Here is a 113563-nt window from a genome sequence, read left to right as displayed (position 1 = left end):
GAAGACTAAAGTATCAGATTTCGGAGTCGGCTCCCATCCAGTTCGTCCAGTGTAGGGCTGATTACCGTACATCTGTCCAATTAGAGATCCAAGGGTCATTAGTTATTTAACCAAAAAAGCCTCTTAAACCATGGTTAAACCCAGATAAAAGAAGATTTAGGGAATCCCGCTTCGAAATTTTCTGCTGGTTGCAATATATTCGAAAACATTGCTGTAGGAATTTCCTTCAGTTGGAAAAAAGATTTTCTTACCATGGAAAAATATTTGTTCAAGAGAGAGACGATGCAAGACTCAACAAACAGAGAAAATTAAATCATTTGCAAGGCATAACAACAGAAGTTCGGAAAAAAAAAACTAATTTTTTTCTTGAGAAGAAGTGACTACACAAAAGCAGGTTATTCATTGCTCTTACACTCTTCTTTCTTGTTGCAATTGTAAATGTGAAAATCTCTTACTATTACTTGTTACAATTGTTAACGGAATAAAGCGTCTTCAATATGTTTGATAAAATGTCTCAATCAGACCTTTTGAGAACATTAAGTGAAAATGAATAACAAAACTGTGGGTATTTACAATCCTTAAAAGTTCACAAATTATTTCACACAAATGGTGCCTGTAAAATTACACCTTGAAGTTGATGGAGTATAAAAATAACATGTGGCTTTGAAGAATTGAAGTTGCTGGAAATCACCACTGTGATATGCCCTCTGAAATTAACTTTGTTTTGAAAGTGACTTAGAACTGATGCTATGTATTTCGGTTGTTTAATTCACTCTGTTTTTTATTTGATAATGAACTAGTAAGACTTGAACATTACTCTGGAAATTTAATGATTTTTAGAGACTTGGCAGTGAAAATAATAGAACTTAGAGAAAGACCATGAAAATAAAAATAAAATCATGAAAATGAGATATCTGCAATATTTGTTGCGGATAAAGAAAAAACAGAGGAGTGATTTGAGGAGGATTCTCACCTAAAGAAGCATTGCCAATAAGGAAAAAATAAATTACGGAGTATAAATTAGTGTGTGGTTTAACCATGGTTTATGAGGTTTTTTTTGGTTAAATAACTAATGACCCTTGGATCTCTAATTAAATGTGCATTTTTTTTTATCCCTGTCCTCCTGAATATACAAGAATAAAGAAAAACACATATGTCAATTAAATGAAAGTAAAATGTACTTATTATATAACGAGTATCAAAATTAGAAGTTACTGATTATTGAGTACCAAATATACTAACATCGTACAAGATATTTATTCATTCAACCTATATATTCGCTAATGCTATCTAAGGAGCCGTTTGAAATCAAATTTAGACATGTAATTTGAATATTTTAAGTTGTTTTTTCTCTTATAGACATAAAAATCACAAATTGTGAAAACTATCAAAACATTCCCAATTTTTATACAATCTTACCAAATGAGCAAGTCATAATTCATAACAAAATTAATATGCTACTATAAAGTCTTTCTAAAAAATACAACATTAATTGATCAAACTTTAGTTCAATAAAAATGAAAATTTAACATGAATAGTAATGTAACTACTCTTTAATATAATCCTCCCTCATGGTAGACATAAATAAAGGCTGGTGAAAATTAATGAAATTAGTAAATGGTTAGTGGGAGTAATTATTACAAATATTTACCAACTTATGAATTTTTTTTTATATAAAATATAAATTTATGAGTCAAATTTTATATTTAAAATTTTTAAAATCATGATTTCAAATTTTAAATTATGCTTTTTTGAATAATTTAAAATTACATATCCAAATACTAATTTCAATCTCATTTCCAAAAGCCTATTAAGTTATGCTGAATTGCTGACAAATATCTTGAAAATGTGCAAAATATTGATTGCTAGAGGACAAAGGTCATTTTCAAGCTTCAATTCTTGGAAAAACTTTACTATGTGTGAGGTATGCCATGTCATACTTGTGTATGAGCCTCAATTGATTGACAAGTGTACAATATGGGTTTCACATTCTCCATTTTCAATTCTCTTTTTCTGTTCACCTACCCGGCTACCACCGCTTCTTTCATTCAACAAACCCCTCCCACTCCCTCCCCCCCCCCCCCCCGCCTTTTCTAAAACGCAATAACTTACACTACCATCCGGAAGCTTGACAACTGCGTACTATTTTTCCAGATTTGTTTACATCCATCTGATTGCACAAGTTAATAACACAACAAGGCAAGATGAAAGAATAAGTAATGTTCATGATTAGAATTTCTGGAATATAGCTGAAGTCATTTAAAATGGACCTCCCTGACACGGAAGTACCACTTGTACCAATTATGAGAGGTAAATTCAGGATTTAAATTTTATAAGTTAATTTTAAAATTATTAACATTGAACACATTGTATTTTTAAATAAATTCATATATGCGATTTATTAAATTTAATAATTTCTTACACATAAATTTTATTGCGCATGTAAAATTATGCGTTCAATTGTATCAAATGTAGAAGATAAATTAATATATGCATGAAATAAATAAATAAATAAATAAATAAATAAATAAATAAATAAGCCGAAAAAAGAACCACGACCAAAGGCAGTAAAGTGAGAAAATTATGGTTGGAGTCTAATATATAGTGCCTCCAACGGTAGAGAAAAAAGAAAAAGATTAAAGTGGAGGGGGAGGAGAGTCCCGAACCAAAATGATCTAATCTCAAGTGAACAAAAATACCTTCAAATTTTTTTTTGATATAAAAATACTTTTAGCGCAGTAAAATATTGAGCCTGCTCCACAGTCACATGAAAAAGATAAAATATTGGGCCTGCGCGATAGTAGAATACTGGGCTAAAGATATTTTTATACTAAATTTTTTTTTGGAATATTTTTGTTCACTTGAATTTTATTGGATCAATTAAATTCCGGACTCGCGGAGAGGACGGGGTACGTCTGATGGGTGGAAAAGGACGGTAGAGTTTTACTGTAGTTGGAGAAAGTTACAATAATAAGGATAAAGCATGGAGTAGGTAAGATAAGTGGGACCCACGCACTATTTTTTAATAAAAAAGTCAGGTAGAGTTTTACTGTGGTTGGAGAAAGAAACAATACTAAGGATAAAGCATGGAGTAGGTAAAAGAAGTGGGACCCACGCAGTATTTTTTTATGAAAAAGTCACCCTCACATGCCAAATTTTTCCAATTCTTGGGCCTATGACATCACTTCCGTGACTTATATGCATTTGCGGGCAGGTATCTATGCAAATTAATTAATTACCTTATACTATTTCCTTTTTAATTTACATGAACTCATTTGATTAAGCATAACATTTAAGATTTTTTTTTTTTTTTTAAATTTATGATTCAAAATAAGCTTTAAAATTTTGTGTGGTTATAAATCATTCATAAAGTGAATTTATTTTTAAATTAGAAAAAAAATCATTTATTTTAATACGAATTAAAAAAAAATAAGTTTAAATAAATTGAAATTAAGGGATGATTTATTTGGAGATTTGTTGTTGCAACCTAAAAAAGTCAAAGAAAAGATATGTGATCTGCAGAGATTGAGGGAGAAATTAACAAGTTGCATAAAAGTTGATTTGAGTACTGATAGGCACTACCATTATGTCATTATTCCACTAATATTTGGTCCCACTTTCACTTTCATATTCTCCTTAACTATATTATATGGTTCACATGAAATGATACAACAATAAAAAAATATGAGAAGTATATCATTTACATAAATAATTAGTTACAGTTAAGGTAGACGCAATCATTTGATAATTAAGATAGGAAAATCAGAAAAAGTAATATTTAAGTGTATTTTTTTATTATTATTTCTAGTTTTTAACTATAGACTTTTATCCCCTCTTATCACATCACAACATCTGGTCAGTGATATGTAAAATTTATAGTTGCAATGTCCATTTTTCCCATTAAATTATACTCTCTTCGTCCCAAAAAGATTGTCCTCTTTTGACTTGATATAAAATTTAAGAAATAAAGGAAGATTTTTGAAACGTGTAGTTCAAAATAAGTCTTAGATATTTGTATAGCTGTAAATCATCTCATAAAGTTAAATTATTTCTAAATATAGAAAGGGGACAATCTTTTTGTGACAGACTAAAAAAAAAAAGAACAATCTTTTTGAGACAGAGGAAATAACATTTCGATCTAATTGCTACACATCAATATTCATCACCCACCAATACTATGTTAATGTAGTAGTAAATTACACACATGAGAAGGATCTATCATCCAAAGACCTTTTTTTTTGGGATCTATCATCCAAAGACCTTTTTTTTGTCCTCGTTTAATTAAGGATTCGACTAATATACATTGATAACATAGTAAATTTTTGTACTACTAGTTTGATTTAACATGTTGCAACAAGTTGTCTGTCTTATTTTCTAAGTAATTAGTTCTACTTGTTATGGATAAGAGTTTTAAGTAATATACATTATTGGTGTAAATAGTTTTTACAATATCAGGTTATTTTTATATGATGTGGTAGGTAGCATATTTTACTTTTTACATTTCAATTTCTACATTTTAAGAAGGCTTACTATATCATTTGAATAACTTGATAGTGTAAAAATCTATTTTCACTAAGGGTATATAAAATTTAAACTTTATGCAAAATTATTTTATGTTCTCGGTGTACAAAAGTTATAAGCTCTCTACTCGGAAAAAAAAGAAGAGGAAAAACAACCCAAGATTCATTATATATATAAAAGACATTTGAAGTGACTATTATTTTACGAAGCTGGACAACAAAATGATGCTCTTTCTCCTCTTTGTAGGCCTTCCTATTTTTCTTATTTTTCTTCTTCCTAAAATCAAAAAGAGTGGCAAAAACAATCTGCCACCAGGTCCTATAGGTCTGCCATTAATTGGAAATTTGCATCAATATGATAGTTTAACCCCTCATCTCTATTTTTGGAAACTTTCCAAAATATATGGGAAAATCTTTTCATTGAAACTTGCTTCTGCTCAAATGGTTGTAGTTTCTTCACCAGAATTAGCAAAAGAAGTATTGAAGACACAAGATTTAGTATTTTGTAGTAGACCTTCTCTTCTTGGGCAGCAAAAATTGTCTTACAATGGTCGTGATATTGCCTTTGCACCTTATAATGACTATTGGAGAGAAATGAGAAAAATTTGTGTTCTTCATCTATTTAGTCTCAAGAAAGTACAACTATTTAGTCCAATTCGTGAAGATGAAATCTCGAGAATGATCAAGAAAATATCTCAACAAGCGAATACCTCACAAATCACCAATTTGAGCAATTTAATGATTTCACTAACTAGTACAATTATTTGTAGAGTTGCTTTTGGTGTTAGGTTTGATGAAGAAGCACATGAAAGGAAGAGATTTGATTATCTTTTGGCTGAAGCTCAAGCAATGATGGTTAGATTTTTTGTGTCTGATTTTTTTCCTTCTTTAAGTTGGATTGATAAACTTACTGGACTGACAGATAGACTTGAGAGGAATTTTAAGGATTTGGATGAGTTTTATGAAGAACTCATTGAGCAGCATCTCAATCCTAATAGGCCAAAATCCATGGAAGGGGACATTCTTGATCTTTTGCTCCAACTGAAGAAAGAGCAATCAACGTCAATTGATCTCACTTTGGAGGATATAAAAGGACTTCTCATGGTAATTTCCCATGTCTTGGATCTACCTACTACTACACGCGCTCGCACACACATATAATTATAATTTATATGCATATACACATATTTACATTTGTACACATGGAGAGGTGGTAAATGCGCAGGTTGGATCAAACATGAGTGGGTCAACATGAGTTATGATCCAATCCGTTCAAAATTTGCTTGAGTCAAAATGGGTCGGGTTAAGATAGGTCAAATGACGGATCATAAAACAATACGCCCAACATGACTCAACCTCATATCCTTTTGTATTTTGCTTTTTGGAAAAACTGAAAGCTAATTTATTCTTCTTACATTGTTAGCCTAAATTCATTCAAATTTTCATAAATCCCAATCTTTAAATTTAATTATGTACTATTTATGTTTGAGTTTGGACTGTAATATTGACCCATCTAGTTACACTATTTGGCCGTTTTAACCCAATATTTTAACATGTCATTTCAAATTGATCTGGTTAAGTCAAGTCAACAAACGTACAACCCGTTTAAATTTAGTCGGGCGGATTACTTAAAGATGGATTGATTTTGCCACCTCTAATATGTAGCACGAATGAGTCCTTTTTTGCCTTAAGAATTTCTCATGCATTATATTGACAAATTTGTCTTCTTCCCTGTCAATTTTTGTGTAGAATGTGTTAGTTGCTGGATCAGACACTAGTGCAGCTGTAATAGTATGGGCAATGACAGCCTTGATGAAGAATCCAAGAGCCTTGAAGAAAGTCCAAGTAGAAATCAGAAAATCAATTGGAAACAAAGGCATTGTGCATGAAGATGATATCCAAAATATGTCTTATCTCAAAGCGGTGATAAAAGAGACATTTAGATTATATCCACCAGACCCACTCCTAATACCAAGAGAATCAATAAAAAAGTCCACATTAGAAGGTTATGAAATTCAGCCGGGAACTATAGTTCATGTTAACGCATGGGCAATTGCAAGGGATCCTAAAATATGGGAAAATCCAAATGAATTTATACCCGAGAGATTCTTGAATAGCGATATCGAATTCAAGAGAGAAGACTATGAGCTAATTCCATTTGGAGTAGGAAGAAGAGGGTGCCCAGGGATTACACTTGGGCTTGTAGTCATAGAACTTGCATTATCAAATATTCTTTATGCGTTTGATTGGGAGTTACCTTGTGGGTTGAAAAAAGAGGACATTGACACAGATGTTAGGCATGGAATCACTATGCATAAGAAAAATCATCTTTGCCTTCTCCCTAAAAATTATCTTTAGACTAGCTAAATCTAGTCATAACGTAAGTTTTATTATATCCGTTAATAAATGAGTAGTGTGTTTCCCCATCACCTATGTTTAATTATATGGTATGCTCGATTTTGTGATCTGCCACTTTTCATTGTAATTTAGTTGCTATTTAATTTGCTAATGATAAAATTTCCCATCTAGCTCGAAAGGACCTAGGTGTTTGTTTTATAAAAATGAGTAATGCGTAAAAGTTTACGGTGTGATCTTGGTTCAATTTGTAATAAGTAGTTACGTACCATGTTACAGAGATAACATAATATATGTTAATTCATTTACATATATGTGATCTTTTAGATTGAAGGGCCGATCAACGATTTATATATGCCTGTGCAATAAATATTTACCCCATCAGTTTCTTTTTTATAAGTCATCACCATTAGGTTGTGAGCTTAGGGTGGAGGGGATTTGGTTTTGACTCCTACCATATAATATTATAAATAAATAACTTAAAGTAATTAGAGAGAGACCTAAGAATAAGCAGACCTAAGAAGCCTAAAGTATCAGATTTCATTGTGCATAATCAATGAAATTTGGTAAAATTAAGTTTCATCCTTCCATCTGATTTGGTGAGTTCTATTAAAGACGTCAAGATATATTGAGGGTGATGATAAGCCTATCTGGCTACCCGAGCAGAATGGAAAAATACTTTTCCACAAAGTCAGCTTGGAACACTTTTAGAAGATCCAGATCCACTACCTCAAATAAATACATAATAATAACTGAATTCACAATCAAATATTTATAAATATTCAGAGAATCTTTAGCTACATGTAGTTATACACAAGGTCTCTGCAAAAACTATTTGATTAATTATGACATTCTCCTCCAATTTTGGAATCTGTTTCCAACAATTATGTGAAGTACTCGTTCTATGTGAATGAAATGGTGATTGGAACATGGCTATTCCAGAATTACAGTCAAGTCAGATTCTCTTTTAGTGATTCAACTAATAAAAAGAGAAATTAACACCTTTGGCAAATTAAGGAGGACATTAATTGTTGGCAAATTAAGCTCTCATAATATTAGAAAGACTCCACTCTTACACAAGTAACATTACAAAAGGAGTTTATATAGGTGCCAATAGATAATTCTAGACTCAATGCTACTAAATGCTTTCACACTCTCATTATGAACTTGATCACCATCTCAGAAACACAAAATCATGCACCTAAATAACATCAACACTATGCATCTAATCGATCACATAGATATCCTAAAGGCCACATTGATAATATAAGTGCATAACCTTACAACATTCAAAATTATATTTTCAACAGACGTTCAGTTAATTCATTAACAGTTCCAGTTTAGCCACACTTTCAGAGAGGCCAAACAGTATTGCAGACCTGCTTGCTAATCTTCTTTTTCACCCTAAATAAAATATACTCTTCGATGAGGATATAACTTTATCTTCTTACATTATATCCATATTGAAGAGTACGAAGAACTTGTCAGAGCAAATTTGGAATCAAGATTAGAAAAGGCAAACTTATTTTTCATCCAGGCTGATATTTTCTCTCTATTTTTGGCTAAGTTGATCGCTCACTTGACCTTTATTGAGAGACCTTTGTATAGGAGAGAGGTGTCAAGTTGACGCTCTGAGCTGAATTTGGACGGGTCAAAATGAATTGCGTTAATAAATAACTTGGTTATTGATCCGCTCAAAAGTTACTTGCACTGAAATTGACTGGACTGAAATGGCCTAAAAAGCGGATAATAACCCATCCCAATTCTTACTACGTTTTAATTCCTTTGTTAGTTCTTTTATAATTTTTAATACCTAATAATAGAACTATCACTACAACAAAATATGCTTTTAGCGGCAATTAGTTAACGACAATAACTTAATTGCTGCTAATTGTATTCTAGAATCAATTATTACCGGCAATACCAAACTTTAGTCCCAATAATAAATGCCGCTAAAGGGTTTAACGACCTGGATCTAATGACATTTAACCAATTGCTGGTAAATGTTTTTGTGGTAATAACTGACCAAATTTATTTAGAAACACCCTCAAGTATGGAATACAAACAAGCACAAAAAGAAAAGTAACGTTAGAGATAGGAAAAGAGATGGAATACAAACAGGCATAAAAAGAAAAGTAACGTTAGAGATAGGAAAAGAGCAGTCAACAATTATTGTTGCATGATAAATGCACAAAACTGGGAGTTACAACTCTTCACAAATGACGTGATTTTTAATTTCCTTAACATAGATATAAATAAAATAAAATAAAAAGGGAAAAAAGTCAAAAAAATGAGAGTACGATGAATAGAATTCTTGGCCAAAGAGGAAGTGCCACATCACCAAAAAATTGACAAAAAAAAGGTAAATGTCAATGGAGGCCATAGAGTAGGGCCACATAAGATTGTCTATGCTTACATATCTTTTCTTAAATTTATTTAATTAATATAGAAAAGATAAAAATAATTAATAGCTAAAAAAACAAATATACAATGTAAATGAAAATAAATTATAAATCAAATTTATATGAAAAATACATGTAAGAAGGTAAATCCAAATTAAATAAGAACATTGCATATCTTTTTGTAGGTTTATACGGACGGAAATCTTCTGAAATTGTACTGGGAAGAGAAGTTAACGAAATTGTTTTTGTAAATCATAATCATAGATTTTTGATCTTACATAAGTCCTTTCACTTTTTATTCTTAATTAAATATTGTTCATAACAAAAAATGAGAAAAAGCATGTGTGTATATATATATATATATATATATATATATATATATATATATATATATATATATATATATATATATTATGGTAAAATAAGAAATTATTTAAAATAAGAAATTTCAAATGGTAACGTAAAAATAGGGGAATTAACAACAACAACATTAATGTAAAATAGGGAATTCCAAACAATATTTATTGCCATGAGCCCAACGGAATATCACCCGTCCTTGGTTGCCACCAATAATAATGTATATTTTAATTATTAATCCAGCAGTACAGGATGTATCGTCTATGTTGCTCGGTCTGTTTAGAACTGTTTTCGTATCCGTATCGAATTCTTAAAAAATGTACTAATTTTGGAGAATCCGACACACAATATTCCTCAACATTTTTGAAGAATCCGAACAATATAGGATACCGTCACAAATTGGCAGTTGGCAGAGTCTTGATTTGATGGCATTATGAAAAAATCACAACCCAGTGTTAATGCAAATAATAAGCATAAATCTAAAATAATTATTTTATGAAAAAAAAAACAAATAGTAGTGTGTTAACTCGGTATATGTACTATTAGAAGAAAATCACTACTCAATATTACTTCAACTTATAGAACCATGACCGAAAAAGAGAACTTATTGAGAGTAAATCAAGAGTTCACAAAAACAAAGATGTTTAAAATTTACGAGATATGTCTGGATCTTTGCCTCATCTTTCAGCTTAATCTTTCAACATAATTCTAAAGACGGAGTTGATAAAGTACATTCTCACGAGTTGGAGAAATGCCTTTGGCTGACTGGCATCAAAAGCAATCAATATATAATATAAAGCTAGGCAATAAAAAAGTGAGGTGGCATGTCTCAATGACCAGCATCACTATTTATCTTTTTTCTCAGAATTCTGAATTTTTTCCTTAATTTTCTGTCCCAAAAATTTGTAAAAATTATGGGCATTTATTTCATTTCTTGAAATCCCTCTATTATATTCCATTATTCCAATTAAGACTTATTAATGGGAACTAAATGCACAAAATGAAGAGAATAGAACGGCACCCTAACTTCTTTTTGTATGGAAATTAGTAACGGAAATCATAAGTTGAGGTTTATTGGCACATTAATTTTTTACTGTTATTAGTGTTAGTTTGCCTCTTCAACTTCATATCAGTTACCAATAATACCTATAAATCATCACATTGAAAACTTTTCATCCTTCATCCCGTCTCTTCTCCATACATACATCTCACAAACCTAAAACCTTGAGAAACCAGTTCTGTTGCAGATTTAATATCTGATACATTTGAGTTCTTGCCCCCGTCGATTCGAAATTTGTGGGTAACATGAAAAAGGAAAATTATTATTTCTGTTGCGGATCTGATATAGGGTTATTATCATTTTGTTCAATTCATGTTCATTGTGTATTCTTCCGGTTTGATTTATTTGTCTTTACATTGTTTTTTTTTTCATTATTTATTGTAAACGGTTTTTTTTCTTTTTCTTTGTTTTTTTTACGGGTGTAAAAAGATGTGCTAAATTATTTAAAGAATACGGATGTTGAATGGGAAGTTCTCACTGTATCGAAATTGATTCATAGTTTCATTATTTCTGCATATTAGAAGGGTTGGTTTTAGTTTCTGAAAAACTAATCAGTATATTTAATTATGTTGGTTTCGACAGAATTGTTTGATTAAATTCAACCCATTATGTCTTACTTGTGGGTTCACGACTTATTCCACAATGAAAAAGTATGAACTGTGTTCAAATAATTTTAAGCACGGATAACCTTATTTTATTAATATTCTAATAGGATAGTTTCAATATGAATTTATCAACTAACACGAATATGCTGAATTTCTTGTATGTACATGTTCTTTTAAAGTGTTTAGTAAACTTACTAATTACTTAGTGCTAAATAGTTATATGGGTTTGAGTTGGTAAGAATGGAGATCACAAGAATAAAACCATTCCAAGATATCTACTTTTGGCTGCGAATATTGAGCTCAAAACGAACAATAACTTAAATGTTTTTATTTTGTATGGCAATTTTTAGTTATAAGATTTAATTTATGTAACTTGGTTTTCTAACCTTATTTTTAATATTTTGAAAAGTATTAATTAGATAAAACTAAAATATACGTCATTACAATCCAAATTATTAATAAGTGTATATTAACCCTAAATGTATGTTGTTTGTTAGCATTTTCTTTCTCTCGGGAAAATGGAATACATCTAAATTAAATATTAACCTGGCCGTTTTGTAAATTTTCAATTTTTTTTAACGAGCGCACTTTTGTTAGCTTTTTATTTCTCTCAAAAAAAAAAAGAAATAATGTTTAAATTAATTATTAGCATGACCATTTCGTAAATTCTCTAACCTCTTTTACAACCGAACGAAGCGCGGACAAATTCACTAGTTATAAAATATTTGTACACTTTTTTCAAATCCCCTATTCATCCCAGTGACCCAATTCCTTTAAGATATATACTCTCTCCGTCTCATAATAAGTGTTTCCTTAGCAAAAAACACGCATATTAAGAAATCAATAATGCAATGTGAAGTTTACTGAATTACCCCTACATAATAGAAATAAATTATTATTTCCTCTTGATTAGAGCATGCACGAGTAGTAAATATTCGAAATACTTTTTTGTTCTTCAACTTCAAATTGATTAGATTAACACTTAGTCATATGTTTTTCTCTAATTTGATTTTTGTATTATTAGTATAGGCGGTACAAAAAAATTTCTTTCCGCAAAAAACATAGAAAGGACGAAATGAATTTTGAGAATAATCTACCTCTATGTGTCGTAGTAAATACAGTTTATATATATAAGCATTTCACTTATTTTTGGCTTTCTTATAGAGTTATATTTGGGTATTTAATAATTTTGTCCTTGTTCAAAATTTAAGAGAAGCCAAGAAAAAAGAATGAATAGGGGGAAAATATTTTTTCTAGCTTTGATAATTCTCCTCTTATAAATCTTCATCACTCTTTACTTCCTTATTTTTCTCAGTTCACCAACCTACATATAAATTATCACATCAGAATCATCAAGAAGAAAGAAAAAACATTTAGAAAAAGAAAGAAAAGTAGATACTATGTGAGAAAGAAGACGAAAAGAGGGAGGGTAATGGAAACTAAAGTGAGAATTGCAAAAATGATACGGATGTCCAAATTCCAATTCCCATCTCATGATTTCTCCTGCCTTATTTGACTTATTTATGAAGAAAAATATATACTTCACATTCCAATTGAATTCCGTGTTCATTATACATTAAATTCAATAGAAATAGAGGGGGGAAGAAAGTATTAAACTGGATTAAATTAATAAATTTTGGAGTTATTACTTATTAGCAACACAATTAATATTAAACGAATTATGATGAATGAAATAAACTCATGTTACTGCCCTCAATTTTCTACAAATCATCTAAAAGAATTATGTGTTGTCGTTTACATCATCTTCTTTAATCTTCATTGACTCGTGACATTATTACACATAACAACAACAACAACAATAATAATAATAACAAATATAGAAGGAGAAAAAAAATAATGGAGTAAATCATTTTTTTCCAAGTAAACGGAGAATACTAATAATAGAGTAAATCAGATTTTTCAAGAAAAGAAAGTAGAGAAACTCTGGGAGAAGAAGTAAATAGTAGTAGTAATGAGGAATGTAACAGATAGGCTGTGATTAATTTGATGCAACAGTTTTATACTTTTAGTCCTGATATAGGGAAATATTTCAAAGATTTTTTTTTAAAATATCGGAGAAACTTAACGCCACATATAGAAAGTAGATTATTTTTAGGAGAAAGGATAAATAACAGTACTAAGACTGAAATAAATAGGTTGTCATTAATTTGTTGCAACGTTTCATTCATCTTTGGAAGTAAAAAGCACATTTAACATAATTAAGAGAGTTTAATGATGGTTAGGCAAGCTGGATGGTTAGGCACATTTAACAACTATGTGCATTCCTTAGCAGGCAAGCTGGATGGTTAGACAGATAATTGCAGCAAGCAGAACTGTTGATCAGGTATCAGTGATTACTCAGCCTAATGAGAGTGTAATTTAGAACTATCTATCTACAACTTCTGGGAACTTTGGAAAGGGTCAGCTGGAAATGTTTGATCTTTCGTAATGATGCATGGCCTAAGACAATATTTACAATGTGGCTATGCTTTCATGGTCGACTGCTAACAGCTGATAGGCTCCTCAAATGGGGGATGAGGATGGAACCTGTATGTGTCCTTTGCCAGTCTCATGATGAAGATGGAGCACATTTGTTTGTAGCTTGCCCTGCCACACAACAACTCTGGGCAAGGTTGATGAATTGAATGCACAAGCTTGTTTGCTCTTATCAGACATGGACTCAACAACTAGCATGGATACTTAAGTGTGCTAAAGGTAAATCCCAATGTGCTCGGGTCATGAGAATGTTTTATGCTGAAGTAATTCATTCCATATGGATTGAAAGAAATCTGAGGATATTTGAAAAGAGAAGTCAAGATATTGAGAGTATTCCAAAGAAATAGCATATGTTTGCAATGTGAGGGCTGAACCAAGCACTACCAAATTGTTCTAGCAATACCAATTCTAATTTGTATTGCTCCTCCATGTAACTAGGCTAGTTGTAGTTGATGTAGTTTTCCTTTTCGTTTGAGATAGTTGGCTGCGATAGCTAAACTATGGTTATGTAATGTTTGCACTTGGTGATTAATAAAATGATAGTTATCAAAAAAAAAAAAAAAGAGCGAGTTTAATTAGTGATTTTTGAGTTTTTTGTTTTCCGGGGTAAATACATAAAAAAAACCCCAGCGTATAGCCAGATTAATTATGACGCACCAAGCCTTTGTGGGCGATCTATTACCCCTCCAGTCTTAATTTTTCAGTATTTTAGTACCATTTTTGACTGACGTGGCAAAAAAAAATTATGGCGAGTCACTGACAGTGATGTGTCGGTGACGTGTCAGTGACGTCAGTCAGAAAATGGTACTAAAATACTGAAAAATTAAGACTGGGAGGTAATAGGTCGCCCGCAAAGGTTGGGTACGTCATAATTAATCTGGTTATACGTTGGAGGGTTTTTATGTATTTTCCTTTTTTTTTAATAGCACATAAATGGGAAAAAATAGAAAAAATGCCAGAATTTGGAGGAAAAAAAAAAGAAAAAAGAAAAACACAATTGCTTGCTATAGAGAGGTGCCACATCACCTCTAAAAAATTAACATAAGGATTAGCTTAAAACATTTGTTTCCTCTAAAAACGTGTCATTTTCTGATGTAAACATGTCGAACTAACATGCAAATTAGCATAAAAATAGTAGATATACTAAAGAAAAAATATGAAAAACAAAAAAACAAAAGGGAAATAAAAAATACAAACGATTATTAGCCTTGAACCTCTCCCTTAGTGCAACTGTTTAAAATAAAAATAAAAATATCAAGATCCTAAATCTAAGAATAAGTTGAAAATTACTTCCTCATCAGCCGTGGAAATGGGACAAGTTTTCCAACCATATCATGAAAAGTCATCAATTACAATTAATCAACAACATTATAACCATGCAACGGATCAAATTGCAAGCTTTTGCCTTTTGTAAATAAGTGTATATGTAAGGATGAGAGAAACTGAAAGAAATGACCCGCAAAGGTGGCCAAATTTCTTCAAGAGCCCGTGTGAGATTCATATCTATATAATAAATAATATCCTATTTTGCAATTATCTAAAACTCTTATAATGTCCGTATTATAAAAAAAATAAATTACATGCAAAAGTTAATATAAAATTAGTAAAGTGCCAGAAATGTTAGAAACAAATATAGCATACCATCCAAAAGCAGAGTCCATTTGTCAATTAATTTAGTCAAATAGATACAAGGACCTTTCATCTCTTGACTTATTAGAAATGAAAATGACGAAGACAATTTGAAGAAGCAAGCAATTTGGCCAGCTTAGGACTGCAAATTCAGATTGGAATCATTTATAAGAGGAGCTTTCTTATAAATATCAGTTTTACACGGCATAAACTGCTCATTAATTGATGAGGTGCATGATGAGAACGGGGAATTGGGCTCTTCTCCATTTCCTCTCTCTATTTTCCCTAAGTTCTACATTAGATTAGAAACACATGACATGGATTATAATAAGATTTAATTGACTAAAGCAAGAAGGCTCTCTAACCATGGTTTATATAATTAATAACTTATCCATAAATATAGTAAAATATTTTCTCTCTCTTCCTATTTTAATATTCCATTTTTTTTCAATTATGATAGCTCTTTAATGGTGATATTTCCGGAATATATATAACTCTTCAGAAATATACAATTACCAATTAAATAATGGGGTCTATATTGTGTGAATTAGTAAGCATCATAATTGAAAAAATAGAAAAATATCACCAATTGAATAATGGGTTCTATTTATGCGTAGGGAAAAAATGAAGTGGGAAAAATAATCGGGTAAAGGAGAAAAGATATTTTACTGCGTAGAAAAAGTAAAATAGGAAGAGAGAGGAAATAATTTTAATATATTTATGGATAAGTTATTAATTATGTAAATCATGGTTAGGGTCTTGCTTTAGTTAATTAAATTTTAGCTATTAATTCCAACCCATGCCATGTGTCTCTAATCCAAGGTAGAACTTGGGGAAAATGGAGAGAAGGGAACCGGAGAGGAGCCCAATCCGAGAAGGGGGAGGGTAACCTTTTGAAACCGTAGAATAGCTCATAGAGGGATATTAAAGTACACCCAAACTTGCATGATTTATTTATGATTGAATTTTGATTATTATTTTTAAATAGCACAAATAGAAAAGAAATATGAAAATGGTGAAAATTAGGAGAAAAAAGATAAATCTGAATGGTGGGTATATAGAGGTGCCACCTCACCTTATCTATGCCTAGCTTTATATTATATATAGATTTGGTTAGCTTCAACACTCTTCATAAAATTGATTTTACAATAGATCCGACAATATTATTGATAATGAAGGCAATAAAAATCGACATTAAGACCAAAACATATGTACTTACTTTATATTGTGTTAAGCTAAACAAAAAGACGAAAGAAAGATAAAAAAGTTTCACCGAAATTATCATGCTTGGATTCATATAGTTCGTCAAAACATGAATTAAAAAGGAAGAAATAATGAACAGATAAAAAAATTTAATCATGTGTGAATTATAATTATTCAATAGTAAAAAATAGCAGATAATCAACTAATCAAATATGTGATGCAAAACTCCTAAGTTATAAGCCTGAAAATTCAAGTACATCAGTGTCGTAACAGCACCTAAAAGGCAGACAAAATAGAAAAAAAAAATGATACATAATTTTTATTTCGATAAAGGGTAGAAGAAACTGAAACATATTTAATTGTATCATAAGTTCCCAAACTCTTTGAGTTTGTGCCTGAAATTTCTTAGGGTTAACTTAATCTGATAAAATATTTTGGGGATAAAGTATGCTATGAAATACTTTGACATACCGTTCTGGTCCTGGTCCAAGAGATGTACAAATCAATGCTCGTAAAATTGCACAACCAAAAGTGCTCTCCCTGACGATATCAATATAAAGAACTTACTAGTGTCGATAACATTTCTTTCCATGCATCCGATTCCACAAGTCATTCTTCATAAACTTTATTGCCAAGAATGCTCTTTCACAAATATGTTCTTGTAACAATTTTAACCAAAACGTGACTTTTAAATTATTATTACTGTGCAACTATGTATTATGGGATTAGTCCTAGTGTTGTTGCATTGTTTTTATTTTAATCATTGTAATGTTTGACTAAGCACATTTAACCTTTAATTAAGTGTTTTAATTCTTTTGCTAATGGAACCCAAACAAAATAACGAGTTGTCTACTCTACAAAGAGTAATTCGGTATTTCTAATGTTACTCTCAAAACAAAAAATTTAAGTACAAAAAAAGAAAAGAAAACTCCATTCTGCCACTAATTTAAATTATCTGCCAGTATCAAGAAACTATTGTTCTCTCTTTGCTTAGTGGAATATCACAGATTCACAGGTATGGAAAAATGCAATAACACAAAATTTTTAAAAATGCTATTTTCCTTTTATTATTGTAGAGTGTCAAACAATTATAAGGCACTGTTTTTGGTCCATCTTGGTTTTAGCAATACATTTTTTTGCGCGGAATGCTCTTCAACGGCACTGGTCTTTAATTTTTACCCCTCAAATTGTTGGTCTTTAATTTTTGTCCTTAACCTAAAAACTCATGAGTTTCTGGTTCGAACCCTCGCTCAGTAAAAAATTAAAAAAGATTCGCAAGGTAGAGTTTTGAATTCAAACTCTACTTTAAAGTTACAAGGCAGAGTTTGGGCAAAAGTTTGCTTTAAGGCCTAACTTTTGCCCAAATGAGCCTAATTTTGCTACAAATCTCTACTTTATTTTTTTTTTACTGAATCGGGATTCAAACTCAAAATCTCAAAATATTAGGCGAAGACCAAAAATAGCAAAAATTAAAGACCACTGCCTTTGAAGGACAATCTTGCGAATGACCCTTAGAAGTATTGGTAGGCCCACTTTTTAAGAGAAAAAAAGCTAGGCCCACAAATTATAACAAAACATGGATTAGAAACCAGAGAAGCCCACAAGTTTACAACTTTTTGACAACCCTTTGCAGTTGTGTGAAACGTGTTCAAAACTTATATATAAAGCGATATGCGATCAAGGACGATATTCGACAGATCATTCTTACAGTTACACCACTGTAGGTAGCTCAGCCAGTTGGAGGCAGGGTGATATAGGTCAAAAAAATTAGTCAGAAAACATACACAAAAGCAATATTTAACAACTCTGTCATCACCAAACAATGTGGCGTAGCGATTCGGATATCAAATGAAAATTAAAAGAAAAAACACACACACATACTCGTGTAATGGTAATATTATGATTGTATGACTTTTAGATGAAATCACGGAGGGAAAAGCACAATTTTTGTTTGGCTAATTGAGAACCCTTTTAGCCACTCACATGCCAGAAATCACAAGCTACGTCATAACGGGAAGTATTTGATCATACGTCAAAAGTAATTAGCCACTCTAGATTAACTTCATGAAGACTAATGTAAAGTTAGTCAACTGATATTATAAAGAAATGTTTATAGGTTCAAAAAGATAATACGAAGCACCGGTCATAAAAAAATAATTTAGAATTCCTTTTTAGTTTTTCTTGATCAATGAATAATAAATCCAAATTTTGGACCCAAATGAAAGTTTTGATATTTATGAGTTTATTCCTTCCCCTTCTAAAAGGAAACAGTACAATATATTTATTCAGTTATCAAATTGCCTTGTCTAATGCTATGCAATCATTGGTGAGGCAAATATATAGATTGCTAGAGTACAAAGGTCATTTTTCAGGCTTTAATTATCGTGGCCTGTGAATTTTTCAGTGTCACTTTCATGAAAATCACCATACAGAAAGAAAAAAAAGTTTAGAATATTAATTATTGGAAAATCATTTGTCTCTTCCAATTTCATACTAAAAATCAAACTACCTCTCAAAATCAAAACTATTGTCCATAGGTCAACTTGTATCCCTTCCTATCTCCTATGTAATTGCCAATTTCTTTCTATTTGTATATTTTTAATATCATAAATATGTATTTCCTTTTTTGATATTAATATGGCCGTTGATCCAAAGTCCCAGCTCCTTTTACAATTACTATAAATGACAGAAAATTTTAATACAAGATATAGAAGACATTTCAAGTGACTTTGCCAAAAAACATGATGTTCTTTCCACTCTTTATAGCCCTTCTTATCATTATTTTCAGTTTCCTTCTTCTTAAAGTCAAAAAGAGTGGCAAAAACAATCTACCACCAGGTCCTTTAGGGTTTCCATTCATTGGAAATTTGCATCAATTTGATAGTTTGACCCCTCATCTTTATTTTTGGAAACTTTCCAAGAAATATGGAAAAATCTTCTCATTGAAACTTGGTTCTTCTACCATGGTAGTAATTTCTTCAGCAAATCTAGCAAAAGAGGTAACGAAAATACAAGATTTAACGTTCTGTAGTAGACCTTCTATTCTTGGCCAGCAAAAATTGTCTTACAATGGTCAAGATATTGCCTGTTCACCATACAATGACTATTGGAGAGAAATTAGAAAAATTTGTGTTGTTCATTTATTTAGTCTCAAGAAAGTGCAATATTTTTGTCCAATTCGTGAAGATGAAGTTTTTATAATGATCAAGAAAATATCTCAACAAGCTGCCACTTCAAAAATTACCAATTTGAGCAGTATAGTGATTTCACTAACAACTACAATTATTTGTAGAATAGCTTTTGGTATTAGGTACGATGAAGAAACACGTGAACGGAGAAAATTCGATGAACTTTTAAAAGTGACTGAAGAAATGTTGGCAGGTTTTTTCGTCTCTGATTATTTTCCTCTCTTAGGATGGATTGATAAACTCTCTGGAAAAATAAACAGACTTGAGAAGAATTTTAAGGATTTGGATGAGTTTTATGAAGGACTCATTGAGCAACATCTCAATCCCAATAGGCCAAAATCCATGGATGGAGATATTGTTGATCTTTTGCTCCAACTGAGGAAAGAGCAATCAACTCCAATCAACCTTACTTTGGACAATATAAAGGCTATTATCATGGTAATGAGCTACTCCATTTGTATCTATTATATGGCCGTGCTGGTAAATACTTTCTCACGTTCGGTGCTCACACCTAGATAAACATTTAACTTTACGAATTAATTAACAAATCGAAGTGAATATTCATATCAATCAATCATGGTTAGATGTTAAAAATTAGAGTATATGCAAGTTTACATATCGTTACATTCATTGGCTTGGTGGTAACACCAGGCATGCCTAAGTTTTTATGATGGTTATGTTTGTGGTACGATCATAATATAAAGATGGCTAGATTTTTGTTAAATATTAAAAACTTTTTAATCTTGTGGTATATACATGTCATAATATTTATGATCACTTAGTTAGAAAAATACTTTATTAATGGTATAATGAGAAATTTAAAAATTTCGAATACATGAAAAGATCTTTTTTAATTGATTGAGAAAAAAAAGGAGTCATATACATACATACATATATACTTACGTACGTACGTACGTACAAAACAGAAGGAATTTTCCCAAAATTTTTTAGAATCCGTATTCCTACACTAGTGCTGTATCTATTGTTTTAAGAATTTCAAGAGGTGAATACACGAAGGTTTTTCAACTTATAGTACTGTTTGCAAGAAAAATCGTCAATTGTTTTTTTTCTCATGACAGAATCACTCAGCCTTTTTTCTTAAAATGTCACTCTTGCCCCAAAATCCAGTGAAATTTATTAGGGAATATTCCTTTTATATAACTAACTTCGTTGGTAGTTTAAAATATTACACCTAATATTTTTACTTGTAAAAAGTAATGCTCATCTAAAAAGATTCATTACCCAAAAAAAAAAAAAAAATTAAAGTCAAGAAGGTGAGTGAAATATTTTACACCACAATGAAAGTTAGTGATATAAAAGCAAACGGAAGGAAGGTTATTGAAATTTTTCCTTTATATACTTCATCGGATTTTGGCAAGAATGATATCTTACGAAATTAAGGAACATAGGGTGAAATAATAAGTTTGGTAAATATTCACAGGTAGGAGACCAGCCCTTACCCTCACCACAGTGGTGGACTTTTGTTTATAAGAAAATAAATAAATGAAGTAATTAGAAAACTTTTGATTGTTTTCCTAAAATCATACTATACTTAGTTGTGTGCCTTTCGTGTAATTAATCCGAATTTCAATTGATATGACGATGTTGCATTGTAATTTTATCCTCGCACTTCCTCTTGTAGAACATTCTAGTTGGTGGAACGGACACTGGTGCAGCTACAGTAGTTTGGGCCATGACAGCCTTGATAGCGAACCCAAATGCCATGAAGAAAGTTCAAGCAGAAATTAGAGAATCGATTGGCAAAAAATCCATAGTGAATGAAGATGATGTCCAAAATCTTCCATATTTCAAAGCAGTGATAAAAGAGACCTTTAGACTGTATCCACCAGCTCCATTGTTAGTCGCAAGAGAGACAATGCAAAATTCCATACTAGAAGGATATGAAATTAAAGCAAAAACGATAATTCATGTTAACTCTTGCGCTATTGCAAGGGATCCTGAAATATGGGTAAAACCAGATTTATTTATACCTGAGAGGTTCTTGAATAGTGATATTGATTTTAAGGGCCAAAATTTTGAGTTGATTCCATTTGGAGCAGGCAGAAGAGGGTGCCCAGCTATTGCGCTTGGTGTGGCAACTGTGGAACTCGTACTTTCCAATCTTCTTTACGCCTTTGATTGGGAGTTGCCTTGTGGGATGAAGATTGAAGATATTGACACTGATGTTTTACCTGGACTTACTATGCATAAGAAACAACCTCTTTGCCTAGTTGCTAGAAATTATCCCTAGAAATTTAAGAAGACCAAACTCCAGTGTTAAATTTAATGCTTTCGTTAGTTATCCATGTTTATTATGGTCGTACAGTTTTATGCCCTCCATTTTTCGTTATAAACTTGTAATGGAGTAGTTGTTTCAATACAATTTCCCTTCTAGTTCCAGAGGATCTCGCGGAAAAAAAAAAAAAAAAAAAAAAACAGAGAAAAAGACCAAAATGATCCCTTATTTTTGGCTATGAACTCAGCATAATTCCTGTTCTTTTATACGGGGCACTAATACTCCTCCATGTTTGATATATTAGAGGCGGATCCAGAATTTGAAAAAAGAACTTCAAAATTTTCAAATTCCGAATTAACTTTAAAAAAGAGAAAAAGAAAAAAAGAGGTCAGCTACGGCGAGAAGCAAAAGCATGGACCTTTAGCTATTAAACCTTTCTATTATGGAATCACGCATAATTGGTAATAATTATCCAACAGTTAATGCAGCTATATGTCAAACACATTGATCTTATTTAAATAGAAATTTACTCATAATACTCATGAACAGAGAGTCATTATATCTAGTTTGTGTCATTCAAGTTCTAGTTATACCACTTACGAGTGCTAAAAAGGTGATTTACCTGTCAAAATCATGATCAATTTGTTGACCAAGTCCTTCCCTTAGAGCAGGTCTTGAGAATTTCTTAGCTCATACGGTTCAACTGTTAGCCATCATTCGGCTAACCTAGCCATCTCCGTCCCTAAGGACCAACAAGAGGTAGTATAGGAATATTCACCTGTTGTCCAGAGGTTTGGCCTCCAGGCTCCAAATGGTATGTTAGTGTACCTTTGCAGAAATCAAGAGCAGAGACATTTGATCATCTATTTGCTTCAGGGGAAACTACTTTCAAAATTTGGAAGCTAGTTACTAGTCCACTAGGAATAAATGCCAATGGTAACATTATGCTGGTGGAAGAAACATGCTAATAATCAGATCACACCGAGTATTGTTAGCTGAGAACTTTGGAAAGCTAGATACCTAAAACTATACGAGGAATACTACTGTTTTTAGGATCTGTCAACAGATTCTTTTCATGGTTAAAAGCACCATTGGCATGGTAGGTATCTATGTTGTCGGACTCTTTAAAAATGTTGATGAGTGTGTATAGGATCGATCCTCCAAAAGTAGCGCAATTTTTTAGGATTTGAAATGGGTGCGACAATATTTTTGGAGAGTCCGAACAGAATAGTTTGGGATTGACTGGAGTAGAACAACTCTGCTATGTTTCTGAAATTTATAAACCTACACTATGGTGTTGGTGCAAGCAACTCTCATATGTTTCTGAGGAATATATATACAACATTATACAAATTTCTAAAAGGTCTTTTGGCCACACTATTTTGGCCACAATGACCCAAATAAGGTAAATTCATATGATTATTTAGTACAAATTTAATAATTTATACTTACTTATTGTCATTTCTATCTTTTTTCTCAAAGTTTATCTTAATTTAAAATTGTACAATAGAGGTTGTGATGATTTTTACATAAGTGTGGTCAAATTTGGGTCAAATTGGTGTGGCCATTTAGCAACTCTCATACATTTTATATATATTGCTCTTCTTGGGATCGAGGTTTTGGTTTTATGTCCCCCTTCTTGTATTTTTTGATCTTTAAATTTACACTACGCCAAATCCTTTACTACCTCGGGAGATGAACGCCAAATCCTCTACCACTTCGGGACTAGATGAAAGCTCGAATGGATGGTTTAAGATTAAAAAAGATCTTATCAACAAGGACTGTTCTGAAATCTCTAGTAGCTAAAATAGTTCCATTATGTAATTAAGTACTAGATTCTTTTGGTCTTTAATTAGTTCATGGTCATCGTACAGAAGCATTTGGAGTAATGAGATTTTTATGACTTAGACATAATTAGGCCAACTACCCTTCAATAGCAAATATTGTTCAATATTCAATATATACATAAACAAAAAATGTTTTTTTAACAAATACGTACTTGTTTAATATTACTCATTGATAACTTCCTAAAAATAATCTAATCAACGGCAGTGCATAACCAAACATATAGGAAATGCTTTGAATTAGTACAAATTATTTTGAATAAATAATGCTTGATCAAAATTTAACTTATCAACTCAAAAGGAAAAACTGTCGATATATTCATTTCAAGAATATATCATTCGGTGGTTTGATTCAATTCATAATCGAAAAAGGATATTTCCATTACTAATTATTGCATGGGGGTGGGGGGGGGGGGGGGGTCGGGGGTGGGGGGAGATCATTCTTACTAATATTTGTATTTATTTCACATGATGTTCCGCACGAACTAAAAAACAAATTAGTGTAGGCTACATATAACTTTAGGGACAAGGCAAAGATCATTTTTCTTATGCACAGTAATCCCAGGCAAAATATCTGTGTCGATATCTTCTATCTTCATCCCCAAAGGCAACTCCCAATCAAATGCATATAGAAGGTTTGATAGTATAAGCTCCACCGTTGCAATCCCAAGTGCAATACCTGCAGAGACGAATTCAAGATTTAATTTTTCATTTAAGATGAATTGTATTAAATAAATAAAAAATTGGTTTCAGTTGAACTCATCACGTAAATTATATATTCGCCATTGAATACCTGGACAGCCTCTCCGGCCTGCTCCAAATGGAATCAACTCAAAATCTTGGCCTTTAAAATCGATTCTACTGTTCAAGAATCTCTCGGGCATGAATTCTTCTGGATGTTTCCAGTACTCAGGATCTCTTGCAATAGCCCAATAGTTAACATAAATTGTCGTTTTTGGTGGAATGTTATACCCTTCTAGTATAGAATTTTCCATTGCCTCTCTTGCCACTAGGACTGGAGCTGGTGGATATAATCTAAATGTCTCCTTTATCACTGCTTTCAAATAAGACATGTTTTGGGTATCGTCTTCATTCACAATACCTTTCTTCCCCACTGATTTTCTAATTTCTGCTTGAACTTTCTTCATGACTTTTGGATTCTTTGCCAAGGCTGTCATTGCCCAAACTACTGTAATTGCACTAGTGTCTGCCCCAGCGACAAATATATTCTACAAAACATTTAATTAAGAGAAAAAAAAGGATCCTCAAATCATTAGAAATTCCCAAATGAATAGATTAAACACATCTATATGCAATATTTATGATTATAACTCCAATATACCGAATTACCGATGATGTAAATTATTTTTATACTGCTAGTGCATACATTTAAGCATAATAATAAGTACCATGAGAATTCCCTTTATGTTGTCCAAAGTGAGATTGATTTGAGTTGATTGCTCTTTCCTCAATTGTAGCAAAAGATCAACGATATCTCCTTCCATGGATTTTGGCCTATTGGAATCAAGATGTTGCTGAATGAGTTCTTCATAAAATTCATCCAAATCCTTGAAATCTTTCTCAAGTCTATTTGCTAATCCAGTAAGTTTATCAATCCAACTTAAAGAAGGAAAAAAATCAGAGACAAAGAATTTAGCCATAATTGCTTGAGTTTCATGTAAAAGTTCATCAAATCTCCTCCTTTCAAGTGCTTCTTCATCAAACCTAATACCAAAAGCAACTCTACAAATTATTGTACTTGTTAGTGAAATCACTATTTTGCTCAAATTGGTAATTTGTGAAGTGGCAGCTTGTTCCGATATTTTTTTGATCATTCTTGAGACTTCATCTTTACGGATTGGACTAAAAGATTGCACTTTCTTGAGACTAAATAGATGAAGCACACAAATTTTTCTTATTTCTCTCCAATAGTCATTATAAGGTGCAAAGGCAATATCATGACTATTGTAAGACAATTTTTGTTGGCAAAGAGTAGAGGGTCTACTACAAAATGCTAAATCTTGGGTCTTCATTACTTCTTTTGCTAATTTTGGTGAAGAAACCACAACTATTGGAGAAGAACCAAGTTTCAATGAGAAGATTTTTCCATATTTTTTGGAAAGTTTCTAAAAATAGAGATGAGGTGTTAAACCATCATATTGATGCAAATTTCCAATGAAGGGCAAACCTAAAGGACCTGGTGGCAGAATGGTATTTCTACTCATTTTGGCTTTTTGACGAAGAAAAATGAAAATAATAGGAAGAGCTACTAAGAATAGAAAGAACATCATGATTTTCTTGTCTCACTGTCAAATTCTAACTTCAAATGTCAACTAAATAGATCTTCAATTAAATTGCTCTTATAGTACACTTTTTTTTTCCCGATTGAATGGAGTGATATTTAAAAATGACATCACTACTTAATCTCGAAGCTGTTTAGGTAGGCAATGACATAACCTCTTTAAACGTTTTTGGCTTTCCGCTCAGAGACCGGTCAAAAATTTAACCTTTCAGATTCTTAGCATTGAACTCATTATATTTATAAAGTTATAGGTTCATATATGTCTACTATATATTGTAACTTTTATGAATTTTTACACATATTTATAGTACTGCAAGAGTCTGCACCCGCCTCTATTCCTCTTGAATACGATCACTTAGAATTCAGAAATGTTTATGAAGGAAACCATTTTCAGAAACTCTTCATTTGATGTTCCAACCATGCCAACCCCCACGTCCTCTTCTCCCTCCTATAGTGTTTGTCTAGATTGTATATAAATATTCTTAAGATAATATTTTTTGCTTGCAGAAAAATCAGACAAACAAATTAAATCGGACGGATATGACAAGAATTCTTTATGCCTCAAAAAATACTGCAATTAAGTCATCAATGACCTCTTACCCTTTAAGGAATCAAACGTGTTATCACTGAACTAAACTTTTTTCCTTTCTGCAAACCTTTACATCATTTTGGATTAGTCAGTATTAATCCGCTCATAACATTTGAGGATAATTATGTCATAAATAGATAGTATTCTGTTGAGTCTTTAATTTCAAGTGTGATGACTGCATCAGTAGCTACAACCTTCAGGTCTCGCAAAAGCCAACTTCTCTCTCAATTATGCGAAATTAGATAATTTTACCCTTCGTTAAAATAGTTGATCTTGAGTCTACACATGTCGTCATCAGAGTAGTTCAAAATTGCGCTTTTAAACTAATCTTATTTTTCTAATTATTTTAAATTAATATTTTTTTTTATCTCAAATAATCTATCATCTATCCAAATTAAATTAAATGGACCAGATTTACCTTTACACTATACACATGATTTAATTTTGCCCCTATACAATGTGTATGATTCATTTTGCCTTCTTCACACAACTACCCCCACCTCTCCACTGTTTTGCCATTTTTTTTTTTTTTTGCTGACGATTTTATTGAAAAAGTTTAAAGTACAAAAACTTAAAAGCAAGAAGAGTATATCTAAACAATATTACTCTGAAAGTGCGGAGATAGATCTAAACGATACTATCTCCAAATAGTCATTGTTTAGCTGATCAACTAAAAACATAGGAGGATTATCCCAAAAGACAGATTCTCCCAATGGTAATACTTGATCATCAGTTATTTTGCCATGCTTTGCCAGGGTACGCAACTTCATTCGCCTCCCGGAATAGGTGCTGAAGTGGTGGGTTCTCCATTGCGTCCGTTAGGAACCTGCAATCATTCAACATATTTGTGTGAACTTCAATAATTATTTCCTTGTTCAGGTGCCTTACTAGTGTGTCGCAATCAAGTTCCACTATTAGTCTTTCAACTGTTTTGCCATTATTATTAATCTTAATATATACTCAAATGATCAAAAGACACATTATCCGATTTGCTAACACATATCATTATCAATTTGTAATAATCCCTCCATCTCATTTTAAGTAATGCCCTTTGAAAGAACGTGAGTTAAGAAAGAAAAAAAGGTTTTCGAAACTTGTGGTTTAAAACAAGTCATAAAGATTTGCATGGCTATAAGATAGGTAAAATGAAAAATTTAAAGGTAAATTATTTCTAAATATAGAAAGATATCATTCTTTTTTGGGACAAAATAAAATTGAAAGTGCATTACACAAATTGAAACATATAGAGGAGTATCACTTTTTTTGGCAAAAACTATTTTTCATTCTCTAATGAAACACGAGAAAATATTTTTTTAAAAGATAAGTCTTTTTCGAGAAAACATTCCAAAAAATGACTTGCGTCATTGCAAATACATCCCAAGTGTGATGATGTGTGTACCTGTGTTTGATGAAAGAATTGGCAAAACTAGACATCCCTCAACTGTTCTATCTTTAGATTAATTAGATGAGCTTATAGGAAAACGTTTGCAAACTTGGATATATACGTCTTCTATATGTAGAAGATTATTTACATATGTCATTATATGCTACTGCGCGTAATACAACCAATTTTGTGACAATTTCGCAGTAGATCATAGAGGTGGGTTTAGGATTTGAATGTACGGACAATAGCTATACTGGAGGTGGATTTAGGATTAATTTATATTGAGAGCATATAAAACTTAGACTCCATACAAAATTATTTTTTGTTATCCATGTACAGAAGTACTTATAAGCTCTTTAGTCGAAAAAATAAAGGAGGGAAAATATTAACCCAAGATCCATTATTAAATAATAAATGAAAAAATAGACATTTCAATTGACTATTATTTTGTGAAGTCGGACAACAAAGTGATGCTCTTTATCGCCCATCCTATTTTCCTTATTTTTCTTCTTCCTATAGCCAAAAAGCATGGCAAAAACAATCTGCCACCAGGTCCTATAGGGCTTCCATTCATTGGAAATTTGCATCAATATGATAATTCAACCCCTACCTCTATTTTCGGAAACTTTTCAAAAAATATGGAAAGATCTTTTCATTGAAACTTGGTTCTACTCCAATGGTTGTAGTTTCTTGGGGGAGCTTGCTAAAAGGCCACTCTCAACACTTACTTTGACAAAAGGCCATAAGTCTCAAAGAATTGGCTAAAGGGCCACTATTTGTGACATCATCAAATTAATTTTTTTTTTTTTTACAGATATAACTACCTTATATGAGGCCCTTACTATATGTAACTACCATTTGCCAAATTACAATTCGTAGCTAATGTATTTGACTTGGCCAAATACACTCATCTCGTATGTATTTGGCTCGTATGTATTTGACTTGGCCAAATACACTCATCTCGTATGTATTTGGCTCGTATGTATTTGACTTGGCCAAATACACTCATCTCATACGTATTTGGCTCATATGTATTTGAGCAATCCAAATACACTCATCTCATATGTATTTGGCTCAGGTACATATGAGATACAATATGAGTCAAATGCATATGACAAAAAATACACTCAAATACAAAGAGAAGAAGTTAGGAAAAATATGTAAGAAAAATATTGTTGTTGGTTGGGTTTGAACCTGGGTGGGAAGGTGCAAAGCTACACCCAATAACCACTTCATCCACTCCAATTTGATGAGACATATGAGGAGATATAGTTAAATACGCTCAAAATATAAGGAGAAGAAGCTAGGAAAAATATATAAGAAAAGTAATGTTGTTGGCTAGGTTTGATCCTGGGTTAACCACTCCAACTTGATGTATTTTGATGTAGCTACGAATGGTAATTTACAAAATCATTATAGCTACTAAATATAAATAAATTAAAAGGTAGTTATTATTAATAGTTACATCTTAAAAGAAGCTACATCAAGTAAAAATTCCAATTCTTTTTGAGAGAATACTAAAATGAAAAATACATCACATAAATTGAGACAGATTATATAATTTTTCTTGCGAGAAATATTTTTCACTCTCCAATGAAAACAAAATAATATTTAAATTCTAAGAAAATATTTTTTAAAAGGTAAGTGATCATTTTCGAGAAAACATTCCCAAAAATGAATTCCGTCATTGCAAATACATCTTACGAGGTTGTTACACGAGTGTGTCCATGTGTCTGACGAAAGAATTGGCAACTTTAGACATGCATCAATATTATGCTAACGTTAGATTAATTAGATTAGATGAGTATACAACTGCAAACTTGGATATATACGACTTCAATATATGGATAGAGTATGTATATGTCCTCATATGTTACTGCTCGTAATACAGCCAAATCATTTATAAAATAACCCAAAAAAAAAATATTATTCCGATCGATTACGATTTCGTGACAGTCTGTGGTGGTCACAGAGGCGGAGCCAGGATTTGAGGTTTGTGGGTTCAGAATTTTAAGTCATGACAACAATCTCAAGCTAATATATAACAACCACCAAACTAACGGACAAGTACGGGTGGGCGTTCGGTTCTTCGGTTATTCGAATTTGTGTACCGAACACCGTTTGTATCTTTTTCAAATTCGGTTGGTTTTTTTAATTCAATTTTTTCGGTATGAGCCTGATTAATGAGCTATTTTTTTACTAGTAAAACGAGCTACTTTAATTAAAAATGAGTTGATTATGTATACTCAAAGAACTAGACAAATAACCAAAGGCAGAACTTTTGTTGGGAACTTAGCACGCATTGATGGAGGCTAAGAGAAGTGATTGAGGAGTCTATTTTATGTAATCATTTTTTTTTTTTTCTCTTCAAGAGAGCACATGGCAAAAAACCAAAAAAAAAAAAGCACTGGAGTTGGGTTTTGAACCCACGTCTCACATGGAACAAAAAGCTTGGCTAGCCTATTCTGCACCACTGAGCCATCCACTATATATGTTAGCGGGTTTGCTTGTAATATATAGATATATATTCATTGGATTTTCTAGTACTAATACAAGATCTACGTGAAAGCTACTGGGTTCGTCCGAGCCCCCCTATTGCACTGTAGCTCCGCCCCTGGTGGTGGATATAATATGTGAATATGGTGGGTTCGAGTTTAAAATTATATACCACATCCCATTTGATATTATCGATTTAGATATCTAATATTTGTACTTGTCACATTAATCTTTTTAACACGTATTTAAGGTCCGAGTCACAAGTCAAAACGTTTTGATAAATCCATAAGTTATTAACTAGATCTGCCCTTGGTGACGGAAAAAAATCCGTTAACAAAAATTTTAACCTTCTTGAAGTAATATTATTAACTCTGATGGTGATGATACGAATGAAGGTGGGTTCCTAAATAAAATTTCGGGCACGATTCACTAAGCAAGCTATTACTACCTACTCAGCAAACTCTTAATTACATCACTAAATTGGATAAACAGATAATCATGCATAAGATAATTAAGAATATTTACATTCATACACGTGTATCTACACAAACAAAAATCCGTTACAGGATAATACATGATAGCGGAATTGTTCATATTTAACGGAGATATAAAATATTCACTCTTGACAAATTTAAAATCAATATTAATCATGAATACATTTGGCGGATTATTTAAAGTGGAAATTTCATAAATATACAATTGGATCACTTATATTGCAAAAAACTGGTCCAAAACTTACATTGCAAAGCTCTAATCCAAAACTCACCTCTTCTCCCCTCTCTCTACACTGCCTCCTTCTTTTTCGTTTTTATTTTTTTTATTTTATTTTTTGTTGGAGTTCGCCACTGCCTCCTTTTTTATTTTATTTTTAAAAATGTTTTTATTTTTTTTAAATTTTTTTAATAGAGTATTATAATTCATATACCCATATACAACCATATACAATATTATAATCCATATACTCATATACAATATTATACAAAAATTATAATCCATATACCCATATACATTCACATACACCTATATACAAATATTATACACCCCTATACAACATTATAATCCATATACTCATATACAATATTATACAAAAATTATAATCCATATACCCATATACATTCATATACACCCATATACATTCATATACGATATTATACACCTATATACGATATTATAACCCTTATATCCATATATACCCACATACACCTGTATGCAATATTATACACCCATATACATTCATATACAATATTATACACCTATATACGATATTATACAATATTATAACTCATAATATATCCATATACACTCATATGCAATATTATACAATATAATACACCCATATACAATATTATAACTCATATATCCATATACACCCATATACACTCATATACGCCCATATATAGTTATAGCCGGAGTTCCGTTCTCCGGCGTATACACCCATATACACCGACATACAATATTATACACTCATATACAGTCATCGTCGGAGTTTCGTTCTCCGGCGAACTCCAACACCACCACCAGAAGCAACTGTTCAAACATCAAAGATCTGGTGTGATAGAGGGAGAGGGGAAATTAAAAAAAAATAAAACAAAACTAAAAACAAAAAATTAAAATAATAATAATAATAAAAAATTTTAAAAAAAAATAAGAAGAAAAGGAGGCAGCGGCGAACTCCAAAAAAAATTTTAAAAAATAAAAAAATAAAAATTGAAATTCAAAAAAGGAGGCAGTGGAGAACTCCAAAAAAAAAAGGAGGTCGTGGAGAGAGAGGGGGAAGAAAATAAATAAAAAAAAAAGATCCGGCATGACAGAGGGACATGGGAAATTAAAAAAAATTAAAACAAAAAAACTAAAAAACAAAAAAAATTAAAAAAATAACAAAAACAAAAAATCTCTTAAATAGCTTTAGTTCTTTAAATTTACCGAAAGTGAACACTTTTATATATTATTATTTTTTATTAAAGTTATCCACTCAAACTTTCACCTTATTTCCTAAAGGGGATTTTTGCACAATCGACTTCTACCATGCATGTATACTGATAAATATTTTATAATGAGAGGTTCACATATTAAATTAACAAACACTAGTTATTTAGAGCCCGTTTGGATTGACTTATAAGTTGCTTATAAGCCGTTTTCAGCTTTTTTGAGTGTTTAGCTGACCAGCTTAAAGTGATTTTGTGCAAAAAATAAGCCCCAAAAAAATAATTGGACCCGTTTGGCTTAGCTTATCTAAAGCAACTTATAAGCTGAAAACAGCTTATAAGCCGAAAAAAATAAGTTAGTCTACCCAATTTTTTCCAGCTTATAAGTTGCTTATTTTAAGCCCATCCAAATAGGCTCTTAATTTGCTAAAAGTGAACACTTTTTAAGAAATTGTAGATAGGAATCTTATCTTATCTTATCTTATATCTTATCTTTTATATATATATATATATATATATATATATATAAAACCAGGACATGAGCCCGCCCCGTGGCACCTCTCTGAGGCCTTTAATAGCCTGTTTGGTCAAACTTATTTTTTCCCCAAAAGTATTTATTTTTTTAATAAGTGTTTATTTTAAAAAAAAGTGACGTATTTGGCCAAGCTTTTGAGAGAAAATAAGTGCTTTTGGGGAGTAGCAGAAAAAGTTTTTCAAAAGCTAAAAAAAATAGCTTTTGCCCAAAAGCACTTTTTTGAAAAGTATTTTTGAGAAAAATACACATAGAAGCACTTTTTAAAAGCTTGACCAAACACTAATTACTGCTCAAAAGTACTTTTTAGATAAATTGGTCAAACACAAACTGTTTTTAGCAAAAAATACTTTTTTTAAAAGTAGTTTTGAAAAAAAAATAATTAAAATAAGCTGTTTTTAGAAGCTTGGCCAAACAGGCTATAAACCTATTTATCTTTTTTTTGCCATTTTCCCCCTTTTTCCCTTAAATTTTACATTTATTAAAAAAAAAAAAAAAAACTAACAGTCGCTTCTTTTGAGTTTTGTGATCGCTCTCTTAAAAGTGGTTTCTTCAGCTGTGCTCGATGCCTTCATCTTTCTATTTCCTAGCGTCTATTTGCAGTTGCTGCCAACTTCCGGCTCTCTCAAATTACCAAATCGCTCTCTAGGTAAGTCCCCTATTCTCTTATCCTTCTCTAGCTTTTCCTCTTTTGTTGAGTTGATTCAAACTTTCTTTATGATTCAATTTTCCGTTTAGTGTTGTTGGTAATGTTGGTTTTATGGAAAGCGAAATTTTTATGTCCGACAAATTTTTTGAACCAAGCCCTTTTATCCGTAATTTGTTTTAGGACTTCACAATGATGAAATTACAGATTTTTGGAAAATTAAAAAATATGCATTCGCTCATTTTACTATTTGGTACTGCCTTTTCTTTATTCTCAAAAATAAGTATCTTTCTATCTTTTTCGCTGTAATGTTTGAAAGTTCAGCTTCTTTTTTTTTTTTCCTTCCATTTCGAGCAGTAAATTCAATGAAGGCCTCAACTGATAATGTAAACAAAATCTAGCAATAAAAATGCGAGTCTGAGGTAACACCAAAAAACTACTATTGTCTTTCAATTTCATAAAAGCAAACAGAGTAAAAAATCAATAGCCTCCCTTCAAATCATTGCCCACATCATACGGTCTGGGGGTAACCTTCTCCAATGTAGCACCTTCAACCATTAATTTGGGTCCTGCGGGTTGCCTTTTCGTGCTAACGACCTCTCCTCTTGCTTTGGCATCAGCCTTTTGCTGGTCATTCCTCTGCATCCTTTCTTTGACTTCTTCAGTGCACCGGGAAGCCTGAACATGCTCAATCCTCACATTGATCTTCTTTTTTAAGATTTTGTTATGAACATGTTTGTTAACTTCAACACCAACGGTGCGTTTAGTAACATTCCAAATACGACCAGTACGTCCATGATAGAACTGGCATTACCTTGTGAATTGCACCATTCACTTTGTTATCAACATAATCCCCAATTTTGAAAATCGTCAAATAGGTTGAAAGAGGGATGACACCCTTCTTTCTGAAGGCGTGTGAGAATGAATATCGAGTACGAGAAATCAATCCATGTCCGACCGGCATTGTGTGTGTGTGTGTGACTGTGCGTAAAGGAAGCAACTGAAACCCTTTTTAGCATAAATGATCATCCCATTTGATAAGATTACAGAAAGCATGATACTTTAATTCAACGTAGTTCCGTTGTATTCTTAGATACCCGTGCTCTTCAAATCAATTTTTGCTTAAAATATTAATTCATCAATCAAATGACAGCAGCACTCTGTTTTTCAAATATTACTTCTCTTCTCACGGATGGACTGTCCAGGATTAATTTATGCTGAGTTTTTCTTTATACTGCTTTTTTGCTTGCTGGCAGGATGGTGGATTGTTTCTATTCCTCAAGATGTTGCTTTAATGGATGCTCGCAAAGGAGTTAAGATGTTCTCTTAATGTGCCAGGTATGATCTTTACTGAACTTTCTGTTTACGAGCCTAACCTGCTATCACACCCCTTTTTTTGTGCGCCCTGATGGAAATGAGTTTATTTATTAAAGGGTTTTTTTCATTTGAAGTGACTGTATGAATGGGGATTATTTATTTATAGAGTCGTTACTTGAAATTGAGTTTTGGTGTTTCAAGTCACCTTATGAATCCCTAATCAAAAGTAAATGGCTCTTTTATTATGGTCCGCGAAAACAGAAGACCGGATAAAGAATTCTATTGACCGGGGAGAAAGTGTCAGGCATTCTCGAGTCCGGTAGTTCTAGCACCATCGCTTTATTGACTTATACTTAGAGTAAACCAATTTTGGATATATTATGCATCTGAGCCTTGATTTGCTTATACTTTTATTGTTGAACTTTTTATTGGTCTTAACTCGGATGCGTAACCGCATTCCGAATCTTTTAAGCGTCTCAAAATAGGATGCATAATTGCATTCTTACTCAAAACAAGATTAATTATTAAAATGAATTTGGCCAAGGTGTGTAACCGCATCCTTGAGTTATTAAAAAAAGGTCTCGAAATAAGATGCGTAACCGCATTCTTAATCGAAACAAATATCTTGAAACATGCCTAAAGCTCGTCTAGCGTTAAAGACAATTCTTTGTCTCTAAAATCCGAGACTTAAAATTATTGGGTTATTATTAATTTTTACTCTTTTGACCACCGGTTTTGAATAAATTCGCAAAACCCATCTCGCTCCCTCACAATTTGGTTTTTCCACTCTTTTTCTTTCCTTTGACAACGAGATTTGAAATAATTCGCATCTCGTTTCGCTCATCTCACAATTAATTAATTAATAATGGGTCTTACATAATGGTCTGGGCTCGAAGAATTCTTATGGATGATCCGACATTTGTAACCACAACCCAAAGTAATAAATCAATTAAAATCCAAATATGAGCAAAACGAAGAAAGAAAAATGAAAGCATGCAAACCATGACACATAAAAAGAAGCTGCTGATAAAATATTTATAGAAACATTTACAAGTTAAGGGTGAAAGAGAAAATCTAAAAATGGAACCAAAACCTTGACCGGAGCTTCGTCGAAGATCTTGCCGGACATCGACCTCAAACGAAATTGAACCCAAACAAGATGTAGATTTTGAAAGGGAGAGTTTTTTTTTTTTTATATATAATTATTTTATAGTGTTTTGAGTAGTGATTAATTGGAAGATGAAGCTGATGTTTTCATGTGGCTTAAAAAAAAGCTTGATCGATGCCTTTTTTTTTTGGGCGTTAAAACTAGAGACTTTTTCTCTGTGAGGAAAAAGAAAGTTGCGGCTGATTTTTTGCCTATATTTAGCTATTTATAGTGTGTCTAGGTGTAGGATTTTGAGTGTGCTCATTCTTTTTCTTTTTCCCCAAATGTCCATGTGTAAAAAATATCTTGGGGAGGAAGAATGAAATATTCCTTCCCAAAAGGAATTGTGCTTTTTGTGTGGAAGAGTGAAATTTTGTCAAGTGACAATACACTATTGATTCTAATTTTGGTTTAATTGATAAAAATATTACTCTTAATTTAAAAGTAAGTTTAAAATACTCAATTACTCGATACTCTTTTGTTACAATCTTTAACTTGAAAATTAACTAAAATAGATATAAAAAAAAGTATTTTTTTTTGGGAAATTTTCTTTCTTTTGTCACGAATGAAAACAAAACTTATATTCTGAAAATGAGACGTCGGTTTTCAAATTCTGTAATAAAAACCTACTAAAAAAGAAAGAAATATAAGTTAAAAATGTCCAAGATTTGACTAAAAAGGAAAATTAATCAATAAGATAGTGAAAACGTCCCGAAAGGTAAAAAATCACATGTCTACACCTACCGTTGAAACTTATTATTGCAAGATGTCAAATATTATTGGCTTGATTTTTTTTTTTTAACGTGCTTTTTTTACTTTCTAAATTTATTGGGTCTGGGTTAAGTTAGTTGACCTATAATTATTAAAATCCTCATACTTTGGTTTCAAAAGGAATACTATGGAAAGTTGAAGTTGTTATTTTTTTTTATGACATGGAAACCCGCAGCCGCGCTACCCTTTGGGTGTACACTGGGTAAGCGCAGCTCTCTAAATTTCGGTTTGGAAAGAAAGTAATTGACTTTTTGCTGTCTACTGGGAAGTGCTATGACATTTCTGGTCTGATCATAAGGTAAGTTCACATAAGTTGGATGTTTCAGTTAAATTTTATCAAAGTTTTGGTTACTATTGCAGTTACACGGACGTGTTAGAGCCAGAGGCGGAGCCAGGATTCGAAGTTTGTGGGTTCGGGGTTCTAATTAATAATTTGTACATATTTCACAAAAATTTTAATACAAATACATGATTCGAATAAAAACTATTGGGTTCAGCCGAACCCACATCCGATGGGCTGGCTCCGCCCCTGGATAGAGCCTTTCTCCAATTTATGGAGAAGTGTGGAAATCATTCCAGAACCGGAAGCAGCACGATCAAGAAGCACTATATATTGATATTCAAGCATCATCTGTTTTTCACGCAGCACTTTAGGAGACCAACAACACTTCGGCAGTGAATCCAAGTACAATTCTCTCTTGCTGTAATAGCAACATAGTATTCAAGATTACCATGAGAAGAGGGCCATGAGAATTCTGAGTTGGTGAGTTTTCCAGTTGAAGATAGAAGCTAAAGATCGGCGAGAGTTACTTTTAAGATGGTCCTTTCTTATCATCGAGGTTCATCATTTTCTTCCAAGCCCATCAATGTATAAAAGCACAAAGTTATTTGAGAAGATAGTGAAAGAATAAGAGAAATGAAACATGCCAAAAGAAAGAGCTTTTTAATGGATGGCAGAAGCAGCCTGGCCCGAATACTATCCAAGGCTAAGTATTTTTTAACTTAGCCATTCATATTTGAGAAAAAGCTTAAAATAATTTGTGGCTTCGTGTCGCAACTAATTTTGAACAGACAATAGTTCTTAGTTTAACATTCTTTTAATAACATGATGCTCACAGTTAATTTACAATTTACATAAGATTGTAAATGGTTAAGTTTAAGTTGCAGGATTCCGTTCCGTGACATCTTGAGCGAAAATTCTAAATCTTGTAGTTTCGTTCTTTTGTATTCATTTGGTTATCTCATAGGGACATATAGATGTTATACTTAGCATTTTAAGAGTTTCAATCTACATTCTTAGGAAGGAGCTTTAGGGAAGGATTTTAAAATGATAAGAAAAGCAAGACAGTAAAAATCATATTGATAATAGCTTTTTGGTAGATCATTTGCCCTTTGGCATAGGATTTTTTTCAACAGTTTTATCTATTGGAGCTTGAAGTTCCTTATGCTTAACGATATTTCAATGCAAATATTTTAGTCTCAAAGTTCGAAAATAATATATAACATGAATTCGATATAATGAAGTTTGCAATGAGAGTCAACATTTGCGTTGATGGTGATTTTATTAATCACTTTATGACACTATTTTTGTTAGTTCGATGAGCTTTGGTCGACTTGCTTCACAGTCTAGCAGTTTTTTTTTTTTTTTTTTTTTTTTTTTTGTAGTGATGAATTCCAGTATCGCATTGAGAAGAAATCAGAGTAGTTTTGAAATAGAAATAGAAGTAAAGCGAGAAGGACAAGATAGATCGCCTGTAGAAGAGTGATCTTGTCACCTGAACATTGATCTTTTTACCAAGAAGAGTGATCTTATTTGCAAGATCTTCTCTTTTCATTGTCCCTACTTAATATTGAATAATTCCTACATCAATGTTTATCAATCCTCCCATTTGCTTTCTTTTGTTAGTCCTACAATATGTATGTATATCTATAGGCAGCTTCTTCGCTTGATTTTTCTATGAAAAAGGTGGAGCTAGATTTAATGGTTAGGAGCCCGTTTGGATTGACTTATAAGTTGCTTATAAGCTGTCTTCAACTTTTTTGAGTGTTTGGCTGGCCAGCTTAAAGTCATTTTGTGCTTAAAATAAGCTCAAAAAATAATTGGGTCCATTTGACTTAGTTTATCTAAAGCAGCTTATAAGCTGTTTCAACTTATAAGCCAAAAAAAATAAGTTAGACTACCCCAATTTTTTTTTTTTTTAGCTTATAAGCTGCAGGTATAAGCCCATCCAAACAGGCTCTAGATGTAGTTTTCAAGATTGTGTAAGTTGTACCTTTATCTTGCGATTACAAGGATAAGATGAGAATTTAAAGTCCAAATTGCGTCCTGAGTCTGTATCTTTGGTACTTTTGTTATTTCAGGGCAATGAAATTATGAATTGCATTTCTCGATTTTGGGTTGCTTGTTAGATTATTGGTCAATGCTAAGCAAAATGAAAGTGATCTTTCCTACTACATGTAATAGCTAGCATACTTTAATTGACTGGGAAAGCCATATTTTAATTTTTCTTTCACGCGGTCAAATTCACTAGCTAGTACATATATAAGAAAATAAATGCGAGTTTCATGACTCACTCACTGTGAATATTTTGACTATCGTATAAAACTTCATATTCAAGTGGAAATGCGAGAAGGAAAAACAAATGAAATACGTACCTTTTTGAAAAAATTGATTGCCGTCCATATAAAGTCCTTAAATCATTTAAGCTGTGTTAAATATGAAAAGAAACTAATATAAGGTCTATAAATTGCAGTACGTTTGAGATATATGTCATAACTAAGAAAAAAATGATTATGATATTTCTACTCTTAATAACCTTTCCTATTGTACTCAAATTCCTATTTTTCCTAGCCAAAAAGGCTAGGAAAAATGTTATGCCACCAGGTCCTTCAGGGCTTCCTTTTATTGGAAATTTGCATCAGTTTGATAGTTTAACCCCTCATCTTTATCTTTGGAAGCTACCCAAGAAATATGGAAAGATATTCTCATTGAAAATTGGTTCAGCTACTATGGTGGTAATTTCTTCAGCAAAATTAGCAAAAGAGGTAACACAAATACAAGATTCAGCATTTTGTAGTAGACCCTCTTTTCTTGGCCAACAAAAATTGTCTTACAATGGTCATGATATTGGCTTAGCACCTTACAATGACTATTGGAGGGAAATGCGAAAAATCTGTGTTGTTCATTTGTTTAATCTCAAGAAAGTGCAATATTTTAGTCCGATTCGTGAAGATGAAGTTTCAAGAATGATCTAAAAAATATCTCAACAAGCAGGCGCTTCACAAACTACAAATTTGAGCAACATAGTAATTTCACTAACAAGTACAATTATTTGTAGAGTTGCTTTTGGCATTAGGTATGATGAACAAGCACATGAAAAGAGGAGATTTGATGAACTTTGAACTGTGGCACAAGAGATGATGGCAAGATTTTTTATCTCTGATTATTTTCCTTTATTTGGTTGGCTTGATAAATTATTTGGAAATATAAGTAGACTTGAGAAGAACTTTAAGGATTTGGATGAGTTCTATGAAGAACTCATTGAGCAGCATCTTAATCCCAATAGGCCAAAATCCATGGAAGGAGATATTATTGATCTTTTGCTACAATTGAGGAAAGATCAATCTACTCCAATTGATCTCACTTTGGACAGCGTAAAGGCAATTCTTATGGTAAGTGATCAATTATATATGTCTATAGTATAAGTGTGTGCATATATATCTATATCTATCTGTCTTTCTATATATATATAGAGAGAGAGAGAGAGAGTGAGAGAGAGAGAGAGATAGCAAATTGTTTGCTTTATTTCTAGATTTTAAGTGCTATGCTGGGATGACTTAAACATGTTTATACTATTAGGTCATGTTTGAGGTAATTAATTGGTAAGCTGAAAAAAATAAAAATAAACTAATATGTTATTACAGGTTAGACTACATTAATTGTGTAAAAATCATTGTTTTGTAGATTGTCAATTTGATTTGATATATATAGAGCAAATTGTTTGCTTTATTTCTAGATTTTAAGTGCTATGCTGGGATGACTTAAACATGTTTATACTATTAGGTCATGTTTGAGGTAATTAACTTTTTTAATGATCAGCATTAATTGGTAAGCTGAAAAAAATAAAAATAAACTAATATGTTATTACAGGTTAGACTACATTAATTGTGTAAAAATCATTGTTTTGTAGATTGTCAATTTGCATAACTTAAATCTTAATTTCCTAAAATACTGAATTGCGTACTATATGCATGTAGAAATTGTTGACTAACTTTATGCTGTCAGTGTACACAAGTTAAACTGACACATAATTACTTACTTGTATACACAACTACTGTATCTAGCTATTACTTTGGGAACTTCTGATGATCTTAAATCTTTCATTTTCCTCTCAATTTGATTATTTTGTAGGATATATTTACTGGTGGAACAGACACAAGTGCAGCTACAGTATTTGGATAATGACATCATTGATTAAGAATCCAAAAGCTATGAAAAAAGTGCAAGCAGAAATCAGAAAATCAATTGGGAACAAAGGCATTGTCAATGAAGATGATATTCAAAATATGTCATATCTCAAAGCAGTGATAAAAGAGACATTTAGATTATATCCACCAGCTCCACTCTTAATACCAAGAGAAACAATGAAAAAGTCCACCCTAGAAGGATATGAAATTGAGCCAGGAACGATAATTCATATTAATGCATGGGCAATTTCAAGAGATCCTGAAATATGGGAATATCCCCTGATAGATTCTTGAATAGTGATATCGATTTCAAGGGCCAACATTTTGAGTTGATTCCATTTGGAGCAGGCCGAAGAGGTTGCCCAGGTATTCAGTAGTAGATGTATAATTTACACGATAAGTTCAATTGAACCCACAAATTTCTATTTAAACTATTGGTTTTACTTGAAAATCATGAAAAGTAGTAGAAATGACATTTAAAAATCATCTTTCTGACTCATATTTTACAAAGAGTTTAATATTTTAAAATTATAAAGAATACATCTTGAATTTGTCTCTCTGCAGGTATTGCACTTGGTGTTGCAACAGTAGAGCTTATAATTTCAAATCTTCTTTATGCATTTGACTGGGATTTACCTTTTGGAATGAAGAAAGAAGAAATTGATACAGATGTTTTGCTTGGACTTACGATGCAGAAGAAAAATGCTCTTTGCCTTGTCCCTAAAAATTATTTGTAGAGTACTACACCTAGTCATATAACTTAAGTTTCGATATATCCATTAATGAATGGGAAGAGTGTTTCTCATTACCTATGTTTAAAACGGTACGCCCCGTTTTGTGCCCTGTCACTTCTGTTATAATGTTTGTGATAATAAAATTTCACATCTAACTCTTGAGGGACTAGGTGATTGTTTATAAAAATTAGCGTGTTTTTTATGTAAAATTTTACAGTGTGTACCTGATTGACATATATTTGTATCACTAGCAATACATGCCCGTGCGATGCACTGGCCGAACATGTCTATTCACTTTAATTAGTCAGCCGTTAAGGTTTGTATTTTGAAAATAACTTTTAAAAGCATTTTAATTGTTATTGTATATACAAAATGTATGTTATGTACAATCACTTTAGTTGTAATTAAAAGTCTTTGAGATGGAAAGAGTCGGACTTTTTTATCATTATCATGACAATGAAAGTTGTTCATTGATGTAAAAGAAAATTAGTAAGAATATGAGGGAAAATTAATATTTTGATTCTAAATTTTTTCTTTTAAATTCTTTAATACTTTATATGTATACCGACAGGTTGATATCCATTTCAATTAAGTAACTATTCAGATCCAAACATAAAAACCATTTTGTTGTATATATTGGATTAAAATATTTTTATTAAATTAATTAAAAAATATATTATAATTTTTTATATTAATTGTTGCAAAGAAATCAAAATTAGAAAGATATATGTTATATCATTAATCACCTTTTAATTCTGAAATGAAAATATAAAGTAATACATTTTATAAATTTAAAGAAACAATAACCAGAGACTGCAAAGGAGAGTAAGTAAGTGAAATATTGACAATGAAAGAAAACGGGAATAAATGTCACTCCCTCCCTTTACTTTTATTTGTCGATGTTAACATATCAAGGAAAAAAAATTCTTCTTCTTATTTTACCCTTCACATTGGATATTATGATAAAATATGTACTTGATTTATTATTTTTTAAAGAACGTGAAAAGTCAAAAGTCAATAAGTTATGTGTAGGAGCATTAAAATAACATTTGGTGCAAATTTGCATTGCTATTGTTCGTCCTCTCTTCAAGTTTAAAGTATTGACAAAGAAGTAAAACGGGGATAATAGAAATAGAAAAGAAGATAAATATATAATAGAAAAATAGACATATATTTTTAGTAATGTGGCCAAGTAATATGGACGAAGGGACTACTTCATTTTTATTAATTCTTAAAGAACATAAAAAGTCAAGTATAGTAATGTGGCCAAGTAATATGGGACGGAAGGAGTACTTCATTTATTAATTCTTAAATAACATGAAAAGTAAAAAATGAACAAGTAAAAGTGCACGGAGAAAATAAATATGTGTCGGAGAATTAAAATAGAAGTGCACACGTGTATACATGAGAAGAGAATAAATATTCAGTACTATGGCATATATCCACGTGAGATTTATTAATTGTCAAAGAATGTGAAAAGTCAAAAATGAACAAGTTAAAGTGCACGGAGGAAATAAATTTGTGTAGGAGAATTAAAATTGAATTGCATATGTCTATACATGAGAAGAGAATAAATATTTAGCTAGAACAGGAAAATCAAAAGTGAACAAGTAAAAGTGCACGGAGGAAATAAATGTGTCGGCGAATTAAATTTAAAGTGCATACGTCTATACATGAGAAGAGAATTAAATATTAAGTACTATGACACATGTCTACGTTAATATGGATGAAGGGAGTACTTAATTTTTATTAATTCTTAAAAAACGTGAAAAGTTAAGTCTAGTAATGTGGCCAAGTAATATGGGACGGAAGGAGTACTTCATTTATTAATTCTTAAATAACGTGAAAAGTCAAAATGAACTAGTAAAAGTGCACGGAGGAAATAAATATGTGTCGAAGAATTAAAATAGAAGTGCCCACGTGTATACATGAGAAAACAATAAATATTTAGTACTATGGCATATATCCACGTGGGATTTATTAATTTTCAAAGAATGTGAAAAGTCAAAAGTGAACAAATTAAAGTGCATGGAGGAAATAAATTTGTGTAGAAGAATTAAAATTGAAGTGCATATGTCTATACATGAGAATAGAATAAATATTCAGCTAGAACACCAAAAGTCAAAAGTGAACAAGTAAAAGTGCACGGAGAAAATAAATGTGTCCGAAAATTAAATTTAAAGTGCATACGTCTATACATGAGAAGGGAATAAATATTAAGTACTATGACACATATCTACATGGGATATAAAATAATTGGATAAAATGTACAAATTATATAGCTCATGGTACAAAAATTTAATGCGGGTACAATTCGTGAAACAATGGGTACAAGGAGGGACCGCTGTGTTCGTCCCTCCATGACACTTATTATTTTTCAGTACTATGGCATATATCCACGTGAGATTTATGGCATATATCCACGTGATATTTATTAATTCTCTAAGAATGTGAAAAGTCAAAAGTGAATAAATTAAAGTGCATGGGGAAATAAATTTGTGTAGGAGAATTAAAATTGAATTGCATATGTCTATACATGAGAAGAAAATAAATATTTAGTTAGAATACGAAAAGTCAAAAGTGAACAAATAAAAGTGCACAGAGGAAATAAATGTGTCGGAGAATTAAATTTAAAGTGCATACGTCTATACATGAGAAGGGAATAAATATTAAGTACTATGACACATATCTACATGGGATATAAAATAATTGGATAAAATGTACAAATTATATAGCTCATGGTACAAAAATTTAATGCGGGTACAATTCGTGAAACAGTTGGTACAAGTAGGAACTGTTGCGTTCGTCCCTCCATGGTACTTATTATATATAGAAATATTATTGAAAACATAAAAGGAGTGACCTTGCGCACGTGAGATGGCAAAATTAGTTGATTTGCACCGGCGAGGTACAATGGGGGCTTAATCCATTTTGGAAAAATTATTTTAGATATTATAAGCTTCCCCGAATATGTCCAAGTACAAGCTAAGGTTCATTCCCAGTGAAAGCCGTTTCTAATTAACACCCCAACTTTGCCACCTTAACTATACACACAGACACGGGTTCCGATTTCTCTTATCAATACACAAAAAATACCCTGGTGTTCAGTAGTGGTTTGTTGCCATGATGCAATGTTAATTCGATGTGTTATTTTTCTGTTTCCCTTGTTCTTGGTAATATTACCATACCTTCTATAACAAATATGACCAATGCATTACGCAAGAACTACGCAAAGCCAACTCTCTTTTTCTAATCTTTATCTCTAATCTTAAACAATATATAATCTCTATCGTTAATTTTCCTAAGTGGGTGCTTGAATCTAGAATTGACAAGCATTAGAGCTGTGACCGTATGGAATTTTGTTAGTTAGAAGGGGACAGGTTCCATGATTCCATCATGCTGTTTGGAAAAAGGACTTGCCAATTTATACACGCATCAAGCAATCTCTTATAAAAGGATCTAAATTATATGTACCGGTAGAGATGAATTTAGAATTTTTAGAACATGATGCACTACTAATTAAAGAAAGGAGAAAAAAAATGCATTAAAGTGAGAATTGATTCCTGTTCCTCTTGATAAATAACTAAGTATTTAAACAAGTGCATCATTAAGCCTTTTATAGCGGGGGTGCCAGCCGGTAATACTAGATCAATTCTAGAAAATATATACATAAATTATCTAATTTTGCAAAAAGATCATGGGTTCACGTGCCCAAAAATAACACAAATTTGCTCATGTGTACCGGCAGATTTTTTTTTTTCATCCTATCAAAAATTATATCATATAAGGTTCCATACCAGTTTTACAAGATAATTAATTACGAGTACTTATCATAAAATTTACGTGTATTACCTAATTAATGATTGTGTAAAAAAATTAAAATAATTAGTGCATCAAAATTTAAACTTATGAATCCCTGATCTTCTTAAGTTATCGTCAGTGGTGATTATATTATATAGAGCCTGTTTGGATTGACTTATAAGTTGCTTATAAGCTCTTTTCAGTTTTTTTGAGTGTCTGGCTGGCCAGCTTAAAGTCATTTTGTGCTTAAAATAAGCTCAAAAACATAATTGGGCTCATTTGATTTAGTTTATCTAAAGCAGCTTATAAGCCAAAAAAATAAGTTAGACTACCCTAACTTATTTTTTTTAGCTTATAAGCTGCAAACAACTTATAGACATAAGCCCATCCAAACAGGCTCATAGTATATTTTTATCTTTTCCTAAAAAAGTACTTAATAGCAGAGAGGTCTCTTATGCACAAGTGGAGGTTGATGAAATGTTATTATTGGGTCGATCCACTTAAAGGGTGTTAATTAGTTCGTTAGTATTATTATCCAAATAAACCGTACTAATTTTCCATGAATACATCGTAATGAGTGCGTGAAAGTACGTTTTCTAAAAACAATTGTGAAAAAATACAAACGGCCGGTGATAAGATTTAAGTAATTGAAAAAGTACTATGAGTAGTAAGAGAACCTCAGTAAGTTTTAGGAATAAGGTCTTCATCTGTTTCATGAGAATTTTTAATTACAACTATCAGTTCAAGTTGTTTAAAAATATCCACTTCCACAAGGGAAATTCCACAATTCACTTGAAATAATTCTCTTCCACAAGTCGTGCAACATACAATTGTTTTGATGATAAATTTAATAATTATGGATTTTGGCGTTAACGATACATTTGTTTTGATTATAGATTCGCTTCCACAAGTTTTTGAAGCATCATCTTTAATGAATGTAATGGACTCTTGGGTGACACAAATATCTAGAAAACGTGTAAATTGTTGATTGCTAGAGGACAAAGGTCTATTTTCAAGCATTAATTTTCCAGACGAATTATTTTTGTCTTCACAGTAGGTGTCATTTTCAACTGTTACGTATCTTAATTAGAGGCGTTGAGTTCAAAAATATGAAAATATCTTGTTAGGAAGCTCTTCTTCCTTAAATGAGCTTTATGTGAAGTCAGAAAAAAAAAAAGCCTTAATTTGTTATTGGTAATTTTTTGTTGCAATGGAGAAAAAAAACATGAATATCAAACATGATTTGAGGGGGAAAGTTGCATTAAACTTGATTTGAGTGATAGGTACTGCCATTAGTTCACTAATATTTCTTCCCACTTCACTTTCATCGTTCAATTTTGTAACTATATTATATGGTTCGTATGAAATGGTCCAACAAGAAAAACAAAACATGAAAATGAATTACGTAAAAGATTTGAATTCTTGAATGGGTTGAAAAGCATCAAGTATCTACCTTCTCCAACTTTATAGTAAAAATCTAACTCGCTAGTCGCTCCCAAAATATCAAACTATAATCAAGTATTAGTAAATAAAAAAATATTTTAGTCGGGAAAATTAGCCAGGTGTCATTTTCTCATTAAGATAAAGAGATTTGTTATAAAAATAGAAGCAAGATAAGCGAGATAAGTGTAATGTCTTAAACTAAAAGATTGGATTTAGTTACGTAGCGAAAAAGTCTTCGAGATTATCCCTTATATTTTAGGTGACCAGACAACTATTACACTGTTTGGGTGTGTTCAGAATTGAGGAAAATATTTTTCATATTATTTTTCAATTTTATCATGTTTAATAGGTCAAGATGTTTTGAAAAATATTTCTCTTAGAAAATCAAATTTCTTAAAAATTAGGAAAATAATTTTCCCAGTGAGTAGGAAAAACAAGTGGCATTCCACACTAATGGTTTCCTCCTCACTCCCACCCCTCTCCCTCCCCGCCCCCATCCCACCCCAACCCCTCTCTCCACACCATATTATTTACCTAAATTATATATAAATGTTCTAATTGGGATAATAGTTTCTGCTTACTTACCACTAGAAAGTAAGAAAACTACATGCGTGAAAAATATTTTTCCTCGTACCAAACACACCCTAGTTGAATAAAAATTACTATACTCAATAATTGAAGAAAAAGAAGGGAAAAGTTTAACGTAAGATCCAATTATATAAGACATATCAAGTGAGTAGGTAAGTAGACAAACAAAATGATGCTCTTTCTTCTACTACTTTTTGCAGCCCTACCCATCATTCTCATTTTCGTTCTTTCTAGAGTCAAAACGGGAGGAAGAAACACACTGCCACCAGGTCCTGTTAGCCTACCATTCATTGGAAATTTGCATCAATATGACACTTTAACACCTCATATCTATTTTTGGAAACTTTCCAAAAAATATGGAAAAATCTTCTCATTGAAACTTGCTTCAGCTCGAATGGTTGTAGTTTCTTCAAAAACATTAGCCAAAGAAGTACTCAAGACACAAGATTTAGTATATTGTAGTAGACCTCCTATTCTCGGCCAGCAAAAATTATCTTATAACGGTCGTGACATAGTCTTTTCACCTTATAATGACTATTGGAGAGAAATGAGAAAAATTTGTGTGCTTCATCTATTTAGTCTCAAGAAAGTACAATTATATAGTCCAATTCGTGAAGATGAAGTATCAAGAATGATCAAGAAAATATCTCAACAAGCTGCCACTTCACAAATTATAAATTTGAGCAATTTAATGATTTCACTAATTAGTACGATTATTTGTAGAGTTGCTTTTGGTGTCAGGTTTGATGAAGAAGCACATGAAAGAAAGAGATTTGATTATCTCCTGGCCGAAGCTCAAGCTTTCATGGCTAGCTTTTTTGTGTCTGATTTTTTTCCTTTTTTAAGTTGGATTGATAAATTTACTGGACTGACAGATAGACTTGAGAGGAATTTCAAGGATTTGGATGAGTTTTATGAAGAACTGATTGAGCAGCATCTCAATCCTAATAGGCCAAAATCCATGGAAGGAGATATTGTTGATCTTTTGCTTCAATTGAAGAAAGAGAAATCAACACCAATCAATCTCACTTTAGATGACATAAAAGGACTTCTAATGGTAATTTCCATGTCTGAAATCTACCTATTTCACATGAACTCGCACGGCTCCCTTCCCCACCCCCGAGTAAAAATATGTTGGGTTAAGATAGCTAGTTCAAACGACGGTCGTAACTCAACCCCAACATTACCCGAACTCCCTTCTCTTTTTCTGTTTGTTTTTAAAAATGATCTGACAGCTCTTTTATCTAAATATTAACTATATCCATTACAAAAAAAAAAAAAAAAAAAAAAAGGTAATTTGTGGGGGGTTTTAGCCTCCACTAATTGCTTAAGGAGGCTAAACAGCACCCCCTCGCCCAATAAATTGTTACTTTCAATCTCCGCAAATTACCCATTTTTTTGTATAGTGATTACTTCAAATTTGATTTTGTTATATTTAAGGTTGGTCTGCAATTTGACTTATCGGGTTGCACAAACCCAACATCTTGATCCTAAATATCAAGAATAAGTTGAAAATTACTTCCTCATCAGCCGTGGAAATGGGACAAGTTTTCCAACCATATCATGAAAAGTCATCAATTACAATTAATCAACAACATTATAACCATGCAACGGATCAAATTGCAAGCTTTTGCCTTTTGTAAATAAGTGTATATGTAAGGATGAGAGAAACCGAAAGAAATGACCCGCAAAGGTGGCCAAATTTCTTCAAGAGCCCGTGTGAGATTCATATCTATATAATAAATAATATCCTATTTTGCAATTATCTAAAACTCTTATAATGTCCGTATTATAAAAGAAATAAATTACATGCAAAAGTTAATATAAAATTTGTAAAGTGCCAGAAATGTTAGAAACAAATATAGCATACCATCCAAAAGCAGAGTCCATTTGTCAATTAATTTAGTCAAATAGATACAAGGACCTTTCATCTCTTGACTTATTAGAAATGAAAATGACGAAGACAATTTGAAGAAGCAAGCAATTTGGCCAGCTTAGGACTGCAAATTCAGATTGGAATCATTTATAAGAGGAGCTTTCTTATAAATATCAGTTTTACACGGCATAAACTGCTCATTAATTGATGAGGTGCATGATGAGAACGGGAAATTGGGCTCTTCTCCATTTCCTCTCTCTATTTTCCCTAAGTTCTACATTAGATTAGAAACACATGACATGGATTATAATAAGATTTAATTGACTAAAGCAAGAAGGCTCTCTAACCATGGTTTATATAATTAATAACTTATCCATAAATATAGTAAAATATTTTCTCTCTCTTCCTATTTTAATATTCCATTTTTTTTCAATTATGATAGCTCTTTAATGGTGATATTTCCGGAATATATATAACTCTTCAGAAATATACAATTACCAATTAAATAATGGGGTCTATATTGTGTGAATTAGTAAGCATCATAATTGAAAAAATAGAAAAGTATCACCAATTGAATAATGGGTTCTATTTATGCGTAGGGAAAAAATGAAGTGGGAAAAATAATCGGGTAAAGGAGAAAAGATATTTTACTGCGTAGAAAAAGTAAAATAGGAAGAGAGAGGAAATAATTTTAATATATTTATGGATAAGTTATTAATTATGTAAATCATGGTTAGGGTCTTGCTTTAGTTAATTAAATCTTAGCTATTAATTCCAACCCATGCCATGTGTCTCTAATCCAAGGTAGAACTTGGGGAAAATGGAGAGAAGGGAACCGGAGAGGAGCCCAATCCGAGAAGGGGGAGGGTAACCTTTTGAAACTGTAGAATAGCTCATAGAGGGATATTAAAGTACACCCAAACTTGCATGATTTATTTATGATTGAATTTTGATTATTATTTTTAAATAGCACAAATAGAAAAGAAATATGAAAATGGTGAAAATTAGGAGAAAAAAGATAAATCTGAATGGTGGGCATAGAGAGGTGCCACCTCACCTTATCTATGCCTAGCTTTATATTATATATAGATTTGGTTAGCTTCAACACTCTTCATAAAATTGATTTTACAATAGATCCGACAATATTATTGATAATGAAGGCAATAAAAATCGACATTAAGACCAAAACATATGTACTTACTTTATATTGTGTTAAGCTAAACAAAAAGACGAAAGAAAGATAAAAAAAGTTTCACCGAAATTATCATGCCTGGATTCATATAGTTCGTCAAAACATGAATTAAAAAGGAAGAAATAATGAACAGATAAAAAAATTTAATCATGTGTGAATTATAATTATTCAATAGTAAAAAATAGCAGATAATCAACTAATCAAATATGTGATGCAAAACTCCTAAGTTATAAGCCTGAAAATTCAAGTACATCAGTGTCGTAACAGCACCTAAAAGGCAGACAAAATAGAAAAAAAAATGATACATAATTTTTATTTCGATAAAGGGTAGAAGAAACTGAAACATATTTAATTGTATCATAAGTTCCCAAACTCTTTGAGTTTGTGCCTGAAATATCTTAGGGTTAACTTAATTTGATAAAATATTTTGGGGATAAAGTATGCTATGAAATACTTTGACATACCGTTCTGGTCCTGGTCCAAGAGATGTACAAATCAATGCTCGTAAAATTGCACAACCAAAAGTGCTCTCCCTGACGATAGCAATATAAAGAACTTACTAGTGTCGATAACATTTCTTTCCATGCATCATGTGCTCTCCCCCCCCCCCCCCCTCCCCACCCCCCACCCCGCCCTCCCCAGTTTTTGAAGAGGTTGTATACATCATCTACACAACTATTAGATGGATCTTCTCTCAAAGTTGTATACTCCTTTAGATTTATGCAGTTGGCATCCTCTCCTTCAAACACTAAACAGCATTAGAAAACTGCTAATAGTGTTGAGTGATCTAAATCGAAGAAAAACTAAAATTGATTATATCTTCCCGTTGTTAAAATATTAAGCTTAAAGTGACTCAAAAAGATAACAGTAAAATCACATTATTTCAATTTTACAAACAACAGAAAATAAATAATATCACCCTCTTAAATCATTGGAAGAACACAAGAATAAAATAGCACTGTTATAGTCTTATCGTATGCAAGAATTTAGTTTGATGACCGCATTGAAAGTGGTAGATTGATGCAACCATCTTCATTCCATCTTAAATAAGAGAAGAATTCTCATGCTCTATTAATTAAGAATAGAAAATTGTTATAGTGACTTTATCAGGGAAAACAAAAGAAAGCAAATGGATGTTAATAACTTGATTAATTAGGAGGAAAACGGTAATTTAGACCTTTATTATGTAATAAACACATGCTGACCTTAAATATAAAGGCTTAAATGAGTGACTTTTAAAATAGTTCCCAACTCAATTATCCTCTTTAATTTTGTCATTACTCCCATTTCAACCCATTAAATCCTATAATTTAAATATAATTAGATTTTTTCATTTTAAAATTATATAAAAGGCCAAAAAAATAAGAAAAAAAGATAAGTAGGAATGGTAGCCATAGAGAGGTGTCACATCACCTTGTCTATACCTAGCTTTATATTATATATAGACTAGTAAATTTAGCCGCGCTTCGCGCGGTCGCAATTAATAGCATAAATTCACGAAATGATCTTCTCATAAATTTAGCTGAATAGAAAAGATATTTAAAAATCTTCTATATATGCATATACTAATCTTCTATATATGCATATACTATTTAATTTTGTAAATTAATTAAACTACAAATATATATTTTCAATGAAATCTATTGATGTAATTTCAGCACACTTCAAGTGTCATACATGTTACAAGTTGTTTCTTGCTTTGACTATCAAGAACGGATACTTTGCACTGCAGAACTCATTTCTTCTTTTTTCTTTCATTTCTGTAGCCCGTGAAAGTATTGCGAGTTATAACTTACATACATTCTTATTACTGGAATCAAATGATCATGGATGTCCATGTAACATTTGTATGAGCAGACTATTATCTTGGTGGGCATGAATTTTTTGTGCACATTTAACTTTCAAAAATTTATTTATTTAATTGAACCATAAAAGGCGAATCACTTCTTAACGAAGAAACAAACATTGAGGGGGAAGGAATTTGTCCGAGCCTCAGCACATGATATTGCCTTCGTTTTCGCAGCAACACAGCCATATCTAAAGTTAAAAAAAATTATGGAATTGTGATGCAACAAATAGATGGCAAATTAACAATGTATTGTAGTCACATGATTAGATAAAAAAATCACATAGATTCCATACTTTTAATTGGAATAATTGCATCATGGAGGAGGAATTGTGATTTTTAACTGATCTATGAAATCTGAAAGTGTATTTGCATAAGTTGAATTTCCAGAAAATATATGATTAATTGGCAACTTCAAAAACAAATAATTTGATAAAGAAAGTTCATCCGAACTGAAGTTAAACTCTGCCTGCATGCAGCTATAGCCTCTAAAATATTTTGTATTTAAAGCGGCTGTGTGAATCTAATTTAGGCCAGAACAAATATTGAACAGAAGAGCCTGTAGAATAATGCTAATTAATTAGATTCCAACCTAGAAATCAAAGCATCAAAAAAAAAGGAAAGAATAGCACATTGCACCTGGCTTTGTGCTCCCACCCTTTTTTTTATAGATCAATCACGTCTTTCCTCCTCTCCAACTTAGGTCCTCTATAATTTGCTTCAAACAGTTCACTATCAGCTTCCCTGATTTGCAAAAAATAAGAAGGGATTTCTCCATACTTCCAATGTTAAGCGTGTATGATACAAACTTTAAAAAAAAAAAACCGTGTCTGATCGATACTCAGTTAATATAGACTAGGATTACTACTACTTGTAGATAATGCTTAGCTCGGAAAACTAAAATTCCTTCACGGAATGTGAAACCTTTAGATAGGTGTGACCATGTGGGCGAGACTGAGAGTTGATTTATCCAAGAAGTTTAGTAATGGAAAAACCACAATTAGTATTGATTCATTGTAATGTAACGGAAATATCACATTCGTCATTTGAATTATTTGATGTATTTTGAACTGGTGTCTATCCCTTTTCTTATTCATTATGAAGCTGCAATTAAAATCTAAATTATTTGAATTTAATAGTAATAAAGTAGTGTACGTATTAACATGAGATTGATAAGTAGAACATATTACTTGGTGGAAAATTTGGAAATAAGGCAAAAAAAGGAGAAAAAAGATAAATAGAAATGGAGGTCATAGAGAGGTGCCGCATCACCTTTTCTATATATAGATTACTACAAATGAAAGAAACTGTAGAAAATTTTATTACAAGACATAAACGCTAGACATTTCAAGTGACTTTGCCAAAAAAACATGATGTTCTTTCCATTCTTTGTACCCCTTCTTATCATTATTCTCAGTTTTCTTCTTTTTAAAGCCAAAAAGAATGGAAAAAACATTCTACCACCAGGTCCTTTAGGGTTGCTATTCATTGGAAATTTGCACTAATTTGATAGTTTAATCCCTCATCTTTATTTTTGGAAACTTTCCAAGAAATATGGACAAATCTTCTCATTGAAACTTGGTTCTTCTAATATGGTAGTACTTTCTTCCGCAAATCTAGCAAAAGAGGTAACCAAAATACAAGATTTAGCATTTTGTAGTAGATCTTTTATTCTTGGCCAACAAAAATTGTCTTACAATGGTCAAGATATTGCCTTGTCACCTTATAATGACTATTGGAGAGAAATTAGAAAGTGCAATATTTTAGTCCAATTCGGGAAGACGAAGTTTTTAGAATGATAAAGAAAATATCTCAACAAGCTTCCACTTTTAAAATTACCAATTTGAGTGGTATATTGATTTCATTAACAACTACAATTATTCTAGAGTTGCTTTTGGTATTAGGTATGATGAAAAAACACATGAAAGGAGGAAATTTGATGAACTTCTAAAAATGACTGAAGAAATGTTGGCAGGCTTTTTTGTCTTTGATTATTTTCCTCTCTTAGGATGTGATTGATAAAGTCTTAAGGAAAAATATTTAGATTAGAGAAGAATTTTAAGGATTTGAATGAATTTTTTGAAGGATTCATCGAGCAACATCTCAATCCCAATAGGCCAAAATCCATGGATGGAGATATTATTGATCTTTTGCTCCGGTTGAGGAAAGAGCAATCAACTCCAATCGATCTTACTTTGGACAATATAAAGGCTATTATCATGGTAATGAACTAATCCATTTGTGTCTTATCTTATAGTACGACGGTATTTGATATCACGAAATATTAAAAAAATCACTTTTGGTGTAAATGAAAAGTATTCTTTGAACTTGTGGAACTAAATATTCTATGACATTTTTATGACTAGTAAAACATGTCATTAAGAGTAAAAAGAGATTTTTTTTATGACACGGGGAGTAAGGGAATGGGAAATGGGGGAGGAGATTACAAGGTGGGGAATCGAACCCTCGCCAACAAAATAAAAGTACTGGTGGTCAACCAACTGAGCTACTAAGAATTCCAAATGAGAAACTTTAAATATAAAGAGTTTTCACATACATAAATACGACAATATTTTTCCTAAATAGATTAAAAAGAAAAGAGTAACATATAAATTAATGTTTTATCTATTGCTTTGAGCATTTCGATTAATCGGACAATTTAGGCTTTTTTTTGTTTTTGTTTTAAGAATATGCTAGTTGGTGGAATAGATAGTACCGCAAGTACAATTGTTTGGGCAATGACCGCCTTGATGATGAACCCAAAAGCAATGAATAAAGTTCAAGAAGAAATTAGAAATGTTGTTGGAAATAATAAGGTCATGGTGAATGAACATGATATTCAAAATCTTCTATATTTCAAAGCAGTAATAAAGGAGACATTTAGATAGATCCACCAATTCCATTGCTATTAGTAAGAGAAACAATACAGAAATCCATACTACAAGGGTATGAAATTCAACCAAAAACTATATTATATGTTAGTTCTTGGGCTATTGCAAGGGATCCTAAAATATGGGATATAATCTAGAAGAATTTACTTGAGAGATCCTTAAATAGTGCTATTGATTTTTAAGGTCAAGAATTGAGCTAATTCCATTTGGAACGGGCAGGAGAAGTTGCCCAGGTATGACACTTGGTGGTGCAACGGTTGAGATTGTACTTTCCAGTATTCTTTATGCATTTGATTGGGAGTTGCCGTGTGGGATGAAAATTGAAGATATTGACCTTGATGTTTTACTTGGACTTACTACGCATAAGAAAAACGCTTTTTGCCTTGTTCCTAGTGGGTATTAACATATATCTTGACTGGTTTTGAATAAGACTTATACATATTTATACACCTATATACATAAGTATACAAGACAGATACATTATGTATATAGGTGTATAAAAATGTATAATCTTGTATAAGAGGGTGTATACACCCATATACACCATTATACAATTTTATACACTATTATACACCCATTACCTTGAACTTACTGGTTTCTCCCTCGCCGACCTCAACCACCTCCAGTGACTCCCACTGCCGGTAATTTCATCTCAGCCACCTGCACTCCACCACCACCTCGATGAGTTTTCTGATAGATCTAGATCTAGCAGGATAGATCTAGATCTAGGTAATTTCTGGCTAGATCTGAGCCACCCCAGTGGAGGAGGCAGCGTCGGAAGTGAGTACGACGCTTAGGTTGTGAAAGAGAAGTCGTCGTCATTGTCGCCGGAAAGACAAGGTGGTGGAAGTGAGTACGGTGCTCAGGTGGCGTCGTTGTTCAGTTTTTGTAAGATTTAAAAATATGAGTCAATTTTGATAGCATTGGTACCCTAATTGATACACAGTGTAATTATCTCCATTATTAATCCTTTTCCCTTCACGTTCTCCATAAACAAGGCGCGTTTCACGGTTCACCGTGTCTAGTTCATCTATGGATTTGACTCTTTTAAAGTAAAAAATTGTCCTATCATTCACAACACACACACAAAAAAGGTTCCTTGAAGGAGTTCTTCTTCCAATCCGTAACTTCACTTGTCTCGTGTGGAATCTAAAGATGGCAACTTATTAATCTATTGACTTGAAAGCAATTATACTAATGGATGCTCTTTGACTTTGTCACGGATTGCTATTGATAGTACGTGTCGGTGACCCTCAACTTTCATTTCTTTCCCGATCGATTGGCCGTTCCATGGAAGGAAACCCAACATTTATTCCACTAGAAACTTCACATTTCCATCTTGATTTGCCCTTTCAAGTTTGACTTAGTGTTGGACTTTTCTATGTGAAATTCCTTTTTTTTTTTTTTTTTACAAATTCTCTTTGCGATTCCATAGTTCCTACTTTTTTGGGTACGACCAATTATTAAGAAACAAAAAGAAGCTAGTTGAAGGTATTTCGGCAAGTTTCGGCAGCTGGAAGTGGTAAAACGGCTTGTATTGTTGGGCAGAAGACTAACAAAGATTATACTTTAACTGTGGTTAAAATATAGTGGTTAGTAAAATAACTCAAAGTTATTATTTAGTTGGGTTGGGTTAAATAATGAAGCGGGTTTAAAAATTGAAATCAGATTATTTTGGGAGATTTGGGGATTTCCGTTAAGAGAGGGGTTTATTTGAAAATTTTAATGACCAGAAGGACATTTTTGACCTCAATTCGTAATGTAGGGTATTTTAGCCATTTTCTCAAAGTAGAGTGATATTTTTGACCATTTTCCCAATTGTAAACTTGTAATTTTGTACTTTCAATAAACTTGAAAAGCTTCTATTAGTTAACATTTGTCAATATATATTATTGAATCCAAAGTTAAATGTGGAGGGTGGTGGGATTAGTGCAGCCAGAAATTTCATGAAGAGTGTTGAAATTCTAAATAAATCAATAATTTTTGTTTGGTTGATTGGATACACCTTTAAAATCAAATTAAGCAATATTTTGCTAAACCATAAACATTGGCTTATGCTTTCACTAGCTTATTTTACGACTAGATTTCATTTAATGTTTTTATGTCTCATCAGAAATAGTACGAAATACTTTTTTTTCCGACATAAAGCCTTATGCAATAACAACAACAACAACAAGCCCAGTAGAATCCCACCATGTGGGGGTCTGGGGAGGGTAGAGTGTACGCAGACCTAACCCCCACCTTGAAAGGTAGGGCGGCTGTTTCTGAAAGACTCTCGGCTCAGGAGAGGAAAACAAGACAAAAGGTCAGATAGGGCTAAGCATATCAAAAACGATATGAAAACGAGGAATAACAAAAGCGAGGAAGTCATGGTAGAAAGGAGTATTAACTACCATAAATAAATAAGATAATCAAAGTACAAAGGCTCAATAAATATAAGCAGAAATCAAATGGCAATAAACGAATGAGCAAAACTACAACTACTATGGTGAAAGGATAAACAACCTAGCCTTATATCCTAATCTGAGTCCTCCACAACCTTCTATCTAAGGTCATGTCCTCGGTAAGCTGAAACTGTGTTATATCCTATCTAATCACCTCTCCCCAATACTTCTTTGGCCTCCCTCTATCTCTCTTGAAACCATCCATAGCCAACGTCTAACACCTCCGCACTGGAGCCTCTGTGCCTCTCCTCTTCACATGCCCAAACCATCTCAGTCTCGCTTCCCGCTTGTCCTCCACCGATGCCACGCCCACCTTGTCCCGGATATCTTCATTCCTAATTCTATCCCTCCTAGTGTGCCCACACATCCATCGCAGCATTCGCATTTCCGCAACATAAAGCCTTATGCAACCTTCTAAAAATTCATCATCCATCCGATTCCACAAGTCATTCTTCATAAACTTTATTGCCAAGAATGCTCTTTCACAAATATGTTCTTGTAACAATTTTAACCAAAACGTGACTTTTAAATTATTATTACTGTGCAACTATGTATTATGGGATTAGTCCTAGTGTTGTTGCATTGTTTTTATTTTAATCATTGTAATGTTTGACTAAGCACATTTAACCTTTAATTAAGTGTTTTAATTCTTTTGCTAATGGAACCCAAACAAAATAACGAGTTGTCTACTCTACAAAGAGTAATTCGGTATTTCTAATGTTACTCTCAAAACAAAAAATTTAAGTACAAAAAAAGAAAAGAAAACTCCATTCTGCCACTAATTTAAATTATCTGCCAGTATCAAGAAACTATTGTTCTCTCTTTGCTTAGTGGAATATCACAGATTCACAGGTATGGAAAAATGCAATAACACAAAATTTTTAAAAATGCTATTTTCCTTTTATTATTGTAGAGTGTCAAACAATTATAAGGCACTGTTTTTGGTCCATCTTGGTTTTAGCAATACATTTTTTTGCGCGGAATGCTCTTCAACGGCACTGGTCTTTAATTTTTACCCCTCAAATTGTTGGTCTTTAATTTTTGTCCTTAACCTAAAAACTCATGAGTTTCTGGTTCGAACCCTCGCTCAGTAAAAAATTAAAAAAGATTCGCAAGGTAGAGTTTTGAATTCAAACTCTACTTTAAAGTTACAAGGCAGAGTTTGGGCAAAAGTTTGCTTTAAGGCCTAACTTTTGCCCAAATGAGCCTAATTTTGCTACAAATCTCTACTTTATTTTTTTTTTACTGAATCGGGATTCAAACTCAAAATCTCAAAATATTAGGCGAAGACCAAAAATAGCAAAAATTAAAGACCACTGCCTTTGAAGGACAATCTTGCGAATGACCCTTAGAAGTATTGGTAGGCCCACTTTTTAAGAGAAAAAAAGCTAGGCCCACAAATTATAACAAAACATGGATTAGAAACCAGAGAAGCCCACAAGTTTACAACTTTTTGACAACCCTTTGCAGTTGTGTGAAACGTGTTCAAAACTTATATATAAAGCGATATGCGATCAAGGACGATATTCGACAGATCATTCTTACAGTTACACCACTGTAGGTAGCTCAGCCAGTTGGAGGCAGGGTGATATAGGTCAAAAAATTAGTCAGAAAACATACACAAAAGCAATATTTAACAACTCTGTCATCACCAAACAATGTGGCGTAGCGATTCGGATATCAAATGAAAATTAAAAGAAAAAACACACACACATACTCGTGTAATGGTAATATTATGATTGTATGACTTTTAGATGAAATCACGGAGGGAAAAGCACAATTTTTGTTTGGCTAATTGAGAACCCTTTTAGCCACTCACATGCCAGAAATCACAAGCTACGTCATAACGGGAAGTATTTGATCATACGTCAAAAGTAAGAACATTGTTTTTCAAATTAAAACAAATATGTCGTTTTCAAGTCCTTCTGGCCTAACAAAATTACTGTAATTAGCCACTCTAGATTAACTTCATGAAGACTAATGTAAAGTTAGTCAACTGATATTATAAAGAAATGTTTATAGGTTCAAAAAGATAATACGAAGCACCGGTCATAAAAAAATAATTTAGAATTCCTTTTTAGTTTTTCTTGATCAATGAATAATAAATCCAAATTTTGGACCCAAATGAAAGTTTTGATATTTATGAGTTTATTCCTTCCCCTTCTAAAAGGAACAGTACAATATATTTATTCAGTTATCAAATTGCCTTGTCTAATGCTATGCAATCATTGGTGAGGCAAATATATAGATTGCTAGAGTACAAAGGTCATTTTTCAGGCTTTAATTATCGTGGCCTGTGAATTTTTCAGTGTCACTTTCATGAAAATCACCATACAGAAAGAAAAAAAAGTTTAGAATATTAATTATTGGAAAATCATTTGTCTCTTCCAATTTCATACTAAAAATCAAACTACCTCTCAAAATCAAAACTATTGTCCATAGGTCAACTTGTATCCCTTCCTATCTCCTATGTAATTGCCAATTTCTTTCTATTTGTATATTTTTAATATCATAAATATGTATTTCCTTTTTTGATATTAATATGGCCGTTGATCCAAAGTCCCAGCTCCTTTTACAATTACTATAAATGACAGAAAATTTTAATACAAGATATAGAAGACATTTCAAGTGACTTTGCCAAAAAACATGATGTTCTTTCCACTCTTTATAGCCCTTCTTATCATTATTTTCAGTTTCCTTCTTCTTAAAGTCAAAAAGAGTGGCAAAAACAATCTACCACCAGGTCCTTTAGGGTTTCCATTCATTGGAAATTTGCATCAATTTGATAGTTTGACCCCTCATCTTTATTTTTGGAAACTTTCCAAGAAATATGGAAAAATCTTCTCATTGAAACTTGGTTCTTCTACCATGGTAGTAATTTCTTCAGCAAATCTAGCAAAAGAGGTAACGAAAATACAAGATTTAACGTTCTGTAGTAGACCTTCTATTCTTGGCCAGCAAAAATTGTCTTACAATGGTCAAGATATTGCCTGTTCACCATACAATGACTATTGGAGAGAAATTAGAAAAATTTGTGTTGTTCATTTATTTAGTCTCAAGAAAGTGCAATATTTTTGTCCAATTCGTGAAGATGAAGTTTTTAGAATGATCAAGAAAATATCTCAACAAGCTGCCACTTCAAAAATTACCAATTTGAGCAGTATAGTGATTTCACTAACAACTACAATTATTTGTAGAATAGCTTTTGGTATTAGGTACGATGAAGAAACACGTGAACGGAGAAAATTCGATGAACTTTTAAAAGTGACTGAAGAAATGTTGGCAGGTTTTTTCGTCTCTGATTATTTTCCTCTCTTAGGATGGATTGATAAACTCTCTGGAAAAATAAACAGACTTGAGAAGAATTTTAAGGATTTGGATGAGTTTTATGAAGGACTCATTGAGCAACATCTCAATCCCAATAGGCCAAAATCCATGGATGGAGATATTGTTGATCTTTTGCTCCAACTGAGGAAAGAGCAATCAACTCCAATCAACCTTACTTTGGACAATATAAAGGCTATTATCATGGTAATGAGCTACTCCATTTGTATCTATTATATGGCCGTGCTGGTAAATACTTTCTCACGTTCGGTGCTCACACCTAGATAAACATTTAACTTTACGAATTAATTAACAAATCGAAGTGAGTATTCATATCAATCAATCATGGTTAGATGTTAAAAATTAGAGTATATGCAAGTTTGTATATCGTTACATTCATTGGCTTGGTGGTAACACCAGGCATGCCTAAGTTTTTATGATGGTTATGTTTGTGGTACGATCATAATATAAAGATGGCTAGATTTTTGTTAAATATTAAAAACTTTTTAATCTTGTGGTATATACATGTCATAATATTTATGATCACTTAGTTAGAAAAATACTTTATTAATGGTATAATGAGAAATTTAAAAATTTCGAATACATGAAAAGATCTTTTTTAATTGATTGAGAAAAAAAAGGAGTCATATACATACATACATATATACTTACGTACGTACGTACGTACAAAACAGAAGGAATTTTCCCAAAATCTTTTAGAATCCGTATTCCTACACTAGTGCTGTATCTATTGTTTTAAGAATTTCAAGAGGTGAATACACGAAGGTTTTTCAACTTATAGTACTGTTTGCAAGAAAAATCGTCAATTTTTTTTTTCTCATGACAGAATCACTCAGCCTTTTTTCTTAAAATGTCACTCTTGCCCCAAAATCCAGTGAAATTTATTAGGGAATATTCCTTTTATATAACTAACTTCGTTGGTAGTTTAAAATATTACACCTAATATTTTTACTTGTAAAAAGTAATGCTCATCTAAAAAGATTCATTACCCAAAAAAAAAAAAAAATTAAAGTCAAGAAGGTGAGTGAAATATTTTACACCACAATGAAAGTTAGTGATATAAAAGCAAACGGAAGGAAGGTTATTGAAATTTTTCCTTTATATACTTCATCGGATTTTGGCAAGAATGATATCTTACGAAATTAAGGAACATAGGGTGAAATAATAAGTTTGGTAAATATTCACAGGTAGGAGACCAGCCCTTACCCTCACCACAGTGGTGGACTTTTGTTTATAAGAAAATAAATAAATGAAGTAATTAGAAAACTTTTGATTGTTTTCCTAAAATCATACTATACTTAGTTGTGTGCCTTTCGTGTAATTAATCCGAATTTCAATTGATATGACGATGTTGCATTGTAATTTTATCCTCGCACTTCCTCTTGTAGAACATTCTAGTTGGTGGAACGGACACTGGTGCAGCTACAGTAGTTTGGGCCATGACAGCCTTGATAGCGAACCCAAATGCCATGAAGAAAGTTCAAGCAGAAATTAGAGAATCGATTGGCAAAAAATCCATAGTGAATGAAGATGATGTCCAAAATCTTCCATATTTCAAAGCAGTGATAAAAGAGACCTTTAGACTGTATCCACCAGCTCCATTGTTAGTCGCAAGAGAGACAATGCAAAATTCCATACTAGAAGGATATGAAATTAAAGCAAAAACGATAATTCATGTTAACTCTTGCGCTATTGCAAGGGATCCTGAAATATGGGTAAAACCAGATGAATTTATACCTGAGAGGTTCTTGAATAGTGATATTGATTTTAAGGGCCAAAATTTTGAGTTGATTCCATTTGGAGCAGGCAGAAGAGGGTGCCCAGCTATTGCGCTTGGTGTGGCAACTGTGGAACTCGTACTTTCCAATCTTCTTTACGCCTTTGATTGGGAGTTGCCTTGTGGGATGAAGATTGAAGATATTGACACTGATGTTTTACCTGGACTTACTATGCATAAGAAACAACCTCTTTGCCTAGTTGCTAGAAATTATCCCTAGAAATTTAAGAAGACCAAACTCCAGTGTTAAATTTAATGCTTTCGTTAGTTATCCATGTTTATTATGGTCGTACAGTTTTATGCCCTCCATTTTTCGTTATAAACTTGTAATGGAGTAGTTGTTTCAATACAATTTCCCTTCTAGTTCCAGAGGATCTCGCGGAAAAAAAAAAAAAAAAAAAAAAAAACAGAGAAAAAGACCAAAATGATCCCTTATTTTTGGCTATGAACTCAGCATAATTCCTGTTCTTTTATACGGGGCACTAATACTCCTCCATGTTTGATATATTAGAGGCGGATCCAGAATTTGAAAAAAGAACTTCAAAATTTTCAAATTCCGAATTAACTTTAAAAAAGAGAAAAAGAAAAAAAGAGGTCAGCTACGGCGAGAAGCAAAAGCATGGACCTTTAGCTATTAAACCTTTCTATTATGGAATCACGCATAATTGGTAATAATTATCCAACAGTTAATGCAGCTATATGTCAAACACATTGATCTTATTTAAATAGAAATTTACTCATAATACTCATGAACAGAGAGTCATTATATCTAGTTTGTGTCATTCAAGTTCTAGTTATACCACTTAAGAGTGCTAAAAAGGTGATTTACCTGTCAAAATCATGATCAATTTGTTGACCAAGTCCTTCCCTTAGAGCAGGTCTTGAGAATTTCTTAGCTCATACGGTTCAACTGTTAGCCATCATTCGGCTAACCTAGCCATCTCCGTCCCTAAGGACCAACAAGAGGTAGTATAGGAATATTCACCTGTTGTCCAGAGGTTTGGCCTCCAGGCTCCAAATGGTATGTTAGTGTACCTTTGCAGAAATCAAGAGCAGAGACATTTGATCATCTATTTGCTTCAGGGGAAACTACTTTCAAAATTTGGAAGCTAGTTACTAGTCCACTAGGAATAAATGCCAATGGTAACATTATGCTGGTGGAAGAAACATGCTAATAATCAGATCACACCGAGTATTGTTAGCTGAGAACTTTGGAAAGCTAGATACGTAAAACTATACGAGGAATACTACTGTTTTTAGGATCTGTCAACAGATTCTTTTCATGGTTAAAAGCACCATTGGCATGGTAGGTATCTATGTTGTCGGACTCTTTAAAAATGTTGATGAGTGTGTATAGGATCGATCCTCTAAAAGTAGCGCAATTTTTTAGGATTTGAAATGGGTGCGACAATATTTTTGGAGAGTCCGAACAGAATAGTTTGGGATTGACTGGAGTAGAACAACTCTGCTATGTTTCTGAAATTTATAACCTACACTATGGTGTTGGTGCAAGCAACTCTCATATGTTTCTGAGGAATATATATACAACATTATACAAATTTCTAAAAGGTCTTTTGGCCACACTATTTTGGCCACAATGACCCAAATAAGGTAAATTCATATGATTATTTAGTACAAATTTAATAATTTATACTTACTTACTGTCATTTCTATCTTTTTTCTCAAAGTTTATCTTAATTTAAAATTGTACAATAGAGGTTATGATGATTTTTACATAAGTGTGGTCAAATTTGGGTCAAATTGGTGTGGCCATTTAGCAACTCTCATACATTTTATATATATTGCTCTTCTTGGGATCGAGGTTTTGGTTTTATGTCCCCCTTCTTGTATTTTTTGATCTTTAAATTTACACTACGCCAAATCCTTTACTACCTCGGGAGATGAACGCCAAATCCTCTACCACTTCGGGACTAGATGAAAGCTCGAATGGATGGTTTAAGATTAAAAAAGATCTTATCAACAAGGACTGTTCTGAAATCTCTAGTAGCTAAAATAGTTCCATTATGTAATTAAGTACTAGATTCTTTTGGTCTTTAATTAGTTCATGGTCATCGTACAGAAGCATTTGGAGTAATGAGATTTTTATGACTTAGACATAATTAGGCCAACTACCCTTCAATAGCAAATATTGTTCAATATTCAATATATACATAAACAAAAAATGTTTTTTTTAACAAATACGTACTTGTTTAATATTACTCATTGATAACTTCCTAAAAATAATCTAATCAACGGCAGTGCATAACCAAACATATAGGAAATGCTTTGAATTAGTACAAATTATTTTGAATAAATAATGCTTGATCAAAATTTAACTTATCAACTCAAAAGGAAAAACTGTCGATATATTCATTTCAAGAATATATCATTCGGTGGTTTGATTCAATTCATAATCGAAAAAGGATATTTCCATTACTAATTATTGCATGGGGGTGGGGGGGGGGGGGTCGGGGGTGGGGGGAGATCATTCTTACTAATATTTGTATTTATTTCACATGATGTTCCGCACGAACTAAAAAACAAATTAGTGTAGGCTACATATAACTTTAGGGACAAGGCAAAGATCATTTTTCTTATGCACAGTAATCCCAGGCAAAATATCTGTGTCGATATCTTCTATCTTCATCCCCAAAGGCAACTCCCAATCAAATGCATATAGAAGGTTTGATAGTATAAGCTCCACCGTTGCAATCCCAAGTGCAATACCTGCAGAGACGAATTCAAGATTTAATTTTTCATTTAAGATGAATTGTATTAAATAAATAAAAAATTGGTTTCTGTTGAACTCATCACGTAAATTATATATTCGCCATTGAATACCTGGACAACCTCTCCGGCCTGCTCCAAATGGAATCAACTCAAAATCTTGGCCTTTAAAATCGATTCTACTGTTCAAGAATCTCTCGGGCATGAATTCTTCTGGATGTTTCCAGTACTCAGGTGTTACGTCCCGTATTTTTATACATTGGGACAACCCGGATTAATTATGATAATTTAGAGCCAAGACTATTCCGGGATTCGAAGTCGGGACTTTTGACCATTTGATTTTATTTTGAGATATAAGTTATATATCAAATTGTTGGCTTTGAACACTTAGGAAAAATTGGGACTATAATTCATAAATTTGAAAATTAAAACTCTTGCAAAAAAAAAAAAAAGATGTGTGGATTGAAGTGGTCCCCACACATTGTTGTGGCCAATTTTAATTGGTCCAACACATGTGTGGGCCCAAAGACACTTGGAAGATTATTGTGGGACTTAAAAGATGACTTCAAGTCATCTTTTTATCAACTCAACACTTAGAACAAAATATCAAGAAGTTGGAGAAACAACTCCACCACTCACGGCCAAGACCAAGAAAAAATCAAGATCATTTTGAACCACCCCAAAATTATTTCTTTGGTTCAAACCCACTATTTTGAGGTCCCTAAGTAGCGTGGAAGCGTTGTTTGGGTCATCCAACCATTCGTTGTATCCAATTGCAAACCCTAGGCTATTGTAAGGTTGAAGAAGAAAAGGTAAGATTTGATTTTGTTTTTGCGTTATGAAGGTTATATCCATGTTGTAGTATGTTATAATGGAGGAAAATCATGAAATATGAAATGTTGGAGGTGAGTTGTGTATGTGGAGCTTGAGCCGTGTAAATGGGTGTTGTTGTGTTGTGATTGAAATTATGAATTAATGCCTAGTTAGTTGATTATGATCATTGTAAGGTGAAGAACAATTGAGAATCATCCATATATGTGTATGTGTAGTGTTAGTCGAAAATGGGTCACCTTATGTGCCAAGAATTGAATTAGTATCGCTTATTGTTTAGCCGTCGTCGCCATGAATTCTATGTTGGAAATGAAAGTTTATTGACTCAAATTGATGTTGTAAATATTGCGGACTGATTTGGAAGTTGTTGTACATTTAATGTAAATTGTGTATTGATGAAAATAGCATTGTTAGAATGTAAATTGTAGATACGAACCATGATTTGGAAATGAAGAAAAAGTTAGGGGGGCTGTCTCGGTTAGGGGCTGTTTCGGGTACCTTGGAAAAATTTATGGATTGTTGGAAAAATTGTATAAATTGCTTAGAATGTCCTGAAATGTTTTTGGTATGGGTTCGGGTTAGTATGTGAGCGTATAAGCGTCGATTTTGGCTTGAAGGTAAGTCGTCGAATTGAATTTATGAAAGTTGATGAATGATGGAAAAGAGAGCTATTATTGTTGTATTACCTTTCGGATTGATTATTAATGTTGTTAGGTTGGTTGTTGTTGTTGTTGTTGATTGATACGGCCGAGTTAAATTCTCGGGGTAGCCTATTTACAGGGGAAATGCTGCCCAAATTTCTGGAGAATTAAGGGCGAAATTGGAATTTAATGCCCAAAACGTCTTTAGCTAATGTTTGACATTTTATGGCTTATTTTTAGATCGTGGGCAGCCCGAAGCATAGTTTGGACTTAGCTTGAGTTGGATCATATTGGAGAGCGTTTGAGGTATGTAAAGTAACCTTTCTTTTGACATGCCTTAGTTAAAGTGGGCCATGATGCGAGCCACTAGGAAACTCTATTCTCGCAAATCCGAGCTTGTCCATGATTCGTATTTGTTTCCTTGGTATTCTATGGCGCATATGCCATAACATTGATCCTTATATCCTTGGAGTTTATAATTTGTAAAGATTTCATGAAAACTGATTTTTGGTTCCAAAGCTTGTTCTTTAGCGAGTCCAAAAGTTCAAACGTCCATAACTTCCTCAGAAAAGCTCGGATTGCTTTGAACTTTTTGTAGGAGTTTGTATGATATAAAATGAGTATGTTTTTCATATGCGGGCTCAGTTCGGGTCTATACTCGTCCGTGGGTCCCGCGACGCCCTTTTGGTAATTTCTGTAACTTTGGAAAAAAAATGTTGTAATTATTGTTCCGATTTCAAATATGACTATTTTACTTATCTTTTGGATTTATGATGATGATTTTATGCATATGATTCCTCACTACTCCGCTCGTGCCCTATGATATCGTTCGCCGGTTCCCGGGCCGGTTCTGTTGTCGTGCGCTTTGTGATACATTCCGGTGTTATGGTGTGATTATGGTTCACCGTGCTCCTCGCTCGAGGGACGGGTTCCACTTATGTTTGGCGTTATGCTGTGTTTGGCGTTATGCTGTGTTGTGATGTGTGACGGGGATTCGGAGATTTGAAACTTTCTGGTGTTATGCTGTGTTATGGCGCCATCGACAGGCGGGCGACCACATTTTCCTGTGCCCTATGCATAATTTATACTTTGGAAATAAACATTTTGATATTTTTTTATATGTATTATTTTCTATATATCTGATTCGATTATTGTTCATATTTTTTTTCTGTACCTTCTGCTTTGCATACTCAGTACATATTTCGTACTGACCCCCTTCTCCGGGGGCTGCGTTTCATGCCCGCAGGTACGGACGCACAGCCTGGTGATCCACCTGTTTAGGACACCCTTTCTGCTATTCGGAGTGCTCCTCTCTTTCCGGAGCTTATGCTTTTGGTATATATATTTTTATTAGTGCATTTGTATATATTCGTTCATTGGTACGGCGGGGCCCTGTCCTGTCATATGATTCTGTCGGTCTGTTTAGAGGTCTGTGGACATGTTTGTGGGTTAGGGTCTTTCTGTATGGATGTATGTACATGTCGTTTGGGCGATCCCATACGCCGAGGCGGCCGGTCCGCATATGTTGTTTGGGCGATCCTATACGCCGAGGCGGCCGGTCCGCATATGTTTATATATTGCTTGGTTAGCCCTGTGTGGCTTTTGTTGGTATTTTCTGCGTGCAGGGTATATTGGATAGTCCGTAAAACAAAGGAAACTCTGCCGAAATTTTTCTGCAAATTACCTAAATTTGAAATAAAGCCTTGTCGGCTTCCGCCATATACTAGAATGAGTTGATATAATTTGAGATAGTATTTGATAGATGTGTTTGGGTGCCCAGATCGGGTACTAGTCACGGCCTACGGAGTTGGGTCGTGACAGGAGTGGTATCAGAGCGGTTTGTCCTCGGAGTGTCCACAGATCGTGTCTAGTAGAGCCTTGTTTATCGGTGTGTTGTGCACCACATCTATAAACAGGAGGCTACAGGACATTTAGGATGTTGTCTTTTCTTCTGATCTTAGATCGTGCGATAGAACTGTGCTATTAGGATGATTCTGTTTTGATCTGTTGTTGTTTTTCTTTCAGTGATGCCTCCGAAAAAGGCGATGGCCGCCCAGAAGAAAAAGGGCGTAGTAGGAGAGACCAGCCGGGCTCAGAAGGTTACTCGGACCCTTGCTCAGATGATGCGTGATATTACGTCCCGGCCAGCCGACTCTGCTACGTCTTCATCGTCAGAGGAGTCTGGAGCAGCTTCACCATTAGCTCCAGGGGCTCCAGCTCCCGCGCCTCTAGCTCCTCAGCCAGGGGCGGAGGACAGGACACTGAGAGAGGCTGTGCAGTTATTGACCACTCTGGTAGCGGGACAGGCTCGCAGACGCGGGCGGAGAGATGATGATGATGACGATAGGCGTGACAGCCTGAGGGTTCGAGAGTTCCTATTATGTGGCCCCCCAGAGTTTTTCGGGTCTAAGCCCGACGAGGACCCCCATGACTTTATTCGGGGGATGCAGCGCTCACTAGACTTGGTCAGGGCTTCAGAGACTGAGTCTGTTGAGTTGGCCTCGCACAGACTACGGGATGTTGCTGCTCACTGGTATGAGTCCTGGGAGCTATCCAGGGGTGAGGGTGCTTCCCCAGCTACTTGGGACGAGTTCGTGGCTGCGTTTACCCGCCACTTTTTGCCCCCAGAGTTACGGCAGGCGCGGGTTGATCGATTTTTGCATCTGCAGCAGAGGGGTCGGAGCGTTCGTGAGTATAATTTGGAGTTTGATTCTCTGGCCCGGTATGCACCTGCCATAGTAGCAGACATGGCCGATCGGATGCACAGATACGTGATGGGGTTAGACCGTTATTTGATTAATGGCTGTATGGCGGTGGCATTGCAGACAGATATGGATATCGCCCGACTACAGGCCTATGCTCTGGGTATGGAGGACCGACACAGGGCCGATTATTCCAACAGAGATCGGGACAGGAGGCCGCCCAAGAGGGCCAGGTCCGCAGGGTATTCTGGGGATTTCCGAGGCAGACAGCCTCAGCAGCAGCAGCAGAGCAGATATCCTTCTCAATCATCACGGGGTACACCCCCACAGTTTACCCGCAGGAGGTCTGAGGGTGCCGGATATTCAGGGGCAGGCCCGAGCTCCAGGGCTTCAGGTTCACAGTTGGACAGAGGTTCCAGCAGTCAGATGAGGCCACCCAGACCTTTGTGTTCCTACTGTGGGAGACAGCACCCGGGAGAGTGTTTCCGAGCTACGGGTGCATGCTTTGTTTGCGGCCGTCAGGGCCATCAGATGAGAGACTGTCCGGCTAGAGGTGGTACAGGCAGTTCAGCTCAGTCTACCGGGTCGGCCGGTGGTTCATCTTCAGCCTCGGTGGCGATGCGCCCTGCGGGGCGAGGTACTCCAGCACCAGCAGGCCGCGGCAGGGGTCGTGGCGGAGCTTCGGGTTCTAGCGGTCCTTCGAACTGCATTTATGCCTTAGCCAGCAGACAGGACCAGGAGGCTTCGCCTAATGTCGTCACAGGTATATTACTGGTTTTCTCTCGTGATGTGTATGCATTGATTGATCCTGGTTCTACATTATCATTTATATCTCCACTCGTTGCTGATAAAATTGGGATAGAATCCGAACCGATAGAGCCTTTTGAGGTAGCTACACCAGTAGGGGATTCTGTTATAGCCAGTCAGATTTATAGAGATTGTTCCGTGATTATCTGTGGCCGCTGCACTAAGGCGGATTTGGTAGAGTTAGATATGATCGAGTTTGACGTGATTATGGGTATGGATTGGCTAGCTTCTTGCTATGCTAATGTTGATTGTCAAAAGAAGATAGTCCGATTCCAATTCCCAGGGGAGCCAGTTATAGAGTGGGCAGGTAATACAGCTTCGCCGAGGGGTAAGTTTATTTCATACCTCAAGGCTGAGAAAATGATCAGAAAGGGATATATTTATCATCTGGTCCGTGTTCATGATTTAGAGGCAGAGGCACCGACTCTTCAGTCAGTCCCAGTGGTTAATGAATTTGTAGATGTATTCCCAGATGAGCTTCCAGGTCTTCCCCCCGAGCGGGAGATAGAATTTGCTATTGATTTGTTGTCAGACACTCAGCCTATCTCTATTCCTCCGTACAGAATGGCACCTGCAGAATTGAAAGAATTGAAAGAGCAGCTGAGAGATTTATTGGAGAAGGGTTTCATTTGGCCTAGTGCGTCACCCTGGGGAGCTCCGGTATTATTTGTGAGGAAGAAAGACGACTCGCTGCGGATGTGCATTGATTATTGGCAGTTGAATAAGGTAACCATCAAGAATAAATATCCCCTCCCCAGGATTGATGATTTGTTTGATCAGCTGCAGGGTGCCAGGTACTTCTCGAAGAAAGACCTGCGATCGGGTTACCATCAGGTACGGGTACGAGAGGCTGATATTCCCAAGATAGCATTCAGGACCCGATATGGGCACTATGAATTCAGAGTCATGTCTTTTGGGCTGACAAATGCCCCAGCAGTATTTATGGACCTGATGAATCGGGTATTCAGACCGTTCTTGGATATGTTTGTGATCGTATTTATCGATGATATTCTGGTTTATTCTCGGTCAGAGGCAGAGCATGCGGACCATTTGAGGACGGTACTTGGCACACTTCGGCACCAGGAATTATATGCTAAATTTTCTAAGTGTGAATTCTGGTTATCTTCAGTGGCATTTCTGGGACATATTATTGGGGCTGATGGCGTCCGGGTGGATACCCAGAAGATCGAGGCCGTAAAGAATTGTCCTAGACCTACGACGCCGACAGAGGTGCGTAGCTTTCTGGGATTGGCTGGTTATTATCGGAGATTCGTGGAGAATTTTGCTTCCATTTCAGCGCCTTTGACAAGGCTGACTCAGAAGGGAGCTAAGTTTCAGTGGTCAGATGCTTGCGAGCGTAGCTTCCAGTTGCTGAAAGAGAAGTTGACTACGGCTCCAGTACTGACTCTTCCGGAGGGTCCAGATGGGTATGTGATTTATTGTGATGCCTCTGGTATTGGTTTAGGATGTGTGTTGATGCAGCACGGCAGGGTGATAGCTTATGCTTCCCGGCAGCTCAGAAAACATGAAAAGAATTATCCTACTCACGATTTGGAGTTGGCCGCGGTCATTCATGCTTTGAAGATATGGAGACATTATTTATATGGGGTTCACGTTGACATTTATCTGCATCCTTTCTTTGACTTCTTCAGTGCACCGGGAAGCCTGAACATGCTCAATCCTCACATTGATCTTCGTTTTTAAGATTTTGTTATGAACATGTTTGTTAACTTCAACACCAACGGTGCGTTTAGTAACATTCCAAATACGACCAGTACGTCCATGATAGAACTGGCATTACCTTGTGAATTGCACCATTCACTTTGTTATCAACATAATCCCCAATTTTGAAAATCGTCAAATAGGTTGAAAGAGGGATGACACCCTTCTTTCTGAAGGCGTGTGAGAATGAATATCGAGTACGAGAAATCAATCCATGTCCGACCGGCATTGTGTGTGTGTGTGTGACTGTGCGTAAAGGAAGCAACTGAAACCCTTTTTAGCATAAATGATCATCCCATTTGATAAGATTACAGAAAGCATGATACTTTAATTCAACGTAGTTCCGTTGTATTCTTAGATACCCGTGCTCTTCAAATCAATTTTTGCTTAAAATATTAATTCATCAATCAAATGACAGCAGCACTCTGTTTTTCAAATATTACTTCTCTTCTCACGGATGGACTGTCCAGGATTAATTTATGGTGAGTTTTTCTTTATACTGCTTTTTTGCTTGCTGGCAGGATGGTGGATTGTTTCTATTCCTCAAGATGTTGCTTTAATGGATGCTCGCAAAGGAGTTAAGATGTTCTCTTAATGTGCCAGGTATGATCTTTACTGAACTTTCTGTTTACGAGCCTAACCTGCTATCACACCCCTTTTTTTGTGCGCCCTGATGGAAATGAGTTTATTTATTAAAGGGTTTTTTTCATTTGAAGTGACTGTATGAATGGGGATTATTTATTTATAGAGTCGTTACTTGAAATTGAGTTTTGGTGTTTCAAGTCACCTTATGAATCCCTAATCAAAAGTAAATGGCTCTTTTATTATGGTCCGCGAAAACAGAAGACCGGATAAAGAATTCTATTGACCGGGGAGAAAGTGTCAGGCATTCTCGAGTCCGGTAGTTCTAGCACCATCGCTTTATTGACTTATACTTAGAGTAAACCAATTTTGGATATATTATGCATCTGAGCCTTGATTTGCTTATACTTTTATTGTTGAACTTTTTATTGGTCTTAACTCGGATGCGTAACCGCATTCCGAATCTTTTAAGCGTCTCAAAATAGGATGCATAATTGCATTCTTACTCAAAACAAGATTAATTATTAAAATGAATTTGGCCAAGGTGTGTAACCGCATCCTTGAGTTATTAAAAAAAGGTCTCGAAATAAGATGCGTAACCGCATTCTTAATCGAAACAAATATCTTGAAACATGCCTAAAGCTCGTCTAGCGTTAAAGACAATTCTTTGTCTCTAAAATCCGAGACTTAAAATTATTGGGTTATTATTAATTTTTACTCTTTTGACCACCGGTTTTGAATAAATTCGCAAAACCCATCTCGCTCCCTCACAATTTGGTTTTTCCACTCTTTTTCTTTCCTTTGACAACGAGATTTGAAATAATTCGCATCTCGTTTCGCTCATCTCACAATTAATTAATTAATAATGGGTCTTACATAATGGTCTGGGCTCGAAGAATTCTTATGGATGATCCGACATTTGTAACCACAACCCAAAGTAATAAATCAATTAAAATCCAAATATGAGCAAAACGAAGAAAGAAAAATGAAAGCATGCAAACCATGACACATAAAAAGAAGCTGCTGATAAAATATTTATAGAAACATTTACAAGTTAAGGGTGAAAGAGAAAATCTAAAAATGGAACCAAAACCTTGACCGGAGCTTCGTCGAAGATCTTGCCGGACATCGACCTCAAACGAAATTGAACCCAAACAAGATGTAGATTTTGAAAGGGAGAGTTTTTTTTTTTTTATATATAATTATTTTATAGTGTTTTGAGTAGTGATTAATTGGAAGATGAAGCTGATGTTTTCATGTGGCTTAAAAAAAAGCTTGATCGATGCCTTTTTTTTTTGGGCGTTAAAACTAGAGACTTTTTCTCTGTGAGGAAAAAGAAAGTTGCGGCTGATTTTTTGCCTATATTTAGCTATTTATAGTGTGTCTAGGTGTAGGATTTTGAGTGTGCTCATTCTTTTTCTTTTTCCCCAAATGTCCATGTGTAAAAAATATCTTGGGGAGGAAGAATGAAATATTCCTTCCCAAAAGGAATTGTGCTTTTTGTGTGGAAGAGTGAAATTTTGTCAAGTGACAATACACTATTGATTCTAATTTTGGTTTAATTGATAAAAATATTACTCTTAATTTAAAAGTAAGTTTAAAATACTCAATTACTCGATACTCTTTTGTTACAATCTTTAACTTGAAAATTAACTAAAATAGATATAAAAAAAAGTATTTTTTTTTGGGAAATTTTCTTTCTTTTGTCACGAATGAAAACAAAACTTATATTCTGAAAATGAGACGTCGGTTTTCAAATTCTGTAATAAAAACCTACTAAAAAAGAAAGAAATATAAGTTAAAAATGTCCAAGATTTGACTAAAAAGGAAAATTAATCAATAAGATAGTGAAAACGTCCCGAAAGGTAAAAAATCACATGTCTACACCTACCGTTGAAACTTATTATTGCAAGATGTCAAATATTATTGGCTTGATTTTTTTTTTTTAACGTGCTTTTTTTACTTTCTAAATTTATTGGGTCTGGGTTAAGTTAGTTGACCTATAATTATTAAAATCCTCATACTTTGGTTTCAAAAGGAATACTATGGAAAGTTGAAGTTGTTATTTTTTTTTATGACATGGAAACCCGCAGCCGCGCTACCCTTTGGGTGTACACTGGGTAAGCGCAGCTCTCTAAATTTCGGTTTGGAAAGAAAGTAATTGACTTTTTGCTGTCTACTGGGAAGTGCTATGACATTTCTGGTCTGATCATAAGGTAAGTTCACATAAGTTGGATGTTTCAGTTAAATTTTATCAAAGTTTTGGTTACTATTGCAGTTACACGGACGTGTTAGAGCCAGAGGCGGAGCCAGGATTCGAAGTTTGTGGGTTCGGGGTTCTAATTAATAATTTGTACATATTTCACAAAAATTTTAATACAAATACATGATTCGAATAAAAACTATTGGGTTCAGCCGAACCCACATCCGATGGGCTGGCTCCGCCCCTGGATAGAGCCTTTCTCCAATTTATGGAGAAGTGTGGAAATCATTCCAGAACCGGAAGCAGCACGATCAAGAAGCACTATATATTGATATTCAAGCATCATCTGTTTTTCACGCAGCACTTTAGGAGACCAACAACACTTCGGCAGTGAATCCAAGTACAATTCTCTCTTGCTGTAATAGCAACATAGTATTCAAGATTACCATGAGAAGAGGGCCATGAGAATTCTGAGTTGGTGAGTTTTCCAGTTGAAGATAGAAGCGAAAGATCGGCGAGAGTTACTTTTAAGATGGTCCTTTCTTATCATCGAGGTTCATCATTTTCTTCCAAGCCCATCAATGTATAAAAGCACAAAGTTATTTGAGAAGATAGTGAAAGAATAAGAGAAATGAAACATGCCAAAAGAAAGAGCTTTTTAATGGATGGCAGAAGCAGCCTGGCCCGAATACTATCCAAGGCTAAGTATTTTTTAACTTAGCCATTCATATTTGAGAAAAAGCTTAAAATAATTTGTGGCTTCGTGTCGCAACTAATTTTGAACAGACAATAGTTCTTAGTTTAACATTCTTTTAATAACATGATGCTCACAGTTAATTTACAATTTACATAAGATTGTAAATGGTTAAGTTTAAGTTGCAGGATTCCGTTCCGTGACATCTTGAGCGAAAATTCTAAATCTTGTAGTTTCGTTCTTTTGTATTCATTTGGTTATCTCATAGGGACATATAGATGTTATACTTAGCATTTTAAGAGTTTCAATCTACATTCTTAGGAAGGAGCTTTAGGGAAGGATTTTAAAATGATAAGAAAAGCAAGACAGTAAAAATCATATTGATAATAGCTTTTTGGTAGATCATTTGCCCTTTGGCATAGGATTTTTTTCAACAGTTTTATCTATTGGAGCTTGAAGTTCCTTATGCTTAACGATATTTCAATGCAAATATTTTAGTCTCAAAGTTCGAAAATAATATATAACATGAATTCGATATAATGAAGTTTGCAATGAGAGTCAACATTTGCGTTGATGGTGATTTTATTAATCACTTTATGACACTATTTTTGTTAGTTCGATGAGCTTTGGTCGACTTGCTTCACAGTCTAGCAGTTTTTTTTTTTTTTTTTTTTTTTGTAGTGATGAATTCCAGTATCGCATTGAGAAGAAATCAGAGTAGTTTTGAAATAGAAATAGAAGTAAAGCGAGAAGGACAAGATAGATCGCCTGTAGAAGAGTGATCTTGTCACCTGAACATTGATCTTTTTACCAAGAAGAGTGATCTTATTTGCAAGATCTTCTCTTTTCATTGTCCCTACTTAATATTGAATAATTCCTACATCAATGTTTATCAATCCTCCCATTTGCTTTCTTTTGTTAGTCCTACAATATGTATGTATATCTATAGGCAGCTTCTTCGCTTGATTTTTCTATGAAAAAGGTGGAGCTAGATTTAATGGTTAGGAGCCCGTTTGGATTGACTTATAAGTTGCTTATAAGCTGTCTTCAACTTTTTTGAGTGTTTGGCTGGCCAGCTTAAAGTCATTTTGTGCTTAAAATAAGCTCAAAAAATAATTGGGTCCATTTGACTTAGTTTATCTAAAGCAGCTTATAAGCTGTTTCAACTTATAAGCCAAAAAAAATAAGTTAGACTACCCCAATTTTTTTTTTTTTAGCTTATAAGCTGCAGGTATAAGCCCATCCAAACAGGCTCTAGATGTAGTTTTCAAGATTGTGTAAGTTGTACCTTTATCTTGCGATTACAAGGATAAGATGAGAATTTAAAGTCCAAATTGCGTCCTGAGTCTGTATCTTTGGTACTTTTGTTATTTCAGGGCAATGAAATTATGAATTGCATTTCTCGATTTTGGGTTGCTTGTTAGATTATTGGTCAATGCTAAGCAAAATGAAAGTGATCTTTCCTACTACATGTAATAGCTAGCATACTTTAATTGACTGGGAAAGCCATATTTTAATTTTTCTTTCACGCGGTCAAATTCACTAGCTAGTACATATATAAGAAAATAAATGCGAGTTTCATGACTCACTCACTGTGAATATTTTGACTATCGTATAAAACTTCATATTCAAGTGGAAATGCGAGAAGGAAAAACAAATGAAATACGTACCTTTTTGAAAAAATTGATTGCCGTCCATATAAAGTCCTCCTTAAATCATTTAAGCTGTGTTAAATATGAAAAGAAACTAATATAAGGTCTATAAATTGCAGTACGTTTGAGATATATGTCATAACTAAGAAAAAAATGATTATGATATTTCTACTCTTAATAACCTTTCCTATTGTACTCAAATTCCTATTTTTCCTAGCCAAAAAGGCTAGGAAAAATGTTATGCCACCAGGTCCTTCAGGGCTTCCTTTTATTGGAAATTTGCATCAGTTTGATAGTTTAACCCCTCATCTTTATCTTTGGAAGCTACCCAAGAAATATGGAAAGATATTCTCATTGAAAATTGGTTCAGCTACTATGGTGGTAATTTCTTCAGCAAAATTAGCAAAAGAGGTAACACAAATACAAGATTCAGCATTTTGTAGTAGACCCTCTTTTCTTGGCCAACAAAAATTGTCTTACAATGGTCATGATATTGGCTTAGCACCTTACAATGACTATTGGAGGGAAATGCGAAAAATCTGTGTTGTTCATTTGTTTAATCTCAAGAAAGTGCAATATTTTAGTCCGATTCGTGAAGATGAAGTTTCAAGAATGATCTAAAAAATATCTCAACAAGCAGGCGCTTCACAAACTACAAATTTGAGCAACATAGTAATTTCACTAACAAGTACAATTATTTGTAGAGTTGCTTTTGGCATTAGGTATGATGAACAAGCACATGAAAAGAGGAGATTTGATGAACTTTGAACTGTGGCACAAGAGATGATGGCAAGATTTTTTATCTCTGATTATTTTCCTTTATTTGGTTGGCTTGATAAATTATTTGGAAATATAAGTAGACTTGAGAAGAACTTTAAGGATTTGGATGAGTTCTATGAAGAACTCATTGAGCAGCATCTTAATCCCAATAGGCCAAAATCCATGGAAGGAGATATTATTGATCTTTTGCTACAATTGAGGAAAGATCAATCTACTCCAATTGATCTCACTTTGGACAGCGTAAAGGCAATTCTTATGGTAAGTGATCAATTATATATGTCTATAGTATAAGTGTGTGCATATATATCTATATCTATCTATCTTTCTATATATATATAGAGAGAGAGAGAGAGAGTGAGAGAGAGAGAGAGATAGCAAATTGTTTGCTTTATTTCTAGATTTTAAGTGCTATGCTGGGATGACTTAAACATGTTTATACTATTAGGTCATGTTTGAGGTAATTAATTGGTAAGCTGAAAAAAATAAAAATAAACTAATATGTTATTACAGGTTAGACTACATTAATTGTGTAAAAATCATTGTTTTGTAGATTGTCAATTTGATTTGATATATATAGAGCAAATTGTTTGCTTTATTTCTAGATTTTAAGTGCTATGCTGGGATGACTTAAACATGTTTATACTATTAGGTCATGTTTGAGGTAATTAACTTTTTTAATGATCAGCATTAATTGGTAAGCTGAAAAAAATAAAAATAAACTAATATGTTATTACAGGTTAGACTACATTAATTGTGTAAAAATCATTGTTTTGTAGATTGTCAATTTGCATAACTTAAATCTTAATTTCCTAAAATACTGAATTGCGTACTATATGCATGTAGAAATTGTTGACTAACTTTATGCTGTCAGTGTACACAAGTTAAACTGACACATAATTACTTACTTGTATACACAACTACTGTATCTAGCTATTACTTTGGGAACTTCTGATGATCTTAAATCTTTCATTTTCCTCTCAATTTGATTATTTTGTAGGATATATTTACTGGTGGAACAGACACAAGTGCAGCTACAGTATTTGGATAATGACATCATTGATTAAGAATCCAAAAGCTATGAAAAAAGTGCAAGCAGAAATCAGAAAATCAATTGGGAACAAAGGCATTGTCAATGAAGATGATATTCAAAATATGTCATATCTCAAAGCAGTGATAAAAGAGACATTTAGATTATATCCACCAGCTCCACTCTTAATACCAAGAGAAACAATGAAAAAGTCCACCCTAGAAGGATATGAAATTGAGCCAGAAACGATAATTCATATTAATGCATGGGCAATTTCAAGAGATCCTGAAATATGGGAATATCCCCTGATAGATTCTTGAATAGTGATATCGATTTCAAGGGCCAACATTTTGAGTTGATTCCATTTGGAGCAGGCCGAAGAGGTTGCCCAGGTATTCAGTAGTAGATGTATAATTTACACGATAAGTTCAATTGAACCCACAAATTTCTATTTAAACTATTGGTTTTACTTGAAAATCATGAAAAGTAGTAGAAATGACATTTAAAAATCATCTTTCTGACTCATATTTTACAAAGAGTTTAATATTTTAAAATTATAAAGAATACATCTTGAATTTGTCTCTCTGCAGGTATTGCACTTGGTGTTGCAACAGTAGAGCTTATAATTTCAAATCTTCTTTATGCATTTGACTGGGATTTACCTTTTGGAATGAAGAAAGAAGAAATTGATACAGATGTTTTGCTTGGACTTACGATGCAGAAGAAAAATGCTCTTTGCCTTGTCCCTAAAAATTATTTGTAGAGTACTACACCTAGTCATATAACTTAAGTTTCGATATATCCATTAATGAATGGGAAGAGTGTTTCTCATTACCTATGTTTAAAACGGTACGCCCCGTTTTGTGCCCTGTCACTTCTGTTATAATGTTTGTGATAATAAAATTTCACATCTAACTCTTGAGGGACTAGGTGATTGTTTATAAAAATTAGCGTGTTTTTTATGTAAAATTTTACAGTGTGTACCTGATTGACATATATTTGTATCACTAGCAATACATGCCCGTGCGATGCACTGGCCGAACATGTCTATTCACTTTAATTAGTCAGCCGTTAAGGTTTGTATTTTGAAAATAACTTTTAAAAGCATTTTAATTGTTATTGTATATACAAAATGTATGTTATGTACAATCACTTTAGTTGTAATTAAAAGTCTTTGAGATGGAAAGAGTCGGACTTTTTTATCATTATCATGACAATGAAAGTTGTTCATTGATGTAAAAGAAAATTAGTAAGAATATGAGGGAAAATTAATATTTTGATTCTAAATTTTTTCTTTTAAATTCTTTAATACTTTATATGTATACCGACAGGTTGATATCCATTTCAATTAAGTAACTATTCAGATCCAAACATAAAAACCATTTTGTTGTATATATTGGATTAAAATATTTTTATTAAATTAATTAAAAAATATATTATAATTTTTTATATTAATTGTTGCAAAGAAATCAAAATTAGAAAGATATATGTTATATCATTAATCACCTTTTAATTCTGAAATGAAAATATAAAGTAATACATTTTATAAATTTAAAGAAACAATAACCAGAGACTGCAAAGGAGAGTAAGTAAGTGAAATATTGACAATGAAAGAAAACGGGAATAAATGTCACTCCCTCCCTTTACTTTTATTTGTCGATGTTAACATATCAAGGAAAAAAAATTCTTCTTCTTATTTTACCCTTCACATTGGATATTATGATAAAATATGTACTTGATTTATTATTTTTTAAAGAACGTGAAAAGTCAAAAGTCAATAAGTTATGTGTAGGAGCATTAAAATAACATTTGGTGCAAATTTGCATTGCTATTGTTCGTCCTCTCTTCAAGTTTAAAGTATTGACAAAGAAGTAAAACGGGGATAATAGAAATAGAAAAGAAGATAAATATATAATAGAAAAATAGACATATATTTTTAGTAATGTGGCCAAGTAATATGGACGAAGGGACTACTTCATTTTTATTAATTCTTAAAGAACATAAAAAGTCAAGTATAGTAATGTGGCCAAGTAATATGGGACGGAAGGAGTACTTCATTTATTAATTCTTAAATAACATGAAAAGTAAAAAATGAACAAGTAAAAGTGCACGGAGAAAATAAATATGTGTCGGAGAATTAAAATAGAAGTGCACACGTGTATACATGAGAAGAGAATAAATATTCAGTACTATGGCATATATCCACGTGAGATTTATTAATTGTCAAAGAATGTGAAAAGTCAAAAATGAACAAGTTAAAGTGCACGGAGGAAATAAATTTGTGTAGGAGAATTAAAATTGAATTGCATATGTCTATACATGAGAAGAGAATAAATATTTAGCTAGAACAGGAAAATCAAAAGTGAACAAGTAAAAGTGCACGGAGGAAATAAATGTGTCGGCGAATTAAATTTAAAGTGCATACGTCTATACATGAGAAGAGAATTAAATATTAAGTACTATGACACATGTCTACGTTAATATGGATGAAGGGAGTACTTAATTTTTATTAATTCTTAAAAAACGTGAAAAGTTAAGTCTAGTAATGTGACCAAGTAATATGGGACGGAAGGAGTACTTCATTTATTAATTCTTAAATAACGTGAAAAGTCAAAATGAACTAGTAAAAGTGCACGGAGGAAATAAATATGTGTCGAAGAATTAAAATAGAAGTGCCCACGTGTATACATGAGAAAACAATAAATATTTAGTACTATGACATATATCCACGTGGGATTTATTAATTTTCAAAGAATGTGAAAAGTCAAAAGTGAACAAATTAAAGTGCATGGAGGAAATAAATTTGTGTAGAAGAATTAAAATTGAAGTGCATATGTCTATACATGAGAATAGAATAAATATTCAGCTAGAACACCAAAAGTCAAAAGTGAACAAGTAAAAGTGCACGGAGAAAATAAATGTGTCCGAAAATTAAATTTAAAGTGCATACGTCTATACATGAGAAGGGAATAAATATTAAGTACTATGACACATATCTACATGGGATATAAAATAATTGGATAAAATGTACAAATTATATAGCTCATGGTACAAAAATTTAATGCGGGTACAATTCGTGAAACAATGGGTACAAGGAGGGACCGCTGTGTTCGTCCCTCCATGACACTTATTATTTTTCAGTACTATGGCATATATCCACGTGAGATTTATGGCATATATCCACGTGATATTTATTAATTCTCTAAGAATGTGAAAAGTCAAAAGTGAATAAATTAAAGTGCATGGGGAAATAAATTTGTGTAGGAGAATTAAAATTGAATTGCATATGTCTATACATGAGAAGAAAATAAATATTTAGTTAGAATACGAAAAGTCAAAAGTGAACAAATAAAAGTGCACAGAGGAAATAAATGTGTCGGAGAATTAAATTTAAAGTGCATACGTCTATACATGAGAAGGGAATAAATATTAAGTAGTATGACACATATCTACATGGGATATAAAATAATTGGATAAAATGTACAAATTATATAGCTCATGGTACAAAAATTTAATGCGGGTACAATTCGTGAAACAGTTGGTACAAGTAGGAACTGTTGCGTTCGTCCCTCCATGGTACTTATTATATATAGAAATATTATTGAAAACATAAAAGGAGTGACCTTGCGCACGTGAGATGGCAAAATTAGTTGATTTGCACCGGCGAGGTACAATGGGGGCTTAATCCATTTTGGAAAAATTATTTTAGATATTATAAGCTTCCCCGAATATGTCCAAGTACAAGCTAAGGTTCATTCCCAGTGAAAGCCGTTTCTAATTAACACCCCAACTTTGCCACCTTAACTATACACACAGACACGGGTTCCGATTTCTCTTATCAATACACAAAAAATACCCTGGTGTTCAGTAGTGGTTTGTTGCCATGATGCAATGTTAATTCGATGTGTTATTTTTCTGTTTCCCTTGTTCTTGGTAATATTACCATACCTTCTATAACAAATATGACCAATGCATTACGCAAGAACTACGCAAAGCCAACTCTCTTTTTCTAATCTTTATCTCTAATCTTAAACAATATATAATCTCTATCGTTAATTTTCCTAAGTGGGTGCTTGAATCTAGAATTGACAAGCATTAGAGCTGTGACCGTATGGAATTTTGTTAGTTAGAAGGGGACAGGTTCCATGATTCCATCATGCTGTTTGGAAAAAGGACTTGCCAATTTATACACGCATCAAGCAATCTCTTATAAAAGGATCTAAATTATATGTACCGGTAGAGATGAATTTAGAATTTTTAGAACATGATGCACTACTAATTAAAGAAAGGAGAAAAAAAATGCATTAAAGTGAGAATTGATTCCTGTTCCTCTTGATAAATAACTAAGTATTTAAACAAGTGCATCATTAAGCCTTTTATAGCGGGGGTGCCAGCTGGTAATACTAGATCAATTCTAGAAAATATATACATAAATTATCTAATTTTGCAAAAAGATCATGGGTTCACGTGCCCAAAAATAACACAAATTTGCTCATGTGTACCGGCAGATTTTTTTTTTTCATCCTATCAAAAATTATATCATATAAGGTTCCATACCAGTTTTACAAGATAATTAATTACGAGTACTTATCATAAAATTTACGTGTATTACCTAATTAATGATTGTGTAAAAAAATTAAAATAATTAGTGCATCAAAATTTAAACTTATGAATCCCTGATCTTCTTAAGTTATCGTCAGTGGTGATTATATTATATAGAGCCTGTTTGGATTGACTTATAAGTTGCTTATAAGCTCTTTTCAGTTTTTTTGAGTGTCTGGCTGGCCAGCTTAAAGTCATTTTGTGCTTAAAATAAGCTCAAAAACATAATTGGGCTCATTTGATTTAGTTTATCTAAAGCAGCTTATAAGCCAAAAAAATAAGTTAGACTACCCTAACTTATTTTTTTTAGCTTATAAGCTGCAAACAACTTATAGACATAAGCCCATCCAAACAGGCTCATAGTATATTTTTATCTTTTCCTAAAAAAGTACTTAATAGCAGAGAGGTCTCTTATGCACAAGTGGAGGTTGATGAAATGTTATTATTGGGTCGATCCACTTAAAGGGTGTTAATTAGTTCGTTAGTATTATTATCCAAATAAACCGTACTAATTTTCCATGAATACATCGTAATGAGTGCGTGAAAGTACGTTTTCTAAAAAAAATTGTGAAAAAATACAAACGGCCGGTGATAAGATTTAAGTAATTGAAAAAGTACTATGAGTAGTAAGAGAACCTCAGTAAGTTTTAGGAATAAGGTCTTCATCTGTTTCATGAGAATTTTTAATTACAACTATCAGTTCAAGTTGTTTAAAAATATCCACTTCCACAAGGGAAATTCCACAATTCACTTGAAATAATTCTCTTCCACAAGTCGTGCAACATACAATTGTTTTGATGATAAATTTAATAATTATGGATTTTGGCGTTAACGATACATTTGTTTTGATTATAGATTCGCTTCCACAAGTTTTTGAAGCATCATCTTTAATGAATGTAATGGACTCTTGGGTGACACAAATATCTAGAAAACGTGTAAATTGTTGATTGCTAGAGGACAAAGGTCTATTTTCAAGCATTAATTTTCCAGACGAATTATTTTTGTCTTTACAGTAGGTGTCATTTTCAACTGTTACGTATCTTAATTAGAGGCGTTGAGTTCAAGAATATGAAAATATCTTGTTAGGAAGCTCTTCTTCCTTAAATGAGCTTTATGTGAAGTCAGAAAAAAAAAAAAAAAGCCTTAATTTGTTATTGGTAATTTTTTGTTGCAATGGAGAAAAAAACATGAATATCAAACATGATTTGAGGGGGAAAGTTGCATTAAACTTGATTTGAGTGATAGGTACTGCCATTAGTTCACTAATATTTCTTCCCACTTCACTTTCATCGTTCAATTTTGTAACTATATTATATGGTTCGTATGAAATGGTCCAACAAGAAAAACAAAACATGAAAATGAATTACGTAAAAGATTTGAATTCTTGAATGGGTTGAAAAGCATCAAGTATCTACCTTCTCCAACTTTATAGTAAAAATCTAACTCGCTAGTCGCTCCCAAAATATCAAACTATAATCAAGTATTAGTAAATAAAAAAATATTTTAGTCGGGAAAATTAGCCAGGTGTCATTTTCTCATTAAGATAAAGAGATTTGTTATAAAAAAAGAAGCAAGATAAGCGAGATAAGTGTAATGTCTTAAACTAAAAGATTGGATTTAGTTACGTAGCGAAAAAGTCTTCGAGATTATCCCTTATATTTTAGGTGACCAGACAACTATTACACTGTTTGGGTGTGTTCAGAATTGAGGAAAATATTTTTCATATTATTTTTCAATTTTATCATGTTTAATAGGTCAAGATGTTTTGAAAAATATTTCTCTTAGAAAATCAAATTTCTTAAAAATTAGGAAAATAATATTCCCAGTGAATAGGAAAAACAAGTGGCATTCCACACTAATGGTTTCCTCCTCACTCCCACCCCTCTCCCTCCCCGCCCCCATCCCACCCCAACCCCTCTCTCCACACCATATTATTTACCTAAATTATATATAAATGTTCTAATTGGGATAATAGTTTCTGCTTACTTACCACTAGAAAGTAAGAAAACTACATGCGTGAAAAATATTTTTCCTCGTACCAAACACACCCTAGTTGAATAAAAATTACTATACTCAATAATTGAAGAAAAAGAAGGGAAAAGTTTAACGTAAGATCCAATTATATAAGACATATCAAGTGAGTAGGTAAGTAGACAAACAAAATGATGCTCTTTCTTCTACTACTTTTTGCAGCCCTACCCATCATTCTCATTTTCGTTCTTTCTAGAGTCAAAACGGGAGGAAGAAACACACTGCCACCAGGTCCTGTTAGCCTACCATTCATTGGAAATTTGCATCAATATGACACTTTAACACCTCATATCTATTTTTGGAAACTTTCCAAAAAATATGGAAAAATCTTCTCATTGAAACTTGCTTCAGCTCGAATGGTTGTAGTTTCTTCAAAAAAATTAGCCAAAGAAGTACTCAAGACACAAGATTTAGTATATTGTAGTAGACCTCCTATTCTCGGCCAGCAAAAATTATCTTATAACGGTCGTGACATAGTCTTTTCACCTTATAATGACTATTGGAGAGAAATGAAAAAAATTTGTGTGCTTCATCTATTTAGTCTCAAGAAAGTACAATTATATAGTCCAATTCGTGAAGATGAAGTATCAAGAATGATTAAGAAAATATCTCAACAAGCTGCCACTTCACAAATTATAAATTTGAGCAATTTAATGATTTCACTAATTAGTACGATTATTTGTAGAGTTGCTTTTGGTGTCAGGTTTGATGAAGAAGCACATGAAAGAAAGAGATTTGATTATCTCCTGGCCGAAGCTCAAGCTTTCATGGCTAGCTTTTTTGTGTCTGATTTTTTTCCTTCTTTAAGTTGGATTGATAAACTTACTGGACTGACAGATAGACTTGAGAGGAATTTCAACGATTTGGATGAGTTTTATGAAGAACTGATTGAGCAGCATCTCAATCCTAATAGGCCAAAATCCATGGAAGGAGATATTGTTGATCTTTTGCTTCAATTGAAGAAAGAGAAATCAACACCAATCAATCTCACTTTAGATGACATAAAAGGACTTCTAATGGTAATTTCCATGTCTGAAATCTACCTATTTCACATGAACTCGCACGGCTCCCTTCCCCACCCCCGAGTAAAAATATGTTGGGTTAAGATAGCTAGTTCAAACGACGGTCGTAACTCAACCCCAACATTACCCGAACTCCCTTCTCTTTTTCTGTTTGTTTTTAAAAATGATCTGACAGCTCTTTTATCTAAATATTAACTATATCCATTACAAAAAAAAAAAAAAAAAAAAAGGTAATTTGTGGGGGGTTTTAGCCTCCACTAATTGCTTAAGGAGGCTAAACAACACCCCCTCGCCCAATAAATTGCTACTTTCAATCTCCGCAAATTACCCATTTTTTTGTATAGTGATTACTTCAAATTTGATTTTGTTATATTTAAGGTTGGTCTGCAATTTGACTTATCGGGTTGCACAAACCCAACATCTTGATGGGTCATTTCTTATTTAATGTCTTGCATCAATCAATGAATGAGCTAGTTTAAACTTTGTTGGGTGGATTATTAAAAAATAGATCGATTTTACCACCTTTACTATACTGCAATAAGTAGCACAATTGTGTTTATTATTGCCTTGAGAATTTCCATGAATTTATAATTTGTCTTTTCCTCGTCATTTTTTTTGTGTGTAGAATGTATTAGTTGCTGGATCAGACACTAGTTCAGCTGCAATAGTATGGGCAATGACAGCTTTGATGAAGAATCCAAAAGTCATGAAGAAAGTTCAAGAAGAAATCAGAAAATCAATTTGAAACAAAGGCATTGTGAATGAAGATGATATCCAAAATATGCCTTATCTGAAAGCAGTTATAAAAGAGACATTTAGATTGTATCTACCGGTTCCACTCCTAGTTTCAAGAGTATCAATGGAAAAATCCACACTAGACGGGTATGAAATTCAGCCAGGAACAATAATTCATGTTAACTCATGGGCAATTGCAAGAGATCCTGAAATATGGGAAAATTCAGAAGAATTTATACCTGAGAGATTCTTGAATAACGATATTAATTTCAAGGGACAAGACTATGAGCTAATTCCTTTTGGAGCAGGACGAAGAGGGTGCCCAGGAATTACACTTGGGGTTGTTTCCACAGAACTTGCATTGTCAAATCTTCTTTACGCATTTGATTGGGAGTTACCTCCTGGGATGAAAAAAGAGGATATTGACACAAATGTTAGGCCTGGAATTACAATGCATAAGAAAAATGAGCTTTTCCTTATCCCTAAAAGTTATTTCTAGATTACACTCAGATGTTAATCTAAGGTGAATTTTGTGAAATAAGCTAAATACGTCATTGCTTTCAGCTCAATTTATGTATACTTTTCTAAAATATTATGAAATGCATATAATAAATCACCCTCTCGCTAAACCCAGTAACAATTTTAAATCTTGAAATTGCGTTTCACCATTCGTCCGTTTCGATATACTTTTTATTATCCGTTGAACTTATATTTCAGTAATTAGGACTTTCTTTAGTCCTCCGCTATTCTGTTTATTTGACAATATCGAATTGACCTTAGGTAGGTTCGTGTGTTAGTTTTATAGGAGTAGTTGGGAAGATATTAGAAAAGTTTGTATCATCATAGATAAAAGAAGACACTATTTAATCTTCTTCGAATAATGAAATGAATATCTATAATTCTTAAAAACTTTTAAGAACAATATTATTTATGAAATAGCTATTCTTAAGGAGAAAATGTTATGCTTCACTTTCGTGAAGTCTAGCTGTTGACTCATTCCAAGACCAAAAGCGTATAAGGATTGTTGTGGTTCTCATGGAGTTATAAATGGAAGTTATCGCTCATATAACTCCCAGCTTTCGTTTACAAGGATGAAAGAATCAACATCAAATATAAAATTCTTGTTGTATACGATTGCTATTTTAGTAGTCCCAGGTGGACTCGTGAATGCTAACTTTAATTTCTTGTTGGGAAAACAATAAAAACTACCTATTAAAAACAAAATATTTACCCGAGTTATACCCCCTAAAATTTAATTAGGTGTGCTACCCATACCGTGTTAAAAATTTACCCGCATACCCATTTCGTCAGATGCCTTGAACTGCGGCGTCAGTTGTGGAGTTTTTGCGTTTTCCTTTTGAATTCTGTTGGGACTGACTCTGCCAGAGGCAGATCTAGGATTTGATTTCTTCAATGTACAATTTGTTAGGAACTTGTATTTGAGTCGGGTCCATCTCTTTTTAGTTTATTCGGGACAACTTAATAGGACTTTTATTTATTTGCAAATATGTAAATTACATCTCAAAAATTAAGAAAGGAACATAATTAGCATCTTAAACAAGGAATCACACTCATTAACACCCATAAACAACAGAAGTAAAATCAACATTTTCACCAAAAGACTTGCATCTCTTATGTATATTAAAAAATGAATTTGTACAAGCAAAATAACATTTTCAATAAGGGAATTACACCAATAAAAATAAGAAAAATAATAGAAAAATTCTCCAATAGGTAAATACTACCCATAAGTAAATGTAGAATTAGATAAACTAAAAGTTTTCAAAAATAAATCATAAATTTCATGTTTTTTCTCAGAGGTGCTTACGAAATTTCTATCACAATTTAAGTAGTAAAGTGATTTAAATTAAATTTAACAATTATAGAATAACATAAATTTTTATAATACACTCCCTCAGTCCATTTTTATTTGTCCATTATACTAAAAATATATGTCCATTTTTACTTGTAAATTATATAGTTTGATAAACCAAGACACAGTTTACCATTTTATACCTATTTTACCCTCATTATTAAGTACTCCAATTCATTTCTCATTTTATTTATTGCTTATTAAGAGTGTTCCAAGTCAAATATAGACAAGTAAACATGGACAGAAGGGAGTAATAAACAAAAGAAATTATAAAAAAAATTGAATTTTGATCTCAATCCAAAATTCCCATTGAGATCCAAGTTTTTCATTAATACTAATAAATTTGAGATTAAGAGAAATACTTACTTTAAGGGATTTTGAAGTTTCTATTTGTGTGTTCTCGCTAGAGATCATTGATAAAATAATAGAAAAGAGGAATGATAATATAGATAATAAAAAGATAAATAGAAAATTGGGAGGACCGAAAAGGGAATTATTGGTACAAACAACAGAAAATAAATAATATCACCCTCTTAAATCATTGGAAGAACACAAGAATAAAATAGCACTGTTATAGTCTTATCGTATGCAAGAATTTAGTTTGATGACCGCATTGAAAGTGGTAGATTGATGCAACCATCTTCATTCCATCTTAAATAAGAGAAGAATTCTCATGCTCTATTAATTAAGAATAGAAAATTGTTATAGTGACTTTATCAGGGAAAACAAAAGAAAGCAAATGGATGTTAATAACTTGATTAATTAGGAGGAAAACGGTAATTTAGACCTTTATTATGTAATAAACACATGCTGACCTTAAATATAAAGGCTTAAATGAGTGACTTTTAAAATAGTTCCCAACTCAATTATCCTCTTTAATTTTGTCATTACTCCCATTTCAACCCATTAAATCCTATAATTTAAATATAATTAGATTTTTTCATTTTAAAATTATATAAAAGGCCAAAAAAATGAGAAAAAAAGATAAGTAGGAATGGTGGCCATAGAGAGGTGCCACATCACCTTGTCTATACCTAGCTTTATATTATATATAGACTAGTAAATTTAGCCGCGCTTCGCGCGGTTGCAATTAATAGCATAAATTCACGAAATGATCTTCTCATAAATTTAGCTGAATAGAAAAGATATTTAAAAATCTTCTATATATGCATATACTAATCTTCTATATATGCATATACTATTTAATTTTGTAAATTAATTAAACTACAAATATATATTTTCAATGAAATCTATTGATGTAATTTCAGCACACTTCAAGTGTCATACATGTTACAAGTTGTTTCTTGCTTCGACTATCAAGAACGGATACTTTGCACTGCAGAACTCATTTCTTCTTTTTTCTTTCATTTCTGTAGCCCGTGAAAGTATTGCGAGTTATAACTTACATACATTCTTATTACTGGAATCAAATGATCATGGATGTCCATGTAACATTTGTATGAGCAGACTATTATCTTGGTGGGCATGAATTTTTTGTGCACATTTAACTTTCAAAAATTTATTTATGAAATTGAACCATAAAAGGCGAATCACTTCTTAACGAAGAAACAAACATTGAGGGGGAAGGAATTTGTCCGAGCCTCAGCACATGATATTGCCTTCGTTTTCGCAGCAACACAGCCATATCTAAAGTTAAAAAAAAATTATGGAATTGTGATGCAACAAATAGATGGCAAATTAACAATGTATTGTAGTCACATGATTAGATAAAAAAATCACATTGATTCCATACTTTTAATTGGAATAATTGCATCATGGAGGAGGAATTGTGATTTTTAACTGATCTATGAAATCTGAAAGTGTATTTGCATAAGTTGAATTTCCAGAAAATATATGATTAATTGGCAACTTCAAAAACAAATAATTTGATAAAGAAAGTTCATCCGAACTGAAGTTAAACTCTGCCTGCATGCAGCTATAGCCTCTAAAATATTTTGTATTTAAAGCGGCTGTGTGAATCTAATTTAGGCCAGAACAAATATTGAACAAAAGAGCCTGTAGAATAATGCTAATTAATTAGATTCCAACCTAGAAATCAAAGCATCAAAAAAAAGGAAAGAATAGCACATTGCACCTGGCTTTGTGCTCCCACCCTTTTTTTTATAGATCAATCACGTCTTTCCTCCTCTCCAACTTAGGTCCTCTATAATTTGCTTCAAACAGTTCACTATCAGCTTCCCTGATTTGCAAAAAATAAGAAGGGATTTCTCCATACTTCCAATGTTAAGCGTGTATGATACAAACTTTAAAAAAAAAAAACCGTGTCTGATCGATACTCAGTTAATATAGACTAGGATTACTACTACTTGTAGATAATGCTTAGCTCGGAAAACTAAAATTCCTTCACGGAATGTGAAACCTTTAGATAGGTGTGACCATGTGGGCGAGACTGAGAGTTGATTTATCCAAGAAGTTTAGTAATGGAAAAACCACAATTAGTATTGATTCATTGTAATGTAACGGAAATATCACATTCGTCATTTGAATTATTTGATGTATTTTGAACTGGTGTCTTTCCCTTTCCTTATTCATTATGAAGCTGCAATTAAAATCTAAATTATTTGAATTTAATAGTAATAAAGTAGTGTACGTATTAACATGAGATTGATAAGTAGAACATATTACTTGGTGGAAAATTTGGAAATAAGGCAAAAAAAGGAGAAAAAAGATAAATAGGAATGAAGGTCATAGAGAGGTGCCGCATCACCTTTTCTATATATAGATTACTACAAATGAAAGAAACTGTAGAAAATTTTATTACAAGACATAAACGCTAGACATTTCAAGTGACTTTGCCAAAAAAACATGATGTTCTTTCCATTCTTTGTACCCCTTCTTATCATTATTCTCAGTTTTCTTCTTTTCAAAGCCAAAAAGAATGGAAAAAACATTCTACCACCAGGTCCTTTAGGGTTGCTATTCATTGGAAATTTGCACCAATTTGATAGTTTAATCCCTCATCTTTATTTTTGGAAACTTTCCAAGAAATATGGACAAATCTTCTCATTGAAACTTGGTTCTTCTAATATGGTAGTACTTTCTTCCGCAAATCTAGCAAAAGAGGTAACCAAAATACAAGATTTAGCATTTTGTAGTAGATCTTTTATTCTTGGCCAACAAAAATTGTCTTACAATGGTCAAGATATTGCCTTGTCACCTTATAATGACTATTGGAGAGAAATTAGAAAGTGCAATATTTTAGTCCAATTCGAGAAGACGAAGTTTTTAGAATGATAAAGAAAATATCTCAACAAGCTTCCACTTCTAAAATTACCAATTTGAGTGGTATATTGATTTCATTAATAACTACAATTATTCTAGAGTTGCTTTTGGTATTAGGTATGATGAAAAAACACATGAAAGGAGGAAATTTGATGAACTTCTAAAAATGACTGAAGAAATGTTGGCAGGCTTTTTTGTCTTTGATTATTTTCCTCTCTTAGGATGTGATTGATAAAGTCTTAAGGAAAAATATTTAGATTAGAGATGAATTTTAAGGATTTGAATGAATTTTGTGAAGGATTCATCGAGCAACATCTCAATCCCAATAGGCCAAAATCCATGGATGGAGATATTATTGATCTTTTGCTCCGGTTGAGGAAAGAGCAATCAACTCCAATCGATCTTACTTTGGACAATATAAAGGCTATTATCATGGTAATGAACTAATCCATTTGTGTCTTATCTTATAGTACGACGGTATTTGATATCACGAAATATTAAAAAAAATCACTTTTGGTGTAAATGAAAAGTATTCTTTGAACTTGTGGAACTAAATATTCTATGACATTTTTATGACTAGTAAAACATGTCATTAAGAGTAAAATGAGATTTTTTTTTATGACACAGGGAGTAAGGGAATGGGAAATGGGGGAGGAGATTACAAGGTGGGGAATCGAACCCTCGCCAACAAAATAAAAGTACAGGTGGTCAACCAACTGAGCTACTAAGAATTCCAAAAGAGAAACTTTAAATATAAAGAGTTTTCACATACATAAATACGACAATATTTTTCCTAAATAGATTAAAAAGAAAAGAGTAACATATAAATTAATGTTTTATCTATTGCTTTGAGCATTTCGATTAATCGGACAATTTAGGCTTTTTTTCTGTTTTTGTTTTAAGAATATGCTAGTTGGTGGAATAGATAGTACCGCAAGTACAATTGTTTGGGCAATGACCGCCTTGATGATGAAGCCAAAAGCAATGAATAAAGTTCAAGAAGAAATTAGAAATGTTGTTGGAAATAATAAGGTCATGGTGAATGAACATGATATTCAAAATCTTCTATATTTCAAAGCAGTAATAAAGGAGACATTTAGATAGATCCACCAATTCCATTGCTATTAGTAAGAGAAACAATACAGAAATCCATACTACAAGGGTATGAAATTCAACCAAAAACTATATTATATGTTAGTTCTTGGGCTATTGCAAGGGATCCTAAAATATGGGATATAATCTAGAAGAATTTACTTGAGAGATCCTTAAATAGTGCTATTGATTTTTAAGGTCAAGATTTGAGCTAATTCCATTTGGAACGGGCAGGAGAAGTTGCCCAGGTATGACACTTGGTGGTGCAACGGTTGAGATTGTACTTTCCAGTATTCTTTATGCATTTGATTGGGTGTTGCCGTGTGGGATGACAATTGAAGATATTGACCTTGATGTTTTACTTGGACTTACTACGCATAAGAAAAACGCTTTTTGCCTTGTTCCTAGTGGGTATTAACATATATCTTGACTGGTTTTGAATAAGACTTATACATATTTATACACCTATATACATAAGTATACAAGACAGATACATTATGTATATAGGTGTATAAAAATGTATAATCTTGTATAAGAGGGTGTATACACCCATATACACCATTATACAATTTTATACACTATTATACACCCATTACCTTGAACTTACTGGTTTCTCCCTCGCCGACCTCAACCACCTCCAGTGACTCCCACTGCCGGTAATTTCATCTCATCCACCTGCACTCCACCACCTCGATGAGTTTTCTGATAGATCTAGATCTAGCAGGATAGATCTAGATCTAGGTAATTTCTGGCTAGATCTGAGCCACCCCAGTGGAGGAGGCAGCGTCGGAAGTGAGTACGACGCTTAGGTTGTGAAAGAGAAGTCGTCGTCATTGTCGCCGGAAAGACAAGGTGGTGGAAGTGAGTACGGTGCTCAGGTGGCGTCGTTGTTCAGTTTTTGTAAGATTTAAAAATATGAGTCAATTTTGATAGCATTGGTACCCTAATTGATACACAGTGTAATTATCTCCATTATTAATCCTTTTCCCTTCACGTTCTCCATAAACAAGGCGCGTTTCACGGTTCACCGTGTCTAGTTCATCTATGGATTTGACTCTTTTAAAGTAAAAAATTGTCCTATCATTCACAACACACACACAAAAAAGGTTCCTTGAAGGAGTTCTTCTTCCAATCCGTAACTTCACTTGTCTCGTGTGGAATCTAAAGATGGCAACTTATTAATCTATTGACTTGAAAGCAATTATACTAATGGATGCTCTTTGACTTTGTCACGGATTGCTATTGATAGTACGTGTCGGTGACCCTCAACTTTCATTTCTTTCCCGATCGATTGGTCGTTCCATGGAAGGAAACCCAACATTTATTCCACTAGAAACTTCACATTTCCATCTTGATTTGCCCTTTCAAGTTTGACTTTGTCACGACCCAACCCCGTGGGCCGCGACCAGTGCCCGAGCTGGGCACCTATACGTACCCGATACCCCAAATTAGCATATTAACAGAATAATAATATAATAATAATATTAGTGGTCGCTACAGAATTTAGCAGAAAAGCAGACTTGGCACACATAGGCCGATAAGGCCATCACAGAACAGAATATCCCAAACATATGTACAGAACCCACACAGATGTATCCACAGACCTCTACAGAACATATCATAATCATAAGACGGGACAGGGCCCCGTCATACCCTGAACAAAGTACATATCCAGATAGCAGTGACAGACTGTACCAAAAGATGGGCTCTATAGAAGAGAGCGCCCCAAATAGCAGAAATAGGATCCTAAACGTGTGGATCAGCGAACCTGTCGTCAGTACCTGCGCGGCATGAAAACGCAGCCCCCGAAGAAAGGGGGTCAGTACGAAATATGTACTGAATATGTAAAGCGGAATCACAGAAGTCAAATCATAATGGTTACAGAAAATGAGTACAGAATCCAGAGTGTCAAATGCATATTTCCAAAACAGACAGAATGCGTACAGAAACATATGTCATATCATATCATATCCGGTCCCTGACACGGGACTCGGCAGACAGAATGTGGCCACCCTCCCGACGCTGGTGCCACTATACAGAGGAATCAGAAAAAGGGGCGTGGCCCCGTATCATATAATGTCATATCAAAATGGCCATACAGATCAGATCAGAATAGGCGGACATGGCACATCATACTCCACAGACCCATGTACGCGTATACCTGCCCCCTCACATCGGGACGCGGCGAACAATGCAGAGAATTACGCTTGACAACATATCCTGGCCCGGGCTCAGTGTGGGAAACATTGGGACATCCACGAATGGAGTAGTGAGAGACTAATGCAATTTAAAAATATAATAAATGTTTTCAAAGACTCGATGAAGCGTATCAAAGACAAACAAATCCAATGGGGTCGGACGGAATCATAATAAATGTATTTCGGATATCATAATAAATTACAGAAGTATAACTTTCCCGAAGTCATTCCGAGTGTCAAAATAATTTATAATATTTAACAGAATATTTAAAATAATATTCGTTAAGCGATTAGTAGGGTAATTAAAACATTTCTTTCAAAAATCGCTTAAAAAGGAAACTTTAACACATTAGGGGCAAAAACGTAAATAGTGGGCCCGCCTTGGGACAAACAAGGCGGCGGGCTCAAATTGTGCCCTCTAAGCATATAGTATCACCTAAAAAGGTTATACAAACATTCTATGATTTTCTAAATAATTTAGAGCAAAATTGCATAATTTCAGAAAAAGCGTATCAAAATGGTTCAATTCTACTGAAGGAAAAACTGAAATTTTGTCTTGCGGATTCCGAGGGCCAAGAGGTCCTTCGAGGCCCGGATCCGACCCTAACACACTAGGGGCATGCCAAGGGAAGAATTGGGGTTGCTTTACATACCTTTCGCGCTCCTTAAGCCTTTCCAAACTCACTTCCCGTTTCGACGAAAAACTGCAATTGGTCAAGTTTACCAATTGTGAATTATTAATGCCATTATTTCAACTTTAAGCATATTTGGCTACCGAAATTTCGGCAACACTTCCCCTATACATATGACACCCCGAGAATTCAACTCGGCTATAAATCATCAACAACAACCGAAACGACAACAACAATATCAACAATGAACATTAAAAACACAAATATCCTTCAACTAGTCATTTTTCTCACAAGTTGACATAATCTTCAATTCAACCCAACTTTCAACTAAGATCAATAATTTCATATTCAACAACCATCATGATCATCACCATATAGTTCTAGAAACATTTCATATCGTTTTCCTTAAGATATACACTCGATATACATGATATACAATCTTCCGCCAAAATCATAACTTATGCAAAACATCAAATCTTTGGCATACAACTTCATAACAAGTTTCCAACTTCCAAATTCATCAACCATAATCATAATTCACATCTTAACAACTTCATTTCCATAATATCACAAAATTATTCTAAAGTGACATAATCATCTACATTCCAACTTCAACCAAAATTCATTCAACTTTCATTCCCAATATAATTTCCATCATAACCACAACTAGAATGCAACATAAAATTCAACCCATATATGTATACAACATATATACACCCATGGCTACATATATATATACATACCCACTTTGCAAACTTCCTTATTTCCATAATTTCTACTCATTTCCACATACCACAACATAAACAAACCTTCATAACATAAGAAAAAGAAATTGATTCTTACCTTTTTCTACAAACTTCTTCACTTGAACAAGTTGTCAACTTGAAGAAATAAGTGCTCCTTCTTCCAAAACAATTACACCAAGTTGTAGAGGACACTTAATTTAGTAGGAATTCAACAAGAAAATAATTTTAGAGGCAAGATTTTGATAGGTGATTTTTCTATGGCCAAACCCGAAATGCCCTCTTTTTGTTCTTGTTTTTCTCTTGTTTTTCCTCCTATTCTTTCTCTTGAAAGTTCTATGGAATTTGGATGATTAAGTGGTCTTTTATTCATTGACCACATGACTTAATTCCATGGGCTTGGATCCTTTTTATGGACCATGGCCGAATGGCCCCTCACTTGGGCCTGAATTTTTTTTCATTTTTTTGGGCCAACTCGGTTGGTCCCGAGTTGGGCCTAGCCCACTGACCTTTCGACCTTAAAACGTTCATATCTCCTTGTACCGACGTCACCTGGGAACCCACGACCTATGGATGGAAAGCTAATTCAATTATCTACAACTTCTATTTCAAGGTATTTTCGAAATTCCAAACTTATAATACAGTTTTTTCCCCCCAAAGTCAGGTCACCCGAAAACGTTTTCTTAAAAATATTCGTTTGGAGGGTTTCCACTTTGATTTGGTCCAAGGGTACTTCATGAGTTGTGTTTAACTTTACATATGTGATTCATATGACTTTTCAGATGTTCCAAAAAAAATCTCGGTGTGTGGGCCCCACCCCAGCAGATACTCCGAGGTTCAAAAATACGGGATATAACAGACTTAGTGTTGGACTTTTCTATGTGAAATTCCTTTTTTTTTTTTTACAAATTCTCTTTGCGATTCCATAGTTCCTACTTTTTTGGGTACGACCAATTATTAAGAAACAAAAAGAAGCTAGTTGAAGGTATTTCGGCAAGTTTCGGCAGCTGGAAGTGGTAAAACGGCTTGTATTGTTGGGCAGAAGACTAACAAAGATTATACTTTAACTATGGTTAAAATATAGTGGTTAGTAAAATAACTCAAAGTTATTATTTAGTTGGGTTGGGTTAAATAATGGAGCGGGTTTAAAAATTGAAATTGGATTATTTTAAGAGATTTGGGGATTTCCGTTAAGAGAGGGGTTTATTTGAAAATTTTAATGACGGGAAGGACATTTTTGACCTCAATTCGTAACGTAGGGTATTTTAGCCCTTTTCCCAAAGTAGAGTGATATTTTTGACCCTTTTCCCAATTGTAAACTTGTAATTTTGTACTTTCAATAAACTTGAAAAGCTTCTATTAGTTAACATTTGTCAATATATATCATTGAATCCAAAGTTAAATGTGGGGGGGCGGTGGGATTAGTGCAGCCAGAAATTTCATGAAGAGTGTTCAAATTCTAGATAAGTAAATAATTTTTTTTTGGTTGATTGGATACACCTTTAAAATCAAATTAAGCAATATTTTGCTAAACCATAAACATTGACTTATGCTTTCACTAGCTTATTTTACGACTAGATTTCATTTAATGTTTTTATGTCTCATTAGAAATAGTACAAAATACTTTTTTTTCCGACATAAAGCCTTATGCAACAACAACAACAAGCCCAGTAGAATCCCACCATGTGGGGTCTGGGGAGGGTAGAGTGTACGCAGACCTAACCCCCACCTTGAAAGGTAGGGCGACTGTTTCCAAAAGACCCTCGGCTCAAGAGAGGAAAACAAGAGGTAATATCAACAAAGTAGTGGATTCTCTTCCTCGCAATATAAATAGGACAATCAAGATAGGTGAAAGAAAAATTATTAGGGCTGAAATGAGTTATTCTAGAAATTCATCTAAGAGTGCCTCTAGATCCATGAGAAGCAATTAAGAATTTTGTCCTGATACATTTTCATACCTTTTCAGATATCTCAACAAAATTTTAACAAAGTAATTATCCCAAGAGGTAAACAGAATGACGTCATCAGCATAGCTAGATGAATGACTCTCATACCCTTCATGTTACTAGTATAGCCTATGTACTTGTTCTTATCATGCAACTTGTTAAGCAATTTAGAGAACAATTGAGCAGTTAGTATGAAAAGAGAGGGAGAAAGGGAGTCTCACTGTTTAAGACACTTTGTAGAGTGAAAGAAACCTTCCCTTTTTCCATTTATAATAATAGAATACCAAACATCAGATGGAAGTCTCCAAACAAGGTCAATAAAAAAACTCAAAGAAGCCAAATCTTCTCAAGATGAAAATAATGCAAAGCCAAGAAACTCTATCATAAGTTTTTCCATGTCTAGTCTGAAGATAAGATTAGGATTGTTGCCTCTATTTATACCATGAACAATTTCCTGGGTTAGTAAGCTATTCTCAGTGATGAGTCTCCCACTTATAAATCCAGATTGGTTCTCTAACACTAACTTAGGCAATAACAAATTCAATCTAGTAGCCATGATTTTAGAAATAATCTTATTAGTGAAGTTAGTTAAGCTAATAGGTCTGAGTTGTGAAAAAAATGGAAGGTTCATCTACCTTAGGAATCATGACTAAACAAGTACTAGTAAAATACTTAGTCAATCTCTTACCACAGTAGAAGTTAAGCACAAAATTTACCAGATCAGTTTTGATGATGTCCCAACATTTCTGGAAAAATAAACCATTAAAGCAATCTGGTCTAGCAGCACCGCTGGGGCTAAGATCCATGACAGCCTGTTTGATCTCCTTCTCCACAGGGTAGGCACTCAACCTAGCATTTTTGTTACACCTCAAAAATTTTCGCGTCGTTTGCGTCGTGAATAAACTAACGTAAGCTCGGAGAGGTCTTGGAACCCTTATAAGGTGAAGGAATACTCTTAACAAGTATTAAGCAAGTGTCTAAAGGTTCTGGGATCAAGAAAATCGAAGAAAATAAGTTTGTCAAAAATTTGGACAGACATTTTGGGTCAACTTCAGAGAGGTATATCTTCTGGTATATCAGGAGTTTTGAGGTGTTTCAAGAGCCTAAAATGAAGTTCGCCGAGTATATTTTTCAAAGCAACAAACTGTTCATCAATACGACATCGGAGTAGGGAGTTATGACCGTTTTAAAACGGACTACCAGAAGCCCGCGAACCTATGCGGAAATTCTAGAAATCATTTAAAAGCCCACCAATTTCGGCCCATTAGCCCCAAACCGAATTGGACTACTATATATACCCCTTAAGTTACCTAAATCACTTAATTTTTCACCATTTATCATTTCCACACCTCTCTAGAACTTCCCATAACATTCATCCAATATCCAAATCCCCCTAAACATATCCCAAATCCTCTAGAACATTCCTCCAACTTCCACAACATGCAAATATATTCCTATAAGTCTATATGACAATTTTGGTCATTTTTATTTCATTTTTAACATAGCCTCAAGTCCTAGGAAGTCCAAAAAACTTCTCCAAACATATTCCAACATATTTCCAAGCCCAAACCAAGGATCAAAGTGAAGATTAAAGTGGTTAAGGGTTTCCAAGTGAGGTCTACACTTGTCTGCTCCTCTTGAAGATATTTGGGTGAGTATTTTTAAGGTGAAGTAACCATGGAATTGAAGTGTTCTTGAATTATGAGGTAAGGTTTCATCTTAGTTTTCATGTTTATGAGTTTGTTTGGTAATTATGTTAAGATTTGAGGAGAAGAAAATTGAAGGAAAAGTTCAAATATGCATTTGATGATATTTTGGGTTGTGAATTAACTTGAGTTATAATTATTAGTATGTTTTGAGCATAATCTTATTATGAGGGATAATAATGATGTTAAGGAATTGTCATATACGAGTGTATAAGGGATTGTATGAAGTTGTTGTTATGGATTGCTTATGAAAAGAAGTTTTGGGATTGAATTAAGTATAGTTTGAATGTAATCTTTTGATTATGGAATTTTTGATGTTTTATTGTGTTTTGGGAGTTGTTTTGGAATTTGGAGGAAGTAGATAATATAGGGAAAATGCTGTCCGATTTTCGTTGGCTCATTTATTAGCCTAGTTTGATCATATGAGAGTTTCAATGGCTTGACCTTTGTATGAATTATCTTGAATGTAGATTTGCAAGTTCGGAAGGAAAAGCTTTAAGTAGTTAAGGAAACGACAAGGTATGTTAAGGCTTGTCCCTTTCTTTCTAAAGGCATGATTCTCTTCTTATGAAACCACACAAGATTTCCATAACATCCTTATTTCCAAAAAGCTAGAAGTTCATGATTCTCAAAGTTCTTAAGATGCTAAGGGTAGATGTTTTCTATGATGATAATGATAATGATGATGATTCCATTTCTAGAGATCCCAAACTTATGATTTTGATGCTATTATGAGATTATTGAGCTTATTTCATGATTTTCTTAATTTTATTCATTGTTATTGATCTCACCTTATGATAATTGTTCCTTCAAGGTGAGATATAGCAATGATGATTGTTCCATAATATAAATCGGAGGTTACCGACCTTACGTCACTCTGATAGAATAGAAATGTTTAATTGGGCTCTTATGCATGCTATATGTATTTATATATGTAACTTTTATAATATCGCGCCTACATGGCCGGGCATGATATTATATATAACCGCGCCTACATGGCCAGCATGATGCTATATATATAACCGACCCTTAGTGGCCAGGCATGATACTATATATATAACCGACCCTTAGTGGCCGGGCATAATACTATATATATAACTGAGCCTCAGTCGCCGGGCAAGATACTTTATATATGTATATATGAAAAAGTCTTTTTTTAAAGCCAAGCATGCATGACATCCACCTTAAAAAGGCATTCAGAGGCACAGGTTGATCTCTTGTATATTATGTTATCTTCAAACTTTCATTATGTGGTTACTCATGCCTTACATACTCAATACATTATTCGTACTGACGTCCTTTCTTGTGAACGCTGCGTTCATGCTCGCAGGAAAGCAGGGAGGCGGGTCAGATCCTTAGGAGCTTCATCAGTAGAGTTTCAGGAGCGCTCCATTTGCTTCGGAACCGCAGTCTATTGGTATTACTCTTTGTGTACATACCTGGGCATGGCGGAGTCTTGCCCCGTCTTTATGTATTCCTGTATTCTATATAGAGGCTCGTAGACAGATGTGTGTTGCTAGAAGTCCTATATCGTTATCAGCTCGTATTGTTATATAATATTTTGGCAGCCTTGTTGACTTATGTGTATGGGCATAGTTGTGGATGATTATATAAAGATGTGCCATTATCTTGTGATATATGCCTTTACAGAATATGACGCCTATGAGTTAGCTTGTGGTCCACCTAGAAAAGATTATGAGATGTATATTCTTAGGTGCTCGGTAGGTTAGCTCCGGGTGCCCGTCATGACCCTCTGGTTGGGTCATGACAATTTTCCTCCTCTGATATGAGCTTATCAATGTGTTTCTGCACTCCATATTCAGGGATTTGGTTTGATTCTGTGAACAGTTCTTGAAAATGTTGTATTGCAGCTAGTCCAATTGCTTCACTGGCCTCAATCTAGTGTCCTTTAGATTTCTTAATTCTATATAAAGTGGCTTTCTTTCTGTTATGTTTAATGGTGCTGAAGAAATATTTTGTGCAAGAGTCACCCTTCTCAGTCCATTAAATATTAGCTTTTTGTTGCAAGATATTGTCCTGAAGCCCGGTCCACTTGATGTTTCCTGCATTCACTCTATTGAGTTCTTATCTGTTTGCTTCTGAGTCATCACTGTCCATCTTTTGTTCCATGTCCAGGATCAGTTCCTCATGGTTTTTAACCTGTTGAAAGACATCTCCAATAGATTTTTTGGAACATTGACTCAGTTTGTTAGCAAGTCTCTTCAACTTTTCCTATAGGATCCACGTATGGTTTCCTTGCATCTCTTCATCCCAAGAGCTCTGAACCACTTGTGAGAAGCTTGGTTGTAGAGTCCACCAGTTGAGGAACCTGAAATATTTAACAAAATTGTTAGAGATTTCTTTGCAAATAAATAAAATAAGACTGTAGTCTGATCTTGTCCTGGCTTTATGTTTCACTAGTGTATCTCCCATGTTATTGTTCCACTCATCATTGTAGAGGATTCTATCAAGTCTTTTGCAAATTTTGTTGCCCCTTTTTCTACCATTTGACCAAGTGAAAATACTACCACTAAACCCAGCATCAACTAAACCACAATCATACATACAGGTTATAAAGTCCACGCTCTGACTAATTCTATGAGGCCTGCCACCCAATTTTCTCATTAGGAGATAGAATAACATTGAAATCTCCAAGCACAGCTCGTGGACCATCAATTTTGTGCATATTCTGCCTTTAATTTGTAACATAATTTCTTCTTTTTCTTGGCAGTGGTCTTGACATAAACAATAGTATAACAAAATTTTTTGCTAGTTGTCAAATGCTTGATCTTCCAGGTGAGTTGTTGGTTGATGTTGGATGTTACAGTACAATCCAATGAATCATCCCAAAAACACCAAATCTTGCCATTCCTATTGACCATAGCATTTTTAAAACCACTTTTTTTTCTTGTATTTTTTAAGATGAGATTCATCTAGAAATGATTCTTGCACAGTTGAAAATTGCACCTTGTGCATCTTCACAGTTTTAAGAAGCCTAAGGAAATCTTTTTTGGATTTAACCCCCCTAATGTTCCATGCGATTGTATTAATCATAACGATAATGGAAATAGGGGTCAAGCAACACTGCTTCTCTGCCTTATTCTACTTCTAGATTTAGGTCCATCAGTATCGCTGATTTTTCTGGTTCTTGATCTTCCTCTAGGGGACAGATTATGTCTTTGAGTTAAAGCATTAAAAACCTTGCCTAAAGATTGCACTTCAGATTTTGTAACAAGGGCAAATGCCTCTATTAGTTTTTCTGTTGTTTCTGAGTCATCACCTAAATCTTTTATGTTCTCTTATTGATCCTTTTTAGTATCTTCACTAGGGAAGTTTAGATGTATGGAGATGGTGCCTCCTTTTCCACCCTTATCATCTATATCAGGGGGCTTGTTCTTGGTAATATCTGGGGAACCTTGAATAGTCACACTTTCATTGGAATCTTCTCCAGTTCTCTTGGAAAACTCAGTTTCCTGTTTGCATATTGCCAAAGCTTCATTGCTTTAATTTCCTATGCAGGTTTACTCTGCTGATTTTTTACTACTTTCTTTTTAATGTATTGTATCTTGTTTTTCCTGTTCATTTGTAAACTTCTAGCTTCTCTTCTTTTCTGGTTTCTCTTCCTTCTTCTGATCAGCTCCTTGGCCTTTTCTTTTTCTGCTTTATTGCTAACAACCATACCAACATTGATGTTGTCTTCTGCCAATGTAATGGTATCAACCACTCCATTATCATCAGATTTAGAGATTGTGCTAGTAGATTTTTCTTTCTCCTGATTAGCAACAATATCAAGATTTGTCATGTCACATTGATTATCCTTTGCTTCAGTAACCTCCTTTTTGTAGTCCACTATATCCTGATTAGTAGGGTTTGTGGTCGATCTGTTTGTCATTGTTCTTATCATCCTTCTTGGCCAAGGGTTGTTTGTGTTGCTCAGATCCCTAACTTGTATTTCACCACCACTAGCGCTTCTGTCCTTAGGATTCTGTTTCTTATATTTGTTGTTAGAGTTCCCTCTAGTAGAGTCCTTGTTGCTGGTGTTTTTGTTTCTTCCACCTTCCTTCTCCTATTTTCTTTGGTTCTCCTACCTTATTTGTTGCAACTTCTTCTTTTCAGCCCATTTGCATACATCTAGGGAGTGTCCAATTCTTTTACAATGATTGCAATATTTAGGCATTTGTTCATAATCCAATTTCTGATAGAAACCTTTCAGAGGTGAGTTTTTATCTTCTTAATCCTATCCAGATCTTATCTAGACGAGCTAGGCTTTGAAAGATCCATGATAACTCTAGCTTTGGCAAGTCCAGGTCTGTTTTTTATCAAAGTGGCATTATCCACGGTTTGAGGGATACCAACTGGACTAATAATTTGTTTGAGATAGTCCCAGTGATGACAATGAAATGGAAGACCAGGTAAAAGAACCCACACAAGCGCAAATGGAGCATCTTCATTTGGTTTAAAATTCAGAGTCAATTGCTCCATCCACATCTGTTGACCATCTACTTCTACCATTCTTCTAAAGAAAACATTTTTACAGTCCTCTTCAGTCTTAAAAATTAAGAAAACCGTCCTAAAATCAAAAGCCCCAATCTGGACATTTCTTTTGACGGTGACTTTCTCAGCAAAGTCGCTTCAAATTTTCTCTATTTGAGGGCGGGTCTTAATGAACTTACCGACAAATGTCAGTCTGCAATGATTTTCCAGAACACCGTAGTATTGATTGGAGTTGAACATCACCGCTGGTACTCCATTATGAGAGGAGATTCTGGCTCTGACTTCAATTTCTCCCTTGACACTAAGGCTTGGACAATTGGGAGTAACACCATTAGCATAGGTAGATTTTAATGGAATTCCTTCCAAGGATGTTATCGCTTCTGTTGATGGTGGTGCAATCTGTTCCTGACGCGTCGAAATCCGTCCATCTGGAGTAGCCATGGGAAGGTGCGTCGGCACCAATCGCCCACTTTAGATCAGCCCGTTAAAAACTTGTGACCGTTTGTACGGAGAGAGTTTTTAGAGAGATTTTTTTTTTTTAATTGTACTAGTTAGTGAAATCAATATATTGCTCACATTGGTGATTTGTGAAGTGACAGCTTGTTGAGATATTTTCTTGATCATTCTTGATATTTCATCTTCACGAATTGGATTAAAAGATTGTAATTTTTTGAGGCTAAGTAAATGGATAACAAAAACTTCTCTCATTTCCCTCCAATAGTCGTTATAAGGTGCAAAAGCAATATCATGACCCTTGTAAGACAATTTTTGCTTCTCAATAATATAAGGTCTACTACAAAATGTTAAATCTTGTGTCTTCAATACTTCTTTTGCTAATTTTGCTGAAGAAACTACAACCATTGGAGTAGAATTAAGTTTCAATGAAAAGATCTTTCCATATTTTTTGAAAAGTTTCCAAAAATAGAGGTGGGGGGTTGAATTATCATACTGATGCAAATTTCCAATGAATGGAAGCCCTATACGACCTGGTGGCAGATTGTTTTTGCCATGTTTTTTGGCTATAGGAAGAAGAAAAATAAGGAAAATAGGAAGGGCGACAAAGAGCAGAAAGAGCATCATTTTGTTGTCCAACTTCACAAAATAATAGTCAATTGAAATGTCTTTTTTTTTTTTTTCATTTATATATATAATAATGGATCTTGAGTTAATGTTTTCCCTCCTTTATTTTTTCGACTAAATAGCTTATAAGTACTTCTGTACATGGATAAGAAAAATAATTTTGCATGGAATCTAAGTTCTATACGCCCTCAATATAAATTACTCCTAAATCCACCTCCAGTATAGCTGGTGTCCGTACATTCAAATCATAAATCCACTTCTATGATCTATTGTGAAATTTTGACAAAATTGGTTGTATTACGCGCAGTAGCATATGATGACATATGTAAATACACTTCTATATATAGAAGACGTATATATCCAAGTTTGCAAACGTTTTCCAATAAACTCATCTAATTAATATAAAGATAGAACAGTTCAGGCGTGTCTAGTTTTGCCAATTCTTTCGTCAAACACAGGTACACACATCATCACACTTGGGATGTATTTGCAATGACGCAAGTCATTTTTTGGAATGTTTTCTCGCAAAAGACTTATCTTTTAAAAAAAAAAAAAATCGTGTTTCATTAGAGAATGAAAAATAGTTTTTGCCAAAAAAAGTGATACTCCTCTATATGTTTCAATGTGTGTAATGCACTTTCAATTTTATTTTGTCCCAAAAAAGAATGATATCTTTCTATATTTAGAAATAATTTACCTTTAAATTTTTCATTTTGCCTATTTTATAGCCATACAAATCTCTATGACTTGTTTTAAACCACAAGTTTCGAAAATCTTTTTTTTTCTTTCTTAACTCACGTTCTTTCAAAGGGCATTACTTAAAATGAGATGGAGGGAGTATTACAAATTGATAATGATATGTGTTAGCAAATCGGATAATGTGTCTTTTGATCATTTGAGTATATATTAAGATTAATAATAATGGCAAAACAGTTGAAAGACTAATAGTGGAACTTGATTGCGACACACTAGTAAGGCACCTGAACAAGGAAATAATTATTGAAGTTCACACAAATATGTTGAATGATTGCAGGTTCCTAACGGACGCAATGGAGAACCCACCACTTCAGCACCTATTCCGGGAGGCGAATGAAGTTGCGTACCCTGGCAAAGCATGGCAAAATAACTGATGATCAAGTACTACCATTGGGAGAATCTGTCTTTTGGGATAATCCTCCTATGTTTTTAGTTGATCAGCTAAGCAATGACTATTTGGAGATAGTATCGTTTAGACCTATCTCCGCACTTTCAGGGTAATATTGTTTAGATATACTCTTCTTGCTTTTTAGTTCTTGTACTTTAAACTCTTTCAATAGAATCGTCAGCAAAAAAAAAAAAAAAAAAAATGGCAAAACAGTGGAGAGGTGGGGGTAGTTGTGTGAAGAAGGCAAAATGAATCATACACATTGTATAGGGGCAAAATTAAATCATGTGTATAGTGTAAAGGTAAATCTGGTCCATTTAATTTAATTTGGATAGATGATAGATTATTTGAGATAAAAAAATATTAATTTAAAATAATTAGAAATAAGATTAGTTTAAAAGCGCAATTTTGAACTACTCTGATGACGACATGTGTAGACTCAAGACCAACTATTTTAACGAAGGGTAAAATTATCTAATTTCGCATAATTGAGAGAGAAGTTGGCTTTTGCGAGACCTGAAAGTTGTAGCTACTGATGCAGTCATCACACTTGGAATTAAAGACTCAACAGAATACTATCTATTTATGACATAATTATTCTCAAATGTTATGTGCGGATTAATACTGACTAATCCAAAATGATGTAAAGGTTTGCAGAAAGGAAAAAAGTTTAGTTCAGTGATAACACATTTGATTCCTTAAAGGGTAAGAGTGGGAAGGAGGTCATTGATGACTTAATTGCATTATTTTTTGAGGCATAAAGAATTATTGTCATATCAGTCCGATTCAATTTGTTTGTCTGATTTTTCTGCAAGCAAAAAATATTATCTTAAGAATATTTATATACATCTAGACAAACACTATAGGAGGGAGAAGAGGACGTGGGGGTTGGCATGGTTGGAACATCAAATGAAGAGTTTCTGAAAATGGTTTCCTTCATAAACATTTCTGAATTCTAAGTGATCGTATTCAAGAGGAACAGAGGCGGGTGCAGAATTTTGGCGTCGGTTCATCTGAACTCTTGCAGTACTATAAATATATGTGTAAAAATTCATAAAAGTTATAATAAATAGTAGACATATATGAACCTATAACTTTACAAATATAATGAGTTCAATGCTAAGAATCTGAAAGGTAAAATTTTTGACCCGTCTCTGAGCGGAAAGCCAAAAACGTTTAAAAAGGTTATGTCATTGCGTACCTAAACAGCTTCCAGATTAAGTAGTGATGTCATTCTTAAATATCACTCCATTCAATCGGAAAAAAAAAGTGTACTATAAGAGCAATTTAATTGAAGATCTATTTAGTTGACATTTGAAGTTAGAATTTGACAGTGAGACAAGAAAATCATGATGTTCTTTCTATTCTTAGTAGCTCTTCCTATTATTTTCATTTTTCTTCGTCAAAAAGCCAAAATGAGTAGAAATACCATTCTGCCACCAGGTCCTTTAGGTTTGCCATTCATTGGAAATTTGCATCAATATGATGGTTTAACACCTCATCTCTATTTTTGGAAACTTTCCAAAAAATATGGAAAAATCTTCTCATTGAAACTTGGTTCTTCTCCAATAGTTGTGGTTTCTTCACCAAAATTAGCAAAAGAAGTAATGAAGACACAAGATTTAGCATTTTGTAGTAGACCCTCTACTCTTTGCCAACAAAAATTGTCTTACAATAGTCATGATATTGCCTTTTCACCTTATAATGACTATTGGAGAGAAATAAGAAAAATTTGTGTGCTTCATCTATTTAGTCTCAAGAAAGTGCAATCTTTTAGTCCAATCTGTAAAGATGAAGTCTCAAGAATGATCAAAAAAATATCGGAACAAGCTGCCACTTCACAAATTACCAACTTGAGCAATATAGTGATTTCACTAACAAGTACAATAATTTGTAGAGTTGCTTTTGGTATTAGGTTTGATGAAGAAGCACTTGAAAGGAGGAGATTTGATGAACTTTTACATGAAACTCAAGCAATTATGGCTAAATTCTTTGTCTCTGATTTTTTTCCATCTTTAAGTTGGATTGATAAACTTACTGGATTAGCAAATAGACTTGAGAAAGATTTCAAGGATTTGGATGAATTTTATGAAGAACTCATTCAGCAACATCTTGATTCCAATAGGCCAAAATCCATGGAAGGAGATATCGTTGATCTTTTGCTACAATTGAGGAAAGAGCCATCAACTCAAATCAATCTCACTTTGGACAACATAAAGGGAATTCTCATGGTACTTATTATTATGCTTAAATGTATGCACTAGCATTATAAAAATAATTTACATCATCGGTAATTCGGTATATTGGAGTTATAATCATAAATATTGCATATAGAAGTGTTTAATTTATTCATTTGGGAATTTCTAATGATTTGAGGATCCCTTTTCTTTTTTCTCTTAATTAAATGTTTTGTAGAATATATTTGTCGCTGGGGCAGACACTAGTGCAATTACAGTAGTTTGGGCAATGACAGCCTTGGCAAAGAATCCAAAAGTCATGAAGAAAGTTCAAGCAGAAATTAGAAAATCAGTGGGGAAGAAAGGTATTGTGAATGAAGACGATACCCAAAACATGTCTTATTTGAAAGCAGTGATAAAGGAGACATTTAGATTGTATCCACCAGCTCCAGTCCTAGTGGCAAGAGTGGCAGTGGAAAATTCTATTCTAGAAGGGTATAACATTCCACCAAAAACAACAATTTATGTTAACTATTGGGCTATTGCAAGAGATCCTGAGTACTGGAAACATCCAGAAGAATTCATACCCGAGAGATTCTTGAATAGTAGAATCGATTTTAAAGGCCAAGATTTTGAGTTGATTCCATTTGGAGCAGGCCGGAGAGGTTGTCCAGGTATTCAATGGCGAATATATAATTTACGTGATGAGTTCAACTGAAACCAATTTTTTATTTTATTTAAGACAATTCATCTTAAATGAAAAATTAAATCTTAAATTCGTCTCTGCAGGTATTGCACTTGGGATTGCAACGGTGGAGCTTATACTATCAAACCTTCTATATGCATTTGATTGGGAGTTGCCTTTTGGGATGAAGATAGAAGATATCGACACAGATATTTTGCCTGGGATTACTGTGCATAAGAAAAATGATCTTTGCCTTGTCCCTAAAGTTATATGTAGACTACACTAATTAGTTTTTAGTTCGTGCGGAACATAATGTGAAATAAATACAAATATTAGTAAGAATGCTCTACCACCCCCCCCCCCCCCCCCCCCGCCCGTAAATATCCTTTTTCGATTATGAATTGAATCAAACCACCGAATGATATATTCTTGAAATGAATATATCGACAGTTTTTCCTTTTGAGTTGATAAGTTAAATTTTGATCAAGCATTATTCATTCAAAATAATTTGTACTAATTCAAAGCATTTCCTATATGTTTGGTTATGCACTGCTGTTGATTAGATTATTTTTAGGAAGTTATCAATGAGTAATATTAAACAAGTACGTATTTGTTAAAAAACATTTTTTGTTTATGTATATATTGAATATTGAACAATATTTTCTATTGAAGGGTAGTTGGCCTATTTATGTCTAAGTCACAAAAATCTCATTACTCCAAATGCTTCTGTACGATGACCATGAACTAATTAAAGACCAAAAGAATCTAGTACTTAATTACATACTGGAACTATTTTAGCTACTAGAGATTTCAGAACAGTTCTTGTTGATAAGATCTTTTTTAATATTAAACCATCCATCCGAGCTTTCATCTAGTCCCGAAGTGGTAGAGGATTTGGCGTTCATCTCCCGAGGTAGTAAAGGATTTGGCGTAGTGTAAATTTAAAGACCAAAAAATACAAGAAGGGGGACATAAAACCAAAACCTCAATCCCAAGAAGAGCAATATATATAAAATGTATAATGTTGTATATATATTCCTAAGAAACATATGAGAGTTGCTTGCACCAACAACATAGTGTAGGTTTATAAATTTCAGAAACATAGCAGAGTTGTTCTACTCCAGTCAATTCCAAACTATTTTGCTTGGACTCTCCAAAATGTTGTCGCACCCATTTCGAATCCTCAAAAATTACACTACTTTTGGAGGATCGATCCGACACGCACCCATCAACATTTTTAAAGAGTCCGACAGCATAGATATCCACCATGCAAAATTTCATGCCAATGGTGCTTTTAACCATGAAAAGAATCTATTGACAGATCCTAAAAACAGTAGTATTCCTCTGTTCATACTTTAGGTACCTAGCTTTCCAAAGTTCTCAGCTAACAATGCTCGGTGTGATCTGATTAGTAGCATGTTTCTGTTGGAATTTTAACTAAATGTGGACTAACAGTAACTTAATCATTGAGGTTTATAAAACGGGCTAAATAAAATAGTTGGTGAACATGACTTGTCCATTCAAATATTGGATTCTTTGTTGGGCCTGAATCACTTCTTGTATTGGTGTGGACTGGCAGTAGTGTAGGCCCTGCTGAAGACCTGATAAAACCTGTTATGGGAAGGCCCATTAGGTTAAGGCTTGAGGCCTATAAATATATGGCTAGGTCCCCTCTCATCTCCTCACCCAAAAAAAGGCAACCGTCCCATTTGACTGCCAGTTGTAGGAGGAGCAATGAGAGAAAGACCTAGTCAATCGTTCCATACATCTGGAACGCGCTTCCGCATTGATAAACAAGATGACTAAACAGGTACTTTCTTAATTTCGCTATAATTGTGGTGTTCTTGATTTGTGCAATAATCCTAGGGCTATTAGAAGGTGAATTACATTTGGTATCAGAGCCATGATTGCATAGATCTAGAATCCTATTCGTCAATTATAAAAAATAATTATTTACTAAAGCGTGAACCAAATCGTGGTTGAGTCTGCAACCCAAACCCTAAGGCAGAGTTTGAGTTTTGTTTGTTGGTTCTATTTTAATTATGATGCGTATGAGCATGTACTGTATCAAAATAGTATTGAAATATGAAACTCAATCATTCGTGGTGCTTATCACTTGGATGCTTGTCAGCTGCCTAATTTGAGAATAAGGTACGACAAAGCTAACTTCTTTGTCAGTTGATCATGTATTTTGCTTCCAGTTTAAGGGAATATTTCATCCTTATCACAATGTAATTTTCCTTAAACTGATTAGAGGTCAGGCGAAGCCCCCCTCTGCTTTTGTAACTACTCTTCAGTGAATATATCTGGCAATCAGGCCTTTGTGATAAAAAAAAAAAAAAAAAAAAAAAAAAATTGGCTTTCGTATGGGACTCTTAAGTCAT

At 33.5% G+C, this 113563-nt stretch overlaps 7 protein-coding genes and 6 pseudogenes across 7 annotated transcripts; 10 read left to right on the top strand and 3 right to left on the bottom strand.

Annotated features, from left to right (window-relative positions):
* Positions 1 to 4696: 4696 nt before the first annotated feature.
* Positions 4697 to 6985, top strand: LOC132610163 (6,7,8-trihydroxycoumarin synthase-like). Its single transcript, XM_060324452.1, has 2 exons — positions 4697 to 5624; positions 6270 to 6985. Exons 1-2 carry the CDS (start codon positions 4743 to 4745, stop codon positions 6876 to 6878), a joined length of 1491 nt encoding a protein of 496 aa, XP_060180435.1. The 5' UTR covers positions 4697 to 4742; the 3' UTR covers positions 6879 to 6985.
* Positions 6986 to 19303: 12318 nt separating this feature from the next.
* LOC132610926 (6,7,8-trihydroxycoumarin synthase-like) lies at positions 19304 to 22215 on the top strand. Its single transcript, XM_060325335.1, has 2 exons — positions 19304 to 20253; positions 21458 to 22215. The coding sequence occupies exons 1-2, from the start codon at positions 19369 to 19371 to the stop codon at positions 22064 to 22066; spliced, it is 1494 nt and encodes a 497-aa protein (XP_060181318.1). The 5' UTR covers positions 19304 to 19368; the 3' UTR covers positions 22067 to 22215.
* A 2071-nt stretch (positions 22216 to 24286) lies between these two features.
* Positions 24287 to 26224, bottom strand: LOC132609953 (6,7,8-trihydroxycoumarin synthase-like). Its single transcript, XM_060324176.1, has 3 exons — positions 25305 to 26224; positions 24689 to 25124; positions 24287 to 24574 (listed from the first exon to the last, which is right to left on the bottom strand). The coding sequence occupies exons 1-3, from the start codon at positions 25926 to 25928 to the stop codon at positions 24393 to 24395; spliced, it is 1242 nt and encodes a 413-aa protein (XP_060180159.1). The 5' UTR covers positions 25929 to 26224; the 3' UTR covers positions 24287 to 24392.
* A 7345-nt stretch (positions 26225 to 33569) lies between these two features.
* On the top strand, positions 33570 to 42505 carry LOC132610470 (5-OH-xanthotoxin synthase-like; annotated as a pseudogene).
* On the bottom strand, positions 34250 to 36421 carry LOC132610471 (large ribosomal subunit protein eL21x/eL21w-like; annotated as a pseudogene).
* Positions 42506 to 48038: 5533 nt separating the features above from the next.
* On the top strand, positions 48039 to 56245 carry LOC132610431 (6,7,8-trihydroxycoumarin synthase-like; annotated as a pseudogene).
* Positions 56246 to 60870: 4625 nt separating this feature from the next.
* On the top strand, positions 60871 to 63777 carry LOC132611073 (6,7,8-trihydroxycoumarin synthase-like). Its single transcript, XM_060325489.1, has 2 exons — positions 60871 to 61817; positions 63020 to 63777. The coding sequence occupies exons 1-2, from the start codon at positions 60933 to 60935 to the stop codon at positions 63626 to 63628; spliced, it is 1494 nt and encodes a 497-aa protein (XP_060181472.1). The 5' UTR covers positions 60871 to 60932; the 3' UTR covers positions 63629 to 63777.
* A 1846-nt stretch (positions 63778 to 65623) lies between these two features.
* Positions 65624 to 66450, bottom strand: LOC132611076 (cytochrome P450 71A1-like). Its single transcript, XM_060325490.1, has 2 exons — positions 66250 to 66450; positions 65624 to 66135 (listed from the first exon to the last, which is right to left on the bottom strand). The coding sequence occupies exons 1-2, from the start codon at positions 66338 to 66340 to the stop codon at positions 65954 to 65956; spliced, it is 273 nt and encodes a 90-aa protein (XP_060181473.1). The 5' UTR covers positions 66341 to 66450; the 3' UTR covers positions 65624 to 65953.
* A 356-nt stretch (positions 66451 to 66806) lies between these two features.
* LOC132611071 (uncharacterized) lies at positions 66807 to 73346 on the top strand. Its single transcript, XM_060325487.1, has 4 exons — positions 66807 to 66947; positions 67848 to 67913; positions 68854 to 68942; positions 69633 to 73346. The coding sequence occupies exon 4, from the start codon at positions 69635 to 69637 to the stop codon at positions 72818 to 72820; it is 3186 nt and encodes a 1061-aa protein (XP_060181470.1). The 5' UTR covers positions 66807 to 66947; positions 67848 to 67913; positions 68854 to 68942; positions 69633 to 69634; the 3' UTR covers positions 72821 to 73346.
* A 4208-nt stretch (positions 73347 to 77554) lies between these two features.
* On the top strand, positions 77555 to 80836 carry LOC132611074 (5-OH-xanthotoxin synthase-like; annotated as a pseudogene).
* A 5597-nt stretch (positions 80837 to 86433) lies between these two features.
* LOC132610918 (6,7,8-trihydroxycoumarin synthase-like) lies at positions 86434 to 88821 on the top strand (annotated as a pseudogene).
* Positions 88822 to 92865: 4044 nt separating this feature from the next.
* On the top strand, positions 92866 to 94792 carry LOC132610430 (6,7,8-trihydroxycoumarin synthase-like; annotated as a pseudogene).
* Positions 94793 to 109617: 14825 nt separating this feature from the next.
* LOC132611108 (6,7,8-trihydroxycoumarin synthase-like) lies at positions 109618 to 111642 on the top strand. Its single transcript, XM_060325520.1, has 3 exons — positions 109618 to 110548; positions 110733 to 111168; positions 111284 to 111642. Exons 1-3 carry the CDS (start codon positions 109667 to 109669, stop codon positions 111463 to 111465), a joined length of 1500 nt encoding a protein of 499 aa, XP_060181503.1. The 5' UTR covers positions 109618 to 109666; the 3' UTR covers positions 111466 to 111642.
* The last annotated feature ends 1921 nt before the right edge of the window (positions 111643 to 113563 follow it).

The sequence above is a fragment of the Lycium barbarum genome, chromosome 9 (assembly GCF_019175385.1).
Source record: "Lycium barbarum isolate Lr01 chromosome 9, ASM1917538v2, whole genome shotgun sequence".
Classification (NCBI taxonomy): domain Eukaryota; kingdom Viridiplantae; phylum Streptophyta; class Magnoliopsida; order Solanales; family Solanaceae; genus Lycium; species Lycium barbarum.
Note: the sequence above shows the minus strand (reverse complement) of the source record. Positions and strands in the feature narration are given on the sequence as shown.

Bases quoted from the DNA above. Each gene is read 5' to 3' on its own strand.
- LOC132610163 (XM_060324452.1), top strand. From the start codon at position 4,743: ATGATGCTCTTTCTCCTCTTTGTAGGCCTTCCTATTTTTCTTATTTTT. The intron at 5,625-6,269 runs GTAATTTCCCAT...ATTTTTGTGTAG, and splicing joins ATATAAAAGGACTTCTCATG to AATGTGTTAGTTGCTGGATC.
- LOC132610926 (XM_060325335.1), top strand. From the start codon at position 19,369: ATGATGTTCTTTCCACTCTTTATAGCCCTTCTTATCATTATTTTCAGT. The intron at 20,254-21,457 runs GTAATGAGCTAC...TTCCTCTTGTAG, and splicing joins ATATAAAGGCTATTATCATG to AACATTCTAGTTGGTGGAAC.
- LOC132609953 (XM_060324176.1), bottom strand. From the start codon at position 25,928: ATGAAGACCCAAGATTTAGCATTTTGTAGTAGACCCTCTACTCTTTGC. The intron at 25,125-25,304 runs GTACTTATTATT...AATGTTTTGTAG, and splicing joins ACATAAAGGGAATTCTCATG to AATATATTTGTCGCTGGGGC. The intron at 24,575-24,688 runs GTATTCAATGGC...TCGTCTCTGCAG, and splicing joins AGGCCGGAGAGGCTGTCCAG to GTATTGCACTTGGGATTGCA.
- LOC132611073 (XM_060325489.1), top strand. From the start codon at position 60,933: ATGATGTTCTTTCCACTCTTTATAGCCCTTCTTATCATTATTTTCAGT. The intron at 61,818-63,019 runs GTAATGAGCTAC...TTCCTCTTGTAG, and splicing joins ATATAAAGGCTATTATCATG to AACATTCTAGTTGGTGGAAC.
- LOC132611076 (XM_060325490.1), bottom strand. From the start codon at position 66,340: ATGCCCGAGAGATTCTTGAACAGTAGAATCGATTTTAAAGGCCAAGAT. The intron at 66,136-66,249 runs GTATTCAATGGC...TCGTCTCTGCAG, and splicing joins AGGCCGGAGAGGTTGTCCAG to GTATTGCACTTGGGATTGCA.
- LOC132611071 (XM_060325487.1), top strand. From the start codon at position 69,635: ATGCCTCCGAAAAAGGCGATGGCCGCCCAGAAGAAAAAGGGCGTAGTA.
- LOC132611108 (XM_060325520.1), top strand. From the start codon at position 109,667: ATGATGTTCTTTCTATTCTTAGTAGCTCTTCCTATTATTTTCATTTTT. The intron at 110,549-110,732 runs GTACTTATTATT...AATGTTTTGTAG, and splicing joins ACATAAAGGGAATTCTCATG to AATATATTTGTCGCTGGGGC. The intron at 111,169-111,283 runs GTATTCAATGGC...TCGTCTCTGCAG, and splicing joins AGGCCGGAGAGGTTGTCCAG to GTATTGCACTTGGGATTGCA.